This window comes from Neopsephotus bourkii, unplaced genomic scaffold (genome assembly GCF_033783945.1).
Source record: "Neopsephotus bourkii isolate Nb327-2 ecotype Australia unplaced genomic scaffold, CSIRO-AGI_Nbou_v1 NB_1663, whole genome shotgun sequence".
Lineage (NCBI taxonomy): Eukaryota > Metazoa > Chordata > Aves > Psittaciformes > Psittacidae > Neopsephotus > Neopsephotus bourkii.
In genome coordinates, this window is record NW_026902137.1 from 3,584,870 (window position 1) to 3,729,048 (window position 144,179).

At 42.2% G+C, this 144,179-nt stretch overlaps 2 long non-coding RNA genes across 2 annotated transcripts; both read left to right on the plus strand.

Annotated features, from left to right (window-relative positions):
• Positions 1 to 732: 732 nt before the first annotated feature.
• Positions 733 to 106,406, plus strand: LOC133224235 (uncharacterized). The gene is made up of 4 exons (XR_009728798.1): positions 733 to 827; positions 9,369 to 9,581; positions 87,374 to 87,459; positions 106,175 to 106,406. It is a non-coding gene; the product is annotated as an uncharacterized LOC133224235 (long non-coding RNA).
• A 45-nt stretch (positions 106,407 to 106,451) lies between these two features.
• On the plus strand, positions 106,452 to 109,020 carry LOC133224096 (uncharacterized). The gene is made up of 3 exons (XR_009728765.1): positions 106,452 to 107,589; positions 108,093 to 108,275; positions 108,437 to 109,020. It is a non-coding gene; the product is annotated as an uncharacterized LOC133224096 (long non-coding RNA).
• The last annotated feature ends 35,159 nt before the right edge of the window (positions 109,021 to 144,179 follow it).

A 144,179-nucleotide genomic window follows, 5' to 3' on the forward strand; every position in this document is an offset into this window, starting at 1 on the left:
TGAAGTTGCAATCTGTCTTTGGAGGTCTCCTTAGGTGACTCCCACTTAGGCTGACAGGGGTCCTCTTTGATTCTGAAGGAAATACGTACAGGTTTTCCTAATTTTCACCCCCTCCCCATCCCATTATTTTTTGCAGAAACCATTCTCTTTTACCTTTTGCTAGCAAAAACCAAAGCTTTTGAACAATGCAGGGCTGCTAGTAGCTTGTCTCTATTTCTTTTCCTCTGCTAACTATTCTTTTAACTTGCTCCAGCCTTGGTTTGTTTTTTGTTGGATTTTTTTTTTAGATCTGCTCTCCGCTGTCTGCCTCCCTCCCAGAGTGTTTCTGTTTGAAAGACTTCTCCATTTTGCTGGTGCTAATCTTCACATCCTCACTTATTCCCATTGGCCTCTGTTGCCCTTTTGCCTGTTGGGATGAATTTCAGTTATATCCTCTCCAATTGTTCTTTAACTTTTCCAGCTCTTTGCAGTCAGCTTTCTGGTGCACCATAGGACTCCAGACTGAAATTCCTCTGGGCAGTTCACATTTCCTTAAATCTCCATAAGGTGAAAAGCATTTGGGATTCTAGCACTGAGGAGTATTTCAAATGTAACGATAACCCTGTCCCAGATGTGCAGAGGTCTGTAAGAGGGGAGATGCAGCACAGACATGCTTCCTTGGTTATTCATGTGTGTATCTGCTTGACCTGTGACAAATGAGTCCTTGTGCAAATGGAGGTATTTCCCTGCCTAGCAGGGATGCCTGAGAACTACTGACCAAGCTGCTGTAGGATTCGGTGATGGCCAGGACTTACCACAGCAGAAAGCCTTGACTACCGAGTGAAGGGGTAAGACCTTTAGCTGCTGGGAAAGATGTTAGCCAGTATACTCCACTCATGTTTTACTCAGTTCACCTGCTCCAGGAGGTAATAGGGATCATTTTTATCAATCCTTAATTGTTAAGACTAAACCAATGCAGGTTTTGATGCATGATGATACTTCCAAGGAAGTCAGTCGCAAAACTCCAGCTGAAGGCAGTGGGTGCAGGAAGAGCATCAGATACAAGCCAAGGTATTCACAGTCAGAACTAGAGCTCTGGCCTTCTAGATCTTGAATTTTGGAAGGAGACAACAGTCACAATGTGAGCAGATGCTCTGTCCTTCTCAGCCTCCCATTTCCTCCCTTTTGTTCATACTTGACAGAGATTCACAGAGATTTCTTTCAAAGGCAGGACTTTTTTTCCTTCATCCATTTTCTGATGCTGTGCTTTGCTTGTCTCTTTCACATTGTCTTAAAAAAAGAGAAAAGGAAAACTAGTTCTGTGAGACTACAGGGAGGAAAAAAATGTCTCTGGAGTCTCTTTAGGATCTTGGCTTGAAGCACAGCAAACACCGCCATTATGGTTAGCAACAAAGGACACAGCATCGCTTCCAGCAAAATCACCACTTACTTTAGCGTGAGTAGGATTAGGCCAGGAAAAAAACCACAACTGTATTTAATAGAGGAGAAACTGACTTTGGCTAAAACAATAAGCCACACTCCAGACCTGCAATGACAACTGTTTAGATCCAAGACTCAAGGAGGTACTGCCTTGCCCTGATAGATTCTGCTTATGACTCCAGCAAGTCTAACAATCACTCTCACTAGCAAGATCTTTTGTGCATCCTAATTCAGCCTGCAGCCCTTAGCTGCAGCAGTGGAGTGCAGGTCCTTCAGATAACCACAAACTGTAATTAGGTCGTATTCTGAGTAAATAATATGTGGGTGGGAAAAGGAAGAAAGGGGAGGGAGAGAGCAAATGAAAGAAAGGCAGAGTTTTGGCAGGATTACAGAACTGCAGAAAGCTTCTTGTAAGTCTCAAGCTAAAAATGGGAGAGGTTTGCATTAAAACAGAGCTTTAATAGGCTCTGTAAATTGGCATTTTTGGTGATTAGGTAGACAGGCTTTTTTCATTTTTAATGACTCTTAATGCTGAAACACTGTTGTAACTCTTCTGTTACAAGCCTCACTTTCAAAGGGCAGCATGGGAGGAGATCCCCTGGAGCTGCAGGCCTGGGTGCTCTGGGGAGTGTTAATGCAAGTGTTAGCATCTGTTTGCCTTTGTAGCTCTGTGCTTAGTCCACCCCAAACTGTATTTGCACACTACTGTACAGTTCTCTTCTTGTGGCCTGGCCTCAGAGTTTGGTCCAGAGAGAATGAATGTTGTGGGCTGTTAGGCAGGTCCTTGACCCTGGGGCATCCTGGGGAGTTTTGTACCGTGGTGGTCCATGAAGTGGCAGCCAGGAATGCGGCTGTGCTGCCAAGGTGCAGAGAGTTCTGCTCTCACTCTTTTCTCAAAAATCACTAGATACCAATGGGAAGAATGATTCCCTTCATCTGAATACAAGGCAGCAACATATTATGCATGATGCCTTCAGCAGCTGCAGCCCAAACAAGAATTACATTCTCTTCACAGCGCCCAGGCAGGGTGATCCCAGGATTTGAAAGACAATGTAATGTCTTTTTGAGGGGCTATGCCCTATCTTCTTATGGAGCTAATGCTGTCAGTATTAATTCCTGGCAAGATCTTGGGACTTCTTATTCCAGGATTCAGGTCCACTCAGTCCTGAACCATTTGTTATTTTCAACCTGCTGCTCCTCCACTTGGGTAAATAGACATCAGCCTCTTTTGAAGTCATTTTCACCCTCATGCATCTTCCTCTTCCCTGTGCTATCTAGATTAGAAAGCCTTTTACTATTTGGAGGCAGAGAGGCAAGACAGAATAATGCACTTGCAGGCTAACATCAGTCTGGAGAAGCAGCATGTGCCTTTGTCATCTGAAATGCTGGATCTGTTACGTGACCATCCATGCTGCCATGTTACATACCCTGCCTAATCCTCTTCCTTTTATTATGATGGTAACAATGATGAAGGAAACAGTAACAAGTGGTAATTTTGGTTCAGCCACGTCAACATTTTACTTGCCCCATGCAAGTGTTTTACAAGATTTTCATATCCTCTTCGAGCCATTAAAAAAGGCGTGGGACTAGTATTGCCAAACAGCATGAGTCCTTTCTCTTCATGACCTTCTCATCTCTCTCTCCTGTATGTGTGTGCATATATATCTATTATCTACAGATCTATATATATCTCCTGTATTTCATCAGTTTCCCCATGAGGATGTTATTGGAGACATCAGTGAAAGCCTTAATACAGTTGAGATAAACAACATCCACTGCTCTCCCCTCATTTACCAAGCCCATCACCTCATCACAGAAGGTTATTAGGTTTGTCAGGCATGACTGCCACTTCATAAATCTATGCTGGCTATCCCTAATCACCTGCTTGTCCTTCATCTGCTTGGAAACAGTTTCCAGGACTATTTGCCCCATCATTTTTCAGGGATCAAGATGAGGCCTGTAGTTCCCAGGATCTCTTGGACAGAGATTTTGATTTCTCCCAGTTCTGAATAATCTCTCAAATTGCCATCACCTTTCAAACATAATTGCAAGTGGCCTTGCAAGGACATCAGTCAGCTCCCTCACCTTTCATGGGTGCATGTTATTAGGTTCCCTGTTTGTTCAAATGTTCCCTAACCTAATCCTCCTCCACCCAGGATAAGTCTTCCTTGCTTGGGATTTTCCCCTTAGCCTGGGATTCCTCAAGACAAATCTTACCACTGAAGACAGAGGCACAGAAGGTCCCCTGCCCCAGCCAGCAGAAGGCTCAGATTTTCCCTAGTTGCCCTTTTGCAGCTGAAGTTATTTGCTGCTTAACTGTTGAATTTAACAACACCTGGGAAACGTTTCCTTTACATGGAAAACCAAGACTTTTCTTGCAAGATCAAAACCTGCCAAACTTTATTTTTGGCTGGAAAATTGACAATGCAAAATAAGTCTTTTTTTTTTTGGACCTTGATTCTTTTGTGATGAAGTAACAACAGTGTTTAAGGAAAACAGATGCTTTCCTGGAAAATCAATATTGTTCTACTTTTACAAAGGGTTAAAAAGCAGTTTGCACTGGGGATTTTTCTGTAGGCCTGTCTGGAACAGAACTGTTTCAGATCAGCGCTTGGTTAGAGAGAAAGTGGGCCACCTTCCTCTGCAGTGATCACTCTGAGCAGGCTGAGCCTGTCTGGAGGCCTGCTGCTGATGGCAAGTGCTCAAAGGACATTCTGATTTGTCTGAGGGCCTCAGATGAGATTGTGGAACAGATACACCCCCCCAAAAAAGTTACCTTAGGAGACTGATGCTGGTTATGGTCAACATGGGTATGTTTCTTGTCAGTAAAATGGCTTATGTTCTGCTTAAATTCCATATATGAGATTCTGGCTTCCACTGGAAATTTGCAGGTTACCAAAAGTATCGAATTCTACATTATCAGCTGCGGGCCCCAGATTCCAGTCTTAAAATATTAATGTCTAGTTTCCGCAAGCTGAATTTGCTGCACATGTCAGCTTCCTGTGCTCTGCTTTTCAAGTTCACTGCTTCCCTAAACTCTACTTCTCTTGAGACGTTTTCATTGGTGTAATGAATGGAAAAAGTTTACCAGCGTGCTCAGTCTGTAAATCCACACTACTCTCTCTGAAGGGATAGACAGCTTTCTTTACAGGAGACATTTATTTTCAGTGTGAATCTGGTCCAAGAGCATTACATAACACTGCAGACTGTAAAAGAGAACAATCCCAGAAAAGATGTTGCAAATATACATATATATACACATATACATGTTCAACATGTATATATCTGTATCTGTATATACAAAATGATGGGGAGGCATGCAAACCCAAGGGAGATCCAGAATCTTCACATCCAGCCCGTGGCTGGTTGACCTCTGCATTTGCCCTATTCCCGAAACCTTTTCCAAGAGTCAGAGGCAAATCACAAAGAAGGTAGCTTGATGCTGACATCTTGTGTACTGTTGACCTGTTTGATTTCAGTGGTACGTCTTTACACAGCAATATGTTAGCCACTAGCAGCCATCGGGTCATTATCATGTTATAGATAATACTTCTCCAAAACAGAACTGATGCCTGCAAGAGGCCACGTTGGCTAATTCGTGTGGCCTGGTATAATCATGTCATTTTGACATTAGGTCCTACCAGGAATAGCCTTAAGCAGCAGAAGCTGTGAGTCTGGAGACTCGGGTTTCCTGTTCCAGCCATGTACACAAGTGTTTAGTGGTTGCAATTGGCAAATATATCTTGGAAAAGTTTTTTAATAGACCAGTGATTTTCTTATATTTAAAGCATGTTTTGAGTTATGGTCTAATCAAAACATTTGAGAGGGTATAAGTTTACTTCTTTACTTTAGTCTACCATTGGAAGACCTACAGGGCTAACTGGCTTTCATGTAAGATGTGTCAATATTGGAAATTTTTATGTGACTTCTATGGATTTTTATGGAGACTGATGTCGCTGAGCATGCATGAGCCATGGAAGGGTTAACAGAACCAAAGCCTTTTTGCTGCTGCAGAATCTAGTGTGCTCTTTTGAGAGGGGGAGGGAACCAAGAATTAAATCTGATTTATTTTGCACAGGCAAACTCAGTACAATAGAATTTCCTTTGTTTTCATCTGTAAAACCAATAGACCAAAAAGGAATAGAGGTGAAGGGTTATGGGACTTGTATTTTTCTACCCTCTGTGACTGTCTTCAGTATTTCTTGTTATCTGCAGATATTGCTTTCAGCACAGTGACCTTTGAATAAACAGGATTGCGGTGCCCTGAAAGATGCAAAATAAAAAGCACAGACAAATTTGAAAAACCATTAGGTCTGTGACTTCTTTTCAGCTAAACTGGATACTCAGAGTAGACTTCAAATGCTAAAGTAATAAAACGTAAAGATCTAGAGAAGACCCCCACGAGAATCTCTATTTTAACTACTGATCTGCTTCTGCTTAATTCCATATGGGGCGGGTAGTTTAATTGGTGACCTTTTTGTGTGATTTTAAGAGTAAAAAATAAACCCACTGCATACTTGGCAAATATTATTGCCACACCAGAACAGGGGGGAAAAAACCTGAAAATCTTTTCAGAGTCTGTATAGTTGTTAGAAAGTTTATACCCAACTTTTTCTTCTGTAAACATAAATATAGCCAACATTTTACTGCTGAAACTAATAATTTAAAGAACTTCTCATGAAAGCTTGAAGAATTGCCTTTCCCATTTGTGGCACAGAGCCTGTAGTTCCTATTCAAATCAGTCAGTCAAAAGAAGGGAAAATATCTATGCATCTGCACATCCCATTATACCCTAACCTCTGAATGCAGAAATGGTATCTGAGTAGTGACAAACTGTAAAAGTCATCGAAGGAAGCCTGCTATGGCTTGTTATGAACTCTACCTGCCTACCTGCTGCAGTGATTCATTTGTTCCACATGAACAGATTTCGGAAGGACCACTTAGTACATGTCCGTACTACAGTAAACTGCATTATTCCCTGTTCCAAGTACTTTCACATGACTCACAAGCTTTCCAATTGCCAGACAAACTTCGTTATAGTCCATCTACTTCCCTTGGAATATGGCATTTGAGGCCGTTTTCAGGGTTGCTTTACATAATATGATATGCTGTGACTAGGTACAAAGCTATTTACTTATAACATGGACTAAGCAAACACAAATTTAAGGCAAGTTTTCCTGAACCCTGGGCCTCAAGCCAGTCTTTTTGTATTGTCTGCAAGTAAGGATGGCAATAGGGAGAACTTCTTCTGGGATGGTCATTTGCAATCTATCTGGTCACAGTGGTATCAAACCCACCTGGCAAACATGCAGCCAGCATCTACTTTGGAACTCAGCCTGCCAGCACAGCCCATGAGCTCAGCATGGATTGTGAGCAGGAAGGCTATGCAGTATGCAGAGAGGCTTGGGAGGGAGGGCAAACATTTTTCACTTCATATATCATTGCTCACAGCTCACTGCTGGGATTCCACCAAGTCAGCCAGTGCTAAAATGTTGTGGAAAATGAAATTTCCTGGGTTATTGTTTTTGGCAGTTCTAATCACACTGGACAGTTGGGCACTGGAACACAAAACCTCCTCACTTTAATAGGAAAAAGACGTATGCTTAGTAACCTGCTCTGGTAACTAAGAGAAAAAGAAAAAAACCCTCTGTCCTTCCAGAACTGAAGCAGATGCTGAGTATTTCCGACATCCAGAGCAGTCTTTGCATCTGTCTGTAAAGGAACATCAGCCTATGCAGTACTGCAGCAATAATCAGAAAATGCATTACCTGCAGATGTCAAAGCAAGATCCCTCATGTGCGTTTCTTTGCTGTAGCTACTCTTTCCCACAGCCTAATCCATTTGAGTCTAACAGCAGCCAAGGCAGAGAAATTATTAGGAGGCTGGGAAGGGAAAGAGAATCTGCCAGGAAAAAATATTTACTCTCTCCCCTTGAGTCTTCAGGAACTGCAGGCCTCTGTGTTTCAATAATCAGCCTTAAGCCAGGCAAATGCATGCTGCTCCCTTCTCCTCCCCACAGCAGTGTTCAGATGGAGGGTTTGGACAGTATGCTTCAGAGTCACAGCGCCAAGAAACGCAGCGCAGGATGCTGAAACACAGAGAAGGCAAAGCTGAGTTCAAATATGATGTAAAATAGTTTTAAGCCACCTCTGTTTCCCTGGTTGGTGGCTGTAGATCAGTTCAGGACCATTATCTGTGTGACTGATGGGTTACTTAGTCTGTAAAATGTTGTACTGCCCTGTTCAGCTTGGTGTCCCAACCCCTGTCAGCACATAGCCGCCACCAGCTTGCTCTGCAGTGTTGGTTCCAAAAGCAGAGGATGCTTCTGGTCCTCAGGCAGGGGTGTAGAAGGGGGGATGTGTGTGACCAGTGGCTGAGCGCTTTCCTTGATACAAAGGCAGGCGGTGAACAAAAAACTCACTCATCTTAAGTGATTACCTCTTATTACCACTCTTCAGTTACCGCTGTGGACTAAGGCTGACCTTGCACCAGACCTCTGCGGCAGCCCCGCAGCTCCGCGCCGCCAGCCCCTGCGGTGATGCCGGCTCGCTGCGGAGGGCCGCGCTGTCAGGAGGCGGCAGCGCTCCCCTGCCCGCCGCCCGCGGCCCGGCTGTGCTCCCGCTGCTGAGGCAGGGGGCGGGTGCCCTCAGCATCTGTACAAACCCCAAGTGGTTCCTCGTCAGAACGGAGCGCACTGAGCGTGCTCCAGTTCTATTTGCAACACTCGAGGGCCCTCAGCACTTTGCAAGATTGCAAATAAGAATCTCCATGTAACACTTCTGCAGGATGACTCATATTTGGACTCGTTTCAAATCAGTAATTCCTCTATAGACTAAACCACCCAACTCAAGCCAACACGCATTCACCCTATTACTCATTCTCTTTCTGGAGCACCCATGAGCAATACAGGCCTTGCAACAGAATTAAAACCCCCCAAGCTCTGATGGATCAAAGTGGTGAATGCAATGGTAGCAGTTGCTTCATGACAGACTGCTGTGATGCTACCCATGTACAGAGAAAGGGTCACTCAGAGGAAGTGCTGGGGTCATCTGGATCTGAGCTAAGACGAGCAGTGTCCTTTCAGGTCTCCTAGTGAAAAGAAATTAAAAAACCAATAAATAATAAGAAAAAAGCAAATCTAAATCCTTCTGTTGAAACTACTGATGTGGAGACTCCCTTTTGCTTTAAAACTCCAGCTCTGAGAGGGATTAGCAGGTTATTTAATATTTTTATTGCCTTCCCATCTCATCGCATAATACTGTCTCAAGGAACATCACACTTCGCGCCAGGAGCACTTAGGAGACACCATCTTGGGTAGCCTGCGCAAACAATCTGTATTATTTTCAAGGTTCAGTGCTGATTTCTTTGCACTCTTCCAGTCTCCTAATACAGAGCTTTGATGGGTTGGTCTCTGCTTCCACTAGTTTAATGCTTCTAAACATGAGCTAAAAATATAAGTGACCAGAAAGGGAAGTGACTTTCCCAGAGCAGTAGCCAGTACTCAGAGCTCAGTGTGCTAATAAACCCTAAAGGTCATAACCACTAAAACCAGCACTGGGGTCTATAAATTCTGTCATGCACATATGGCATTTCTTCACTTGTAGTGGTACATTGATATCCTAAAGAAGATCAGGGCACTCTGTGCTGCACACTTACGTGAGACAATCCCTGCCAAAGGGCACTCAGAGTCTAAAGAGGTAATTTCAGTTTTACTCGGAGAGAAGGGCAGCCCAGAGGGACCGCTTGCTTTCACAAGCTTTGATGGAAGTGTATTTAGGCAAAGCATGGCGAGCTGCCCCTCCCCAGCTGCCCTGGGATAACGTGGCAATCTGATGGCTGGAGTGGTGCAGGGCTGTGCCACTTGGACCCTGGCAGCCTGTGAGGCAGTGGGGGATGAAGGAGAGCATCACTTGAACACCTTGTTGCCAAGTGCTCTGTTTTCTTTCCAGTCTTCATTCCCATGAACCTCCCACAGTGGACTAGTGGAAAGGTCCTGCCTCACCCCAAGAGAGGTTGAGGGATTTTCCGAGTTATTTCGCTGTCTGGTCTTGATAGAAGGATGACAAACCAATGCTACTCAGTGTGGGGCAACTAAGCATCTCAGTGTCTCCCCCTGGGCCTACCATTTATGTATGGCTGTGTCCTTTCCTTTTGAGCTCAGGGTAAGTTTCTTCCATGCCTGGTACAGTGCTGGGGTCATCAGATACTGTTTTGTTGAGAAATGGAAAATGCCACTGTTGACTGTGCAATAAATGATGACAGGAGCTGGTAGTAGATGGCCAGGAGATTTGAGAAAAGTTCTACATTAAAAGCATCAGGCTTTATAAACTGTCAGTGAATGAGAGCACAGGAGCACTGCCTGTACACAATGCTGCCGAGATTAATATTCCAGAATTGTTTTCTAAACCTTTTCCTTTCTTTTTTTCTCTTTTCCAAATAATTGCAACAATAATGCTAAAGAAAACCTCTTCCACACAGACCATTTCTGTTGTTGTAGGAGTTTTTGAATGCCAAATACCTGCTGAGTTGATCTTTGGAAGAACAAGAAAAGTTTGTTCTTGTATATGTAGATTGTTTCAGGGTATTGTTTGATTCTGCTTTTGATAGGGGTCATGTTTCTGGGCTTAGCTGGATAGTTTGTTTGTTCCTATTCATTAAAAGGGACCCTGCAGCTATTTGGGGAGGGAGAGTGGTATTACATTATTATTGCTCCAAAAAGTATGGACAAAAATGTATTGTAAAAATTCCAGGGTTTCTGGTAGGAGTTCTCTCACTAATAAATACTCTCAGTCTGCTGAAGTGTAGTTAATGTGCTAGCATTGTGTTGGGCTAATTAGATAGCTCCTTAAGGTACACAGTTAAAATATACAGATAATTCTACTTCTAACCTTTTGGTACAACAGTCAGTACAATACTTACTCACACAATGGATAAGGAGAACAATAACTTCCAGAGTCAGACGTTACTTTGGTCACCTTGTTTCATAGCCCTTGCAATTCCATTGCAAATAACAGTGAAGGGTCCTGTCTCCCTGCTCCAAGATTAAAGTACATCGATGCTGATAAAAATTACTCATACCTTGGGGAAGCAGACAAAGGCCCTTGGGTGAGATCAGCTATGCAGTCTGCCTACAGAGGGACATGAACTGAACTAACTCTGCTTGCTCAGGAACAGCACTGGGCAGTCTCTTCCAGAATAAAGTGCCTGTGGAAGAAACAGGCATCTTGGTTGAATTATGCCAAGAGAGCCAGTGTATGCTGGAGTTGCTGATCTGTAGCAGATTCTTCTCACCCACCATGCTGTCAAAGCCACACCTACTGCACCGAGGCAAATATTTTACTTCCTCTGAGAAGTTCCATCTAGCCCATGGTTGCCCTTGCAGGAGTCCTGGAGCGTTGCCGTTATTGTCACTGCGCGCAACGCTTTTCTAGTGGCCAGCTTTAATACTCAAGTCCATAACTCAGAGGAGAGTTTGCAAGCTGTCTTTATTTGGCCTTGTCTTTCTTCACTCTGTGTAGCTCTTTAGTCATTCATGGCATTATCCTACACTGCCAAAGATGTTTCTCCTGCCACAGACTAACTTTTCCATGAAGAAACTCACAAGAGATTTCAGCTTTGCTGTAATGCAGAGTAATGACAGCCTAATAGTATCTAACCTCCTACAAAGTGCTCAGAAACAGGGAGGGTGGCTGAGATTATTCAGTACTGTGAACTGCATTCCGCTAAGCAGATAAAAACAACTGCCTAACAGCTCTGAACTGATCGGAATATTCATGCCTCTAATTAGAGAAATCTTTATAACCCACTCTTTTTACTCTGTTCCAGAGTTACTGTAAAGACAGTAATAAAGAGACCACAGAATCTGTTCTTTTTAGGTACCTATATTATTATTTTTGCAGCCCAAGATGGTTGGTGGTACCAAATGTACATACAGCAGATATAACGGAGTGTTTCATCACTGCACTCATCATGTGTAACTTGATGGGAATAACAATATCTTGCTAGCACAACACCAGAGAGAAGTGAATGAAGCAAACTCAGTATAACTGGGTCAAACAAATCCTTGCTACAGAGTAGTATTGTCTGTGTTTCAGGTAGATAAATCTTGGCTTTAATGTAATTTGGAATTTTTAATTAAAACCTTGTGCCTTCCAAAGATTCAGTAATTTGTTCCTTTCATAGTTGTGACCCACATGACTGATTCTCCCCTCTTCTGCGCCCTGTAACTGGAGGAGAGTGTGAATTCCTGCCTCCTGGTGTTGCGTCCTCCTGAACCAAAGATGGAATAGTACTTGTGGCAGCTTTTCAAATGAAACTGGAAAAAGGGCCTTGTCTTCAAAACTGTGAAGTCTCCTCTTTAATTCTTTAATTTTTAAGGTTTTCTTCAAATTCTGTAATCTCAAGGTTTTGATATTTTTTCTGATTCGAGTTTTACTTCTGTCTTCTCACTGGTTTTTGTCCCTAAACATAAAGGAAGAGTGAGTGTGGGGTATTTTGTTATTCCTTTCTCTTTTCTATACCACCCTGTACATTTCAAAACAGATCCAATATTTTTCTGATGGCAAAAGACCAAAGAAACCTCTGTCACTTCATAAACTCTGAAGTTAAACAGCAAAAAAGAGAAAAGTGAGAGTGAGAGAATTTAAAGCAGACCCAAAACTGTTCAAAAGGGAAAGCAAAAACATTTCTCTATTTTTACTGTTTATTGTCAGCAGAATCCTGTCTATCCTGTCTTCTCTTTCTTTTCCTCTTGCATCTACAGTAAAACCAGACTTCAACACAGATTAAAACCTTGACCCCTAGAAGTCTGACGCCTTTTAGTGCCTTCCAGTGCTTAGATAAGATTTTAATACTGGATGTACAGTTAGCATAATAAGAATTATCATTACCAACCATTATCATAACTCATGTTTCATTAGTGACCAGTGCTCAACATTCCTTTGGAATGTCATTGACAGCTCCACATTTGTAACTTCAAAGGACCATACTTGTAATCCCAAGGATCATATTTCCCTTTGACAGTGTACAAGCAAATTGCACCAAAGCCATCAGTCTGACCAGCGGTAAAAGCCACTCAGTTTTGCACTGAGTCTGGGTATTTTGACAAATATCTTCCACTTACACTATTGAAAAAACAGCTCTTCACTGTTCATGCACAGCTGCGAAAATCAGCGTCTACACATATACAATGAAGGCAATTGCCCACTGACATAACCTCTCTCTGGAAGTTACTGCAAGACCAGAAGCTCTACTGAAAGCACAGCTGAAGCTGCCCGTGCTGCAGAAAGCACTTGGTGAAATGCTATGGCTTGTGCAATGCAGTCAGACTCACTGTGTCCCTTCTGGCTTTAAATCCCAATGGGAGGAGGCAGCAGCAGCCTTCTGAGCAACCTTCGGGAGCTGGGCAGGATCTGAGCAGCTGGTTTATGTTCTCTGCCCAAACAGCATGCTGCCTCTTTAAGAATGAAGACTGTAAGAGTGTTATGTTCTATGCAGATGTGAAGAATAACAAACTAGCAGAAGACAGAAATAAATCAAATTCTGGTAGCAGAACAGACTTTAAACCATCAGGCTAGTTACAAACAAGCGAATTTATAGATCTATTTATATGTATTAAAAAATGTGAAAAACGCACCTGTCCTTGGCATAGTCCATTCCAGTTCAACGTGTATCTAAAATTATGTCTGCTCTCGAGAGGATTTCCTGCCCATTGCAGAACTGAAACCCTCCTTGCTATTCTGAGTGTCTGTTGAAAGGAATCACAGCTTCAGTAGATAGATATTTCAAAGGCGAGAAGAAAAGACAGATCATTCCTCAGATCAATCTGACCTTGCAACCCACATGTTCTTTCAAGTTCTTACTTTCCTGATTGCATCTTTTGTTACTGCTATATTTCTGTTCAGAGAGGGACAGACAGACTAGTCAGTAATACATAGAGCGCTGCAGTAGCAAGACTGTACCCATGAAGGGCAGGTGATTTTCTCTAGATTTTCTTTCCTGTCTATATTTTTACAAATGCCAGGGTTAAGAGTGAATAACACAGGGAATGCCTGGACAAATGCAAATCAACAGCTTTGCCATCTACAACCCACTGCTGCTTGTGCAGTTGGTAGGTGTGGGCTGCAAAAATCAATGTGCTGAAAATGAGCACAAAGGTTTGCATCAGGAAATGGAGAACTATTTCTCTGTTCTTTGTACATTCTTTGGTCCTCTCCTAGCTTTTTCTTAGGCATGGCTCTCCATGGCTTGGCTCTAGGTCTCTATAATTTTCTGTCTTTTTTGGGTTTGTTGTTTTGTTTGGGTTTTTTTCCTTCTGCCTTTGAATCTCACTCATATGAGTTCTCTTCTGGCCCTTCATGCTTCAGCATCATCTCTGACTCTTGTCAGACACAGCTCCATCGCAGTGAGAAACACCATGCTTCTAGTCCTGTGGAAATATCCCAGTATGACATGATGAAGGACCAGAAGTGTCCCCTATTGCACACTCTGTAAAGAAGACACATCTCTCCTTGTCATTTGCTGGTGACTAACACTACTGCCAAATGAGCTCCCTTCTTGGTAATTCTGGACCTTAGCTGAGACATTTAGCTCCCCCTGTGTTCTGCAGGCAAGATCCATGTTCTGGAAAATTCTGGAGTTCTTGTGGGGGCCAGGCAGCTAAAGTGAGACTTTGTGATACCTGTTGTGGCATCCAAATCTCTTGTTTTTATCTAGCCCTAGATGTCAATGGGACCGGGCTGTGCAGAGCAGCTGTGGGCTCACAAAGCACAACTGCAGAGTAGTTCTGAATATGTCACATGCTCTAATACTAAATTTTGGATTAATTTGCCTTACTGCTGGCAAAAGCCCCTTCATTTTGCCTGTAGCTAAAACATGTGAATCAGTACCTTTTGTCAATTCACAGACTTCCAAGATACCCAGATTCTCCCATTTACCTTGCTCTGCAATTCACATCACGCTGTTCTCTGCATGGGATGCAAAGATTTTGATCCATGCCACATGCTGCACATCTTCCCAATGAAGAAAAAACCCTCCCTTGCTGGCTGGTACCCTGCTGACTTCCCATTTCTGCTAATTAGGACCCTGAGTAGTTAGTACAAAATATAAATGTGGCAGGATTCCAAGCTGCAAAAAGAAGGGAAAGTAGGGGAAAAAAGGGTTGGACAGCTAAGGGAATATGGAAATGTATTTAAAATAGATGATTCTAACTGCAGTGAACAGATGATTATTTTTTTTATTTATTCCAACTGGATGGCTTTAATCAAAAATGATAGCTCATACATCTGCTCTTTGAAGATAAGCCTGCAGTTACACAAAACACTTAAAGGAAGAAGCTGTGGTGTGCTGATGAGACCTCAAAAATCCTAACCCATGACTAGGAAGATTATAGTCTGGTTACTTCAGCAAGTTGCTAATTCTGAAATATTAGACTGAGTTATTTGTCCTGTGTGAGGGATGAAAGGGATGCTGGAGATTGTGCTGAAGCAATTAAGACATTTTAGAAATCATTAGTGTACTTTTTTGGTCGAACAGGCATTTCCCCTCCAGCCTCTCCCTGACTTCTCTACAATTGTTTGACCTAGAAAGGCAGCTCTCCATCATCCTGCCATTTATTTTAGAATGCAAGGTAAAGATGGTAAGACAAAGCAAGCCTGCTTCTGGGAATGTGGGGCCCCCCTGGAAAAACAAGCTCAAACTTAACTTGGAATCAGGGCCTCCTCCACCTTCATAAATGTCATAAAGTGGAATGGATAACGGTCTGATACAACCTATGAAAAAAGGTTTCAGAGCAGAAAGGGGAAGACTGTTAAGTCAAAGAGAAAGTACATTCATGTTCCTTATGCTGCCTATGAGTAAGCGTAATACCTACTTACAATAGGCAGTAGTACTTGTAATTACAGTATTAATAATTGTATGCATTGTGTTGTCTCATCAAGGCAAAGCAACTTAAAACTCTTCAATATTGAGAAGCTTTTAGGAGTCTGTAGAAGTGTCATGGCCTACAGAACCTTACCTTTCTTTTGTCCAGGGCACACAGGGTACTGAATTGTTATGGGGGAGGTCAAGGCCAAGTTTTCTGTGGCTCATTTGTATCACCCAGTAATACAAATGTGCCGAGACTGTTTGCAGTTGAGGATCTTTGAAATCCAGCCCTTCTTTACTTAGTCCATTTCTGGATGCTCTCATGAGAACAGTCTTTCCTACAGGGAAGTTTAACTGAGAAGAATATGAGGGTTGGATCTGTTGGTAAAATCTTTCCAAGCTCTCTCCTAAACTTGCCAGGGGGATACCTATTTAGGCTTCAGGGACACCCAGCATAAACTGTCTTTCCATTTGCTGTTATTGTTTTCTCCATGCCCAGATGCTCTTACATTCTCCCAGCTTTTGGCTTTTGTGTTGGTGGCTGTTTCTATTTAATTCTTCTTGGTCGTGTACATCTCAAACCTCTTTAAAGACATTGACATGCTGTACTTAGAGAAGATGACCTTTCATAAACAGCAATCTGCTTTAAAGTTGAGGTAATTACTCAAGTCCAAATGAAAGAAAACACAGCAGCATTAGAAAGTTGCTGCATATCCAGCTCAACCATGAACTGGTTGCAGTAACAGCAAGCAATATGAGGTGAGCCCACACAGCACCTCAGAGAATGGTCTGCCTTCATGCAGTGTAGCCTTCTGCTACTCCACATGTTTTCCTGCAGTGATAAACCAGACATTTCACCCCATTGAGTTACAGAACACTATTAGAAGCTGCTCCTCTGTTGAACAGTAACATTGCAGTTGCTGCAGTTCAAATTGTTGCATTATTATTCTGAGCCCAAGCACACAGTTTGATTTAAGACTGGAGCAGTCGCTAGAGGGTGGCCGACCTGAAAGTCTGTGTAAGTGCTCGGTGTTGCTGGATCTTGGTGACCCTTTGTTCATTGTCTTCAGCAGAGAAGGCTGTTCGTGTCTGCAAAGCCATACCACTACTTCCATGAAAGAAAATGTCTGTTTGCCACACGATTTCTTCCAGCTATTTAGTAGCTTTCATTCTCTAGATTTGGACATTTGCTTTTCTCTTTTTTAACAGCTTTTTTAAAAGCTTTTTTAAGAACTGGATCCAATTCAATCACGTAGGAACTTGCCTGAACTTTTGCCCAAATACTGTTCTGTCTGCCAGAGAGCAGATGCTGAGTAAATTCACAGCCCAAAGCCCTGCAACATCAGTGGGAAAAGCTCCCCTGAGCCCACTGTGTCTGGAGAAAGCTCTGGCGGAGAAGATATAAACATACTAATGGCTCAATCTCAGGGCCACCCGCTCCAGAGAAAGGTCTCTCTTCCTCCCAGACTCCAACAGCCCTAATTGATCAAATGCCAAAAGACAGAACATTCGTGATACTGTCTTGAGATCAGACACCTCAGGTTTCAGGGACTGATACTTTTTGAGGTTTCCTTTGGAGCTATTTCAGTCCCACTGTCCTGAGCAGTGAAATAGCGGGTATTAGTTGTCCTGGATGTTGTCTGTAAAGCTAAGATTCTGAAATTCCCCTTTATTTTGGAAACTTAATTGTTTATTGCTCAAATTATTTCTCTTACATTCTGGTTCTAGAAAGAATTAATTAGGGACCCACCAGGAAATATTACAAATAAAGGATTCACATGAAAATTTTACATCATCCAGACTCTATTGACCCATGAAAGTATTTCCTCATTTGATTGTGGTTGTATTACCAGCTCTTGTAAGTAATTCTTAGGACAAAATGGAATTTTGCATATCTACATCATTCTGCTGAAAATGTCGGGATCTTTTACTACCATTTATGAAAATCTTCCTTCTTATTAATAAAATTAGAGGGGATTTTCTCCTCATTGTGGTTAGGCCTATTGCTGCTCTTCCTGCAAACAGCCGTTGGGGTTGTGGGATTATATAAAGCAATTCAGTAAGTTATATAACGTTTTCTTTCACTTATCAGTCATAAAGCTACTAATTAGTCGTGTGACTCGACTCTTCCAATTCCTAATAGTATCATCACTACACATGTACTGAAATACGTGTTGCAGCTGAAAGGGAGCAACCAGCATGGTGTTTGTTTAATTCAGCCTACCTGTCCTCTGTTGGGTATTGAAGCACATTGTAATTTGGGTGCTAGTATTTGACCGTATGAGAACAACTAATAAATATGCAGATGTTGGGGCTACAGCAGTCTTTTTGCTGCTATAAATGATCGTTGAGCTCCTTGCTTTCCTGTTTATTTCTATATATTGCCCTGCACCATTACAAAGGGAGCTACTAATTTCATTCATTTCTGCAGGACAGTATTGCTGCTGTTTTAATACCCACTGGCAGTGAAACCTCCTCATAAGTGATATTCATTCCCCCTGACAAGCTCATTTCAAGTCTTCGGGAATACTGTGTCAATTGTAGACTGAAAAGAAAAAACAGAAATAAAAAATCTGCTGTCATGGGCTTCCAAGGGGCTGAACAGGGATGTGGGTCTCCTACAGGTAACATTCATCATTATAGTTCTGCTGCTAACTTGTTTTTCTATTTGTGTCACACAGGGATTCTTAAATGACCTAATATTGAATCTGGTGAATTACAGGCTGGAAGACCACAGTGTTTATTATGCACTGACAGAGGATGGAATGATCTAGTGCTTGTGGGGCTTTTTTCCTCCTCTGCTTTGGAGTCTGCTTGCCTCTGGTACCACCTCATTAATCATTCCTGGAATTTACCTTTCCATAAATACTTAGAAAGAATTTTAAAGTATTTTTTTTCTTTACCAACTGTATTTTTACGGTGTGATAAGGGCAGAACCAAACCATAGCAATGCAGGCACTCATTTGTTCAGATGAAGTGGAATGCTGGGTCCAAGATTAATCTCAAATTCAGTGTTGCACCTCTATTAAAACCATGCAGTTATGTATATCCCAAATTTTGCATATGCTTACATGCTTTTGGCTGCAGTAGGCCTGCAGGGAAAGCATTTGCTAAACAGCTTAACTCAACAGAAATGTACTTAAGCATGAGCTTAATTCATCTGCTTAAATGGAGCCATGGTGCTTGAAGCTAATAGAAGTGATTTTAATAATTTAAACTCCACTTTTAGGTTTACCACTTTTATGTTTAATACATCACACTCACATTTAAAATTTATCTACTCAGAAGTAACAGCATTTGAGTGTAAAAATGAAAGACTAGGAAATTGGAGCAGGCTGCCCAGGGAAGCAGTGCAGTCCCCATCCCTGGAGGTATTTAAAAGACATGTAGATGTGGTGCCTGGGGGCATGGTTTTGTGATGGATTTGGCAGTGCTGGGTTAACGGATGGGCTCAATGATCTTAAAGGTCTTTTCCAACCTAAATGATTCTATGATTCTATGACTCTATATTAGTGTTGACAGAGAACTCTGGTCTTTTCAGACTCACTTTTCTGTGAAGAGTTTGATCAGCCTTAACTCATTATTGTTTTTAGCTGCTTTGAAGATATTTCTTATGCTGTTACTAATGCAGTTATACTTAGTGTAGTAATAAAATATTTCCTGCTACAGACATACTGCTAACAAAGATGTTTATATCGTCCTTTTTATTTAAACATTCACTCTTAGATTTCATTTTAAAGTACATGGATTTCTTTAGCTTGGATGCCACATAAAGACACTGTGCTGGTAGTGATTTTCCAGTTGCTTAGTCTCATTTAGTTGTATGGAGTTTTACCAGCTGGTGTTTCCTGAATCCTGCATTGTCAGGTCACTAGTTCAGTAATTAAAATTGCACATGTAGCCATTTGTAATTTTGTGCTAGATACTCCTGGCCTTGCTCATGCTCAGGGCCTTCTGTGTGCCACAGAGTGGGAAGAAGGCTATCAGGATACGACTCTGGCTCCATGGATTTCAGAGCATCTCACAAACACGTGAATTAGTTATGCTTTTTTTTTTCTGTGCAGATTTCAAGACGACATTCCTTCAGTGAAGCTATAACACATATTTATTTATTAACTATTAAAATACAGGTTTCCTTTCTTTTTGTTTGGTTGGGTGTTTTAGTTATCTTTTTTCCAATTACATTCTCTATTGTGGAAAATAGAAACATTTGCCACTTTCATTTCCCTATTTGTTTTTAAATGGAAATCCAATTGACAGGTTTTTCCCAAAAAAACAGTGTGGAAAAGCAATTTTTCATCCAAAGATACTCTGGATGCAAAAAGATTGACCAGTTCTTACTGCTGCACGGTGATGTTTTGTGGTGGGTGATAGTATCCAATTTACAAGTGACAGAGCCAAGTAGAATTTACTGCTTTAAAATATGGATGTCAGAAGTCTGGAAAGTAGACTGAGCAGAGCAGGTGCCCCACTTTGGACTTCTACCTACAGAGGTTCACCTGGATATTACAGAAGTCACTTTCATGCTTTCCAGACTTTCATCCAACACAAATCTTACTGTAGCCAGATTTTGTCAAGCTTTTCATCAGCAATTTCAAGGCAGTTGCTCAGATTCCTATTCAGAGTTAATTAGAATGTCAAATATGAGGTTTGTGGTTACTGCAAGTACCTGTACATTTACTAGTATTTGAAGCATTTTACTTTGCAAATCTTGCTCTTTGTATTCTGGTTTGGCCATGCCAGTGTGTCCTGAGGATACCAGTTTCTGCATTTGGAGCTATTCTTTTGGAGGTTTGATTCTCCCTCATGAGATGGTCTCTGCTCCAGACTGCAACAGTCAATTAATTTTGGTTTGCTTAAATTAGATGCTCTATTCTAGTGAGATTCAAGGTAAAAACCTTGCAAGATGCTGAGCACCCTGAACATCTGGCAAAAGTAGTAGAACTTGGAGTTGATTTGTGAGTCCCAGAAGGTTTTAGCAACTTTCAGGCTGTAGAAAAGAATTTCTGTAGAAGAGAAATTTCTGCAGAAAGGATCTGTTTCACGAAGAGCAGTTCTGTTCTTTAGGAACAGACAGTTCGTTCTCATTTTTGCCCTCCAATGGAAGATGCACAGAGCTGCTAAAATCAAAGCTGCTGTCCAAGGGGATTTAACATTCATACAACTTAGTACATACTATTTTCACCTCCGTGTTTGAAACTGGTATGAATCTAAAGAGCAGGTAGGAAAATATACTGGTGTAGTGTAGGAATGGCAGAACAATTCCTTCCTGAGCTTTCTGATGGCATCTCTCTAATTCTGCTATTGCAGCAATACAATTTATAAATATTTCCCAGTAGCAGAGGAGATGGGCAGGTTCAGAAACTGGGAACAAACCAGGGACTCTCTGATAAGATGTAGCCCAGAGCTGTAATGTCGGAAAGCTATTTTAACATACAGCGCACTGAATTCCTTTCTTCTAAGTTCGGTAGATATTAATTCCTCTTGAGTCAAATAGAACTGTCACAGTTTTAATCTTTCTGGACATTCCTCGAGCAGATTTTGTATGATATGTATCTAACCCCCTACAAAGTTTTGCAGAACTTTCGTCTGAATAAAAAAGCAGTATTTACATGTTATAGAGAGCAACCAAACTACACTGGCTTGCTCTGCTACCAGTTATTCTACACCATTGCCCTCTGTAGCAGAGATCTTTATTCTCCATGGTTATCTATTCTCTTATGCTCATTATAAAGAACTATTCCAGAGACTGCTATTAAGCTATGTGCATAGTTCAAAATTCATTGCAATGGATTTCTAATTACATTAGTCTGAGCTCTGGCAGATATGTCCATATAATAATCAATAACTGTCTTTGCCACCCACCTACCACATGCATGTACACTTAATATTAGAATCACCCACGGAATTAATGACTCTCTCTGAGGCAGAAAAGAAAAAAGGAAGAGTAACTCTCTACTGTAAAATTCTTTCTTGGCATAAGCTGATATTGATTCACCCCAAGAGATTCACCCCACGAGGAACATTCCTGCTGCACCCTCTATAAAACACTGAAATTATTCAGAAATTACTAGGGCTGAAAATCAACATCAAGTGGCTATAATTTAAAACAGAATGCTGTGAAAGAGGGGTGGACATTATGGTGCCAGTGTTAACCACCACTATGTAAAGGAAATGTGTAAGGATTACTGTAACGCAGTCCTATTTTTAAGAGTTAGTATAGTAGGTGGCATGGAAGCAACAACTCCAAGCAGCCCACAGTATCTTTCTTTCATGCACTTCTTTCCTGCAGTGAGTATTTGTGTTTGCAGAGTCCAAAGAGCTGGCAACAGTGAGAAACCAGATTTTCTGTTGACTTGTGGGCTTTCCTTTTCGGTGCTGACAGTACCTTTCTCAGATACAAAACCCCAGAGTACACTCATCTGCTGTGTCCTGTCGGTGACTTTGAGAGGCCATCTGCTAGAGGGTGTCTCGTTGGCAAACAGTCTCCATCAGTATTCTGTAAAAAGAATTGCCATTTTAATGGCAGGATTATTAAAAATGAAATGTGGTGTGGTCTTCTGCCCCATAGGTAGAAACCACATAATATATTTAACTGTCTGGTGAACTTCCCAAGAGGTAGTTACTGACTCTTTTGTAAGCATTTGGTACACTGAAGGAAAATAATCTAAACCTGGATGAAACTATTTCTCCTGCTTCAGAAAACTATAAGATTGAGGGGTGGGAGGATGACACACAACACAACTGCAGTTTCTCTCTTACTTGCACAAGGCTTTGGAGCATTTAGATTGCTCTGTACACTGTCCTGCAGGTATCCACACTAGTTCTGAATATCTCTCACTACAGATTTGCAGGGATCTCTAGGTTCAAGAAAGAACAAGATAGCACCATCTTGGATAAAAACTTACCATTGCAATTACAGTTTCTCACTTTTTCTGGACCAGCAGAACACAACAAAGCGTTTCTGTCTTGTGTATATCTCCTCTCTGTTCCACAGGAATGTTTGAGGTCCTGGAGCAAATATTTGTTGCATGGGACATCACTTGAGACACTGCATAGCGGATCTGTAGGGGGCGTGTTCTTCCATTGTCACCCTTGGCCAATGTGGTCTCGATACCTGGGAATGGGAGAAAGAGAAGCAGGGTGATGGTGTAGGAAGAAGCCTGGAGAAGAGAAGGCTGCATGGAGACCTCATAGGAGCCTTCCAGTATCTGAAGGGAGCCTATAAGGATTCTGGGGAGGGACTCTTCATTAGGGACTGTAGTGATAGGACAAGGAGTAACGGGTTAAAACTTAAACTGGGGAAGTTTAGATTGGATATAAGGAAGAAGTTCTTTCCTGTTAGGGTGGTGAGGCACTGGAATGGGTTGCCCAGGGAAGTTGTGAATGCTCCATTCCTGATGGTGTTCAAGGCCAGGTTGGACGAGGCCTTGGGTAATATGGTTTAGAGCGAGGTGTCCCTGCCCATGGCAGGGGGGTTGGAACTTGATGATCTTAAGGTCCTTTCCAACCCTAACTGTTCTATGATTCTATGATTCTATGAATAGATGATGGAACTAGATGATCTCATGGTCCTTTCCAACCCTATCTATTCTATGATTCTATTCAGTAGACAGTGATGAAACTGCGAACCCTCCAAATACCATGCCTAGGACCTAATTCTCATGCTTCCAAATCCACGGTTGCTGTTGAAACAATTCATTTTACACAGACGTGGCCTTTGTGTGTGTGGGTGGGAAACTCTGAGATCTTTTAAACTACAATCTTTATTCAGGAAAATTTACAAAAATGGATAGGGCACCAGTTATCTTTTTATAAAGCAGCAATAAACGCTTGTTTCTCCTGCAACTTATGAACAACATTTTGCCATGCTTCAGGAGACTCTTGAAATACTCCACATCTGTCACCAGAGTCTGCAAATTTTGCACCTGAAGCACTAGTGTTCTGTGTCTACTGCAAGCAATTAAACCATTTCTGATTCCTTTCTACATTGGTATCTGTGCTCTGGGCATTCATGTTCTGGGTTAGCAATTTCAGCCATCAGTTTTCAGTGTCTAGTTCGAACTAAAATCTGATGAAACTTTCCCTTCAAATCTGTCATTTTGAACCTACTCATAGAAATGAAATCAGGAATTGTCTTAATACAGTTTTATAAACCAAGGACTATTTTGCTGGGCTTAATTCAGGCATCAAACAGAAACTAAAATGCAGAGTTCTGTTTTAGCATGCTAGAAACATTGAAGTGTGTTTATATCTTGCACGAAGCATTGGCATTAATGTTCAATTTTGTGCTGTTTCTTGTTCTCTAGAAAGTTTAAAGTATCCAAGCAGATTAAACTGAAATAGGAGCCGATGAGAAAGTGCTGATTGTCCTGTGTTTCTCAGGAACCATTGCCTTTTTTGTACAATTAGAAGGAAAATGTCATCAGGATTTTCCACTGAGGGGTGCACAGCACATTTAAGGATGCTTCATAGGAATTATGCAGGTTTCCAAAACCAGTTGGCTGAAGAACAGCTGAACCTAGCATCTATACCTGTCCTATGATCTAAGTAAAGGTATCTTGTTATCACCCTGTTAGCAGGGTTGGGAGAGTCCTGCAACTGGGATGTTCTGGTTGTTTCTTAGACCCAGACCGAGGAGTTTCTCTCTTACGGGGAGTTGTTGCTGACCTAAGCCTAGAGTTTGCATTCAGATTGGAGCTTTTCCCCCATGGTACACTTACTGCATCAGAGCTAGATCAGCATTTGGTTTTGTTTTTTGTTAAGTGGGCAGAGCATACTATATGTATTTGTGAATTATGAGGCCATTGGCAGTTGTAATTCTGATCTGCTGAGTGCCACATGCCCTCAGTCTCATTGAATCTCGGAAGCAAGCTGCATGTCTTGCCCAAGGTCACACAGAAAGCATGCGGCAAAGTCAAGAATCAAACCAGCCTGACATGTACTTTTAAGAGCTTTCCTCCAATGCAGCAAAGAACAGCATTCATCTTTAACAGCAAACCAGTGTGTGGCAGTTTGTTGTCCTCTGAATCATCACTCCTGCTGAACGCCTCCCTTGGGAAGGTTGTTAAACTTCTACAACATTCACAAAATCTTAATGGTTTTGCCAAATGAATTAAGAGCCCTTACAGCTTTCATGCTGTGTAGCGTGGATTTTGAACACTTATGCCAGTAAAGCAGTGAATCTCTCACAAGCAATAGGAGGCAGTGAGGATAATAGCACAAAAGGTGAAGAGTGCTGTCACATTTACCCAAATGAAAAGTATAAGAAACCATTTTGGTGGGGAATTGTATAAATCAGTGATAAACAACTGAATGAAAATGAACAATTTGGGAATCTTTTCAAACTGCTAAAGCCCCAAAGCAAGTCAAAGACAGTTTTTATCTTGTGCTTCTGAAGCCTTGTTACTCTAATGGTTGTTAGAAGTTATATGCTTATCTTAAGACCAAGGGAAATGTTGCTGCTTTAGTTTCCCATTTGGTTAAAAAGAGACTGGACCTATTACATTACTGAGTATTCCCTTTGGGAGATATTAACGTTGCTCTGTATTTTTTCCTTCATTCTCTTTCTTAAACAAGCAGGCTGAATGATGGCACCTCTTACATTTTGTAGTGTGAGGAAAGATGCATTTCTGCTGAAATATGCAACTCTGAACTTTTTCCAGAGGCTGCTCAAAGGTGTCTCTGTACAAGCCTTTTCATTAAAACCTTATTTTCCAAGGCTCTGTAATCTTACTCATAAAAGCTGGATCAAGACTGGAGCTGAGCATCTGGAAGGTTAGTTTAGCGGAAGAGATCTTTTTTCCTTTTCTTCTTTTTTGTTTCTATAAATTAGAAGGAGCTAAAAAAGGTGAAAGTGTCTTTTTTGAAGGCTTTTAGTAAATAATACCCCTTGTTTCTTCTGCTGTAGGAACCTGTCAATAGGATTCAGTCAATAGGGTGAGGAAGGAAAGGCCTGCACTTTCTGAGGGGAAGGGAAATAGTGATTTCTGCTGGAGTTCCTCCAGCTGGTGCTTTCTATCTCAGTACATTACAGTTTTATAGTTCTTGCAACTTTTCCCTTGAACAGAAAATTCTAAATCTTAGTTAAAGTTGAAGTTAAATGGTTGCTAAGTCTAATGCAGATTATTAGTATCATACTGTGCTATTGATTGTAACACAGGCTTGCCTGGGACTGGAGCAATCTCTGTTAACTGAAGTCTCAGCAAGTTCTATTTACCTGACTAGTGTTTGGTCAATAAACCAGCCTCTTGTCAAAATGTGTATCCTGTCAAGGTCCTGCTCAATGCACCTCCAGTCCAGGAGTCTGAAATGTTACCCCAGTCCAGTTAAGGGGTTGTTTTATCTGCCCCCAGTGAAGAATTGCCATTCTGTTCTTATCCTCAGATGTTAAAATCGAAAACCTTATCTACTTCTAGTAGGCCTGTAATGAACCTTTTGTAGCAGGGATTAATCTTGAATACTGTCCAGTACCTTTAGTGAATTCTGAACTACAGCAAAGGTGTCCACTTTTCAAGTGGCAAAGAACTTCATTATGCTGGTGTTATATGCCTCATACTGCCTTGGTCCCATGTCAAATCTGAAGTGTTGGCCTATCCACACAGTGCTGCTAGACTAAGCTAAATGACCTAATTTATCACTTCTCTCTCTCTCTGACTTGTTACAAACACCTACATTCATCAGGAAACTTCAGCTAATCATCCCCATCAGGATGGGAGTGGGAGTTGGACATGGGAATTCTGACTCAGAGTTACATTCCTCTGGAACTCGCTTCTCCTGGAACTCTACCTGACCTTTAGCTCCAAAAATGTTTCAGGATAAGTTATTGCCCTAGTCCCACTCCCCGCTCTGCCTCCCCTCCTCCCTCCCTTCCTGCATAGTAGAAGATGAAATAAACAGTTAGAGGAAACATGGATTCATTTGGCTTCACATGCATTGCAGCGAAACAAGTTATGAGACTTCTGTTCTGCATTCTAGTGTGATTAAGCTGAATACAATTTTAGTTTGCATTTTGCACTCTCTTGAGATCTTTGGGTCTGCAATTTATATTAATCCAGACCTGCCTGCCTGCCCCTCTGCTTGCTGAATATCTACTTCTTCTGCCATTTCTTCCTACTTAGCAGGCTGAATGAGAAGTACTAATTAGACTCTGGTGCCAATTTACTGATGCACCATCTTCTGCTCACCCCTTGAGAGAGGGATTAGCTAAACGCAACAGCTCTCTTTGTCTGAGTTACTGGCATGATATTTGTTGTTATTCTGTCATGAATGATATCTGCATAACATGCAGTTATAGCCCTCTTTCCATATTGAAATCTGTATGGTATCCTTTCATTTCTCTTGAAGGACAGTCATACCCTGTGCACCTATCTTCATAGCTTTATGGCTACAAGAAGTTTCTAGGCATTTTTTTATGGTGAGTGGGAGAGAAACATTGACTTTTAAAGCCCCATACAGGTTTGTTTTTTTTCCTCTACAGAAACACATTGTCATTCCAGCTATGGCTATAGAGAAATTTGTTATGGTAGGATAAGCTGCACATGCAGTTCATTCTAACAGAATTTAAAGTAATGAGGTAAGGGAGTATGTTTACAGTTTTAACAGGGGCCCACCACAGAATACAGAGTAACATGGGAACCTGAATTGATTGTGAATAACCTATTTTATCTTTCTGCATAATATTTATCAGCAGCACATACAGCATTAATTTTGAAGGTGTGGAAGCTGTTCTGATATAAAACAAGGTAAAAGCAAAACCTAATTTTAAATACTGTGAAACTCTGTGCATGATACGATAGAGACAAGATCAGAAGGCTGCAAAATATGGTGCACAATCAGTTCTTGTACTGCAATAGCCCTAAAGACCCCAGCCAAAGCCATGGATGTTGTAACACTGACAGTACTGGCAAACACCAAAAAGAGCATCTCGGGCTCAGCAGTATCTGCTACAAGACACGGCAGTGATAAAAGAGATGTGATCAGACTGGCTATCGCAGAGGTCTTGGCAATGACAAGTGATTCTCAAGGCCAACTGCAGTTCACTGATTTCCATTAGGAGCAGCTCATTACATGCTAAATTGGCCAGTGGGTATTTTATTCTCGGTTTATATTTGGCTCTGTATAGCCCAGACCAAGGCAGATGAATCTGCCTTGTTTGTCATTATAGAGCTCCAGTGGATGGGTTTTTAAAAACTCTTTGCTGCCTTCTGAAGTTCACTCATATAACACAAGTCCTCTGATCTTAGTGACTTCACGTTCATGTAATGTGAGCCCTGACAGAAGTGAAGTTCACTCGGTGGTTTGCAGAAAGGCACCAAAGCAAATCCATCTTCCTGTTTAAGGGATATTATTGTGAAGCTGCTTTTTGATATTCACCAACTCTCATGCAAGCATGTAGTAAAGTGCCTGGTGTATCTGTAGTGAGCATAGAGGTTATGGCGCAAGTGAAGAGAAAAATTAAGAACTGGGAAGTGCAGCCAATAGCTGGAGTTTTGCTCTAACATGGGTTGGTTTGATTTAACCCTGAGCAAAGTCAATTAATCAAAACACACACAAAAAATAAGAATCCAAGGGCACGAACAGCAGGGATTAATACATTCTCCTAGCAGTTGAAGAGAATCATAATAGAACCAGAGGTTTCTAGGATCTTGCTGTGGAATTTTTTGTCTTTGAATTTGCAGCACTGGAAGGTTTGTGTTCCCCACACAGTGATAAATTCTCTTTTTACAAACTGGTCTGAGAAGGAGGAGGGAGGGCACTGGGTGGAATCAATTACAAACCATATCAGACATTTAAGTTTAAACACAAGACCTTGCAAAGGCTTGCATGAAATCTTACGAGCAATATAAACAGGACTGGTGCCAAACTAAGCACCAGAAGTATTCAATAATAAAACACAGCTGTCTCCATTGGCACCTACCCATGAAAGTTTGTCATTTTTACTGTTGGAAATGCTGACAAAGAGAAATCTAAAAAATGAAAACATTTTTTTTCAAAAGAGGGAGGTTTTCGTGAACTGCAGCCTAAATATTCATTTAACATTGGAACATTCCATTAAAATAATTTATAACATAATTTCTTTTTAGAAACGCATTTTGACAGAGTTCTTTTCAAAGGCTTTGGTTGAGCTTGGCAATGCTAGCAGCTTTGCTTTCAAATCCATAATTCTTAATTATTAAAATACTCTCTATACACTTTTCTTGGATTCCAGTGAGGGACATCAAAGCAGGGGGCCCTCTTTGCTTTGGCTTCTTGCACACCATGTCAGCTGAGGAGGAAGCAAGCATAATACAGCTCTGTAGACAGCCCAAGCTTGAGGTATGTAAACCTTATCCACAAAAGCCATCCCAGGAAACTTGCAGAGTTAAGAATTACTTCTGGGAGGAAGTGGAGGAAGGCTTTGCAGAACTGGACCCTGCACAGAGGCTGCTACAATACCTCTGGCTCATTCCATGAGCTCTGAGCCTTTTCAAATAGAAGTGGACCAAACCTGTTATCACTTGTATCTTACTTTACAGCTGTGGGGGCTTTCTTAGGAAAATTAAGTAGGCTTAAGTCCTTAGAAGTGGAAGGCATATGTGCATTAACACGTGTTCATACACAGATAAACGTGTGTTTGTGTCTGCTCTGTAATACTCATCTGTTGTGTGATCTGCTTTGGCAGGGAAGTTCTCTTACTCTCTTATTTTGCTTCTCACTTCTGAACTGCTTTCTAAACATCTGGGCTATGAACACCAGTCCATCTGAGATATAACACTATATGACCATGTTTTAGCACCTTTCAAGACACCTTGGGAGATTTCTTACTTTGACTTTAATCAAGCAAAATAAGGACATTATTTACTAGTTAAAGAAAGATGTATTTATACACCTTTATTTAGAAGGACCCTATGATATGGGTGGGCAAAGTCACTCCTTCCCTGCATCACTCCATGGGCTTCTGGTCCTTATGAATTCCAGTTTCTTTCCACTAATGAAACTGCATTTTCTCCTCTCCCAAATGTGTCTCCTAGCTTTGCCCAGATCCTGTCTTTGATTCCTGCCACCACTGATCATGGTTAGCTGAAGAATGACCAGGTAGTAACTGCATTACTAAAGATAATTCTCAAAAACCATAATAATTTTACTTACATTTTCTTCTCCCCTGTTACCCCTTTCTGCTCCTGCTACATCCTTTGTCACTGGAAGTTGCTTTTCCTACAGATAGAGCTGATAAAAACCCAGCTCTTCTGGTGGCCTCATGCTAGCTGAAGGGCTGGGAACTATTCTTCTTCAGGTAGACCACTGTGTACTTGCAAGACAAAATTAACTGAGTGTGTTCATAAACAGCTTTCCTTCTTCCAATGGAATGTCTTCCATTTAACATCTGAGGTCTTTCACAAGCCTTCATCCCCTACATGTGCTCTAAGGGATCAGAAGGGGATGTAATGGTCCCACTTCAGAATTCTTTAGACTTCCCTCTGACTATAATACTGCATTTTTAAGGCACAACACTAATACATAATTGGTTTTCTGAACTTACAGTGTCAATAAGGTGATGTATATGCTTGGTCTTCAGATGACCTGCTCTGAATTGTAGTGTATATTAGTTTTCTTTGTACCAAGACTGAAGCCGTTAAACTAAGAGACTATTAAGTATGTAGAATTCCAGACTAGTGCATAGGAAATTAACATGTAAAATGCTCCTCCTGTTAAAATTACAGTGACTGTGCTGTGCTGCTTAAAATACTGCAGTCACAAAATTCAGCTTGGAATTCATATGATCAGTCTCAAAGCAACTGCCATCAACAGTTCTCCTGGTCAGTCCTGTACAGTTTAAGTACTGATTAAATTTTACAAAGATGGTCAAAAATGACATGTCAGCATTGTAGAGCTGGGCTCTGGGATTGCTTTGAGCTTGCAGGTAATACATAGGCCAGCAATTATTAACATTTAACTGAATCACATTGCAAGTGCTGAGAAGACACTGTAACTTTAAGGGGGTAATTTCTTTAAGGCTAAGAGTGACTGCTATCATTTTTTAAGATTCTATATTTATTCCTTCTTAGTGCTTAACTGTGAGCTATGCTACTGCTCAGACAGCAATTTACCAGTGTGCTTGAGGCCCTGTCAAACCATGTGGAGTGATGCCATAATCAAATTCATAATGTCCTATCTTTTTCAGATAAAATAATCATCAAAGGAGTGCTGGCATGAACAGAGAAAAAATTCTAGGCTCAGACATGCTCCAGTCTAGTGAGCTGTGACACAAATTGGGCTGTCCCTGGTTTGTCTTTCTTCTGTCTCTGCTTCCAATTGGTCTGCCAAAGAAGTGCTTTTGGCTTTGTTTCGTGCCATCTTCTGAGACAAAGGAGCTTTGTAGAGGAAAAAAACTTGAAAGGGTTAAAATTTCAGAGTGAAGTGTTTGTGTGTCTGTGTGTGTGTCCCCTTCTTTTTCCTTTGACACAGTTATTGGCTGGCATTATAGAGAGCAAGCCCACAGACTTGAGATTTTCAGTTCAATCAATGAAATATTGTTTAGAAAAAAAATGGAGTTAAGTGCATTATCTGCCCATTACTCCATTATGGTTTGCCCTCAACCATGGAAGTGAGACAAAGGTTCCCACAAGGCAAATCACATTTGTAGTTAACCTAAACCAGCTTTCTCATATTGGGGAACTGTTTAAAGTCTCTTTTCTGTTTGGTAATGAAGCACATGCCTATCACTAAACATATTAATAATGCTGCTGAAGTCAATGGAATGATACTATTGTTAAAGGCAGTTGCTCCATGAAGAAAACAAGAAAGGAAATCATTGTTCAAAGGCAACAAGAATTAAAAGATAAACTTTTTCCATCATGCGATACAATACACAGAAATGATAGAGAAAAAGATCTGATTTTTTTGTTTTAGCAGGGTCCAGTTCAACAGCTCATGAAGTCATTACAGTGGGTTTGGGTTTGTGGGGGGGGTTCTCTTCAAATTTATTTCCCTGACATTTGGCCCAGACCAACTCGAACATCCCATTGCTCTGCTTGTGTGCTTGCTTGGAGTTGTTTCTGGTTTAAATACTTGCTCAGGTCTTGATGCCATATCTCACTTGAATGTTCCAGTGCTGTATATGAGGCCCAGGGTTTATAACAGGCTTTATATATTTGTGGGGTTTTGTGAACTGCAAGGCAGTTGGAGCCCATCTCTCCAGTGTGCTGAGCACCCTCAGCTCCTGCAGGGAGAACTGCAGTAGGTGCTCAATGATCCCCAGGGGATCGGAATCCAACTGCAAGGCTGTGTCCTTGTCTCTGTGTTAAATGTATAGAAATAGGAAATACCTGTTTTCCACAAATGTATTACAGAAATAATGAGACCTCACAATGTTTCCCAAGGACTTCTGCACCTGTAACAAGGAAAGGGCATATGAGCCAAATGTTTTCAACCTTCCTTCCAAACACCGTTGTATTTGATTTTGGCCCCAGAAGTGAAGTCTCTTGATTTTTTATTTCCTCAAATGAATAATCCTCCTACAAAAGTTAACGAAAAAGTTGGATAATTAAGGGGCCCAAACGTAGATTTTTGAAAATGTTATCTTCAATCTATTTTAAGATATGTAGAGCTCACAAGTGTACTATTCTGATGGGGGAAAACCACACAAAACATCAGTATGAAAATGTACTGTGACACTACAGAATACTAATCACTCCTACGCAGAGAGAGCCTTCATTTTATCTGCCTTTGCAGAAGGTTTTTATAAAGTCAGATTTTGGAATAACTAAAACCCAGTACAACTGAAGGAGACAGAGCTTTGCACTTGAACAAAGGGATGTTTTCTGAAAAAATAACAACGACGATCTGGTTTGTGCCTTTATAGCTGTGCATATTCTAGATGATGGATAGATGGTTACACAAGGAGAATATCTAGTGAGCTGATTATGCTCCCCATTAAAAATATCCCAGGAAACTAAGCTTCAATGCAAATTCATGTGATGTGACTGCTGGCAGATTTGGCTGAAGGATTTTAAGTATTGGGCCTGCTCCTGCTCTAAATGGTGGCCAAACATCATTTATAATTCACCAAAGAGAGAACGATCCCTCCTGGCTGTATAAGCTCAGGAGGCAGCTTTTCCCTTTCTTTTAACCTTGGACATACCACAGCTTAGAGATCTGGTTCACATCACCACAACTGAACTGGTTTACCACACACTTTCCCCATCCTTGTACAAGGATTTCCACCCCTTTCCTTCCATGCCATGTCTTCCTGGATGTCTTCATTGAGTAAGCTCCTGGCCTGATCCGTGAACTGAATAGCCAGGCAGAGTAGCCAGGAAGCAGAAAGGGCTCCCATTTTCCTGGGAGGTGGGTTCTTTACCAGCTGTAATATCCTACAGGAAGGGGCACAACTGGAGGCAAGCCAGGACAGGGGAATCTAAACCCTGTTCTTGTGCTACAGGGACAGTGCAGGTATTCTGTGCCACAAAGAGTCACAGAGGTACACTCACTGCCTTCCTCAGGACTAGGAAGGAGTGTCCCATAATTGCTCTGTGGGTAGGAGTTTATTTTCTCTATGCACTGACAGCTCCCCCGGTAAATCAGAAACAGACTAACGTATCCCTGAGAAACAGTCTGAAACCTGGGTAATCTGTTTGACCTGAACTGAAGATTAGTACTTCAGCAGAGGGTCCTTCCAGAACTGAGGGGTTTGGAACACTTTTGTTATTTTGATCTATGACTTTATAGGACACACGTTCTGAGCCACCCCTCAGATTCCTTGGCACTACCGAGTGCCAGAGTTATTTGAGTATTAGTCCTTAGAGAACGTGCTCTGGTTTCCTGCAGAGGACAACTGTCATTTGCCACTGACTGGAGTTTATTTCAGAAGAGTACAATGATAGGAAGAATGAGGGGTTTAAAAACATTTTAATTCATAAACTTGAAAAAAAATAAGGAAAGAAAGAAAAGAAATCCTGTTTTGAGTTATTGTGGTGAAGTTTTAATCATTTGCTTCTCTGTCACCCCAGTACTTTAACAGTGGGTTTTTCTGTCAATGGCTCCTCTGGTATCGCGGACAGTAAAACCATCAGAAAGATTTAGAGAGATTTTTTTTTAACTTCTTGTTCTGTTGTTCCTGTTGATGATAGAGTTTGGTCATCAGATAAATGGAAGGACAAGCTGTGACCAACCTGGTTCCATCTGCACTAGCTCATGCCTGCAGCAGGTTAACCACACTTGTGCTGTGTTGTGCTGTGTAGAACCACTGGTGGCTTTCACCGCTCCATCACTCACAGTGTTCTTTTCTTCATTACACCCTTATGGTATATTTTTGTAGCACAGTTCACTAGGGCTTTTCCTTCCTTTTGTTTATCCAGAACTATCCATCAGTTGAAAGTAAAGAACTTCATTTAATTCTGAAATGTTTTGATCATACATCCGAAGTACCAGCTTTGCATATTCCGTGGTTAAATTCATAGAGTCCTTAGTTGCCTAGAAGGTCGTAACACACTGTCAAGTAAATGAGATTGAGGTGGAAGAGTGGAAGCAATGCCATGTTACTACTTTTCATCTATCAAGTGGAGATACTACTTCATATGCACTAGCTGATTTCTTCCAACTGTGATATTTAAGGAGCTCAAACAGTTACAAGAGAACTGTGTTGGAACAATAAGTGACTTACACATATTTGTCTGAGTAGTAAGGGTTATTTTCATTGCTGAAAACGTCGTGAACAGATCACTGAGAGAAAGAGATTCATGCTTGGCTTTGGAAAATTCTGTCTCTGCACAATGAGAGCATAGCTGACCTTAGTGCATCATGTTTACCAGCAGAATTTAAACAACCAGGATAAATCACTGTCAGTGATAGCAACAGGAAGTTAATCCAACAACCTTGAGAACATCATTACAATTTTTCACACATTTTCTATCTTTTCAATGTCTAAGTGAAATCTTATTTCTGTGCTGAAGTCCTTGGAGCTATAGAAAGCAAAACTATCAAAGACACCTACATATCTCTGCCTTATCAACAAATAAAAAGCAGACACAACAGAAGAGAAAGCAGATGGCCTTGCAAGTGCCCTGAAGAAGATTCTCCAGGTCACATTTGGTAGGTGGTGAAAAGAATCTATTCTACAATGAATTACACCTCTTACAGCCATTGTCTTCCCTGTACTTGCGTTAACAGATGCTGTGTGAGACCTTCTGAGTCTGAGTCCTAATCTTAAAACTGCTTCATTTATTTAGAAACATGAATTCTTAGCATAAGACATTATAGGGCAGAAGTTCTCCAGCTGATCTAGATTCCCTTTATTCTCAATGGAGAGAAATAGGATGCATCTGACCTATTTTAGATGCCTACCATAAAATAAATGTTGCAACACACAAGCTTCTTAGCACTGACATTAAAGGAAGTTGTGATGATTAGCTCAGACAGGGATTTCAACACCGTAGATGTCTCAGACTAGGTGAGACAAGTCCTGCCCACAGCTATGTGGGTATTGCCTTAATGAATCACAACCACGGAGATTTCTCCAATATTTTGAGAGATGGTAGAAATCTGATGGTTTTGGTTTCCTGGCAATATGTGACTGGGAAATGAATGACATCAAATTCTGTGGTAATTTGAAAACGTTTTGGTTTATTTCAAATTTACCCTGACATGAAATTTTTTAAGCTTTCAGTTCTTTAGAGAGTGTCATTTCGATGTTCTACTTTGAGCTTTGTAAAAAGTGCATTTTAAACCAAAATTTCTGAAACTCAGAAACAAAAACTGACCTCAGACAGAAAAGGGGACTGTCTCATGTAGAAATTTGTAGTGATCCTTTCTGAATTCTTAAGTTTTATTTAAAATGAAACAGTCATTTAAAATGAATGCATCATTCCTGCTGGATTCTTCCTTTACACAGGAAGAAGACTGCACATGAAAAAATTTCCTTTTCTAAATATCTTAATTCTGGATAGGGTGGTGCTTGGGATAAAGGTGCAAGTAATTGGTGTCAGAAATAGCTGTTCCTTACAGGTGTTGATCCTGACTAATGTCTGTGTTATCCGTAGAACTCGCTCACTGTCCCACTGCAGAGGCTCTTAGCCCCTTGACTTCTTAAGTCAGAGTATGCCACTAGTTAATCATGTAATATGTTGAAGTGTTAATACAACTCCTGGATTTTGATTTATGTTTTTTCATTTCCCAAAGGTTCAGAACTACTAATGAAATTAGACTGAAACTGAAGTAGAATTCTGACATGCTGTGTCCCCAAACTCCATTTCTGATCAGGCCCAAAGATTTGTTACTTCTTTCACTGCATCAAACATCTTCTAGAGGTGGCACTGAGCCAATTGTTTATAACCAGTTTTTATTTAACTAGCATTCTTTGGTAAAATAAAATGTAACTCTATTGAGATTCCCCATTAATTATAATTAATATCTGTTAGCCATAATCAATCAAACTGCAGTATGAAAGCGCTCCCACTGCTCTCCTGCTGCACCAGAGCCCAAGTTGCACTGCTGCTCTTGGCCAAGATGTGCCCAAACAATTTAATCAGGTACTGAGGAATTTTACAGCTGTCATGTCCCTTCTTCTCCTTCAGTACATAAACAGCCAAAGGGACATAAAACTACTAGTCCAACATTAAACATGTAGAATGTCTTCCTCCATAGGTCTGAGCATGTGGGGCGACTTTTAAATTAAACTGAAACGACACCAGCTGGCTGATGTCCAGAACTGGTGTCTGGAGAGAACTTTATGAGTGGTAACTAACCATAAGTGCCCACAGCCTGGCAATGTTTAGTAGAATGTTGGCAGACACACTGTACAGTACTAATAAATTAGTAATGATAGTTAATTAATAATAGTTTGCATTCATGTGACACACTCTTTGCCGCAATTTGCTTCTTGTCCTGCTAAACACGGACATCAAGAACAGTTTATCTTCTGGTGATCTACCTTTGCGTAGAAAGCTTTTGCATCTTCCTCCTATCACTTCCTCTCTACCCTAAGCAAGCTACACTGCATCAAGATTTCCTCATGCACCTGAATTTATGGTCCTCTCATGGCACTCATCTGGTTTCTCTCCCAGGGTCCACAGCCTTCTGGAGGTTCTGTGCTGAATGCAAGGCTCAAGGTGAGGCCTCTCCAATGATCAGCAGGCCAGAAGGATTGGTTCCCACATGCTAGAAGTGATGCCACTTTTCGAGAATTCACATGATGTTACAGAGTCTTGCTCAGCTTGTGATCTATGCAAATACCTAGGTACTTGTTTGGTCCCCACTTCAATCTTGTATCTGTGTAACTAGCTATTCTGGCCTACCTGTAGAATCCTGCACCTCTCCTTATTGAATTAGTCTGTTCATTCCATTTCACCAGTTTGTCAAAACCCTCTTACATTTTCATGTCTTTGTCTGTTGTCCTTGGAGTTTTTCTGGTGTATTCTCATCACCAAAATCAATGGTAAAAATATTGACTCATACCAGATGAATGATTGCACCCCACTTATTGTATCAGCCCAGTGAGACATTACTACCTACAGAAGATTTTTATGACCAGTTTTTAATTAATTTTGTAGATCTAAACTGTGTTTTCCCCATTTACTTTTGAGATACCCTATGAAGCAGTGAAGTTATTAATGTCAATAGATAGGGCATCTACACCTTTTTTCCTTACTTGGAGCAGAGCTGGTGCATCAGTAGGAGATGGCCCAGGTGCAAAGTAAGCAGTCAGAATGCAGATGAGGGAGAAAAAGGTAGGACCTCCTCCTTTGATGCTGACAAATCCCTGAATCAGATCAAATTTCACCTTCTTCTTTTTCCACTTAGATCCTTATAAAAATATATTTGGTAGTTTATTGTAATATTTGTCTGGCAATTCAAGATGACTGACATTTTATTTCCTGGTTCCCCTTGCCTTCCTGCATTTAACAATTAGGTGTTAGGATTGACCTTTCCCAAACATCTGCAACTTGATCTACTCTCCATAGAGGGCAATATCTCCATGATACCTACTAACAGCTCTCAGATTGCTTTAGCCAGCTCATAACACACCCTGGTATAAAATAAATCAGACACAACGCATATGAAACATTTAACAGGTCTCTAACTTGCTGTAGCTGCAGGATCTCAATGTTCAAGGATGAAACAGTGCCTTGTCCCAGCTCATCTGCTAATTGATCTGATCCATCTCCACATCTCTAGCTTGTCATTTTCTTTGGCTGATGTTATTTCACGAAAAATATTTAGGCTCCTTTCCTACCTTTTAATATAGCTTCATAAATAAAGTTATGGCTATTCCCCAGCCAAGATCAAGTCACAGATACATGTGTGAATTGACCCCTCTGGTGGTGAACGATCTTTAACAAACCTTTTAACACATAGTAAATACAAAATAAACCCCATTAGCCTAAACATGACCTAAAGAAGCTGAAGTTGCATGTTTTATCTCATGCTTGTGATGGACTAAAAGGTGAACCTGATTATCTAATGCCAGATTCACAATGATTTAATAAGATGCAGGAACCCATTTGTGAAGCTCACCATAAGATTTATGAAAACCAAAAGAAAGCTGCTGAACATCAATGTGATGTTTACAGATTTAGGCAAAACTTCTCTTTTGTTTTATGAATAAAATCTAGGGAAAAACCATGTGAGTTCAAACAGAAGTGATCTTTCCAGGGAAACACTAAAGTTGTATTTGTTCAATGGGTAATATTTCATTTGACCTGAACTGAAATATTTCACTTCATTTTTGAGCTATTTGGCTTGTCTGAAGGAAGGTTCATTTTTTAAATATTACCTGAACTTTTTACATGAAAAATACCAATTTGAAAAAACCATTCCATTGGGAAATTGTCAAAATGAAACTTTTTGGCATTTCTGAAACAAACAATTTTAGATTAAAAAATGTCAACATGGAATGTTTTGACATTTTGAAAAATGTCTCCCTTTTTTGAATCTGAAACTTTACCAAATTTAAATTGAATTTACTTTTGTCTAGAAAATCAGAATTGCTTGCATTGGTAGTTTTCCCTGGGTAAGCAGCTAATCTTACTGCCAGGTTAGCAGTAAAACACCAGCCAAGGAACTGTACAAACGTGTTATAAAGCAGTTCTTGCTTTTACTGCAGCTCAGATTCAGACTTTTCAGTGGTTATCTATCTTCACTCCTGCACTGCACAGTGTCCAGCTTCCCACCTTGCAAGCAGTTCTATGGCTCACAAGGGAAGTAAGAGTGAGAGAAACGGTTACTGTTTAACAAGGGAGCAATTTCCCCTTACATTAAAATTATATTTTTATTTAAAAACCTGGCTAGTGGCAGATTTATGAAAGTTCATTCCAGAAAAAAATGGTTTCTCCATTAAACAGGAGCAAGTCTATAATTCTGAAAGAGCTTTAGAGATTGTTACAGTTAAATGCTTAAATTAAAACAACCCCTTCTAGACCAAACTCTCAGCATTCCAAAATAAGACAGCAAGCTGCAGTGAAGTAGCGTCACTGAGTAGTTGGTGCTTGCATGGCATTTTTGGGAGGTTATAGATGCTATATGCTAACCACATTAATTACACATAATTATACAAAAATTAAATCTTATGCTTTACTGAAAAATAATGTTTTACTGTAGCTGAGAAGCTTCAGCTGTGAAGCAGTTACAGTTCAGATGCAAAAGCTACTTTGTGCGACAGAAGAAATTTCACATTCACTTGATTTCACAATTTCTTCAGCTGAAGCCTAAGATGATGCTATTCTAACAGCAGCATGGCGTGAAAGGAAACTTTGCCAGGGAATGCTAAGCCCACCTCAGACCAGGAGCCAAAGTATTATGTTGATGCCAAAATGCTGAGCAATAGATGCCTTCCCCCTTAGTGGGATCCACAGCCATGAACAAGGAGCCTCAAAATGGCAGCCAGAAAAGGCAACATACTGGGAGGAAGTTGCTTAAAGCAGCCACTAAGAAGGGTTTGTGCCACCAGTCATACCCCTTCAGGCTCCTTGCACAGTGCTAGTGGCTCGTTTCTTTCCACATAGGACTAGCTGTCTGGAGCACTCTTTAAAGTGAGTATTCTAGCCCCCTTCTTTCCTCCTTACAATAAAGAAGGACTTGTCCTATCCTTTTCACTGTGAGGGGGATCAGGAGATGGTTCCTTTTCTGCAGCAACCCAGTGGTGAGGATCCTCACCTCAGAGTGGGGGAGATGTCCAGGGAAGTGGGTTTGAATCCCTCAAAGCAAAGGAAACTGGATCCACATCCTGGCCAAGCTAACTACTAAATGCTTGGAGAAAGGGGACTCCTCTGCCCTTTCTTTTAACAGAAAGCATTGGTTGCCACTGCAATATGGCAGGCACCCTCTGAGAAAAACCAACTGGATCTTAGTGGAAGCGAGTAAAGGAATGGCTGAGTTCAGAATCCCAGAGTAGCTTGGACATGTGATAGGTGCCACTTTCTCAGCCTCGCCAAGACTGATGCACACATTCAACAGGAAAACTGTAGACACTTGGGAAGTTCTTGTCTTTTTGATCTGAAGTTCCTTAGCTGGATGGCAGTTGATGAGGGGTTTTGCTGAGCAAAGTCTAGATGATGGGTTCTATGTACTCTGATGCCTCTCTTGTATTTGGGATGAAAACACTGGAACAAAGTGGGGGGATATGTAGAAGTACATGTTTGATTTGGCTAAGGAGCTGTTGGGAAAGTGTTAATTCACCCTTGGAGGTGCAGGGTGAGATGCAGTAATGCTGCTGCCTGTCCTGCGTGCAGAGACCCACCAGCTGTAAGGAATTACTGACTTCCCACAGGAACACTGCAAGGGTTTGAGGTGGGGGAAAAGTAGTGGGTTTCTGCTGGTGCTGATGCCTGCGTGAAAGACTCTCTGGAGAGGCACTGAGGTAAGTGAAGTGGGCTGCCAGCTTCCCTTTCAACTTTATCCTATGTGCTTTAGTTTAGAGAAGTCTTTCAATGTTTGGAAGGAGACAGAGTATGCTTAATATTGACATTCCTGTTTCACAGTGGAGTATAGATGAAGATGATTTTACATCTCTTAACTCTGACTTCTTGCCCTCTTCTAAGTTGTCTGCGGGCTCCTTCTTTGACTACTAGGAGATTTCTTAACCTTGATGGTTCTGGTTTAAGTAGTGCTGGGTCTTCATGTTTCTTATTAGCCAACTTGAGGAAATTGGATAATGTCAGGTTATTAAAGGTTAACCAGCCTTTAGATGAATGGCAAAAAGTGTCCACTGCAATAACTATCCCTCAACTGGGCTGTGCTGATCCCTGCTAGCCAGGGTTCAGCCCACAATGTTGCTATGTGTAAATTACCTACCTAAATGCAGCAAGCTAGCACAGCCACTTCATGGTGAGTTCTAAATTGACACCAAAAAGGAAACTTCAATCCAGACTAGAAATATAAGGAAATGGAGCAGACTAACCAGTAGTGCAAAAAGTTCTGAAACCACAACAGCTATTGAATAAAGCCAATTTTTCTGCAGACACTAAGTCAGTGTTTAAAAATACAAACATCTAGATAATTAGAGGAACTTCAAATCTGTCTTCATAGTGTTTTGGGCAGGATGACATTGTCAGCTATTCTATTTTGTATTGATTCCCACAAAGCTCAGTTATTCCCAGCCTTCTATTTCAAATGCAGCACCTTGTTTTCCTGTATCTTGAAGCAAAGAAATTAGATAAAAACTATTGATTAGCAAGGCACAGAGGGGAGTGATGTCTGTAACCTTCCTTTGTCTTGCAGCTCTGCAGCTGAGGCAGCAGTAATAGGATTCTGTGTGAGTGCGACTGTGATGAGGTCACACTGCTGAGAAGGGAATGAAAACACTGCAGTCAGCTAGATCGCTTGCTTCTCTGATAGTTTCTGATATTGTTTGTCAAATTGTGATTTGAAGGTTATTTCTCTGGAGGCTAAAGTTGCCTTGCTTCTCTTCTGCACTTGGCCGGGCTTTTGAAAACCATGCCTTCATATAAAAAACCCCCTTCTCTCTCAAAGTTTCTGGCTTTCACTGGGAGCCAAAAAGGCTCACAATAAGGAGCTAGAAAACAAGTCTCTCCAGAAATTTTCCATCATTATGAGATTAGAGCAGTGATTTGTTAGAGTAAGTTGGGATTTGTTTGGTCTCTCTGCCTCTTCTTCCCTCCTTTTTTGCTAAGGTGCTGCAGTCCAGTTCAAAACAAGTTCAATAAACACTTTCAAGACATATGAGCCGTGAAGGGTTATGCTGATTTAGTACATAGTGGTGTAGCATTTATTGGTGTCATTACTCAAGGAAGAAATGAGGAATCTCCTCATTTCAAGTGCTTTGAGAAACAGGCATTTTGTGACCTATCTAAGGCAACTGCAAAACTGCTGTACAGAAAGTTCAGAAAGTGAATAATGCTTTTCCATTCTGTGTGAGCTCTATCGTTCCCATTCGTACATCGCTTCACAACAGTGAAGCAGTTCACTGAGAAGGAAACTGAGGCACGGAAGGTCAGTGATCTCTCTACTGGAAGAGGGTGTCAGGTAGTGCCTATCAGATAAACACTCAAGATTACCTGGCCCTCAGGACTCTAATTTTGGTGCGCAAGGCAGGCTGCATTCCACTCTTCCCACAGAGGAAGAAACCCCATGGGGTGTACAATGCCTTCCATTAATCAGGCCTTAGGGGTTTCTTTCTCCCTTTGGAAAGCTCCCTTGCCCTAGTTCTCCTCCCATAACAAGACACTGGAAGATTGGTATGGAGATAGCTGGCAGAGAAAACCCTTCAAATAAACTTCTGGAACTGCATGGCAGTAATAGGATGCCTTTAGCAGGCAGCTGCCTTGTCTGTCTGAGACTTACTGTGTAAAAACAAGTATGTCAGGTTAAGCTGCATATTTTGAGGTTTGATGTCCCACCCTCTCAAATAAGTGATGTGGGAAGAAGTCTTCTGGGAAAACTCCTTCCCCAGGCTTATTACTGTGGGGTTTTCTGTGGGAAGCAGTGAGACTTTCCCATCCCCTCCTTTACCCCATGTGATGCCCTGTGATCATAATATGTGGAACTATCTCATGCTTCCAAGAACTACTCCAGTGCTGAACAAGCATACTCTGGGTGTTTTTCTTTAGTCTTTGTTCTATTCTGTACAATCCTGAGGACATGATTCTTTGCCCCTTATTTTCTTCATCCATGTGAAGAAGGTGATATTTCCTTTTTTGAAGGCTGTTGTGAGAACTTTAGGGGGTTTAAGTCCCCTGCCAGAAGGAGAATGCTATGGGAGAGCAAAGCATCTTGCTGCAGTTGATTTGTTTAGAAGGGAAAGCTGATGCTACTTTAGAGATCTTTCCCCCTACCCCTTTCTGGGTAATGTGCTGGAAAGACTGTTCTCTTATTTGCTGTTGCTATTCTACTATTCTATTACTCTGTAGCTTCCTCATTACATACATGGTTATGTTTAAGGTACTTATAAAGAAGCCCTACAGTTTAAAATAAGAGCTGTGAGTATTCTGCCTCTAGGCTGCCCACTGAAAGAGTCACCAGTGGCTGGAAACGAGTATCATACGGTGCCTGTCAGCTGGCTGCTTCTTAAGGGCAGAAATCGGGTCCAGGTGGTCCAGGGCTGCAGTAGGTATCTTATTAGCATTCAGCATCACCTATATGCTCCCAGAGAGGCATTAGGAATGGAAGCTCAGAAAAAGAGATTAGAGAAAAGGCTTGAAATCCCATTATTTTTTAGAAAATGGGCAATTGAAAAGTACTAAATAACACAAACAGCACATTCTTTTAATCTCTAGAGGGGTAAAGCTTGGTAGAAAGATTTTTTTTGCCCTAGTTTGTGTCAATGGATAAGTATTTTCTTCTAGTTCCCACTTATCTTTCCATTCAACAGGGCATGTTTTTTTTCACCCACACCTAAAATACATCCCTAAGTGTGGCTTTCTCACAAGGGCCTGTGACTGCACTCAGAGCAGCAATCTGGTGCTATAAAGAAATAAAGCCTCAGTTCAGAGTAAGCAGTAAGGTTACAATGGCACATGAAGAGGCACCCTTAGAATATCCAGAGAGAATCTGGCAAAAAAAAAAAAAAAAAATCACCTTTTTCCGTAAGACTTTGGCAAATTTTATATTTAATCTCTTAAATACTCTTGGCCACTGTTGCACATATCTCCATGGTTGGTCGTCTGTCTCTTAGTGAGATCTAAAGGACTCAGCCAGGTACAAAGAGAATTGTTTCCCTGTTTCAGCCAGCCAGGGAGCTCATCGGTAAAAGGAGACCGGCTCAGGTAGCAGCTGCAGATCCTACCTGTGGTGTTCTCGAGGCGTGCAGCCCTGCTGAAATCTGTAACCTTGCACTGGAGAGCACCCTGCAAGCGCCCTGGAGTGCAGTTCTGCTGAGGGGAAATTCAAAGGGGGAGCCGGGTACTTAAGGAAGTAAACAGAGAGCAAGAGAAGTTTGGTTATCACAGAGAAAAAGGCTGCAGTCTCACCAGGGTTTGCTCTGACCCCAACTTACCCTTCCTTCCTATTAAATGCTTGTGTTTTCCCCATATATTATGTTAATCTTTTTTATTTTACAAGGCTGTTTATCAACAGCCCGTGTACGTCTTGGCTGTCGATTCTCTACATCTACCATTAATGAAGAACCATGTCTACCATTATTTTAATGGCTTCTGTGATCTGTAACTCCACACATCTGGTGTTGGTGCCAGTTAATCTTCTATCCTGACATTCTGTTCTTTTAGCAGATGGTTTGTAGGAAACCATTTTCTGAAAGTCAAGGAGTGGCAAGAATATCTAGCATTGTACAGCATCCTCTGGTGCATAGCCCTCCTGCACTCACACTCTGTGCAATAGTCAACATTGTAAATAAAGAGAAATAATGTGCTTCTGTCTGAAGCGAATGAGAGGTTTGTGTACAGTGTAGCCAGAGCTTCAGGTCATACCTTGTTAGGTTCTGTTACAGATTTGGAAATGTGCTACTTTTTCTTTATAGCTCTGCTCCTAAACAGACATTTTCATTTCTAAGTGTGTTCTTTTTCACCTGCATTACCCCTAACTGCCAAAATTAGAGGCGTCTGATTTAGGAAAGGAAGTCAGTTTTGTTTAATTTCTCTCAGATTTATTTTGTGACATTTCCTCGATACAGTTACCCATCGCGTTATTAAACAAGAGTTTATTTTCTGCAGGCTAGAGCTTCAGCTTTGGCTATATTTCAGTAAGACAGGAATTTAGATAATGTCAACATGCTGAGAAATTAGAAAGTCTTTCAGGTGTGTTTTGCAGGAGAAAGTTCAGAGCTCGCCTATCTCTCCTAATAGTTGGCCTGGGGCTTTTTCAGAAGTATAATCTCATTTTTCCACTCATTTGAAATGTAAACAGAGAATTTTCACAGAAGACAGAGGAATCCATCTGCAAATAATATTTGCTTTTTGGCAATTTGTTTCTTTAATTATGATGATAAATTTCCACTATTTGGAAGCAGCACAAAGAAATACACTGTTGTGTGTCTTTATTCCTTCAGGAGGAATGGAGAAAGTGGGTCATCTTCAGAGGAAATTCCCCCATCTAGTCACATAGTTCTCGTAATTCACCCCAGCAAGTGATGAGAACCCTCTTTTTTACCTCTCCCATGGGAAGGATATTTGGCTATGATCCAGAAAACATCTTTTGTGCTTTTGGACGAACCTTGACTGACTCAGGACAAAGCCCAGGTCATCGGTTTGTACAAAATTCTAAGAGGAAATCTGCCCTTATCTTTCTAAAAATGCTTGGTTATAACGAGGAGGATCCCTCTCAACACGTTACTTGCCAGAATACAGGTACATAGTTCAGAGGAACTGATATGCCGGTGGAGGAGCTGACTTAAATTTGGCAGGGTTCACAACTGGGACACCCTAAAGCAGGCTCAAAGCTCTGCATGTCTCAGATATGCGTTTTAGAAATGACAACTCTAATACAGGCTTTGCACCTTGAATCCATCTTTTGAATGAACCAAAAGTTGTTGCTGGGCTATTTAGACATATTCTTGCGGGTTGTATTCAGAAAATTAATGAATTAATCTTTAAAGTCTCTCAGGTTTGTAGCAGCACACAGACTTGTTATTTCTCCTTCCTAGGCAAAAAATAGCCTATGGGAGAATGTAAGGGATGAATCTGAATCCTTTTAAGCTTCACATGCATTGCTTTGCTTCCAGACTATGAACCAGAAGATCTCCTCTATAGACTTAAAATGACCTACCCTTGTTACAGTTGTCTCCTGTTAAATTCCACAGTACATGTGCTAATGCTAAGCAGGTCAATTATCTGTTTCTCAGTGTAAATATAAAGTTTGCATTTAGTACTGTCTTGGTGGCAGTTTTTAGGATAATTCTTAAAGAAACAGTCTTTTTGATCCTTTTGTTTTCCTTCTGTTCCATCACAAAAAAATATGTACTTCTATTTATAAATCCATCTATTTAAACTGCATATGCTGCATTATGTTTTGGAGTGGGTATTTTATGCTTTGGAGAGAGGAAAAATTGTTTGCAGGACACAGCTTGATGTACAGATGTCCTCTATAGATTCTACACACTGCACATTTGTACTCATGGGACCACTGATCTGATAGGAGAGACGTATGGAGGTTTCTGCCTTTGACTTACCTTCTGCATGCCAACTGCGTACATGCCCACGTGCCACCATTGGAATGGTTTTTGATAATGATTTTAGCAGGCAAAGGAGAAACCTTGAAAAAAGCAGATGTACTATTTAAAATGATTTATACTCCTTAGACTTCTGCAGACTAGCTCCAAATAACTGTAAAGGATGTTTCATACTCAGAATATCTGAATGGGCCTTGGTTCTGGGTTGGGAAGAGGGAGTAGAACTGGATAACTGGATAGATTAAACACTTTACTGAAAAGCTTTGATCCTTTCTGCTTTTGGATTTCCCACGGCTGAATTTTCTTAGTTTTTCCTCTGCTGTATTTTTTGGCAAATGCTTTATGCAAATATGCTTAAATCACTGGGTTGGTCAGAAGTCCTTCGCATTTACCTCTTTTTTGGTGCTTAGTTAGCTAGCTTAGCCATATGGGGGTTTGGGTTTGGTTTTTTGCTTTTTTATTATTCTGTGCCTGCTTAATTGTAGCTTTTATGAAGAAATGGAGACAGAGTCATAAAGACAATAAGGCAAATCATTCCCAAAGCAAATATAATGAGGAGAAGAGTTGGAGAAATATTTACATGATTTGAATTTTCTGTCAATGTTCCTAAAAATAGAACAAAAATTTAAATAAAATGAAGTACTCAGATGATTTGTTAGTGAAAGGAATAAAAAGAGCTGCAAACATGAGAACAAATGTTCATTTTTATTCCAAGAAGTAGTTCTTGGCAGTGTTCAGGAAGCTCTAATAGAGAAGACAAAATGTAGATTTTTATCCCACTTGAGCATAAATCAGTGTACCAGACTAAACAATATCTATTGTACAGTGCACTCAATTCTTCTCTCCTGTACAAATGTTCATATAAGTCTGTAAACTTGACAAAGCTATAGAAAAATACATTTAAATGACTCAGCAGGTGCCTTTTGTACAATGTGGACAGGGTGTTCCTTCTGGGATGTAACACACATGGTTTTCGTCAGATGGCAACAATATAAATAGTGTGGTCAGTGATTCGGTGAGAATGTGTTCATGTGCACATCATTGCATCACAGTGCTAATAACTTGGATAAAATTCTGGGTATGTTTCCTGCAGAGTCCTTCCTGGAACTTGAAACCATGAGAGAAGAAGCCTCTAATTTAACCAGGACACCAGAGGAGTGTTTTAGTCACCTTTCGATCAGGCAGTCATTCTGCAGGTTACTGCCATCTTCCTGCAGCAAGTGCTATATGGGGAACCCTGCAGTAGCATTCAAGAATAAGAGCAATTAAACTGGTGTGATCATAGTAAAGATTACATTAATTGCCACCAGTGATGATTGAATGTGAAGGCAATGGTGTGAATGAAGTTACAATTAGTGTGGCATGAGGTAGGTGTTGTATTAAACATCCAATGAAAAAAAAAATAATTGTTTCACAGGTGGGCTAAAATGGTAGATGTGTGACCTAATATGCAATAACACAACTTTCAGAAAACAGGAATAAGCCTTAAGTTGCCCCTTTGAAGAAGTTAATCTAGTTGTGAGTTATATCCACCATCTAAGAAAGCACATGCTGTGTGCGAAATGATGAAGATCTCCACTCCACTCTCTTTGAGGTGGCTTTACTTGAGCTTATTGAGGAGAAAGAAAAGAACTGGAGTGACCCATTTGATTTGTAAATCCACTTGTCCACCCTAGTTTTCTTCTGTCCCTTGATCTTTTTCACTCCAGTCAGTTAAAGATGGAAGGTTGCATCCTTCCAGGCTGTTGTTGTAAAAGATGAAGTGAAAGGAAATCACAGGATAAAAATACCAATTTGCAATGAAATCAGTCCCTGGCGGTGTTCAAGGACAGGTTGAACCAGGCCTTGAGTAACCTGGTCTAGTAGAAGGTGTACCCTCCATGGCATGGAGTTGGGACTAGATGATTTTAAGGTCCTTTCCAACCCAAACCATTCTATGAATCTAGAGTTTGATTGTTAGGTACTGGAGCATGAGAACTTTGTTGTCCTTATGTAAGGCAGTAGAGAGGTATATGCATTGCTTAGCATGCACAGTGAGAGAGTTCTGGAAAATATGCCCTTTGGTACATCTCTGCCTTTAGAGACAAAAGCAAACAAAATCTGAATTGTTCCAGATAGGAAAGAAAATTCCCCTGCTTGCCCTACATATGGCATTAAAAGTGGGTGAGCTGATGGCTGTTAAGTCCTGGTGTCTGTAGGGTGTGGGTGAGCAGGAAACAGCACACAAGGGAAACAGCCACAGGAGCTGAGACACAACCCTCAGCAGTGAGCAGCCCTCAGAGGCAAGAGTTCTGCCTGTCAGCTCCTGTCTGTCAAGGCATGACTGCGGGTGTTTTTCAGATACTTTAGTGTGAATTTCTCAAGCTGCTTATTTTAGGGGACTTTGAGTCTCAATGTGGGATTTGAACAGAGATGAGCTGTTCATTGCTGCTAAATAACCAACATAAAATTCATTTATTGTAGCACACATGCACATACTGACACAATCTTATCAGACAGGGTGAGAAATGCTCCTGTCCAGGATACTCAGTTATGCCCCTTGGCTATTCTCATACAAAAATCTTTTGGAATGAGGCAATGAAAGTTTGGATCTCCCTGCCCAAACTGATGTCTCCAGCAGACAGAGCTTGCACCTGATTGCCTTAGTTGGTGGCAGTTCTGTTGTTTCCCTGGTTGTCGATGCTCCCACCTGATTGCCTTAGTTGGTGGCAGTTCTGTTGTTTCCCTGGTTGTCTGCGTGTGGATAACTTCTATTTAGCTCTTCCTTCACAAAGCTCTCATTTCTGGGGATATGAGTAGAACTGTCATTTTGCTGTTTTTACTAGAGCAGGCCAGAATCTTGTATCTCTCAGGCATGTGCCTTTCTTCTGTATTTGTGCACTTGTGTCACTGAAAGACAGTAGGTAATGGAAATTCATGTTTGAATTCCAGTTCATATATCTGCTACTTTAGAAACATAAAGGGCGTTTTTAAGGATCACTCTCTTGGAAGACTGGATCACCAGAAGCAGATTTCCCAGGTCAGAGGAGGGGAGGCAGAAGCATCAATGAATGCTGCTTTGACTTTCACTGTTCCTGGTGGCAACTTGTGTAAATGAGTGTGTTCAGCCTTGTTAGCAGTCATGCATCCTAGAACTGATAAAGGTGACTTGTGATAGATGCCTGCCTTCTCTTATCTCAAATGTCTCTTTGAAAAGCTCCTTTGGCAAGAAGCCCAAGTGCAAAGGAACAAATCTTAGACCAAACTTCTAAAGAATCTGAAAAGTTAACAGGCTCTGTTATTTCTATTCCTTCCTCTGCTGTCTGCTTTCTAGATTATTTTTGTAATCCAAATGTCTGACTGCTGCTCATTTTGCTGATGCAAAACCTCTCAATATCAGCAAGAGAACGGTTCCCATTGCTGTCAGTAGTCTTTGGATCATGCCATCGCCTTCACTTAAGTTTTGGGTCTGGCTCTGCACAGCTGAAAGGATTTGTGTCCTTATGCAGTTTTTCTGAGCTCCCTTAACTCTGGATAAGGAAGGTCTCAGCTCTTCTATCAGTTGATACCTCTAACTGTCAACTGTATCTGCTACTAACAAATAACACAGACTAATGTAGGAAGGAAGGAAAACTGGACGTTGTATCGTAATGTTTAACTTGTAAAACAAGAGGAAATGTCTTCAACCTGTAATCCATTTGGGCTGCGCAAGCTGTGAATGAGGCATTGTTAGGTGAATATTAAATATACATGTATATATTAAATATTTAACTTGATCTTTGTTCAGTTTTCCTTTCTTGTAATTCCTTTTCAGTGTTCATAGAAAACAAACCTGATTTTTATACTGCTTGCCAGTAGTGAACTCAAATTTTCTGTTTGAGTTAATAACATCAATTACCTGCACACGTGAGTCACGTTGAACTTTGTCACTACATTGGAGGAATACTTCTTGGAATATCTCAACAACAGTTTTTGACATGAAAACACTTTCTATTGCTTGAAATAATCTGGGAGTGGATTTACTGTTTCATGCATATGTGACTCTGGAAGTTCTTAATTCTTAATTTTTTCCTGTATAATGCTTAAACATGCAACTGTTCCAGTAACTTGAGCAGAGATGATAAAAGAACTCTAGAGAAATACTGCTGTCAAGCACAAGGGATTATTGCAACCTAAAATGTCTTTTCCCAACAACCACTGGAATCCCCAAGTTTGCTGCAGACCACAAGTATATTTTAAACCTCAGCTTAGCGTATACCCACAGTATGTCCCCTACAGCTGTGAACTGCTACTCTTTGTTTGGGACTGGGCAAACCTCCAGTGGCTATGTTCTTACAAGGAATGCATTTTCCAGTGTTTTGATTTAATGACTATTATTCAAGTTGAAGTCAGTTCCTTTCTCACACTATTTTAGGCTGTGCGTGGTAAACCTTTGTGCCACTGTTCTCCTTCAAAAATTTTGGTATTTTCTTTCTGTGCTAAAACCACTGCAAATTATACCAAGCTCTGTGTCTTATGAAATAAATGGTATCTTTATAATGAATAAATCCTGAATTTAAATGAAGCTTGCAATTTAGCATTTCTGCTGGCCTACTCCGTCCTTTTTGTTGTTGCTGTTCAACGCAATAGTGTCAGGAAGTTCCTGTTATGTGTTTGGTGATGTACAAATAGAGAACAAAAGGTCTTTGCCCCGAAGGCTAAAAGTTTGGATATTTCTACTGATTGAATAAATATTGGACATTTGTCTTTTCCTGACAGAAAGTAATGAATCAAGACAACTGTTACCTGGACAGATAAACAGTGCAGACTGAGGATAGAAAGGAGTTAGCATGGAGAGAAACTTGCTGTAACAGAGGTGTAATGGAGGGAGGCAGGCATGTGACAGTGGAATGTTCACCCTCTCCTTCTCCCTTTGTTTCTATTTCAACAGACTTTGTACAGAGCTACGGTGTGTGTTTTCCAGCATTTACTCCGTCTTTGTGTGCCTCAGATAGTTTCACATCCTTGTTCTCAGGGTGAGGAGTGGATATGGGGTGGCAGCAGCCTTTATTCTACAGGACTCTGACTGTCCTGTCTTTGTCACTTGCATTCAGGACGTTATCCAAAGTCTATCTCACGTAGTGAGAAGCCTTCAAGAAAGTGTTTGCCTTAGATAATGGACCAGATCTTCCACTGCACTACTCAATAACTACATGCTAATCTTTCAGTCCTTATTTATCATTTAGAGTGGGTTGAAATTTCCATTTAATTTAAAATTAATAAAATGGGACACTATTTTTTGAAACTGTATTAGGGAAAAGTTTATTTTTTAATTTCCATTTAAAAGCTAAAATATCTTTCACCATTTTTATTTTTAGATCTTTCTTTCCACATGCTTTTCTTTGGTAGGTTTAGTTACACAGTGGGGTAATGAGGAAAAAGATGTTAGACTCATCTGAAGGAAGAAAAAACTAGTTATGAAATCATTACAATTAAAAAATATCTTTGACCAGTTTTACTCCCCATTCAGTGACAGCAGCTCTGATAAAATGTATCTAATTAACACCCAGCAGATAACAATTATCTTGTATAATTATGATGAGCTTGTTTGTTCGTTAATTGACAGCTTAAGCAATGTTTTATGATGTTTATTTGACCTTGAAGCTAATCTGCACCCTGCTACTGTGAGCTGCCAAACGCATGGCTGTTTGGATTTCCATCCTCACCACTCACACTCACCACTTGTTATCATCATTGTCATTCTGTGGGGTGATGTGTCCTGCACCATCACTCTGGTCTCTCCCAGTTGCTGTGAGGTTGCACCCAGTTGTTGCCCCTCTGCTCCCTGTCCATCTATGACTGTGTGTAAGCAGTGCTAAATAGCTGAGTCTGTTGGGTCCACAAACCAAAATACACCATAGTACTCAGAACCACATAAGATGTTCACTGTTAGAAACTAAATCACTGAATGTTTCTGTCAGTCTTACATGTACTTAATACAGATTTTGTAATAGACCAGCAATCTGCTTTCTATTAAAAGGTACCCGATAGCTCAGTAACCAAATGTCTGTGCTGATGGAACAGATGCATTTGGCTTTGATGTATCTTGAATACTTTGAGAGGATTTTAATTCTCCCACAAAGGCAAAATAAAATTTCTTTGCTGTCCTATAAATAATGAAGTCTTGTGTGTTGGTACCTTCTAACAGTTTTACAGTATACTGAATGATGCTCTACCTGCAGCCTGTCCTTTTTATTAAGGGATGTCTAGATGAAAATTCAAATTAATTTTCAAGATAGATTTTTCCCTTTACTAGAAAGAGGCAGACGCAATGGCATGGGCATTGTGGGGATAAAGTTACAGCACAAAGACCATCACCTGCCTCAGGTATTCAGGGATGAGGGGGTCATTGGTTTCAAGATGACTCTGAGCAGTTCCCTTAATCTGTAGCATGATTTCTTTTTTTTTTGTTTTCCACTGACAAACTGGGGTTAAATGTGACTATTTCCTACCCCCTTTCTGTGTGCTTTATTAGGGGTAAAACACCGCCTTCTTGCTGTGTATGTTTTACTACATTCAATGCATCTTTAATCTTTAGGATGTTAGTGCCTTCTAATTAAAGGACACTTGTGCAATTCTGTTTCTACTACAAATGAGGCAGGGAGAAGACCTTCTAAAGACTGAATTTGTGCTGATATTCCAACTGGATTTACAGTGGTGGTGTATTTTCTAATGTTTGCAAACAGGGAATCTTTAGACAGCTGACTAGCAGATCATTCTTCCTGGCACAGTGGCTCTTAATGAAAATCTTTGTCCTAATTCCTTCATTTGAAATGTAGCTGTGGTACTTAGAGCAGGGTTTTTTTCCATCTGGAAAGGAGGAAGGAGCCACTTCTTCCTGAATTCTTTTAAGTTTTCATCCAGAAGGCTCTGGTTTTCCTTCTCCTCCCCATCCTGTTGAGGAATCAGCCATTTCCAGCATCCACCAGCTTGGAAAGCAAGCTGAGCCTACAAATTCTGAATTCTAACTTTTCATCCCCATCTTTCATCATGAGTGTTCTGACTGTTCACAAGCTCATGTAATGTTGGTTATACTGTAACATACAATAATTAGATACCTTCTTAGCAAGATCAACTCATGTTTGCACAAATAATGTGAGGGTTATAATGTAATCAGGGACTAGCTAATGAACAAAGCTGCAGTATCTCCCATGTTGTCTCACTATTCTTGTCCTTGAAGATTTGGGGCATCCAAAAGGTGAAAACGGATGCAGTCCTACTTTGCACATGGTCTAATGTTTGAACCAGATTTACGTCAGGGGTTACTAAACTGAAACCAATTTTAAATTAATTTAGTGAGGAAGAAATAGGAGATGCCCCACAACAAGGTTGGGTCTGATATTCCTGGAATTTGGGGATTCCATTAGAGCCGGCAATAGCCTGGAAGAATCTTTTCTTATCACATCATCTTGTCCTTTTCACTTTAAGGCAGTATTAGAATGTGCAGTGGTGCATAAGACTTAGTAATAACTATTATTATTTGTTAAGCATTGTCTTATACAGCACTCAGAACATTGGGTTTTTGTCCTACATGGATCATTAATTTGGGTATGCAGGATTTTTCAAACAGTGAGTGTCCTTGATGATTAGAGAGATTATCACAAGTGCTGCCTTTTCATTTGCTATTTCATTCTAAATTAAGGAGCTGAGCTTCAAATTGAATCTAGTTAACTGTAGTAGACTTCTGGATGAGATAAAGTATGTCAAACCACTTAGCTAGGAACTCTCTCCTCAAGCTGATAGTTTGGAAGGAGATGCAGAAAAGTCTTCTTCATGGATTATCATGATTTTATGTCTATAAGGACGGTATACAACCTTCCCGCTTAAGATAACAGCATTACTAAATCAAATTCAGGTGCTTGGCTTCTCAGATGACGTGATAGATCCCCTTCCTTTAGGATGATTCCTACCTGCATTTGAAAGCCAAGGTAATCGACAAGTAGACTCTCAGCTTCATTAATTGAGATATTCCACTAAAACCAAGTGATAAGGTTTTGGATTGGCAGGAGATAAGGGTCTTGTGGATTATTGTTTCTTTGTGAGCAGGATTCTGTAGGAGCAACTCTCCATTCAAGTGAAATCAAGGCAGATTTGTGTATCAATTACTGGTGCATAAAATAATAAAGGGAATAAAGTGTGGACATGAATCCAATAGATTCATAGTAAGAAATATCCTGAAGAGAGCTTATAGTATTACCTGACCTTTAAAGAAGAATTTACTCAAATGCCATAGGAACAGATTATATGCTTTTTGCCTTAGAATTCAGAGGGTAACTATTGCTAGAATTAATAAAGAATAATTTTTCAGAAAAAGTGAACATATGGCTTGTTATCACTGACTTCAAGCCACAATCAGAACATTATCTAACTCCAGAATACCAGCAGTATGTTCTCAAGCATCTAGTACATTAGAGCATGACTCCTCAAATACTTTGAGACTCTGTATGTTCCATTGAACCCTAAACCGTGTTGTCTATGGTCTTACTTCTAACACCATTCAAATACTTTATATTAAGGATTTTTAGAAAGGTGCTGTAAAAATTGTAAGTGGACTTGAGATGATGTTACAAATTTTTAGCTTGGGAACATTTTTCAGATATTCAGATATATTTGTAATACATTTCGTTTCTTGTGGTGGTGGCTCTTCAGTCACTTAATCGCTCTGATTTTTTTCAGTCTAATTTTCCAGTCCTTTACTCTGGTTCCTTCAGCTCTTCCTAAGCTGAGTAAATAGATGCAGTGGGATGAGCTGAGAAAACATAAGACTTGCAAAATGTTTTGCCAGTCACAGGGACAAATATGCAGCTTTTCTCCCCAAGTTCTCTGCTGATTCCAGTGACCAGACAACTCTCAGCTCGGCTAGAACATTTTAAAGTGTTTTCAGAGACAAGCAGAATAGTGTATATTGGGCTGCTCCTCCCACCAGGTTGCTGTGTCAGTCTGCAGAAGGAGAGGAGCTGGAACCAAGTGCACTGGGCAGGACACTTGGAGCACCGCGAATTTAAATGTCTTGCTCATCTAATTTGGCTTTCAGCCACTTTACTCCTCTCTCTGATTGATGTATCTATTTAAATGCTGTAAGAACTGGGACTCATTCTCAGCAGGGGCTTGTACAGTACATTCCATAAGGAATCCTGACCTTGCTTGGGGTCTTCTGTGCTTCTGAGAATGAAGTAATAATGTAATACTCATATGCTGAAGCAACATTTTTTAAAGCCTCTATTCTAATGAATGCAGTGATTATGAAGAGTGGCTACTGCTCCAAGTCAGCATGCACAAAAGGGGGGCTAACTTCAGGTCCCCTTTCTCAGCCTCTGTGCTCAGATGAAAGAGAAACTGGTGATTTGGGAGCAACAAAGAGACGACCTTTACTAAAACAGAGGCTCCCCCCCCCCCCCAAAAAAAAAAGCCAGAAAACTGAAAACCAAACCAAAGCCCCCTTAGGCTCCACACTGAGGATCATAGATGGCTCTTTGCTGAACCCCGCTCTGCAGAGATTTCTGGCTCCTTGCTCCCTTTTGAAGCTCTCTTGCTGTCTTGCTATTAAAATTCTCCTTAGGAGACAGCCTGGTGCCTTTACTTGGCTGCCTTTGCTATTTTTCCTATTTCTTTTTTTTTTCTTGATGAGTCATTCTACCAGCTTGTACCCTATCATCAGATAGACCAGACAATGAAGTCACTGGGGTTGCCTGAGAGCAAAATTGGCCCCATTATCCACAACCACTGTGTCTGCCTCGTCACTGATAATACACAACTCGAGGGCTGGCCTTCTAAGTACGATGGAAAATAACCAGGGACAAGAAAGCTCCCACCCAAACAAAAGGGTTTGTTGAAGTTTTTTGGTGTGTGTTTTATAATTGGTGAACTGCCTCCAGCTGAAAACAGGAAATCACACACAAATAAAACTGGTGCTATATTTTGTAGGAGAGTAAATTATCAGATAGTATCCCCTCACTTGTGTGCACCAGCGTCAGCCTTCTGAAATTAGCAATGGCAGGAAACTTTTATTAGTCTTTTAGCATAAATTAGAAGATTTTATACCTGATACCAGAACATATGAGAGAGAAGAATGATGCTTGACAAAAATCACTGTTCATTAACTCAGTACATAAGCAAAGTTGAAGCTATCATTTCTAGAGGAACATGGGTGGAGAAATACCTGCCCCAGGGGGCTTTATTCTAGAAACAAGACACACCAGATATGAGAAGGAAAACAAAGCAAGGATGAGTAGTATAAAAAGCCTGGTACTGTAACTTTGTGTTCTCCAACACTGGACACTTAAGATTAGGCTGGACAGGGTGCTGGGACATCTAGTCTAGGTTGTGCTTTGCCAGGAAAGGTTGGACCAGATGATCCTTGAGGTCCTTTCCAACCTGGGATTCTGTGACTCCATGAGGGAAGTTGACCTTTTCAAAACTGTATGGCAGGGCAATAGCTGCCTAGGAATAGTCGTAGGGTTTTCTGATTCCCAGCGAAATGTTCTTTCTGCTGAACCACAGTTTGCTTCAATGGCTCTGATAGTGCTGATGGCTTGTGGTCTACTCAGTTGAAAATACAAATTGAAATAACAAAGTGCAGCAGGTCTCTGGGGATCTGATAAATCTGATGAGGAATTCCATAATAACTGCTAATATTAAACCTTTTACAAGTCTAACTACTCACATCACTAAAGGACAGAAAAGCAGAGCAGGAAAGAAACTAAGTCTTGCAAAACAATAGCCTCTATAGAGACCTTTCTTCCTCCCTTTCAGTATTTTTAACAAGAGGGAAACCTCTTTGCTGCTCAGCTAGCCCATTCCAAGAGATGTGTCTATCAGTGCTTTGGGGAGACTGAAGCGGCTGAGTTTCATCATCTGTCAAGACCCATAATTCTTTTGATTCAAAACTGGTGCCCTGTCATTAATTACTTTTTTTGTACCAACCCAGTGTACCAAATACAGCTGAGCCCCATGCTCCTGTGCACTGTGTGAACTCAGTATAAAAGGATGCTTTCTGTTCCTGCTGTCTTAGTGCAGCTCTAAAGGTAACTAAAATATGCCAGGAGAAAGGAGAATCAGAGCTCCAGCGTGCTGCTTGTTTAGGCTGCTTTTGACATCATGTCTGCAGAGACCACAGAGACAGTCTCACTGGTGCTGAGCCTGTGTCAGTTCAATCCCCCCCAGAAGGGAGAACCTTATGTTTGCAAACTCGCCCCAGGATTACAGCCCAGAAGGTGACTAGTTTCAGCTGTATGTTAAAATCGTCTTGCACCATTTTTCTAGCCTGATTCTATCTTGCCAACTGTCTGGCTGTGCTCTCCTTGCCTTGCCTATTTTGCCACGATTTTTGCTTGCACTCTTTGTCACACTGATGGCAAATTAGCTCTCTGTGTGTGGTTTTTCCTTTTTTCTTTTTCTCCCTTTCCTTTTTTTTCCTCCTCTCATTTTCCCAGTGTGGCATTTAGGATGGAGGCTGAAAATATTGAACAAACTGCTGATGTCCCCAAGATTCAAATGTGTGAAAAAGACTCGTAAATGAGTCTAGCACACTCGGAAACATTCTTAACATCTGTTCAAGCAGGAGTACCAACTCCCTTTCTCACAAAGCACAATTTGTCCTCTCTGTTATTTAAAACTTCAGATATCTTTGGATTTGAATAATATCAAAGTGGAGCTAAGGAAAATAAACTCTGATTATGGATACAGCATTTATAATGAGAGGTGTGGTGTGGATAATGCAGAATTACAGAGTTGTAACTGCCTAGCATCCTCAGCTTCTCCTATACTGAAAGCTTTCTCTTTATTTAGCAGTATGGAAAGGGCCATGTAGGTGGCACCCACAGTTGCAAACCCTGTGGATTATGTCTCCTGGCCTGCTAGACATGGGGTTAGTGACTGTTCTGACAAAGCATGAAAACAGCAAGTGTTTTCCTCTGAGAATTTACTGCTTAATAGAATGATGCAAAAGGTGCCTTAGAACTTGATAAAAATCATTTTAGACCTTGTTTACTTTCATATATACTCCTGAAGAGGCAAAAATCTCTCTGACTTTAGTTGTGTCTGCCAGTAAACACTGCAGGATTCTGTCCCCAAAATGTAGTTGCAAAACTCTCAACACTTCTGCAATTTAGTGAGAGAAAGACTATAAATAGCCAGCCAGCCAGACATAGGCACAGCAGGGAGAGCCCAGGGATCTGAGCTTCCAGTCTCTTTAACCACAGTAAAGAATTACAGACATAAAAATGACAACTGAAAAGGAAAAAACCCCATAACTGGCAACTCTGAAAATGAGGGAAAAAAATAAGTAAAATAAACACTGCATTTAATAAAAGTGCTGAATCGCCTCAGCAGTTTAATGGGCTTTAAAGACTGCTGCAGTCACCTTCACTCGCTGGGGATGAAGTCATTGCTCAGGGCAGCCGCACTGAGCCCGCACAGGCTCTGCACTGTGAGAGGGGCTCCCTGCACGCAGCCCATGGGGAGGGAGGGTTTTGCTCTAGGATCATGGAGTGTCTCAGAGAACAGCTCAGAGCAGCTATCCCCATGTCTGTGGCTAAATCCCACTGTTGGTCGGGACTGCAGCATGCTGTGAGCTGTGAATAGGTTTTTGAGGACAGTTTTAATGCAGGTGAATGAGAAATCTGTGCAGTAGCGTGGGCATTGCAGGCACTGGAACAACTTCATTTAATCATAATTAATCAATTAGCACTCCCCATTCAAGTGACGTTTATTGCCACAAATGTCCTGTGATGGTAACAATAGTGACTCTATTGCAGTTATTCCACCTTTTAAAATCCATACCACTGCTTTTAGTTCTTTTTGATAGAGATATTATGTGAGCCACAAGTCTTATTGCTGATGCAGTACTGAAAGATTAAATACTTTTCCCCTGGAAGGTTAATGTGCTGCAAGTCTCCCCATGATTAGGAACAAAAATATGCCAGCAGGTGGGATACAACCAGAACAGAGCAAGTTCTGTGAAATTCAAGCTTAAAACAGGCAATTAAACTAGCAATGGCATTTCAGCTTAGAGGCCTCCTGCAGGAGTCATCTATATTACCAAGAAAAAGTCCCCTGGAATATGCCTGTTGTTTCAAGAACTATGAGATTCTGCAACTTCAATAGCAGGTTTTCAATTGCACATTAGTCCTAAAAGCCAGACAAGTGTTCTTTCCTGAAAAAAAGAGGGATTTTGAAAGTAACCTCTAACACTAGCCCAAGGACAGCAGTTAAATCTGATTATATTTGATAGTGTTTAACTCTTCAGGGAAGCTTGGCATTTAATGGATTGCAGGTAGAAGCCCAGAAAGTTTTGGTTTGGGTATGGTGAACTGGACCTTCATGGCTTTATCTTCTGTATTTGTTTCGGACAGACTAGGATTTAATTCTATTTAGAAACTGTTTTGCTGTTGGCCAAGGTTACCATGAGCTTAACCTTCAGGTGCCAGTATCTGGTGCCTGTTATTGTTCTTGTGATTTGCCTGTCATCCCTTTTTCTTTTGCCCCTCTCATCTCATCTTTCCAGCAGCAGACTACTACCTCTTTCTCCACCAAGCTATTCTGGTTGTGGACGTAGCTTGTGACAAACGGAACATTAGACTACCTAAAACTGGCTGAATTGTGGACATTTGGCACCCTGATTTCTACATTTCCCTACTATGGTTTTCCATTTAAAGTATCCAGTGTTTCCTGCCCTGCATGTATGACCATTCAGCAGCCAGCTCACTAGCCGTCTGCAGTGGATCTGTCTTCTCACTCACAGTCAAGTACGTGGCTATATGCGTTTAACTAAGTATGTAGGAAACCCTCAGCATGGTCCCAGGTCAGGATCCAGGCAAGTGCTTAGACACTTGTATAAATGTTGATGTGTGAGCAATCTCCCTTGACATCAGCAGCATTTTTGCACTTTTGCAGTTGATGTTCCTGTTGGACAAGGTCCTGTGAGGTAGCCTCTTGCTGTTCCAAACCGATGAGTGTTAACAAACTGTTGCCACGTCCACTTGCCATTGAGGTCATGCTTGTGCTCCAGCCACTAGCTGGTTCCCTGCTGCTAACAGCCCCCAGCCTGCTGCTGGCACCCTTCCATCAAGAGATGTGTGCTGTTCACATTCTGCCTTCTCGTTGCCCTGCCTTTCTCCCTGGGACTCCACATGGTTTACTGCTGCCACAGTAAAACAAAAGGTTCTGGAAATAAACGCATCTTCTAGAGACCTCTTACAGAACAACTTCTCCTGTGATCTGAAAAAGGAAGGCCTGTAGGAAAAACATTGGAAAAGTAGTAACATCTGCTCACCTTCCAGTCCAAGCCTTCATAAATCCTGTGAGTTCTTATGTAAGGGAGGGAGGAGAACAAGAATGAGTTACAAGTGATAAATTATGACCAACCAAATCCATTTGAACAAATTCCTGCTGAAAAAGGTCAGAGTGTGAGCTGGGCCTGCAGGAATTCTGTATGTGCTAATCTTTTTTGCAGAAGCTTTAGCCCAGTAAATAATGTTTTTATCCACTTTGGATGGCAAAGCCCATTCCATGTATCTTGTTGCCCACTCTGTCCCATGCGGTGGCAAGCACATGATATCAGTCACCATTTTAAAAAAGGCTCATTTAATGGAGAACTGATTGCAGTGATGCTAAATTCCCTTCCTAGAGCAATATCCAATGCAACTGGGAGGAAGTGCTAGAAAATAAACTTAGCATGTGTCCTATTCTAATACTTTTCTTTAGAAAAAAAACCCATGTTGTATAGTGAGAGCTTTGCTTCCCTATTTGTTTAGTCCAGTGCATCTCTTAGGTTTGTTTTTCAATTAATATTTCATACTTGCAAGTCTGTTGTGGCAAGGTGCAAATAGGAAAAGTCAAGCTTTTTGGTGCAAGACAGGTTTGAAAATAACCTCAGTATTTCACAGTAAAGGCAAATCAATAAGACCAGTGGGAATGAGAAGGATAGGTGTGTTAATACACTGAGTAGAGTGTGGTCATGAGCTAAATGTAGCTGAACCTGCAGCCTGAAAGATCATTCCAGGCACCAGAGCTGGGTGGGAAGCTGAGACGGATGCTCCACTTGTAGCTAGACACAGAACCAGTGGGTTGCTGGGTTCTTTTTGGGGCTGGAAAGAGGTATTTCCCCATTAGAATACAAAAATAACAACTCCAGAAAACAAATGTAACTTGCAGACCAACTTCCACCTCAGACTACTAAATTACATTTTACTAGGTAACTAGATGCTCTGAAAGCAGCAAAATGCATTTAAACTGGCCAGAGTATCTCTAATATTAAATATGCCTTGATCTGTGAGGATAAATAACCTTCAGAGCTTGTTTTTCAATATCGGAAATGATTGTGGATGTTATCTTGGGGGGTCCATAAATAGTTGTGAGAGGAAATGTCAGTTGTCTGTGCATGAAAGCTATCAGAAGTTCCCCAGGATGCTCAGATTTAATTATACCCTGCTTTTTCTTTTTCTTTTCCTGTATGGATATCCAAATTCTGTTTTCTGCTGTGCTCACTGCCAAAGTGTCTAAGACTAAGAATAAAATATATTATAAATCCACAGAAACGAGGTGGGAAACGTCAATATAAATATCAGCAAAATTAGTGCACTTAAAAGGTGTAAGCTTTTTAAAGGAGGTAGCTGGGTGGGTGTTTTCCCTTCATACAAATGGCTCTATCACCATTTGATCTATGTCAGAAAGGGAACTAAATTTATACTAGATGCCTAAGTGAGTTATTGAAAAATATTGGAGTGGGTATTAAATAAACTCGGCTTGATGACACATATATAAAACAGCAGATCAGGACAGTAGCAAGTTGAGTTCTTTCATCTCTAATTCCTCATTGGGCTGTGCCTCCTTCAAATGTCTTAATCTGGCTGGAAAAGAATGTTCCTCGTTTGTTTATACTGCCTTTCATATTAAAGCTGCCTTCTGCACTGCAGAGCTTGGACCGCTGTAAGGAAACAGCCTAAGGGAAGCTCACCCATTGTGCTGAAATCATGGGGGGAGGAAAAGGAATAATCGGAATTGCATAAAAGAGGGACTGTTAAGAATGGGGTTTCTGTGTGGATTGGAAGGGATATTAAAAATTTTTTATAGGGGAAATACAAGCACAAAGAAAATTATCAGAGAGAGATGAATCCTCATCACCTTTTACCTTGCCAAGTTTTTGTATCAATGACAAGTAGGGGCTAAAAAAAGGTACATGGAAGAAAAAGGAACAGCTGGTTTTATACAAAATCAGTGCTAGTCTCAACTTGAGATCACTTGCCCCTGAGGTAACTTCACATTTGCAGCTAGTCTACTTAGACTAGTCTAGAAAGACTCTGTATAATCTTATAATTTGGGACTAAACTGAATTTGATGAGATGATTCTACATGTAAGAACGCACTTTCAGGATTAGCGCCCACATGCTTTGATCAGTAATATTTTGCCATAAAACTCTTTTCCAGAAATTCCCTTAGCTACTGCCTAATCCTCTAGCCTTATTATAGCTCCTATTAGTTACTATTGCTTACCGTATTTCTTTGACATATTTCTGCCTCTTTTTGGTTGCTGTTCTTGTACTGTCTTGTTACAACAGGTGATGGTGTATTATCATACCAAATAAATGTACTTTCCGGAATGCAATTAAGCTGCAGAGAAACTAGGAGGTAATTCTTGCCCATGACCTGAATTTCATTCCTTGCAGCGCCATTGACTTACCATGTGACCTTGGATGAATTTCCTCATTAGGAAAATGGGGCTGATTATTTACCCCCAGGGCATAATACTACAGTGTTACAAATGACAGAAGCCAGGGAAGTACAAATTCCTTTGGAACTCTCCCAAAATCTGTCCATTGACCATATGCTGAAAGACATCATGGCAGTGTCTTACCTATGTGCTCCACGGGGACAGGAGTGTTTCATGTGCTAGTAGAAGAATGCTTAATGGGCCAGATCTGTTACTTGATGGTGGTGTGATATATTAGAGGAAATCTGCAGCAGAATAGGTTTGTTATACAATCATATCAATGCGGTTCATGCAGCAAGGTAAAGTACAGTGCTTAAACTATAAATACAGACTCTGCTCTGTGCATTACTTTAGCTAGTTCTTCATTTAAACCCAGCCTGATAATGAAACAGGAGAAAATACATTAGTAGATTTGCTGTTGCTGTAAATATGGGTAAGACTGAGCTTTTGCAGTCAGCAAAGATCAGCAATCATCTGCTGCCTCTTTCAGACTAGGCAATGGAGGATTTGTGTCACTTTGACTTGCATCTCCTTATTTTTGTATTGTAAGAGCTTGTGCACATCAGATCTCATCTGGCTTTGTTTGCTCGGGTTTTAATTACATTAGCTGCTTGAGAGACTGTGTCTTCTCACAGACCTTACCTTTTCTCTTTGTCATCTCTAGTGCTGAATTAAGAAGTAGATGCAAAGGGGCAATGTGTTGGAAGTATTTCACCACAGGATTAATTTATCTGAGAAAAGGAAAAATTTGGTGCTTACAGTATCTTTCTTGTGCACTTGTGTATGTTTAAATATGGACATCACGTCAATACCAACCTAGGTCCTCTGCTTTGGGAATGTCAACAGAGGGGTGAAAAACTAATGTGGACATAGTCCAGAATAGTAAAACCAATTCCATCTCAGACAGTTTTTGCAAGAAGTCTGTTATTTGATAAAGTGTGATGGAGTTAATGGAGTACAGAAGCTGATCAAATTAAAGGAGTTATTCTCTCTAAAAAAAATGAAGTATTTAAATCCAGGAGTGCCTGCAGTGCCTGATGGGGAATTGTAAGCTCTTGATTTAGGTTTCTAGAATCCTCTAATGGGCCCAGTTCTCTGGCTGGATTGCCACATGCCTGGAAAGGCACACACCACCACAGGCTACCCTCTGTTTTAATGCAAAGAAGGCCTGAGAGTTACAACACAGACAGGGAGCTCAGCCTGAAGAGGATAAAATTATGAAACCTTCAAACACTGGCCTTTCAGGATCCAAATATTTCTTCCTCCTTTCCTCCCACTCCTAAACATGAATATACTACTGAAAACTGTAACTCTTTTGTATTCTCTTGGCTTCTGACTAGGTGAAGCGCAAAGTAGTTTTTAGAGGGGTAAGAAAGTGTTAATAAAAATAAGAGAAAAAGAGAATGAAGAAAATAATGGAATCTGTACTTTTTGGAAGCTGTTTTTTTACTGTGTCCAAAACAGGCGGTTTTGGCATTTTGAATTTCACTTTCTGCAAGGTTCATGCTAGAAAGAATGTGCTTCAGCAAATACTCCTTAGTAACTTGTTCACCACCTTGTTTCCATTGTCTAATGCTGGTTCCATTCCAGCACTGGTATTCTCTTGGCTGTTATTTGGTCCAAGTTTTACTCAAATTAAATACAAATTCCTTTTAGCTAAGCTATCAGAGCACTTTCCTGAGCAAACACAATCCAAATAGCGCATCTGAACTAAGTCTGTGTTCCTGACTTCCATACAAACCTGAGCTGTAAGAGGATATTTGTTGTTATTGTAGGCTCCTGACAACCCCTATTACTGTCACCTAATGAAATGTGTTTGTGGTGCATGTCATGGTTCTTCTGTTTTGGAAGGAATAAAAGCAACTCCACCTCTCCTATCCTTTTCTGCTGAGCCATCAGAGTGCCTTTTTAAAACAAAAGCTCATCTGCCTTTATGGTTTTGATTTGCAAGATGCTTATAAAACTTGAAACAAGTATTTGCTCTGCATTACACAAAATAGGAATTTAATTACTTGGTTTATATCTTCTTGATATCTTTCTTTAACATCTCCAAAAATAAAATATGATGGCAGCAGTGAAACATACCTTCCCAAATGTCTGCATTCATTGCTGGTGCTGATTATCGAAAACCCTGATTCAGCAAAGTTCTTGAGTGTCTGCCCTAATTTTAAGCACAAATAGTCATAGAAAGTCAATTCATCATTTTTCACATCTACATTTTACAGCCTCTTATTATTAGCACCGGTGCTGATCCAGCCAGGCTGTCCCTAATTACAAACAGCATGGCTTTCTTGGTGAGCATGTCTCTGAGTTTTGTTCAAGTCAGGAGTTACTGAATTATGCAATGTTTAACCATTATCTATCTACCTCATGTTCTTCATGAGGCAAACGCTGCTCCCATGGAAGTCTGCAGCAACATCTCCTGCCTTCAGTTATAATAGAAAGAGGCTCCAGTGGAACAGATTATGTGAATTTTATTCATTTGAATGGGGATATTGACTAGTTAGACACACAAGAGGGTAAAATACTTTTTCTGTTATCAATAAGCTAAGCGCTTCTCTGGAAAAATGTGCAGTTATGCTCTAAACGTTACCACTATGCATCATGTCCCACTGGTGTAAATCCATAACCCCCTTAAATCAGCTTGAAAATACAGACTGTTGAACCAGAAGAGATACTGAATGGCAGCAGGGGTGGGGAAAGACAGGGAAGGATGTCTCTGCTTCAGCCACTTTTAGAATGCAATGAAGCGATAATGTCAGAACAAGATGTACTTTTTAGGAGCAATCATTCATTCACTACTGTCAAGATTGCTATAACCTATAGCAAATGCATCTATCCAGTGTTCTTGTATGACCCTAGTGTGGAGAAGGGAACTTCAAACCAAACTGTCAGGTTTGTGCTTTGCGAGTTCGACAGCAAACCCACTCACCAAGTTTGATGTGAGTGTAAATATATACTGGGAAATAGAGCCATCACTGACAGACTCACCAAACCCAGACTCTCATTTTGGAGCAGACCTTCTCCAAGATAAATGGTGTGTGATCCAGCCAACTGAATTAATTCGCACCATGATCATTTTAAAATTCAAGGTTTAACTGTCAGCAAGCCCATGTGTCTGGATTGTTTGATTGCTGCATTTGTTTTACGTGGTATGATGAAGAAATGACCCAGATGTAGGTGATTTTTTCAATATATGCACATCCTTTCCCTCTAAGTTTCAAGAAGGCTTTTATTGTAGATAGTTCCAACACATGGCATTTTGCTCTGAATAGCAGTGTGACAACAGAACCTCTCTGTCACTGCTCAGCCAGCCGCAGAAGCAAAGGTAGGCCTGCAGGTACTGGCTGCTTCAGCAGCTTTGGATGCAGGCAGGGTGGGCTGGTGGACACTCTCCCTCACACGTATGATTTCAGAAACAGTGCCAGGAAGCCCCTGGAGAAATCTCTGCACACCCCAGGAACTTTTTGCTGCCTCAGGAACTGTCTCAGCAAGGGAGAAGGAGGAGGGTCACCAAGCGAGTCCATTGATCCTGTCCTCACTGAACTGGCAGGATCAAAGTAGATTGCTAACCATTTAATGTCTTTAATTAAACACATTTCTGGCAGAGCACATACAAGACTGTTTCTCTGTGAGGCGATACCTTCGGAAGAGGAAATGGTATCACTGAAATGTACCAGGTTTTTGTTCCCAGCTACACGTTAAGGCAAACAGCTCCCAACATCCTGTGTTAACGTGCAAGGGAATGAGAGTAAATATTTGTGTATAACAGTTCAGTGGCTGAATTTAAAAAAAAAAAAGTGAAAAGCAAACGGAAGCTATCGGGTTGAATGAAACAGAGAAGGAGCAGTGTTCTTTCAGGAAAACAAACCTGAAGCATTCTCTCAAAGGTACCATGAAACGGCTGATTCAGGCCAGGCTATGGTAGGCACAGGCTGAAGGTGACCATTACAGGAGCTGCAGGTGTAGGTGCAGTGGTGTCCAATGCGTTCCCTGTTTGCAGTGGTTTCCAAAAAGCTGTTGAGTGGCAGAGTACAGCTAGGCCTTCCACTGGTGTGTGCTACCTTCTTTAGGCATATTCAACAAAACGCTGGGCTGAGATGCAATCTGCTGCTGGGATCTGGGATGGGCACGAGTGACTCAAATTTCATTTCTTTGTTATAATAAGAACAAATGTTATACCTGTAGTTCCTGGAGCTGTGATACACGGTGTAAGGGAAGCTTGAACTAACCCTGCCAAACAGGCTTGTGTGTCCCATCAGGATATAACTGTAGCTCGGCTGATAGACAAGCTAGGATAGAGACTGCGGAGGCTCTCTTTGGAGATCTCCAGCTGTGGGATGTGCTGGGCACTAAGTGTGGTTTGCTGTGTTTCTCTAACCACTGCCTTGCTGATAGCTCAGCACAATATCTGTGTGATGTGAGGAATGGTGCTGAATGACTTAAATTGCTGGAAGAGCAGCGGCTCCTGCCTGACATTCCTCCATTCATCTTAAGAGCCAGTGCAGTGGAGGAAGCACTTGTACATCCTTACAGTATTCTGTACTTGGACATCATTGCCTTCTAGATTTAATTTTCAATGATAAAATACAATTTGTATAATGTGTGGAGAGGTCTGATACACTACTGTGCTGGAAGGATGCTACAGCTACAGAAGCATGATCATGTTCCATTTCAGGCTAATTGAGTAAGAAAAATACAAGAAGATAAAAAGAGGGGAGGGAGAAATGTTCTCTGATTCACACCAGGAACCTAATCCAAGGGAAAGGACGGTGTTCACTGTGATAACCTGCACAGTGTCTCTTTAGACAAACTCATGTTTGTGTGGATGCAGCTAAGCCCAGCTTTTCCAACAACAGAGCCTCTCCTGTTCCCTCTTTTCTCCCTGCTCCTGAGGGGTGCTGTCTAAGACAAAAGAGCAAATGCCATTGTCTAGAGCAATCCCCGATTTACTTCCAAGTCAGGCTTGGAGCATGTGGAACTTTTATGAGCTCTGTGGCCCTGGCCTGCTGCTGACCTAACCCTGCCCGGCACAGGTCACCGCCATTCAGCACAGAACAATGCCCCTGACATGCCAGCCTGGTCAGAGGCCGCTCCAGCGCCCGGAACGCCAGTCACACCCGATTCTGCTGAATAATGCTGGACAGCTTTGTGAAACGTGCCTGTGTTTCGCTATGCCATGCGCTGAGCAGCCACGAGCTCAGTTTGCATAGCAACTGTGAGAACAGGGAGGCCGAAATCTCCATCCTTTGGGGCACCCAGCCCCATCCCTACCAGGGTTCAATAATCCATGACTGAAAGAGAGCTGAAGGGCTGATAAATATGCAAATGGTGGCTCCTAAACGCCTCTTGGGCTGCAGTGAGAGAGGTGGGTGTGCAGCAAATGCAGGCCTGAGCTCCTAAGTGAAGAAATAAAGTGTGACTGATACCATTTTAAATCCAGGGGCTAAAATAGCCGGCTTGAAAATGTCAATACCTCTTTAAATGTGGGTGGTATGTAAATTGCAACCACATATGCAAAAAGCAACAAAGATTTAAAGAGTGCTGGGGCGAAATGAGTTTAGAGGCTTGCGTAAGGGACTGAGCAACACCGAGGAAGGAATTATTTTAACCAACAGGCTGGTAACAGTCCTTAGATCCTGACTCCAGGGTGCAAGGTTTTGTGGTTGTTGTTTGGTTGGGGTTTTTTTTTTCCTAAGCCCATCTATTTTTAAAAAAGTAATTTTAAACTAAGTTTGACATTTTGTGTGAGGAGCTGCTGAGAAATCCCTTATATAACATTAGCTCAGGGAAATATTAAAAGCTTAGCTGGTCTGAATTGAGTGCCGCTGTTTGTTCCATTTACTGGAGTCCCTCCTCTGCCGCCTCCCCCTGCTCCTTTTTCCATATTGAAAAATAAATTGTAGACATAGCAAACTGTTACAAATCTACATTGTGCAGCCATAAATACTGTAGCAAATAATCTTTTACACCCTCTCTTCCCTTCCTCCTCTCTAAAATGTATTTGAAACACAATTACTGTGTTTAATGATTCAATTTGTGAAGACTTTGTCACTAGGACAATGAAAGTGGCTCAAGCAAAGATACCAATAAACCTTGTTTTTATTGATTTGTAGGAAGCTCAATTGTCTGAGAGAAACAGAGAGAGCTGACATCACCCTCTGGTCCCACTGGAATGCAGTGATAAGTGTCAGCCTATTTTTCTTACAGGCAATTTCTCTGGCTATGTGCTGTCTGGCTGCAAATTTAAAGTAAATGACATTCCACAATCTGGTAGGGATGGGAGGTGAAGTCTGCATTATTTGTTTTAGCATTTAAAATAATTTTGTGTCTGAAAACCTCTCCGGTGTCTAGACAAGATGTATTACTTGCCTGCTGAAAATATTAAAATGCTGTACTGTACAGTCAACACAGCTCCTTTCATAGTAAACATACAGATTCAATTGAAGATTTCTAGACTCATTTTACAGCATATTATATTATTATTAGTGCTGGGGGAGCTAGATTAAATCTAATTCAGGTAGTCAAACACAGTGCCGCTCTGTGCAGGCCAAGTTGTCACAGCATTTTCTTTCAAGGCCTCTGAAGCACATTCATTTAAATCTGTTGAGTTTTGTTGTCTTTCAGCACAAATGCAGCAGCACATCTGATGGGGAAACTGCTGGGGCAGCTGTGCATGCAAAACACAGCATGATCACAAGAGCAGTATGAGCAGTGTCTTCTATTCCCAGCTGCTTTATTCTACATGTTCCATAAGTTTTCATAGTCTATTTGAAAATGCACAGCAGGCAGTTTTAGGCATACAAATACCTGCCACTGCATAGACAGATCTCGGGTAGAGGAATCTTGGGTTCAGTCTTTTGATTTTTCAGGTAGCTGTGTTTTCTGGCCCAAGCAGTTGCCTCAGTAGTAGCTTGTGTTGCATTTTTTGTTCTTGGGTTTGAATGTGAAGGATTTTTGTCTGGGCCTTAGTCTGACATAGGCAAGCAAACCACATCTTCTCTGTTCCTGGCTGAAAGTCAAGGCCTGCATCACCTCATTTCTTAGGCTGTTTCTGTGACTGCATGTGGAAATCCTACGGAGGTTGGGTGCTTCATTTGAGAACATCTGCAATGAGGTGCTTTTTGATTTCTGGTTTTGCCAAGATGGTCTGTAAAAGAGCTAAGACTAAAAATTAGCAGGACCCCACACTGCTCCCACTGAATCTGGGGAAAAAAGCATTCTGGGACCTGATGAGACTGGGACCTGGCCACAGGTCTTCTAACTTCTGTCTGGAATGCCTCTGGAATCACCAGATTGCAAATGCTGCTTGCATTTGGAGTTCTCCATCAGCTGCTCTAAGCAGAACTGAACCTAGAGGAACTATTAATAAACTAGATGGTAGTTTGAACATAAGTAATCTCTTGCCCATATACTAGCTACATGTCTGTGAGCAAAGCTCACTCTTATAAAGTATTGTTTAAATCTTTGACCCAATGAGGACCAATGGGTAAGGCAATCATTAGAAATATTCTTGGTTTCCTATATGAGACATATCGAGAAGGTTCTGTTCTAGTCCCTCTTGCAACAATTGTAATATTATTTTTTTCAAGATCTTGATCAATGATCTCTGTATTATCACTAATAAGGAGCCTCTGCACTTTTAGGAAAGCTGAATTTTGTACCTACAGTACTATCAAAATTGATCACCAAGTAATACAATTTTTTCATGAAAATTAATAAATATCTATGCTGCACTTACTCAAGTGCAAGATTCTCTTAAGTTAAAAATTGTCTGGTATCCTTTAAGGAAAAGTATTTGTATGTACTTGCTTTCTCATTTAACTATTCAGCATACGCTACCTAAAGTGTGCAGTTTGCACTGAGATAAGGGCATGCATGTGAAGTTAGTTCACTTCAGCTGACGTATGCAAAAGACAAGAAAGAAATAGTTTTGTCCTACTGGAAGAATCTAAGATGCTTTGTGGATTTTCAGATTCTAAAGAATGCAAAACATGTCTTACTGAATTTCAGTAAATGTAGTCATTCTGTTATATATGTAGCATTTTGTCTCGCAATCTCAAGGCATATATATGTTATAGTACATCCATCAACATGGATAGGCAATGTTATTCTTTTTCTTAGATTTTAAATATGATACAGATTTGGTATGTGAGTATTTACCCAATTTGAAAATAATAAATATGAGTATTTACCCAATAAGTAAGAGTATTTACCCAGTTTGAAATTTGGACATCTTATAGTACATCAACAGAAGGTGGATGATGTGTTTTTGCTATTCAAGCCCATTAAAAAAGAAAAACTATAAGAAAAGCTTATCTTTAGGGTTAGTTCTAAAAACAAATTAATATCATAATTTTTTCTTTATCATTAAAATATACCCTTCCTAAAGTCGGGAAAAAAAGCTTGCTGATAGCAACGTATGATATAAGGATGCTGGATAGCAGCAAAGTAAACCAGGCATGAACACTGAATACAAAATCCGTATTTGTCCTCCATCTTTATTTATTTGACCTGCTTGATGTTGTTAACAGGTATCAAGCGCTCTCTAGAGCCCCAAAAGGCCCTTCACTTTCTCCAGTAAACAAAATGACTTTGTCATGTTCAAACCATCAAGCTGATAGTGCAATTAAAGGTAATATACTGTAACAAAAAGATGCACATTTCAGTCACCAGGGACAGTATAGCTGACTTGTTGAGTGAGAAAGCAATAGGATTTTGCTAGCCTTTAACAAGTCTCCCTCTTCAATTCTTCAATGTTTTTACTGTAGTGAACAAATCTTGTCTTTCTTCATTGCTTCTTTGTAGCTCCCCCTGTTCCTTAGTAAGAGTTTATGTTTCCAACATTTCCAAATGCCACTTCTCAAAAATCATGAGCCAGGCCTTGGGGAAAAAGAAATCATGCGATTGGCTTAAACCAACATACTTTGAATGCCTTTTATTTGCCTTCTCTCTTTGGAGCTGTATGGGTACTGGCACTTCATCTTTACAGGCTTCTTTCCACAACTATGAGAATGAGAAATATAATTTTAAAAATGAAAGATGAGATTGCTTTGCAATGCATGAATCTAGCAGCTGGGGTTTGCTTTTTTTAAAGCAAACCCAGGAAAAAAGCAAACCCAGGAAATACCATGAGACTTGCAACTGAATGGGGAGTGCTGTTAAGCTGGAGAGTGCTTGAAGGCTGAAGAATAAGTAAGTTGCATTGACTTAAAAGAGCTAAGAATCGAGCAACAGCGCTAGGAAAATGTCTTTTTGTCTGTGTCCAAGTTTCAAGCTTTCTTAAAGTGCATCTTGATGGATGTGGCAGCAGCCCAGCACACGTGAACACAGGCAGGCAAAAATTACTGGACTCCCTTGTCTTGCCTGTTGCAATTCACGTGCGGTCGGGTGCCCTCAGTCAGCCTGTATGGTCAACCTGCTGCAGGAAGCAGAGCCCAGGCAGCAGAACAACCTCACTAGACTGGCACATCTGTGATCCCAGGGGCAGGTTACAAATTGCTTTAGATATTAATGCCGTTTCCACATTCTGAATATGTCAAACTCTGGCTTTCTGGTGAGATGGCAATTAGCAAATACTTTGTACAATGGGATATCCTCTTTTCTATGGGCTGTCCACGCTATGCCAACAGTGTCTGTGTGACCCATTCCCAGGACTTACATGCTACAACCTCCTCATCTTAAGGGCAGAAAGTTTTCCTTCATACCTAACATGTTAAAGTAATAGCCCAGTCTTTCCTGTCCTTCCCATCAAAGAATTGATTACTACTTTTCCCTTTGCAGCAGCCATTTACATATTTGGAGGAATATCATGTCCTCCTTCAGTCTCTCACTCTTTGAAGTAGGCACTCAGATCAAAGGTATTGCATTATCCTGAAGTTTAAAACCAGCTTACACAGAGGCCTGTATTTCCTATTGCAGTTTTTTTACTTTTGCTGCTTGCAGGTCATGTCCACTGCCTTTGTTAGAATTAAGCCCCTGCTAACTTGGATCTCTCAAAGAACAACCAGAGAAGATGCCCTGGCATCTTCTGGCAATGCTGCTCCTGCCTTATTGCTTTCTGCATTCTTATTTCAAACTGCATACAGATTTTGGTTTTCCTTTTACATTTAGTGTATCTGAACAGACAAAATACCTTTGAAAAGTAATGCTGACAAAATTATAGGAGCTCACATAAGCTGGGTAAACACCAGAAGAAATACTTCTATCAGCAAATAATAGAAGGTAAGTTTTGCACCTAGGAGTTTTCCATGTTGAAATACATTAATGAGTAAGGAAGAGGGTGATACTTTAAAGGAAGGAGAAGACAATTGGGAGTGTATGTGAAAACAGTCTTGAATTCAGGAACATTTTCTACAAAGGTGAGCATCTTTACCAAAGGTGTGCAGAAAGGTTGGTAGCATGTGCTTTCTAGAAAGGTGCTTCTTCATACTACTAGAAGGAGGGACTCCTCTGGGTGAGAAGCTTGTGTCACTACAGAAAAGGAAGAGCAGAATCCATGTTAACCATTCCTTTTCTGGGAAATTAGAAGCTAATCCTCATTTCTTCGCACAGCTGTGGGAACAAAACACCTGACAGTGTAAGCAGTGACTAATTAGAAGTCATGACCATCATGGCACTTAAGCCATTTGAAATGTGACAGGCAGGAAATGCCATGGCAATATTCACACAGCTTTTTTGCGCTGAGTACCGTAGACAGCCCTGGGATGGACTGAGGTTAATGAGGTGGCTGTTCTTGATGGCTGTCATTTCAGTGAAAGTCCTGTTGATATCACCTGTGGAAAGATGCTCAAGCTACCCTTCGGCATATAGCAAGGCCTTCAGTTACAGCGTGCGCATCCACCCTTTGCAGCTTGTGTCCTCTCTAAATTACTTCTGATTGTAAACTCAGAATCAACATTTAATGAGGGAATTAATTACCAAAGAGATGTTAGAGAACTCCACTCAGCGAGTCATTTCTTAAATTTTTTGCTGCAAACTAACATATGACTCATCCAGAGAATAAGAATTATGGGTTTGCAATTCCTCTACCAGAGTGCTGAACACAAAGGGAGAAAATTCACATCATTTAAAAATCAGAGCTCGCTGCAGGATGCTTGAGGACTTTGTGCAAAACTAGAAGAATAAATTCATAGGATACTGCTAAATGCTTTGCAGCAGTTTTTCAGCTTTACACTTTTCCCCTTGCTCTTACATGGTCTGGCCGGGATTCATCTCACCTCCTCGGCGATGACCACAATGTAGGCATCCCTGTGTGAAACGGTCTTTTCAAGTGCTTTTGTACTCAGTGAAGAGAAATAGACACTTCAAAAGTGATATTCACCTCGACTTGCAGCCGGTTACTAAAAGAGGTTGGATGAATCACACTCTGCAAGTGTGATTGTCTGTTGACTATAAAGAAAGTCCAGCCAACAAGTTCCAATGGAGATATCTGAAATTAGGTACTATTTAACCCTCCTTAGGTGCCTAAGCATGCAAGACCTTTCTCTTTCAGCGTTCATTATTCAAGTGGCTGATACATATAGGTGCAATGGCCCAGATCGTATATTGTGGCAGTCTTGAATGTGATACCTTCAATACAGCGTGGTGTGAAAGTCCAGATTCTATGCCCTTTTAGGATTTCTGAGTGTTAAGAGCAGAGGGAAGAATAGCAGGATTATCCTGGAAGAGCCTGGCAGGCCATGCTGCCCTAGCTGACCCCCATGTTATGTGCTGAAGCTGCAAATATGTTATGTCCAAACCTCCTCCTGGCTCCTACAGCTTTGGTGTGCTGAAGGAACAAGAACATTGTCCCCACCACCATCTCTGTGCTTCTCTGAAGAACCAAAGTCTGTAGCTTATAGTAATACTTTCAAAACTGATGCCCAGTTACAATCTGCAATCAGCCTCTCTATGCTTGGTATTAAGAGGACTACTTTTGTAATATAATCAGAATATTTTAAAATTATCTTCTTTATATTTACTGTTGATCTTAAAACTGGTAATCATTCTTTTTTTTTTTTTTTTTCCTAATGTAACTGCATATTTAACCTATAGAGGCTCTCATTTATGGCAATGTGTATGTTAGGAAGCACCTAGAATCTCCCTCCCATTTGCTGGCTGCAGGGCAGATTGACAAAGGCAGCTTTCTTGCCTAAGTTCTGCTATGAATCTGCACCTCCCTTTCCCAGTAGACCTGGAGTAGCCTTTTGCTTCCATGCTAGAACACACCCTATGAGTCAAGTCAGTGACTGGAAAAAAGCTCTCAGGTTCCTTCTTTCCCAGTGTGTAGGTCTTATATCAGGTCATAAAAAGGATGGGAAGGTGAAAGGGAAAGGTCAACAGACCTAAGACTGCTAGAGGGGGCCATCAGTGGGAGTCCCTTGCAGCATGGTGGCACTGGCAGGGGCACTCAGGAGGCAGTAGCATGTGGGGAGCTGTCAGGTCAGCTGGTTGAATCTGCACCATGCAGGGGCTTTGCACGGGGCTGTGAATGAGGGAAGGGTATTTGTAACTACCAGCTGTGTAACTACCAGCTGTGTGACTGTACCTCTCCACTGTGCTGGACTGAATGTGTCCAGGGTCATGACTTTGGGGCTGTGATCTCTATGTGAGGTAGCTGCAGGGACAGCATGAGAGGTGAGAGTAGATTGTGAGGCAAGAGCAGGGGTGGCCATGGCCCATGAAGGGTGGTCATGAGGGGAGATGTTGAGGGGAGAAGAGGGTTGGCCATGGGGGTTAGGGGCAGCAGCTGTATAGTGTGGGACACTATGAAGGGGCAGATGAGGGGTGGCTGTAACTGGAGATCGTGGGGGGCAGCCCTGAGGGGAGATCTGTTTGCCCTTAGTTTGACAGTCCTGGGGTGATAGTTAGGCTCTATGAGCTTAAAGGTCTTTTCCAACCTGGTTGATTCTATGATTCTGTTACTTTGGCCACTGTATATTTTTGCTCTCATTTCTAAGCAAATGCAGGTTCCTGATAGGCTGCTTTTCTTTCTGGGTAGATTTTCTGAGGAGGACCTTATAGGATGCTTACAAACTGCAACTGTTTTGCTTCTAGCTCCTTAAATCTATGGCAGATTATCAGGCGAAGGCCAAACTGAATAATTTTAGCTCTTACTTGTCCCTCAGTGAATGCCTTAGTTACTGGGTACATGAAAGCCAGACTCTGAACTTCACTAACATGCTTTTGGGGTTCCCAGATCATCTCCCCTCAAAAGAACTCAGAGATGCCCCTTGACCTGTCTAGAAAATCAGAAATAGAAATGCTCATGCAGTCCACACCTATAAAACAGAGTGTTTGTAAAGCTGCCTGGTAGATGGATGTGTCTAGTTAAAACATCAGTCTTCCTATAGGACTAATTGGCTGGATGCCAGCTCTTGAAGAATGAAGCTGTTCCAACATGTAATCAAGTAACTCCTGAGGGCCCCCAACTGCTGCCTTAATATAGCCATACCTGCCACAGCGACGAGATGGCTTTCATTCTCAGCCAAGCAGAACAATCTCCCTTTGGAGAACAGCAGCTTTGGAGTATAAATGTATTTGGAGCTTTCTCCAGCCTTGGGGGAAGGGAATCCTCACACTATAAACAAACGGAGATTCCTATATCAATTGTTTGTGCCTTAATTATTGCAAAGAATAATTAACTAATCCCACAGGGACTTGGAATGGGTTGTAAAGCGTTGCAAGGCATCGTCTTTCACTCTGTGCTAGCAAGCTCAAGATTTGTGATGAAGAGAAAAGGCTGATCTGTTAGGGGATTTAACCTAGATCTTATTAAGCCCATGATAACTGGGTGACACAGAGTGTGCCAACTACTTCTGGAGCCTGTGCATGTCTATATTTCATTGCAGATGTCTGTTGCATGCCTAGCTCAAAATTAAAAGACAGTGGTGCATAATCAAGGTTAGTTGACCCCAACCTCTACTACAGTGCCATGCAAGAAGTGCACAGAGATCATCAGCTGCCCCTTGATCCTTGGGCTTAGCTGCAACCTTCCATTATTATTAATTATTACTATTATCTCCTAAGGTTACAAAGAATATGGGAGGGTTTAGCTGGCAATGTTTTTCAGAGTTTCTGTGGCTGCCCCATTAAAAAAGCAATCCCCTAACTTCTAGCTCCTGCATTTTGCTATTAGGGCCAAAGATTTTTACCGATGTACAAAATCAGCAGAAGAACAGGGTCTCAAGGAGCTACCCATCCAACCCTCTGCCCTCTGGCTAAATCAGCTGTACTTACATAGTACCCATAGTGTGATGGATCTTTATCCAACCTTTCTTAAGTGTTTCCAAAACAAAAAACTCAACCACCACTCCAGATAACTTACCCAATATTTCCCTGCTCATACATTTAGAATGTGTCTCCTTTATGCCCAGGATTTCTTGTCCTCTTGACAGTGTATTTTTTCCCTGTGTTTTCCACAGCCTTTTGTAAATTTTAATTCTTGTCTCTCTCCTAAATGGAATTCCTCCAGTTCTGTCAAGTTTCTATTTAAGACCTAGGGACCCTGACCCCAAAGATACTAGTTGTGATTGCTTTCTTCTGTCATCTCCCTGACTGCTCTGAGTTTTAAGTTCTCCTAAAGCATGGAAAGAGTACTTCAGTGGAAGCCTTCCTTGCTTCCTTTGTATTCCATGGTGGCTTCACTGCTTCACATCTGTCCACTCTGACAGTAGCTGGCTTTTCTGCCACCCCCGATTATTGTTGTCGGAATCACTGCAGCTATATCCTGCTATTTCTGATTCTGGTTATTGCTATTGAAGTTGAATCATCAAAACCTTGCACTGCACTGAAAAGCATTCTGGTTTTCTAATTTGTCATGTGCAAGTCACCACTGTTTGTGTCTTCTGCAATTTTCCCTATTTCACAGTCCAGTACTGAATGCAGCTGGACCTAGATCAAGCCTTCAGGTTACCCATTCAATATATTCTTCCAATTTGACAATGATTTCTTATTAAATACTCTGTTGCAGCTTCTTGCATCCACTCCTGAGTTGCTTCAAGACCAAATTTCTTAGCTTGCCTGTAAGAATGTCTTGTGAGTCAGAGTCAAAAGACTTGCTTAAAACAAGCCATGACAACTGTTGTTTCTCCTCCATCCCTGATCCTGTTACGCAGTCATGGAAAGAATTGAGCTTGCTTTGACATCATCTGTTCCAAATAACTGCATGTTTGTGCTTACTGATTTTCTTGTTATCTTCTGTGGGTTCACAAATGCTTTCATTCTTTTGTTTCAGTATCCTTCCAGAAGCTGAAATTTATTTGTCAGTAATTTCCCAGTTCCTCAGCTCCTGCCTTCCAGTGGGTGCTGTGCTGGTCTTCTGCCAGAACCCTGGCCCTTCAGAGTCCCATAAGATTCTTAAAACCAACTGCTAACAACTCTGAGATTGCTCCAGCTTGTTTCCAAAGTACCCAAGGGTAAATGGTATCAAAGCCAGCTGAGCGGAAAAGCCTGTTTAAGAAAAAAAGAAGACACTTCCTAGCCAAAACATGTCCTCTGTTGTCACTTGTGAGAGCTGCGTTGGCTTCTGGGCTAGCTGCCTAACTGCAGTGAGCAAAGCAGGCTGAGGTGGGGATCACTGTCCTGGCTGTTTGCCTGTGTGTGCCTGCAGCAGAGTTTTATTATTATTTCCCTGAAGATTGCACCTACAAACACCAGCATGCCCTTATTTTAGAGATTATAAATACATAAAGAGACAATACCTGATCTAAGGAGTGTATGTCTATAAAAAGAAGAGGAAAACCAATAGAGCCTTCATGCAGGAGTGGGAACATGCATGGACTGATAGAAATGGGCAAGCTAGATACAGTCCTTGTTTTATCTGACTTTATTTTTATTAAAGGGGAATTCTTACTACATTTAGTTGCTCACATGAGTTGAATTCCTGACTGTTACTTTTGACAGAAAGAAATAAGTATAATATGTCAGCTCCAACATATAAATCTGTGACAAAGATGCCCAATGTGTTTCTTAAGATGTATTCAAAGTCACACGTGGGTATCACCCATGAAGCCATCCAGCATGCCTTTGCATAAGTTTGTGACTTCACTGATAGACACAAAATCTGATCAGAATGACACAGTTTGTGCAGAAAGTTTTTCTACCTATTATGGGGGTTGGGGTGTAACTACAAGCCCGTTCTAGCTTGGAAATAACTTCTTTTATCAAAATAGCTGCTCATAAGAGCAAATTTATAGCACCGTTCATCCACGTCTCCCTAAATCCAATGGTTAGTCTCTCATTAACTCCTCCTGGGTGCTGGGATAATTCAAACCGCAATCTAAATTGAGGTAAAAGCTCCTGGTCTATGAGCTTGTTCATTCCTCTGACGGCAGAGGAATGTATTTAATGCTGCGTGTCTACACAGCACAATGTACTTCCAAACTACCTTGAAGTTCAGTAAAACTCCATTAAGCACGAAGTTTCCTCCTTTCTTAAAAGCAAAATCAGTTTAGCCTAGATACATACTGAAAAGTGAATGAGCTCTTAATGTGCTCGTGGGCACCCATACACAATGTATGAGAAGTAGCTTGATCTTTCTATTGCTCTGGCTTGTAAAGCTATGTAGAATTGTAAGGAAAAATATGTGCTCTGAACCTGGGCCAAAGCTGACTGAAGAACTTTAAAACTGTTGCTCTGAAGTAAGACAGTAGACCATTAGGACATTGGACATAAGTCGAAGGGACTGCTCATTTCAGTGTATCCCAAGATTGACAGAGCCAAACTATGCACATGACACAAACATCTCCACAGTTTCTGTATCTGGATTTTAGAGGATATGGGCATTTGAAAAATAAAATATGGCAAACAGGGCTGAGATTTGGGGAAAAAAAGAAAAAAACATATTTTCAGTGTAGGAGACAGCAAGATGCCCATCTGGCTCAGCAAGCCATCCCCTTGTTCTCAGCACTTGGGTTTCCCACAGAAGCACCATCCTCTAGAGCTTTCCTCGGGCAGCTGGGTTCATGAAAGAAAGAGTATGGCCAGAAAAATCCTCATGGTGGGGCTGTTCAGTGGATTTGCAGGGCTGGGTAGGCAAAACCTCACCCAGGTTTCTGAGATGCAAAGGAAAGCCAGAGTACAAAAACACTGAAAAAGCTGCAGACCGGAGATTTTGGACATCTGTCCACCTTCCGTCTGAGTTCCCTATGCAACCATGTGTTTCAGATGCCCATGGGTCAGAATGACTCTTGAGATTCCAGCTTGTCTCTGAGTTGTTAAGACCTTTTGGGGTTGTGAGCCTCCAGATAGCTCTGCAAAGCCCTGAGTACCATAAGCCCATTGCTGAAGGCACCAAGTGGCCAGCGATCTTTGCTGTTATGGCTGTTTGAGTGTGGCACAAATGTGGAATCGCACATATAAAGGGGAGAATCAAGATGTAATCAATATTTTTATTCTGTTCTCCAACTTGTGCTCATTGTTTTGTATCTGTGAGCATGCTGAAGCCTGGAGTGATTGAGGGGGCTTGCTGTCATCGCAACTCAGTCTGCTCTTCATGCTGAGCACTTCATGTTTCTCTGCCTGGAAAATTTCAAATAAAATGTCAGTCTGAGCATCTCATTAATCTGCTAACAACTAAGTTAAAGGTCTAAATGCTTTAAAACTCTAACATAGATTTTCAGTTCACAGATACAGTTGAGGTTAGAATCCTTTCCATCCATCCATCCATCCATCCATCCAGGGTGCCAGCCATTTTGCTATAGTGCAGTTTGAATGTAAATAAACCTAATGGAGAAAGGCACTGAGGTTACATTGGTTAGCTCCAAAGCAGAAAGGAAGCTAGTTGAAGCAAAGTCAATAATTTTGATAGACAAAAGAGTTATAAAGTCCTTTTCCTTGAAGACATCTGTCCATGTGTCAAAAGAAACCACCACCTTTGATGTTCGTTTGGCAGCATTGCTGACAGTTGTGGCTGAGTCTTCAGCCTGTGTAAGCTGAAGAGACTGAACTCTATCTTCTCCTCGAGGACAGGGTCATTGGGTCAAATGAGGGAGAAGTTGGAGTGGCTTTGAAAAGCAATACTCAGCCTGTGCGATGAATGGGCACTTGGTCTCTTGGGAACCTGTATCAGCCTGGACAGATGCCACTCCACATACTGTCTGTGACTTCAGTTCCTTAAGCACTCTAAAGACTGATCTATTTTCTTTTTTATAATCCCTTGTTTATTGATTCATGTGTGTGTGTTTGTGTACAATCCATATTATTATTTACAGCTAACTCTGTATCCCTTGCTATTTCTTTCTCCCTCTTTTGTTTCATTATATGCCATATTTTCATGCCATATGCCTCTTAAGCTGCACCTTTATGTGTACAAAATGTGTACCTAATTTGCATGCACAGTTACTACCATTGTAGACACAGGCACAGAGTGAGTAGGCATATTTGCATGCAATTATCTGATTTGCTTGCCCAATTGTGGTGATTTGCATATGCAGATTGTGTGCACAGTTGTACATTTACATTTTTTAAAAACTGGCCTCAATTGTTTATTAAAATAGCTTTAAGATTCCTCTTATAAAATATTGAAGATCCTGGAACCCCTCTGGCTCTCCAGGATTATATCCCCTCAGTAAATGATCTCTACATTCTTATATTCTCCCTCTCTTGTCCAGTACTCAAGAGAGATTTAGTCTGCAGATTTATATATCCATTATTTCAAGGTATATTTGATCTTCTCCATATGCCTCTGTTAATCCACCTTAGCTGTAAGCAGAGAAAAAGAAATACTCTTGCTTAACTTTGAGAGGATATTCCACCTATCTGAGCCTTAAACTCTGATCTTTTTTCAATGAATTAATTCTGATGGAACTGAAAAGATTCTTTTCCTAATAGAGAATTCTTCAGTTGCTATGGGTAAATCCAAGACTCTAATGTGTGCTCTGGCACTACTTTAGCACGAAGGGACCAAATGTGTCTTTGAAAGCATCTAGAAGTTTTTCCGAGAGCAGACCGACTAAGAGGAAAGTTGCCAATTTGGTTTCTGTGCCTTGAGTTCTTTCAGACATGAAATTTGCTTTACCATAATCATACTTCCAACACCCTGGGACTTAACTTCTCCCACTGCTATGACTAGTAAAATTCTTGATAACTTCACTAACTGGATCATACCTCTAGCTTGGAATAAATGGTCCCTTAGTGCTTGGTGATGCACATACCTCTATTATCTGTGAACCACGCACTGATAAAGAATTCAGTTGAGCAATCTGCAGTTTTATCAGGTCCCGTTGAAACCTCAGATATCGCTCATGCTCTAGATAATTCTTCTATAATAAACAGGAGAGAAGGCAAGAAAAAGTTGCTGTCTCAAAATATACCAAGAAAGCAGGACAGTATTTTTCAATAACATTTAGAGGGGAAGGGAATGGAATAAAAGTTCAACTGCAGCAGATGTACTTTATAGCTGATTGTAATAATTCTACCTAAACTCTAGCCAACAAAAGCCTGTGATCTTACAATTATGATTCAATCTGAAGTTTCCAGAAACAAGCTTTTATTTTTCTCACAATGGCAGAGCTGGTCTCTGCTTCCTAAAGTCATCTTAGAAAAACTTCTCCCATGTATGGCCACAGTGAAAGGGGCAAGAAATATTCATACCCTCTCTAAATATTCCACAGCTCTGCTGAGGTCCAATTATGCCTTCTGGAAAAGGGTTTTCTGCAAAGGTTACCCAGCAGGGAAGGGAGCAGAAAACACAGCATAGTGACTGGCTGAAGGGGAACAAGGAAGGTCTTTGAGGTTACATATCCCACAGCAGCAACGGAAATTCACATTAAACTACGGTTCTTTCTCTGTTCCCCTTCCCTTCTCTGTCACATCCGTCCGGAAGCTTCAGATGCTTTGGCAGATCTATGAGCCCATAGCGGCCACCTGATCTTATCCCTGTTCAGGCACTCTGGCATCCTTTCTTCTGGTTGCCATTGACCCCCTATTTCAGGTTATAGACTGTGAACTTAAATGCAGTACTGCAAAAAGTGTTTTACCAATTCCAAATTAAATTAAACTTGCAAAGAATCTATGGGAATGAAACCAGAAAATCAAAGGCAAAGCAGTATTTAGTATTTTATTCCTACCAGAACTAGCTGTCCCCTTTCTTTTTCTTTTCTCAAGGTGTCTCACACTGATAAATTGCAGGTATCAGTGTTAGTATCTCTCTCTGCATAGAAGAAAGAGAAGGAAAAGCTTGGAAATCACAACAATCTCACTGCAACTGGGCTGAGGCATTTGCAGCAGGCTCCACAGAGAGCATAGTCTGGAGAGTGTAACCTCACCTGCCCATGCTGAGCTGGGTGAGATGCTCTAGGTTCTAATTCAGATTGTCCAGCCTTGTGCATTTAGTCCCATTCTGCTCCGTTTCAGGCCACGTGAAATCCCTCCTCAGGCACAGTTCTGACTCTTGTACAGTTCACAAAACACTGTCCAGAAATTCAGAAATGCATCAATGCATTCATCTAAAATTCTCTCAGGATTTAGAAAATGCACCTACAGAGTTTTACATCTCTATACTTACATGCTAACAAGTCTAGGGTGGTATTAAAGCCTTGTACAGAAATGTAAATCCTGCTTACAGGGGACTAAAATAGCCTTGAAGTAAGAGGATGAGCCATCTCTAATTTTGTGCACTCAGGTCACTCTGCAAATGTTCAGGAAATGGTTGAACAATGTTATTTCCTTGCTCAAGCATCTAGTAAAAGGTTTCTTTGACAACTGGATCTTCCAGAATATCTTGTAGGGAGAACTCTAATGCTAGTAATTTTAACACTGTGAAAGCCAGTAAAGTTTCACTGTGGAAACCTGTCCACTGTTTCATTGAGGGATGAGAAGCTTCCACTCAACAGTTAAAGATGATTGAGCTTGTCTTGAGGAAAGAATCAGACCTCCTGACACTGCAGAGACATTAACTTTTCTTTTAACAATCTCTCTAGCTGTGTGACAATGCGAGGGGGTTGCATTCAGGAACCCAACTCCTACCAGGAGCTCCAAACATGGAAACTCACACAACTTCCAGTGCATTGCACTGCCTTGGGAGCAACTTTCAACCAAGGCCATGCTGGTTAGATACTAAGTAGAAGCAGTCTAGTGTGATTTACCTGATGTTGGTATGTGCCTTTCTCTACATAGGGGAGCTCACAAAAAGCTTGATGGGCCTTTGAGATGAGGTTTCACATTAGAAAAGCGCCTTTCTTTGGAAGATGTTGCAGATCTGCCTTATCTCAGTATGCAGGAGCAGCCTCTCAGGCCCCACTATACCCATCTATTCCAGCGGAGGTTGGGAAAAATTCTCTTGGCTTCAGTTCCTTCCTACTTTTGGATTTGCTTCGAAAGCACATTCCTGTCCCAACCTAAAACGCTAACATAGACACAGCCAGCGTGACTCCTTGCTATTGTTTCCCCTCTGCAGGCTTTTAACAGGTTTTTCCTTAGCAGGGAATTCGCCGTCTGCTGCGCAGACAGCTGTTCAGTCGAAGAACAGAGAACAGCAGCTGGATCTGCCTAAGTAGCACTTTTGTTCCTGTGGAGTATCATGACACTTATTCTCTGTATGTGCTGCTTATCAGAGGGTTCCTTGCAGACCACAGGAGCAGGAGGAGATACATTTTTCCTCCCAAAGTGACAAACTCACTTTCCCTGCTTCAGGTTCAGCTTGGAAGGAGTAACATTGCCCTGCAGCCAGGTGTTCTCCTCTGCCCCTCACAGACTGCACTGCCTGTGACTTACTTTGCCTTTGTGGTGTCACATAAAGGTCATTAAAATCAAACTTGAGTTTGGTGGGTTTTTTCCTTTTTTTTAATGCCCAAAATACAGTTGTTAAAGGCCTGTCAGAAATTACCTGGAAATATCCCTCTTTGTGCAGGAAATTGTATATAATTATAGCATATTACTGCCAGTCCATGCCTGCCACTGTGTGTTACTCAGCCCCAGTTTATTTTTGGGTTAGAAGACAGGGGGTTTTTATTGAAACTTTGATTCTGAAACATCCACGATCCCTAAATCTCTGCAGGCTACAAGTACAGCAGAATTTTGATCATATTTTACTTTTAGGCCTCTTTCCCAGTGCTCTGCACTTTGAACAATCATCTTTAAGCAAGTGTCTGCAATTCCCATGGATTTATCCTTAGGAAATGTACCAAGAATCCCCTGGCATCAGAATTAATCACAGTGAATAAAGAAAAATACATTTAAATCCGCTCCAGCAGGGAACCTACTTTGGGATAAACTACGAATTTTAGTTTACCCAGCATCCTGCCTCGCAATCCCTGCTCCGTCCCTAAAAATGAAACAGGCTATAAACCCACAAGGATTGTTATTGTGCAAAACAAAACCCTACATGGAAAGCTTCAATGACAAAAACATTTTATAATCATCAAAGGAGGTTTTAAGACAGTGTCATATGTAAAGAAATGTGCAAGTTTAGAGCAGTGTGCGTAAACATAAGATTGAACACTTCCAACTGCAGTGGGATTACACTTGTGATCCAAGCAGGGTCTGCTAATGGAATAATAATGCATACAAGCAGAAAGCAGTTTTGCAGTTTCAGAAACTAATGAGCACAAGATTTTAAATGTGGTGTTTATTACCCTGAAATCCTGTTTAAAGGTTGAAAGTGATTCTTTGCTCAGTATAGCAACAGCAAAAGTATCTCAGGTCTGAGATGTTAAAAAAACTATATTTAAATAAATATTGAGCAAATTGATCTTTTATCTAAGTGAAAGGAGAGAGTGAAGGTATACTAAAAGGGAAGGCTTTGGAACCATTGGGGAATGGATAAAAACTGATTCAGGTAAACTCACATGTTCAAAGACAAAGAGTGCAATCACTATAATTGGAAGAACGTATTTTAAAGGCCTGGAATGAGTGATTAAGAGGGCTATCTGCATTCTGAAAGTGCCCCCTCCTACAGCAGGAGTTCTTAAACGAATATTACTCAAGGAAAACAAGAATTATCATAGGACAAAGGCATAAACTGGCATGAACAGGTCTATGTTTGTCATGAATACTTAAAGGCTTGAGAATGAAGTGACAAAGTGAAAATCGCAAAATCATAAGAAGTGCTTTTCAGTAGGAACAGTGAAGGTTAAAACTAACTCAGTGATCTGGCAAAAGGGATTTTCTGGTATAGCTGCCTACTGTGGGCCTGTGCTGTGTAATATCTTCATCATCACCAACCTGGACAATGGGCATGGCACCATCTTCCTTGGAAGAAAAGACTGACCCCACCTCACTACAAACTCCTTCCAGGGAGTCGTGGAGAGCAAGTTGTAGAGAGCATCTTTATCTATGCTATTGCATTATTTTGTGCTTTTCCAAATGAGTTTTCATTTCCATGGCCAGATACATTGGAGTGAGCTAGACTGCCATTTGAAATGCAACAGAGGTTGACACACAACAGATGTGTGTGTGCATGTGCACACACATGCACTTGGTGACCATGATTTGCATACAAACAGTATCATTATCGAGTTGATAGTTGACTGTTTGACCACATGCAGATATTATTCACGTAATGGCATCTCTAAACTGTCTTAAAATCTGGCCTCAGAATCTCTTTTAAGATTACAAGTTAGGTGAGTGGTGAGGTTAGAACACATGTATGTAAATTCTGAGGGCAAAGCTACATTAGAAATTCAACAAGCCACTATCGACTAAGTAAGAAAGAAAAAAAAAACTAAAAAGGAAAAAAAAAAGGCAAGATCTTGTGGTTCTGCCTTTGGCTGGATGTGCTGTTTGTCTGAGTCTTCATCCACATGTCCACATCCTGCTTATGTCGCCTTCTAGAAGAAGGTGACTCAGTGCCTTCTGGCTATTGTAGGTAATCATTGCTGGGGAAGATGTGCTAAATCAGAAGCCCACTACATCACTGTCTCTTTGAAACAGAGACTTCCTATTCCAGACCAACATTTAAAAAAACTTTTCCCTTTCCTTTCGAAAACTCTCTCCCTCTCTTCCACAGCTTGAGGGTCAAATCTGTCCTTCCTGTAACTCCACCAAGGCTAATTTGGCCTGTGTTTTTCCCTATCTCTCAGCCAAAGACCCAATTAAAGGAGATCTTGACAAATCACAGAGCAAAGGGAGTTATTTCCTCACTAAATGCTCTCCCTGGGCTAAATCCTTTATGTGAACTGCAGTCTTCTGCCAGCGCATGAGAAGCTGGTGGCAAACACATCTGATGTGTCTGCTCCATCAGGAGACCTTCTTATTTCAGCAGGAAATATCTGGACCTGATTCTTGCTACTGCTCCTGAATATCCCCTTGTGGGTACCTCTGCAGCCATTACGTGGAGCCAGTCCTGAAAGCAGACATTTTTCCCTTTTTTATAATGAGAGAGTTCATTTATGCTGAGAATACAGTTTTTACCAGACTGCCTGCAGGACAATACAATAAAAGATTTATCCTTAATAGCATTTCACTGAAGTTTCACCACAGGAGGCAGGGGTTTTTGTTGTACTTTATGGTTTTTTATTTTCCCCTTCAGTTGCTATGAAAGTCTCTGCTTTTAGGGTTGTTATTTTTTTGCAGAGCATAATCCCTAGATGTCCTCTGCCACCTTCTCTCAACTGAATTTTCATCTTTTCTTCAATTTTTTCTCATCTCTGACACATTTTTTGTTTTGCTTTTCTTTTCCTATTATGCTTCAAAGGAAATTAGTAAAGTAACTGCTTATGAGCATAGTAACTCTTAAATTGGACAAGGAGTCTGTAGCAAAATTAGCATGAAATAGGAACTAGCCTTTGCTCACCTGCAACTTCGTGTTTGCTCTTCTCTCTGTTTAACAGTCTGATGGTTTAAAGGCTGTAACTTACATCTCCACAACTGTTCTTTGTTCTTCCTTCCAGGTTGCTGCTGAGCCCAAAGTGCACACTCATCTTCCTGCCTTTTGGAAGGTCTTCCTGCTCCAGGATATACCTCATCTTCTGTCCAGGTGAGGTGCACTTAGCTGAACTTCCAGAGCTTGTCCCAAGAGAGACAGCACCCTGCAGAGGACACATAAATGCCTCTGAGTGGAATGAGATTCTCTTGCAAAGTGCCTGTCTCTTCCCATTAAGTTCAGCAAGATTGAATGAAGCACTAAGTGCCAGGTGGCTAAATAAAAGAGCACCACAATCCCGTATGACTGGTATCACTGACAAATTGCCTGAATAAGGGCCTACTAGCAGACTCCAATTCTGCATAGTCCTTCCTGAGTCCTCTGGAGTACAGTGATGTCTAATGAGTGCCTACTGGGTTGGCTGGAGGGACACTTGAGATAACATCCTATTTTGCACCAGTCTTCCCTTGTCTTCCTCTTGTTTCTCTGCCACTAAACAAGCAGAATGGTACCTATCCTAAATTGCTGCAGAACTCAGGGTTGCAAAGAGATGCTTGAGCAGCAGGTCTCATAATTAATTGTTATCCTAAGCTTCCTCAGGTGTCTGACTGCTTGAATATCTAAAAATTTACAGGCATTTGCTAATGTCTGAAAATGAAAAGTCTCTTTAATATGCTTATGATAAGTATTTGCACTATTTTAGAAAGCTATTTTCATTCCACTCAGACACTTGTTAAATAACTTTTTAGAACTTGAACATTTACTACTTGTTTTAAATGTGATATAAATCAATCAGATTTCACAAAGGAAAGAACCTGATTTGCCCACAGCCCTGTCTGAGCACAGAGCTGCCATTTTGCAATCTAATGAACCTTTCAGCTAAAGAAATGAAAGGGGGTGGGGGAAGAGACTTCGATGTCTAATAAAAATGATTCAGCATCCTCATAACTTTGACAAGTAGCATGACTTATAAACCTTCCAGTGGAGCAGTATAACAGTAGAGTAAGAACTTACAAGTCTTGACTACAGAAGATACCTAACAACAATGATGCATCCTCCCCAAATCCGAAAGAGTCTGGGGAAAGGAAAGGGTCCCAACAAAGCAATAAATGTAAACAGAATATAGTGCCATGAAGAAAACCCATGCCATGGGTTTGGAGTCATGACAGGAAAGGATATCTGCATGCACTCAGCATTCAGTAATCATGCTTGTCCAAGTTATTAAGATAACTAAAGGGACTACATTTCTGTGTTTGTATGCATCTTGCACAAAAGTGGGATACTACACAATGAAATGGGTCTTTTTTTTTTCCTGTTAAAACCACATTCTGTATGTGAATACCACATTTTGAAAGTGATGCTCTTGCTTCAGACTCTGCCTGGCTCACGGGGCACGAGTGAATACAACCCTGACCTCCTTTGGTGTCAAACAGAGCCCCAGTTGAGTAATGAATAGCAACTCTTCATCAAATCAAAGCAGAAGGTCTGCAGAGGTGGACTGTACCCCAGGAATAGGGTATCTAGACTTGCTAGTGTAGCCTGTCACTGTCTGTCTTGGCACTTGTGATGACTGCTGCATTTAAATTCAAGAGGGTGGCTGACAGTTAGTTGCCATTTGGGACTGCTATGCTTTGGTCTTGCATATGCTTATTGGACAGCAGAGCTTCAGGGCTACCCAGCACTACATGTGGCTCTAATATAGCTACAACCTCTCCTCTTGTGCATCACTCAATTCTCTACTGCTTCTAAAACAATGCATTTTTTTCCCTTTTTTTTTTTTTCCTCGTTCTTCATAGCTAATCAGTACAGAGTTTAAGCAGGGATTTTTATATATACACAAAGGAGAGTTCCTTAACACCTTTATAAATCATCCATACTTCACAGTCTGAGGTTATTACCAGATGGGTATCTGTCGAGGCCTGTCTTCAGAGACTATCTGTGACTTTGATGTATTCTTTCTATGCTGCTAACAAATGGGTCACAGCCCAGTTATGTGATTATACAACATGTTTACAACTTCTGCCATACTGAAGATGCACAGAATATTGCTTGGCAGGAGCCAAGACATGCATCTTGCATGATATAAGAAGTTCTGCCTCTCTCACTTCCATCCCTCTACATACACAGGGAATCTCACACAGACAAAACTTCCTTGCTGTCATATTTGAGAACGGTGGGGCTGAGTCTCACAGACAGAAAGTCTCACAATCTTTAATATGCTTTCAAGCTCAGCAACAAAAACGGATTAAAATTGTACTGTGTGAAGACTTCTGTGTTATGAAGTATCATAATTCAAACACTTTAAGTAGTATTCTATAACATAGTCTACCATAAGTTCAATCTTTACTCAATCACTTGAAATGTACTTAGGAAAATTGCTCTTTTGCTGTTTTCACAACAGCTCTGGAAGTCAGGCTCTGGTTTAATGAGAGCTGCTTTAATCACAGTTTGGCTTGCTTCATTTTGACAGCATTGATGTAACAAATTATTTATTTTCTGTATGTTAAATGTACCTTCATTGCTGCTACCAGAATTTTGTTCCTGGTGCACTAAACGCAAACGACAAGGTTTGCATCTCATTAAGGTAATTTGTGTGCGCATAATTTTCAGTAAACACAGTGACTGAAATCACATATCTTCTCTACCCAAAGTGTCATCTGAAACTATTTGTGCTTGGTTTAGGAACGGAAGTTATTTTTCAAGCCCTACTATATATAGCAAAACATGTGTTTTCTCAAACAGGAGAGCCAGGCTGTAAAGCAAACACATCCTCGAGCAGGAATCGCATTGAAAAATATTGTTACACCATTAGACTGAACAACCCCCCTCTCATTTGCCATGAATCACAGCATTCTGCTCTGAGTTCAGATTCTGCAGGGTATGCAAGGAGGAAAGGATGTTTGTTCCTACACTGGGAGCAAGGGGATGGGGGAATTCTGTCACTAATTTGTTCTGAGCTTGCTGCCTCATTAGGGCAGTCTGTAAAAGATGGGAAACGTGTACTATGTCGGTGAATGTGAACTTTCTGCATGGAGCTGTTAACACAGTAAATAGCTCAGGAGGAGGGAGAGAGACAGCTGGAGTACATTGTGTTTCATAAAGACTATACTGGGCCTTGAATCTTCATTTAACCCATCACTGAGGTGACAAATATCCACTGCTTTGCTGCTGTGTGATGCCTCTGCTGCTTGCCTGTTAATTTATCTGTTTTCAGGCTGTCTAGACATTGTTTGGGTCAAAAAGTGCTGTCTCTCCCCTGCCGTGGGATTTGCCTGCTCAGCTCTTGCTGCAGACTTCTGTGCCAAACGGGCTTTACAGAAGAATGCTCCCTCTGTCTGGATGGCTTATTAAACAGGACTCCAAATATATGGCGAGGTTTCCAATCAGGCTAAGGCTTCCAACTGATAAAGTTTATTTTAACCTCCTCTCTCTAAAAATACACTGTTGAGGATAAATAATTCAAATACTTTGGGTTCTTTTTCCCTGTTGTGATTAAAAATCTGCCTAAAAGTGTCCTTGAAATGTTGTCTTACGAGGTTCAAACATGTTTTGGATGGTCCAACCGCAGACTACACTGAATGCCAGTCTGGGGCCTGTGCTGTGCCTTCACTGGGACAGGACTGTGCTTAGCACAGTGGAGACACTGGTGCATATCAGAGCTCCTTGCTGCAGCTGCTGCCAGATAAATGTTAGGAAATACTTTAAAAATGGTGCTTCAAGTTAAGTAAAACTACTAATGAATACCTTGGCCATATATTTCTTGGGAACACTTGTAAAGATGTTGCCCTTTGGGGCACTTAACTGCAGGGATGTTTTTTATGTGAAAATATCATCCATTTGCCTTACCTGAATTGTTGCCATGAGATTCTTGGTTTGATTTAGTAGGAGACAACCACAAGTTCCATAAAAGCAAAATTCCTGTTCACTGTAAAACAATGTTGTACTGCATTGTATCTTCAATAGCAGCATTGATTTCCTAATGGACCTGCTTGTGATTTCGGACTGTAAGAATAATGTCCAATCTGGGATTTAATAATAAAAAAATCTCCTTGTTTCCTTTTTTCTTTTCTTTTTGAAAGAAAAATGGTATTTGGATTAACTGAAATATTTTGCAAGGACTGCAAGGACTATAGAAAACATTTGTCTCCCAAACCGAAGCATGCTACGTGCACTACATGGTGGGAGCTGTAGTTTCATGTTCCCATTTCATTGCATCAATCAGCCTGACTATCTTCCAAGATTTATAGCTTCCTCATGTCATATGCACCTCACCACTTCTTACTACTGCTCCAACAGAGAGCAACAGGAAAGGTAGCCCAGCTAAGGAAGCTATAGTGAAAAGTGGCATAATATCCATATTAGGGCCCACAGCATGAGTCTTATGTGCACGTGTTGCTGTGTGCTCAGCAGAATTACTTAGAATTTTTCTTTTTCTACCATAGAGTCACATTTATGCATTTTTACCAACATTCTGTCACAGGTCCCACAATGGGAAAGGGCTGTTGCTGCTTAAGATGAACTTCTTGGGGTTTTGAGCTGATTTTTTGGAGGACAGTTTTCTCCCATCTGTTAACTATACCCAGTTATTTGCTGAGTAGCACTTCCATTCCCTTCCTAGAAAAGAGCTGGTGACCCTCAAATAGGCACCCAGACAAGGTGGAACTCATACAGACTTCGGCAAGGGTCTGCTTGAACCCTGGCTCTTGGCCACCTGGAGCGCACCCAAGAACCAGGCCCTCAGATGACCAGAGTTCAGGCAAGTGTGCCCAGACTACAGCAATTAACTCTCTGAACCCACCTCTGAGGAATCTTTGCTCTAGGCTTTTGTGCTCTACTGGGTCAGCAGTGATTAGTGCCTTTTAAGCCGTTTGCTAGCAAGGCAATGAAGAGAGCATGGTAGCAGCATGTGCTGAGATGACCAGAAATTCCTGACAGTGTTCACTCAGGCTGGCTTTAAATCACTCTCACTGCAAGATTCTCAGGCTTCATGTCTTTTCTCACAAAGCAAAGACTACAGAGAATATTTGTTCAAATTTTTCTCTCTCCTCCCCATTGGAATTTACAACAAAATGTCACAGAAATAAAAGTTTTGTTGAACGTTACTATTACAAAGGCTAAATTTTAGGCCAAGTCAGACCTGAAAGAGTTCCTTTATTTTTTATTTTTATTTTTTTCCATTACTAATTCTATATTTCTTCATAGAATTTACACAGGTTTTCTCAAATAGCTACAATTAACGTAGTAATTCTACTGAGAGCACTTTCCAAAATACAAACTGGAGAGAGAGATCCCTTCTCTGACTTGTTTGTAGATTTACAGCCACAAGGTTTTTCCACTATCCTTTTTATTCTGAATATAAAACAAAGAAAACTACCCGCAAGATGATGGTGTAAGGCTGTTATTCATGGGACTTAACAGCTTCTTGTGCAACTCCTGAGTCCTGGACACAGCTGAGTGGTATCTCCCACTGAGCAGGGAATGAAATGATGTTTAAGGAGAGGAAACAGTGGAACATGGGAGGAATGCTCAGAAAATGTAAGGGTCCCAGTGTATTTTCAACCCACCTAAATTGCTAACTTTCTGCTCTATCACTTACAAGCCTTCTGCTAGAGGCACATCCCCAGAATCCAAATCCTAACGGTATTACAGATCTCATCCTTCTCTTCTCCTTTGCTATCCAGACCAAAATTTGCCTCTGGCATTGTCTGAAGCTGCAGAGGACTCCACAGCCCATCATTATCATGGGAGCCACCTGGGTAGACCACTGTTGACTTGCTTTCATGTCCAATATCTCTTGCTGTGCTCACGGCTGATCTACTGCAGTCATGATTTTAATGACCCTCTTCTTCTCTAAATCAGATGCTACAGGCAAAGATGTATATTTCACTTCTCCAAGTTGTAATAGCAAGCAGCAGACCTAAGTCAGGCTGTGTGGTCCTGTTGCCTTAGCAGAGATTGGGGGGTTTAGCCCTATTCACTTATAGGGGCAGCCAACCAAACACTGGCTCCCTGAGCTCACTCTCTGTCAGGAATTTGCAGGGGGGTTTTGGCACCATTTCCCTCTGCATGAGGAAGCAGGGCAGAAGTCAGACAGCAGAGGAGGAGCTGGGAGAAGGGAATTCAGTTCTTCAGTCTGCCAGGGACTTCCCACATGGCTCTCAGCAGGTGCTTTATCCTCTTGCCTTTCAGTTCTGTTTCTCTGAACCAGGGCAAACAATGCTTTCATACTTCACTCTGGTGCCATGAGGGCATATTAGGAATTGTAACATCCCCTAAATTCTGTGGGAGAGATGAATGAATTGGTTTATACACAGACCTAAGAGCTACAAGAGCAGGTACTCCTTTTTGTGCATGCCTACACTGGAGATTTGAGACAGGCACATTGTAGTAACACCAGTAGTCTCTAGAGATGGGACATATTTGGAGCCTCTAGCCATTACTGGGTTACATGCAATAAAGCATAAGGTTGTGCTTATAAAGCATAAGAGCAAGTGCCTCTCATTGCTGTGATGCTTTGGGCAATTCAGGAGTGTGGGCAGGCAACATTTCCTAATTCAGTCAGCCCCACAAGGCAGTTATCACTTGGATGCCAGTGTCAAAATTGGACATAATTAGGTGTGGACTTGTCACTCCTCGCTTTAGGTGCATTTAAACATATATAGGATATTTCCAGCAGGTCTGTGGGGCAGTTTTCAGCTTGATAGCCACGCTACATTGCTTCTTAAAAAAATAAGATACCTATTGATGGCAACCAAGAAGTTATTCTTTCCTTAACACTCAGAGGCCATAGGTTTTAGAGCTGTAGAGGCTGCTGGTTCCAACTCAGCAGGTGATTTTGTTTGATTCATCTTGTGGTTTTTCTGTCTGCTCAGACTCCCTATAGCTTGCTGTCTAGCAAGTGCCTTGCTTACTGCATTTGGGGTAGGTAGACTTGATGCCAAAGAGCCATTACGCAGAAGGCAGCTTTCATCTCCATTGGGCTTATTTAGAATTGGTAACCCTCATGTGAAGAAAGCTGGCCTTCCAGCTTTCTTGTTCCTCGGCACCTCAATACAGTAACAGTGCCGTGGTAGCCTTTACACCTGAGCAGACATTGTTAACAATTCTGTCAGAAGTTGGTGAAAGTTTGCAAAAGTGGAAATACCCAGTAAGAAATGTTTGATTCTTTATTCACCGTTTGATGCCTGTAGAACAAAACCAGCCTGTGCAGAGACATGCAAATATTTCAGGGCACTGGTGAAAGCCCCATACCCGTTCAAAGTTTGCCATATTCCCTTTTGGCATTCTACTGGTTTTTCATAGATGTCAATGTACCTCCCTTTTGTAAGTTTAGTTCCTTTTTCACTTTTTCAGATGAGGTTTCTTCCTTATGGCCACACACAAACTGAAATGTAATTTTTACCATAGGGGTATTTTCCTAGATGTGCTGTTATTGCAGTCCATCTCCTTGGTCTCAAACACTTCTTTGGCTTGTAACCCTACAATGGCCAAACAATGAGCTGGATCTCAAAGTTGCTCTTAGCTGCTGATAATTTTGTTCCTTTGTTTATTCCATCTGGTCGGTTTATAGTTCAGCCCGCTTCTGTTCCTGTTGGAGGCTTTGCTTCATAAACTGTATGTCTCCCTGGCTGAAAAGTCAACAGTTATTGCACTTTCATTTCCTCCTGTGAGGGTGAATCATAACCAAGCAAGGGCTGTAAGACCAAAAACAAAAGGAGAGAGAAGTAATGCACTGGATCAGCTTCTCCAGGCTATGTGAGCTCCACAGGGTGCCCTTTACAAATGCAGTCCATGAACTGAACCTGAAAGAGTTTCCTTTGCAAAGACTGAGGTAAACTGACCCCTGAAGGTTTGCTTGGTGATTCCAGCCAGATGAACTGGAGCTTTCTGAGGAGAACAGCCTCACGGCACTGCCCTCCCTGCTTCTTGAATGTACCTTTTTGTACTCACAGCAGCAGATGGCCTTGATGACTTAGGAGCCTACCCCTGCAGCCTCTGAACATTCAGTGAGATGTTCAAACATGCAGCAAAACATGAGCCCAAGGCTGGGAACTGTGAATGCTTGCGTGCAGTGTGGGTTTTTGAACGTCTCCGTTCTACATTAGCTCCTACACTTGAATGAATGTACATGGCCTTATCAGTGGCTTTCCTAAAAAGTATCTTTGGAGAGCAGAACTGCCAAAGCAGTGGCATTTGTGTGACTTCATCATTTCCTTTTACCATAATTTGTAGCTGTTTATTGCTTATTTTGATAAACTACTTCCCCATGCCAGCACGGTAGGGCTGTTGCAGAATATCATGCCAAGTTTGGCTTATAGAGAAGAGGGGAAGACACAATACATGTTCAAATTAACAAACACATATATGTGTGCATGCGTTTGAAGTCTAATATTTGAATGAAAAACATGGCTATAAGAAAAAATATTTCCATTTTCTTGAGCAAAAGGAGTGTTTTCTGATTAGCTTCAGAATTAGAAATAACCTGAAATTTACTTCACTGAGAAATTTGCTTTGCTTTCTTTTTCCCAGTGCAATTAAAAAATTAGAGATCTGTCATGGTTTTCAAAACAAAGGGGTGTTCATCCAGGACTACACCACCTCAAACAAAGGTAGCACATGAAATATTAAATCATCACATTGCATGGTGGTGTGGGGGATTGCTCAACTGGACACACTGATGAAAATACCAGACAAAATGCTCTGTCCAGGGACCATAGGCATCACTGGGGTTTTCACTTCAGTGAAAATAGGCAGCAGTGTAACTGTAGTGCAAGTCAGTTTGAGGTGTCAGTTCAGAAATAGTTTATATTGAGGGACTTTCGGTCTCACATTTTGTGTCTTCAGAAGATGCCACCTTAGTTGAACTTGCAGTTTCTCTGTGTTTTCTACTGTAAGCGAGTCAGAGCACACGTAATCACTAAATGGAGGTATCCGAAATTTGGCAGATGTCTGGGAAAAGATGTTCTGCAGTTTGTTGAGTTTTGCTCATGTTTGAACCCTTTTTTGTCCTCTGTGGCTTGGTCCAATGCCCATCAGTGTTCATGGAAAACTCCAGTTGAATGGGATGAGTTTTGAGATCCGGTTCTGTAATGACAAGTTTCTTCCTTTCATGCTAGAAAGAACAGAAAGTGCTAAACAAACTGCAGGAGGTGGTGACCCTTGTCTCTGCCAGGTCCCCAGGTTCTGCCTTTGTGTACTGAAAGACAGGATAGAGGAGAAAAGCCATTTTCCCTGCAATGGCTGAATTCTGACCTGAACCAGCTCTTAGACTTATGGAGGCTTTTCAAAAACTGACATTTTACTCTATGAATCACACATGGAATTTGCATCTTATGTCACACACACACTGAATAGTGGAAAGAATATGACTCAGTTATATTCTTTTTATGAATTGAACTCTAAGGCAGGATGTTCGGCATTGTTTTGTATAGAAGCCTCTGTTCTCCTCCCTTGTATCACCTCCAACATGCACCGACTCCAAGGGACACCCACTTACCACCCCTTACAGTACCACTTGCTCCCACCACTCCTTTGCTTTCAGCCTTCTACTGAAGTTGTTTACTGTTACCTGTTCCCTTCAGTGACAAGTCACTGCTGTTATTACTGTATAGTTATTATTATTTTTGTGCCAGCCACTCATGTGGACAGGAAAGCTTTAAGAACCTTAATTACTCTGTGGCCAGACATGGAGCTGTATTTCTAAAAGTAGCTTTTCTTTCTTGGATCAAGTTCATTTCCTACCGTGTCTGGTTTTACAAGTTTGCTAAAAGCTTTCAGGTTCTCAGGAACCCCCGTCCTTTCTTCTCAAACACACACAAATAAATAGATAGAAAGAGCTGAAAATCTGGAACAATTAAAATGCTTTCACCTCCTGTCAGTCACCTACATGGAGTCATTTGCAGTTTCACATACATACTCTGCTTTCACTTCTGGGCTAAATACCTCTCTGAAATGATGTTTGTGGTTATCGTATGCTAGAGTTCTTGACCCTTCCAGCTGAAATGCTCTGTAGAAAATATCACTGTTATTCTTGAAATGTAATTTCTGGCACTCACCACCAACTATGTTAATTTTTATATTTTCTAAGACAAGTGTAGCAGAACTGGCAGAGAGATAGTGAGTAATTCCCTTGAAGCTATGTCCCCACTGATTTGATTTTTCCTTGACAGCTTATCCATCATGCTATATGCTTATTTAGACAAATAAATAAGAGGGCTGTTATCTGCCAGCCTGGCCTGAGGGCTTTTAGCAACACCAGAAAGTCTGCCGGCTTTCCTTTCAACATTCAACAAGATGATTAGGGAATCACATTATGGTAAACGTGGATACTACATGCTTCAGTGGGAAAAAAAGAGCTGGTCTGAAACTTGTGAATCCATGAGAGGCTCGGTGTTGATTGTGCAGTAACATCCCTCTGACCTGCAATTAAAAGAAGGATGCTCTGAGCAGGGATGGGAGAGGTGGCTTAATTAAAACTTGGGCTGAATTCTGTGTGGTGATAAGAACAGTTCTGGGATTTATTCCTAGCACTGGGAAATATGTTTTGATAAAACATCATGCTCTGAAGAAAACAGATTTGGGTCAACGGAAACATTTTGTGAATTCATGTTTGACTTAACAAGTTGTTTCATTCTTAAAATTTAAGCAAGTCAAAATGTTCCCTTTCAACATTTTTACATGAAACAGTGCACCTTTCAGAGATGTACCTGGGTTCAGTTTGTAAATGCTTGTAAGTGAAATGATACCTTCGACTTCAAACTAAGTGACATATTTTAATCATCCTAAATGATCCGTTCAGTTTGGTTTAAGCTGGGGTGTGTGTGTTTGTGTAATTTCCCTTTGACTCTACCCTAAATTGTGTTTTTCCACAATTTTCCAATACATTTTTCAATACAGTTTTGCAAATAACTCCTTCCCTTTCATGAGAAACCCTTGAGTGCATCCACAGAAACAGCCACCCTGTCTCCACCTGCTCTCCAAGGGAAATGTTCCCTCTTTCAGTGAGAATAAACCAGACCAGGTTTTTCCCACTTGTAGCTGCTGGTAACTTGAGGGCAGACTGAGGGCTGAAATGAACCCGCTCGGCCTTTGTGCTGTTCACTTCCCTGACTCGCCGTCTGAACAGAGCCAGGCTTCCAGCTTCTCACAGTCAGATATGCTGGGGGTGAAATTACGAGCAGCAATTTGCTCTCTCCTAAACTTGTGGGCTGGGTTTTTAGAAGTCAGGCAAATAAATTCAAGCAGCACTGGATGTCTGTTTGCAAAGGAAGACTCCAGAGAAGTTGACATGAAATTATAATTAATAATATCAAAGTCTCCTCAGTGTTTTGAGCCTAGCTCTTTTGGTCCATATTGTGTGCAAGCAACTCTCTTGCACATGCAAAGAAGGCCTACATATAATGTTCCAGTTTTCTGCCAAATCTAGATTTTACTGCACAATCTAGCCTGGAGGTCTTCACAGTGTGGGATAACAGGGTAACTGTGAATTAGGCAGAAAATCAGCTCTGAGGCACAACCTAATATCTGTATGAAACTGCATCTTCACCCAGGCAACCATAACAAATTCCAAGTTGAAATGAAGCATGGAACGGTGTCTATGTTCATATGGGTGTCTGGAGCTGACCTGATCTCATCTGACCTGATGAAACATTGCCACCAACTTCATAAGGCTCTGATAAATAGTGACTTTCCAAGGATGATTTTATTCTCCTCTACACTTGGATGGAAAGCTGAAAAAACTTGCCTTATAAAAGAGAATGGTCTCATCAAAATCAGGATCTCCCCAAGTTCAGTCCTGAAGGAGTAACAAATTATATCTTCCCCTAGCTTTCTTAATAAATTCATTTCATTAGGGAAAATTTAAAGTGACAGCTTTTAAAAATCGCTTCTCATTCTTTGCCTGTTCTCTCTTTCAACAACACAATCACACCCCAATTAACCAACGGTACTGCTTACAATAAAGACTAATGATCCTCCACTGGCCCCCACCTCCATTAGCAGCTTCAGAATCCCACCAGAGTCCCAATTAACACATTGATTTGCTTAAAAGGAAAATAGTGATCTTTGCCTGTCCATTCCACCAGCTGTGTGTTCCATCACCCAGTCTCCAGCAAGTCCATTGATTTCCTTAAAATAAAACCAGCAAATGTCCATTAATTCCCCTCCCCTAACTGCAGGGTCTCACTCCAATTCTTCTTGTCATCCCAGTTCACTGGGACATTTTATCTAAGAAGCTTACACACTAGTATGCTGTGTTTCTCTCCTGCTGACCCCCTGGCTCATCAAACTGATTTCAACTGACTGCTAGTGTGGGACTGAAGGAAAGTGCTCAGTGCGGATGTTAGCTGCATGCTGCCAATTCCAACTTGGTGAAGCATCCAGATAAACTGGGTAAAAAAAAGGGTCATGAAAGCCTGTATGTTAAGGTTGTGTCCTTTACAATCACACTCTGATGATTAGACTTGGTAATGAGGGAGCCCTCATTACCAGAAGCTACACAAGGAGTCCACGAATGTTATTCTTGAGGCTGGCTGGAGTTCAGGAAGGGAGCACATACACAATGCTGACTTGCCCTGAGGCCCAGCAGAAGAGCAGCAGTTCTTATATGCCCAAGGGGGATGCTGCTTAGGGATTCCTTGTGAGAGAAAACAGCAGAAGTTTGATGTCCAGGAACTTTCCCATTTGAGAGTATTCATCATGCTGTGGAATACGCTGCAGATAGAGGTTATGAATAATTAGGAATGAGTGACCCAGTTTGGATAATAAAACCAACCTGCCTGTAAGCTCTTTCAAGCACTTGCCTTCTGCCTGGGCTGCACAGTCTTAGAAACCTCTTCAGGATGTGCATGAAACAATACTGCAGATGGCTGGCTTTTGAGTAAATGACACCAGGCATCTTCTGAGGTTTCATCACAATATACAGACTTCACAGATGGAGAATGGCAGCTTCCTCTGGCCACCTCAGTACTTGGTTTTCACAGTGACAGAAGCTTGCTCACCAATTGCTAACGCCAATACCCACAAGACTCCTGTAGTAAAAAGTGCAATAAAAACCACTGTGAAATAATAACTAAGTGATAAAATTACAAGTAGGAACACATAAAAAAAAAACCCCATGAGCGCTGCAGGAGCAATGATAAAAGCCTGCCTCTCAACCTGTCTAATCTCACACGCAAACCACACCCCTGGGTATTGCCAGCCCTCTGAAAGCAAGAGCAGGAGCAGAGTAAGCAGAACCACATGAATGTGTGATGTGTAGCAACCATTCTGAATCCATGTTACAGCATTTTTCTTTTACTGCTTATATAAGATTCCTTGGGAAGGTTTCCTCCCTGGCTGGATTTGAGAATCAGAAGTCAGTGCGACAGATAAAAACATCTCAGGGTATGCCACAAAATAGGATTCACATACTATGGAGTTATTACTGAGAGCTGCATTGTGCCAGATTACTTGTGCAAGAGACTGTGACACTTCTCTTAGGAAGGGTTAGACTATACTTTTTTGCATATCCTTCAGGAGACAGCTTCTGAGAATGGGAGAGAACAGAAATCATAGGAAGGGCCTATTGAACAGGTACAAGGAGTAATAATATAGTGATAGACACAAAGTACATCCTTTGGATTTTACTGTAAAACACATTTCCTCTTGCTTTTCTTGCTGACTGCCCAGCCAGAAATTAAGATCTGTGTCAATTTTCAATTAGAGTTGAGTTAGTCTTAGCATCTTGCTTTGCATCTCCTGTGTCAGTATAACAGGCTATATCCAGCAGTGATATGTTTTTCTTAATGAAGCTAATGAAAGGTTTGCTAATATCTTAGACAAAGTCAGGATTTCACTAGCCTTATACTCCAGTCTTCCTGAAAGCAGATTTCTTTCCCTACAAGGTGATGCGAATAATGTTCACCTTCAGTTTTTATGGAAAGAGCACACTGGGGCGGGCCAAACTGTACCTGGTTACTGAATTCAAAGTAAATACTTGCATCAATTTTATTCTGGTTTTGTGGTGGTTTTTTTTTTTTTTTTTGCTTTCCATTTACTGGACTTCAAATGCAATCATAGAAATAGTACATATAAAACCTGGTGCATTCGTCTTTTCACTTAGAGAGATAGTTATACATACTGAATGAGATTAACATGCTACAACTTGAAAATCTGTGCAGCTTTTAGGTTCACTACTGGATGCCAGCATACTACTAGAGATTTGGAGATAGCAGCAGGGCATTAGGCAGTCCCTAACTCACAGCAATTATTTTCGATGAAAATAAAATGTAGATAAAGCTCAAAATAGTGTTACACTTTCAAAACAGTGACTACAGGGCCTAAAACCTGGGCAGCAAGGTGTATGCATTTTAGCAATACGCAGACTGAATGCTAAGCAAAGCCTTGCATCTGTCATCATTGCAGCCAAGCCCAAACCCAAGCACCCATAGCATGCACATTTTGAAACTCACCATTTTAAGGGATTAGTGGGAGGGGTACGATCCCAACCACACCAAACCAAATGCAGCGTTTTCTTGCTTGGTGAATGAAAGCACAGCTTCTGCTTTCTGCATTCTTCCTCATCTAAAGCCTACTTATTCACCAAAGTTTCAACTCCAATTACGAAGGCCCAGCCTACCTCAGAGTTTGCCAGCATACCTGGATCTGAGTCTGTTTCCTTCTCATTCTTTTCCTTCCCTCTTTAACACTAGAAAATTATTGCCAGATGATTAGCATTTGCAATAAGAAAATGGTTGGGTTAAACAATTCAAGTTTAAACCCTCTTCCAAAACATGTGATCATCTGCAGAGCTTAGAGAGAATTATAAGCACTGAGTCTGTGCACATGTGATGGCCGATAAGGAGTATTAAAGCCATTTCACTGATAGGTAAACAAAAGTAGGTAAAAGTAATGTAATTTCCCTGAGCTCACACAGAAAATCTGTTACAAGGGTCAGATGAAATCTCAATATTTCAGACTGTCTTGTATCATGTCCTATGTAAGAGAGAAGCTCTCCATGAAATTACAATCTCTAGTTATTAATTTCTGTACTGTGAGGACTTGGGATCTTGTTTCCAAAATAACATCTGCTAAAATAGACAGGCTAATAGATACATCTGCATTCACAAGGAATAATGTAGCTCCACATTCGGATTTCCACATGCAAATCTTGAATTAGTCTTCTAACAAGTTCATTATGTGAATGATGTCTAATTTGCACATGCTGTTTTGGCAACTGTCTGTGCAATTTTCAACACGCAGAACTGCATGCCTGCCCTTTGGAAACTGAAGCTCTTTAGCAGCTCCTCATGTAAAATTCCCTATTTTTCTTTCATTGAATTAAGCTGATCTGAGAACTGTGAGGTCTTTCTTTTTTTTTCTTTTTTTTTTTTTTTTTTTACTGTTTAAAGAAAGCCAATAGAGAATATTACAAACGACATCCTTAAAAATGAGTTAGGAGTCTGACTGACTTTGAAATCACTTCGCTCTTTTCGGTTTTAAAGAGGTTTATTCCAATTAACTGACCTGAATGTTAACAGAACTGGGATTTTAATTTGTATGCAGACTGTAAGGATATCATCCACTCAGATGAGACAGTGTTGTTTAATTAGGTCTAGTAGTTAACTCAGAAGAAAGTAAATGTACTGCTAGAGGTTTGGAAGACTGCTCCAGGCTCCTGGGATTTGCAGGAGTTTGGAGCAGCTTAAAAACAAGAAGTCAGTAGCTTTAGGAATTAGAAATGAGTGCTTAAAAGGTATCAGAAAGGTTCTGCATAGTCTGTAGTCAGCATCTTTTAACCTTGTGCTTCCCATTAGCGTAATGACCTTGGGAAGATTTAAAATTTTGCAATCCAATAAATGAAGTAAATCATGTGTATATATGTAAGGTCCAATTTCTGTGATCCCAAAGAAAGCCCTCAGATATTATGATAAATGTGGTACCTACAGTATCTTCCACAGGATTCTTCGTGTTCATTTATGATGCGAATGAGCTGTGAAAATTAGAAGTAATGTAATGTATACGCCACAGACAGCAGCCATTAATAGCAACAGAAGGATACCATCTTCACAATTATAGTTTGAAACTTTGCTGTTTTCTCTATTGGTGATAAAATAAGTTATACGTATTCTTTCAAATTACCATGCCCACAGAGCTTAATGCATTGTTGAGACTTTGCTTGTGTTGTCGTTGTTGTCATTATTTTGGGGCATTTTGGTTTTAATTGAAAGAAACACTGCAAATTACAGACTGACATATTGTTGATGAAATGACAAGGCAAGCACAAAGCCCTATAAAGCTGAAAAAATGAGATAGAAAAAGGGAACTATTCTTTAAAGTTGTAAGTGTGAAAATTAATTCAAGAACACTAGCTGTTTTCAATTCTTTATTACGACGTATTTTAAGGACACCCATGTTCTTACAAACTGGAGTTTATGTTCTGATATGAAAATATAATTAACACTTAAACTGACACTCTATGTCCTGTGGAGTGGAATTTTTCTCCTCTCAATTTGTAAAGAAGCATGGTGGCAGTAAAACATCTCAGCATCTCCAGTTGGGTGTCCTCCCACAGGAGTGCCTGCCATGGGTGACTGATGGGACCTGCCTGAGCAGGCTGACATTCCTGCATGGTTACTTTGCGTGGCTTTACAAATACACTGCAGAAGAACAAGCACTTGACAGTGCATTTTGCATTGTCCACTGGACTTCCCTTGTCACATCAGAAGGGTATTTGGAGATAGTCATATTTTCAAATTGACCAGTTCACCTTTATCTCCTATATTCATGTATATTCCCATGGTTTGTTGCCTGGCTTATATGAAATCCTGTGCTGCAGAAGGTACTTGCTAGACCAAAGGCTCTTTCTCAAACTGCCTGAAGGAGGGGGAAGACCCTCAGCAGCAAAGCAGCAGAATCCCCCCTAAACACTGCTGTCACTGTTATGCAGCAGTGCTGAAAAGCTGGAGTCACGACTGAGATGCATTTCTATGCACCACACAGTGAACACCCTGCACAGCCACTCCTGAACTTGCCATGTAAAGTGTGTGCAGGGCGGGCAGGGGCTTCAGCACAGCCCCCGATTTGTTGAAACAGTAGTTTTCCAAGGCCGATACAAAATGTCTCTTTACGAGCCAGAAATGTCTGGAAGAGAAAAGGTGTTCTTGCTGGTGCTTGGGAAAATAACTACAGAATCACAGAATATGGATTTCATTGTCATTATATTCTAACGTGACAAGCTTCATTGTCAAAGCCCATAAACACAGTGTTAAAGCAAATTACACAGTGGGGCTTTTGGGGGGCTTTTTAGACTCAGTCTTGTATGATCATACAGTAGCTTCATCTTAATACTTCTGCTTAGGTAGTAGTGAAATGTTGCACTGTTTCCATCAAGGTAGCAAACAAAACCTCATTTTGCTCAATTGAGCAAAGAAAGAAATTGGCAGTCACTGTTCTCTGGTGGCAACAAATTCCTACCAGCTCGATACAATACACATGATAAACATGTTTCAACTGAGCAGGATGACCAGGAGGACAGGGGCTGGGCTGCATCCCATGCATTCAAGAGAATGAAACTGGTAGCGCTCCATACCAACACAGCGTGCACTGCACTGGCATGGTGTTCAGCTGTGGTCTTCACTTCCCATATGTTTAATCTCATCCTCCCTTCTTTAGCATATAATAACAACAACCTGATCAACTTTAAGAGGTATTCTGCCTTCACCATACTGGAAAATCAGTAAAAATGAATAGCTGGTTGGTAGCAGACGGAACGTGCAGCTAAGCGCTGAGCTCTGGAAACACTGGGTACAGTTAACAGAAATCCTTCTTTCAGGGTACACTGTGCATCGTTCCTCCTCTGGAAAGCTGAGGAGTTACAGCCTGTGACTGGTTTTAGTTTGTGTGGTGTCTCAAACACGGACACTGCTTCAACAAAATGTCACAAAGCAGGAGACCTGCCTAGGTGACAACCCCCTCCCCAGCTTTCATCCCATGTTCAGTGAACAAACCAATGCTCTCCTTGCCTATGTTGATGAGCAGCATGAAGGGATGCAGCAGTACATCAGTCAGGAGCACAACATACTAGGTCCAGTTCTGGAAACTTTAAAAATGAGTCAAAATCCCATGGAAGGAACAACAGGAACTATCTGAAATTCAGATACTGTGAGTGAGAAGATTGAAATAACTGGATTGGTTTCATCTGGGGAAAAAAAGATTAAGAAAGGGCATGATAATAGCCAAGTACTATGAGGTTGATTTAAAGGTGGTGGTTAGTTATTTCCTTTCTCCACTGGAGGTAGGACATCAGCTTAAGAAGAAATCAGCTTAATTTGCAGCAAAAAAAGAGATTTAGATTGGATATTAGGAAAAGCTTTCTGCTTATTAGGAGGGTTAGGTAGTGGAACAGACACCCTAGGTTAGCTTTAGATCTCATTCTCTGAAAGGTTTTTAAGACTGTGTTACACAGACAAAGAAGACAGTAGTGTGCCAGGGATAATCCAGTTGTAGAAGTAACTTAGGCTGCACAGCACAAGGAGAGGACCTTGCAAAGTTTGTTCAGCCTCTCTGTTTCAACAGGAATGGAGGTTGTTTGGCCTCAGAAGGTGTTTATCACTGTTCAAACATGCCACTAACCTGACCCAGTTTCACTGAAAGTTTGATTTTATTTCAGACAAAAATAGAAGGTGATAGGAAAAGTTCCATTTCTGAAATGAATTCTTTCACTTTTCACTTTCTTTATATAATTAATAAGTTTTTTAAAAAGTTTGTATCCAAACATACATTTTGGTTTTCTTGAAATAAAAAGCTGAACAAAAAATTATATTTACCCATAGTTTTCCAGGAATTTTAGGATTTCATGTGCTTGTTCTTCTTTGGGAAAGAAGCAAACCTCAGGAGCGCAAACTCGTTTGTACCTTGGAACAGCTCTACTCTCCACAGCACTTTTGTGATATTTGGCCTCTGGCAACTGGCAGAGCTCTTCAGGGTGCCCAGGGGAAGTACAGGAAACTGCACTGCTCAGAGCCTCCAGAGATCTGTGGGCTGGATTGGGCTTCCCGTGATGCTGCCTTGACCTCATGGCCAATGCCATGAGGGGAGCTGTAGAAGACAGTCTGTAAACATCTGCAATTCCTGGTTCCTCTTCCCTGGTTTCACAAAGACTTTAATCATCCCTGTAGTTTTTCTGAGACTCTTTATTTTACTTGGGTGATGAGAGAAGGGGATGAGAATCTCATAGGGTTCGGTGACTGAATCCCGGCTAAACTTCAAACAAACTACTTAGTGCACTGGAGTGGCCAGGGACTGCAGCTTCATTCCTGCAAGTCCTGCAGCATGAGACCTTGGCAGGCAAAAGGTGCCGTGTTCCTGAGCTGAATGATGTTAGGGTGGTTTAAGCAGATTCCTCCAGAGCAAGCCCGGACTGGAGAGGTTCATTTAAGACATCATCAGCCATCTCCTTGTGAAGTAATCAGCTACAGAAATAAGACTGGGCAGATGAAAACCTGGGAAGGTAATAGAAGCTGGGGGATTGGAAGTCGGTGCCTGAAACAATTAAGAGTTCAGAGGTGAGTCAGAGAAAAAAACAACTGCTTTTTATTAAAAATTCATTTCAGTTTCATGGCCAGGCTGGAGAAGTAATTCCAGCACAGTCTGACTTCAGAGGAATAAATGCCTCCTAGATAGCAGGATACAGAATAGCTGAACCAAGATGCAAGATAGAAGCATTATCATTAGAGCAAACTTCTACCAGCTAGACATGCCCTGGCTGAAGAACATGAGAGAACTGAAGTGCAGTGTCCTTGGTGCAGGGAAATTTACAGGCTCTTCTGCAAAAACTCCTCTCACCAAACTCTCCAAAATCATATCAAGTCTAATATCTGTGGGACCAATGATGCGCCAGGTCTGGAGCATTACATCACCGGCTCCCGGCTCCATTGGCTGGTCCTACCCTGAGGACAAGACATTCCTTCTTGCACCTTTTCAAAGCTGCTGCTTCTCAGGAATTAACTCTTTGAAGGGTATCACCTAGGATCAAGTCTACATTTTTGACTGATACATATATACAAGTACTTAATACAAGAGGGTTTGTTAGCCACAGCTTGAAACTCCAAAGGAACAGCCATGTCTCCTCAGTTCAGTTTATTTCTCAACCGTCACTGCAGCAAAAATGAACTGTGCATTTTCTGTCCTTCAGGGGAAAAAAAACCAAGTTGTCAGTGATGTAAAAAGCAGAATATGCTGAATCAAGAATACCATCCAGCCTCGGTAAATAAGGAATGTGTAAGGGAAAGAGAAGGGCTGCTGCTGCAGTGGAACACAGAATTCCTCTGACTGGTTAATTAGATTAATTGGTGGCGCTGCAAAAAAGCTGCTGCAGATGCAGGTTAGCTCTGCCTTGCTTGAACGCATAGTGCTCTATTTCAGCTTGCATCCAAAAATAGCTGACAGATCTAGACAGCGTTGCAGGGAAAAGAGCGGGGTACGTCTGTGAGTGTAATTATCGTGTGTGTGTGTGTTCTTGCCCCTTCCCAAATTCCCAGCTCACCTTGTAAGAGTGAGAAATGCATTTCATAAGAGTATTGCCCTGAATCAGCTGATGAAGCCCATTGCATTCTAAGTAATTGGTTATATAACTTAAAAACCCCGGAGGGGGGGGACACCACCAGCCCCCCAACCCCCCGAAAGATGCAGGGAAGTTTCTGGAAGATCATTTCTTGCCTAACTTTTTTTTTCTTTTTTTCTTTTTTCTTTTTTTTTTTTTCCTGAAGAAATGTTGTTCCAGGGAGTGTCTGACTCGTTCTGCAGCTTGGCAAAAAAGCCAGACGTTACCTCATAGCTGCGGCCAGACAGCCCATTTCTATGCCAGGCAACCACTGCAGAAGCACACAGCACAGGGCCCTGCTTGATTAGCACTTCTGCTGGTTCAAGAGTCCTGGAGTGTTTTGTTCAAGGTGGGCTGCTGAGTGGGGACTCGGTGTGCTTTTGTGCAAATGAGCTTGCAGGCGGGGGGGGGGCATGTGGCGCGGGGGGAAATGGGGGGAAGGGAGGCAAAGGGACACAATAGGCAAAGTCTGCATTAATATTCCGCATTCATGTTATCTTTGGGAAACAGGATCCGTTTGAGCTGACCTGGCCAAAAATAAAAGAAAATGAAAATAAAACCAACCCACCAAGTACCACATCCTAAAGGTCAGAGTAAAAGAAAGGGATGGGGAAAACAAAGAGCTGTAATGACAGAGCTGGTCAAAGTAAATGAAATGTTTAATTGTCTCCCTTGTGCCTCATCAAATAGCTGTCTTTAAAGCAAGAGGGATCTTTTATTCCTGTAGAAAAATTACCAATTCATCAGTGAGTTGGAAGGTGATGAGTGTTTGTAAACATTACAGTCAATATCATTCTCTCATCCTCTCCCTCACTGTTGATTTAGCCTGTTTTACTGTGTCATTTACCTAGTCAAGCTGTGTCTGTACACTGTATACCACAAATGCTGGGGTCCCTGCACCAAATTACAGCCACCCAGCATTACTCTGATGTGCTTTTTAGCAAACTGTACTATTCGCACAAGAGAAGGGCAAATAGGGCATAGAGTGGGCAGAGATGCTCAGCCCTGCACTACCGCACCTCCTCCTGGCAGTGTCCTAAGGAGACTTATTCCAGGGGCTGAGATGTGGCTCAGTGTTCTGGAATGGAGACAGTCCGTGCTGGGGAGTAGAAGGTGTGTCCATGTGATAGCCCAAGTCCACAGAGTCCTGTTGCCAGTAGCTGTGGGGATGCCGTGGGGATGCCATGGGGCACTGGAGCGTCACGACCTGTCCTGGTGCATTGCCTCTGTTCTTGTAAATGATGGTAAAAACTTCTGTGTCAAAGAAAAAAGCACCACATTTTAACAATTTTATTGTGTGACAAGATAACCACTAACAAACTCACCCTTCTACCTGAGAGTACTGCACAATCGTCAGCAAATTTGACATCAGAAAATGTATGCGTTTGGATTATCCTTAGTAGCCCATTTTTCAGATAAGAAAAGTTATAGATAAAGAGGTAAAATTAATTGGATTTAAAATCAGTGGCAGGATCAAACCCTTCACAGCTCTTGACTTTGAGTCTTATATTTGATCCCTAATGCAATGTGTGTGCCTAGGGTCCTTATTCATCACTTCCCCTGAAACTTCTTCCAAGCCTTTCTTTACTTTTTGAGGCTTACTGAGAAAAGCAGATTCCCATATTTTTAGGAATGTCAGCTAGAGACTGGAAGAGGATTGAGAGGGGCTATTAGGTAAAAGTGAGATCCATCTGACCTGGTTAAGACCAAGACCAACTGCTGTATGATAAGGCCCAACAACATGTGTCGGCACCAGGGATGGGGAACCACAATGGGAGCTTTTTCAAGATTTGTAGGAAGAGGCGTGCTCTGGATCTTCCCAGCTTCACACAAGTAGGCTAAAAGGCTGGAAATTCCAGCCCTCTCTTCAGTTACAGCACAGCTGTACAGTTGCTCCAGCCAAGATGTCACAGATCTCCTGGAGGGCTGTGCTTTAAAGGTACCACATAGGCTGTGTGCTTGCTGGAAACACCGCAAGCCCATTGGGCCCAGATGGAGATTCCACTGCTACCAGTAGCTGTGTCATCGCACAGCCCCTTGAGCAGCTACTGGGCTCTGGGTCTGTGGTGCATTCGTAGGCAGCCTGACAGGTTCAGGTGTGGCCCAGTTTGCAAAACCAGCACCGATTACAACTGGGAAACTGGAAGAGCCCATGAGGCAGAGGAGAATGATGGGATGGTGGGCACTCGCTGCGTTTGGCCTTCTCAAGGATTTCCCAGGGCTTATGTTAAAGGCTCAGACCACAGCCTGGCTCAGAACCACTTGGCTGCTTGGCAGGGTGTGTGTAGCCTGGTAGTGGTGTCTGTGGGTGTCTGTATCAGTAGTAACAATAGAGCTTTCCTGTGGTGCAAATACAGGTGATTCCCTGGATTCCAGGGAACCCCATGGGGCTCTGTGAAGACTTCAGTCAAAGGGCTGCAAAAGAGAAAAAGAAGGAAATTGCTTTTCTCTTCCTTTTTGGCAAATCAGAAGTTGGAGCAGTGAGCAGGGTAGATTGCTGGGTGCTGTGAACTGTGTTGGCTGTATCTCTCTGCACCCCTCCCAAGCTCTTCTCCAGATCAGTAATGCAAATACATATAAATCCCATTTTACAGTCACCATAGGACTAAACTAATTTAGGGCCAAATTTTCTTTTCAGCATACTTAAATATAGTGTAGAGTATATTTCCTCAAACTTTGGCCTGATGTTTAAACCACATGAGTAACCCTTGGCACATGAAGCCCATCCTAAGCCACTCCTATCTCCTCTGTCTTCTTCCCCAGTGTGAGGGGATTTGCTGGTCCTTACAGTTTCTCATCTCAACGATGACAAAAGGAACATGGACATCCCAGCTTCCAGCTTTCTGGGAAGCTCTGGACTTGAGTTGTTTGTGAACAACTTGTTCATTTGGCTACTTTAGGAAATCTTGCTGGGACACCTGGTATGGGGTTCCCAGCGGGCTAAACACCGAGGGTATTTCACAGCTCATGCTGAGTCTGTGCTGCAGCATTCTTGCACAGGTTTAGTATAGGAAATGGAAGGGCATTTCATCGCACCTCTCCATGGGACACGCGCAAGTGACCTGCAGGGTGGTTGGGCTAAGGCAGGGGAGAGCCCATGGCTTTGCTCAAAGCTGTGTCTGCCCCCATAGGACTACACATACGTGATAGAGATGCAGAGACCTGGCTGGGCAGAAGAGCCTCTTGAGCACCCAGTCACTGTCCCATTGCCCCATTGCAGCAGAAACATGTGCTAAGAAAATGCAGTTGGAGGAATTTAAGGCATTGGAAGTCAAGGTATGGAATGAAAACCTCAGGGACGGTTTCAACCCCAAGCACTAGGTTCATCTTACCAGTCTACACCACAACACAGGTGGAAGGATGATTCATACAGTGGGAGTGGGGGAAACTAGTTAAATATACTTATGGGATAAACTAAAATACAAGAAGTTTCACCTCAACATGAGGAAGAACTTCTTTATGTTAAGGGTGGCAGGGCCCAGAACAGGCTGCCCAGGATTCTCTTTCTCTGGAGACATTCAAAACCTGCCTGGATGCGTTCCTATGTCACCTGCTCTAGATGGCCCTGCCTTGGCAGGGGGTTGGACCCAATGATCTCCAGAGGTCCCTTCCAACCCAAACAATTCTGTGATTTCTGTGATATAGTGGAAGAAATGCATTAAAAAGTTGAAATCCTTGGCTCTAACTAGACCCTTCCATCCAGACAAATTGGAAGCAGTTGGTGACGTGGAGACTTGCAGGGTGATGGACAGAAATTAGAACCAGCCCTGATTGGGAACAGCAAAGCCATCAGTCACAGATGCGGTCAGGAAGAGGTTATATTTGTACAGGGAATGGGAGAAGCATGCTCATTGTTGTGTCTTGGTGTGGATGCAGGAGTAGGCATTGCCCATTGGGAAATAGGTGTGGATGGAGCTACAGTTTCCTTAGAAGATAACAGGGGTATTAACATTAAAGAGGAGAGATCGTTTAGATTGTTTGGGGAGGAAGAGAAAGGAATGAGAGAAGAGAGAGCTATTTGAAAAGGAAAAGGATTTATTAGCCTTTGAAAGCAGGGATCTGAGGGAGGCTGGAATGGGGCTGCTATGTTATTATGGGCTGCAGTTGGAGATGTTTCAGAAAGTAAACTAGTAATATTTTATAGGCCACCTGACCAGAAAGAACAACTGGACTGTGAAATGACTGTGCAAATAAAACAGGCATGTAGAAAGGAGAGTGGTAGGAATTGAAGATTTAAACTACACAAGCATAGACTGGAATACATTAAGGGAAGGAAAATAGGGCTGGAGGTATGTTTGCAGATCAGACAGAGGCCTGCTTTCTAATTCAGTCTGAGCATCAACTGCACAGCTTTGGTATTACAAAGGGATGCATGAGGACACAGACAATAGGGGAGAGCCCTGGGGAGGCAGCTTTGACGGGCTCCAAGGAAAAAAAGATTTTAAAGGTGGATAGTGAAGCAAAGGATAAAGAAAAAAAAGAAAAGAAAAAAAAGGTGGGTTAGGCCTTAGAGCATGAATTTCAAATATTTGGGTGTCGTTGGGCCCACAGTTCCACAGAAGCAAGCAGTGGTGGGTCTGCAAGTGTCAAATCATGATGAGTTAAAACCTGCAGTAACCCAGCTTTACCCCGGGTGAAGCTCTGTCTGCCATTAGTTAGGCCCACGGAAATAGGGCCTATAATGAAATTCTGGCCCCTGACACCAGTGGTAAAAGTCACACTTGATTTAAAGAGGCCAAGACTTCATGCCTGATCTCATCATCTCGTTGGGAAGTGAGAGTACAAAGCTGGTTTGAGGAGCCAGGGAGACTTCCCAGTGGGAAGAAGGCCCATTGTTTCATTGCCTGCTATATGTACTTCTTAAAGAGTCATCAGGGAGTGAGAGACCCACTATCAAAGGTAATGGTTTCAGACCACTATCAGCAAAGCTTGAGACCTTTGGTGTCTGCATCTCTGCAAGCACAACCGCAGGATCTGGCAAAGATTCATTCGCCAAAGATGGTTTGGGTGGCCCTGTTTGAGGTCCTGGGCCATCTCTGTCCTGAAATGAGTCTGGAGTCAGCTGGTGCCTGGGGCTGGTGCCTACAGACTGCACTGCTGAAGGGCTTTGCTAGGAACCTTGGGGGTGCCTCCAAAGCTGCAGTGCTGCACCCCATGCGACCTGCTTAACTGAGAAGTATTGAACTGCTCTGCAAGTATATGGGGCTTTGGTGTTTTGTTATGGGGGGTTTCATAACTGTGGAGACTTCTACCTTGTTAATCCTTCTCTCTGGCTGGTTCAAAGGTGCTGCTACCAGCTATGTATGAACATGATAGAGTTTTATTACTTATTTTTAAACTGGAGGAAAATGGCTCCCTTCTAGACAGGGTACATGTGTATGGACACGTATAAAATGGACAAGGAATAGCTAATTTCTGAGCATTGTAGCTGTCACGCACTATACACTGTTTTCCTGTATCTCTTATGCTTGATTTCACCTCGTATTTAAAAAATAAGGATAGGTAGCATGGAGGGAAATTTGAGAGGCTTTAGAAAGTTGTAGCTGGGTCTGCAGTAGCTGCAGGTATGACATGTAGTAAGATGTGAATTTTATTGCAGTTGTAGAGCTACTGCCAAAAAACGGCCTTCTTGGTTTATTCCTTTTTACTTAAAGAAAGTGTGTGTTTAGGGGAAGCAGAAGGAAGAGGTTGTAAAGAGTGAAATCAAACCCTGGATACCAGCAGGTGCCAATGAATCAATCCCAGCTCTCAGTCACCATTACTGCCTGCATGAATCGATAGAAGTCTCCTGACTGTTAAATAAAGGTTCAGCCTCTGTATAAAATATTACCCAATAACCAGCCAGTCTATATTCAGTGAATGCCTCATGAAAGACCCCGACAGACACCTCTAAAGGGAGGCAGCTCTGTGCACAATCATTTAGCAGGAGAAGCAGAAGCTGAATTTTAAGTCTTTATAACACACCCCCCACCCCCCCAACCACCTTGCTATTATTATAAACATTATTTAAGTTTGTAATTGGATGAAAATGAGCACTCCAGTACAATGATTTTGTGTGTAAAGGCTACCATAGAGGAAAACAACTGTTATTTGTGTTGCCAGTGTTTGCTTAGGAAGATGAGGTGTGCTGTGACAGGGGCTCAGACACCCAGGGAAGCTGCGGTTCATGATTGATCCAGTTGGAACAGAGGGTGTAAGCGGGCCCAGTGCTTGAAGCTTGGGGTGCAAGCGGACCCCCCCTGTGCGGGCAGGCACCGCCTGAGCCCCCTGGCTTCAGTGCAGTTCTGACAGCAGCACTCTGCAGTTGAAGAGCAGCAGTTCGCAAACTGTGTGGGGTCATCCTTGTGCACAGCAACAGATGCTCCTGATGGCCACAGCCAAGGACCCATCCTGCTGGCAAAAATGTTGAATCAAGTATGAATGCCCCTTCCTTCCTTTCCTGTTTCTCCCAAAATTTTGAGTTTGGCAAGCAAAAGTTCTCCACAAATAGCAGTGGAAGTAGTGGCTGTTCAAGCAGGTTTTCTTTCAGTTGGTAATGTTTTCTGGAGTACGGAAATGTGCATTTGTTTTTTAAAACTGAGATATCCTCCCCCCCAAGACAAGCACTATCTGTGACAGTTGTCTCAGTTGCTAATCCATTTTTCCACTCCTTCTTTAACATCTGGTGAAGAGGTTTCATCTATTCTCACTACTCATTAAACAGATCTTCTCGTAGAAGTAGCAGGCTGTAATAAAGAGATTTTTAATCCCTTTTCACTGCAAACAACATAGGCGCAACACATACTTTCCTTTTGGCTCACCTGGAGTTGTTGTGGGGACTCTTAAGGGTCTGGTTGCATTTCTCAGATTGACTTGGAGGGTTGTAAGCAGTGGCTGACCTCCCAGTAGCTGAAGTGTACTTTGTGACAATGCTTTTGAGATGCTTAACTTTCTAAAAGGCTCCTGATTGTCAGCTCTAGGCAGAGAAAGACTGCCCTGCTCTGGCTGGCAGGGGGGAACAGTGCCGCTGTGTATGGTGTGATGCAGGGGTGAGTGCTGCACTGGCTCGTGCTCACCAAGACCTCAGTCTTCAGCCTCTGCTGTCTGCAAAGCTCCTGCTTCTCCTGCAGCAGCAGCTGCCAGGATGCTGCAGTTTGTGAGAGGGCTGGGATCTGTTTTGTGAGAGCCAAGTGTTGACCTGCACTGCTGATGCTCAGGATAATTAAACAATAGAAGCAAAATGATTAATAAGGTTCTTTCCTAAGGCGTGGAGAAGGCTGAAGGCCTGGAGAGGAGCCACTGAATTTGACTAAATAAGCTTAGCAGAATAGGAAGATTTTCAGCAATTATTGGCTCATTTTTTCCTCAGGCTTTCTAACCCACTGCTCTAACTTACTGGCTTAAGACACTCCTTACACCCACATCACATTTTGCCTTGGGCTATTCTGGTGCTCTTGACAGCTGTCTAGGGCAAAAGGAAATCACCCGACCACAAATGTTTTCTCGTAACTTCTTAACAAGGGGATCTGAAGAAGTCACAACCTTGGAGGTTCAGACCCTGCTTTAAAAACGAGGTAAAATTAGGACCTGAAAACCCTCTGTGAGTCCAGCTGGGCTGCTGGGTACACAAATTAACAGCAATTAGCAGCAGTTTGAAAGCGGTTACCTGAAGTGCTGAAGTCATGGTCAGCGTTAGAAGCCAAATCACAGCTGCTCGGTGCTACTGTTTTATACCTGGCTGGCAATGCAGGTCAGTGGGGAAGCACTGGGATGTGGTGGAACCTCTGCAGGAGCCGAGTCCCATGTGCTGCTGGGTGGCAGGGCATGAGGGCAGAGCAGTTTGCCCTCTGGCAGTGCTAGGTGGGCAGCACAGTCTTGACATGATGGTTAGTGTTCAAGCTAAAGCTAACTCATGCTCAGCACTGACCTGGCTGCTGAACATCCCAGGGTGGGGAAAAGGGAAAGATGCCTTTGAGGCCACCCCGCCTTTGCAGACTATGCCAGAAGATGCAGAGCCATGGTGTCACACTCACCATGGAAGCAGGTCTTGCTTGTGCAAGCTGCTTGGTTGTCTCCATTGTGCATGTGAGTTGGCTTCACTGATGGCTGTGAATGTGCCTCCTGCACCTTGAAGTGAGTTTGTGTTAACCCTGCTGGATGCAACTGTTCACGCCAGTGACAGCTACTGTCATGGCACGTTTTTGATACCTAGAGGAGATTTAAGTTGCTGAGGGTTTCACCTATATACTGCTGATGGTCAGAGTTTGCAATGCTGTGTGTCTGATCCACGCCAATTAAAGGGTGTCTGAAAGGGAGTGACATTACAGGGACTGGGAACAGACATATGTCCTGACACGGCGCTTATGAATGTTACAGTTCAATGTTGTTTGACCTGTGCACTGTTGTCTGCTGATGGTCCCTACAGCAGGTGGATCAAGCAATGACTAGAAAATAATAACAACCTGCTGTCTTCCCACACAGAGGAGCCAGCAGGCAAACTCTGGGAGAGGAAATGCAAACTGATGAGCAGTTGGTGTTCAGGGTCTTTGGTTTTCTCTGCAAATGGGTGCAAGGAGATCTTGGGACTACATTGGGCAGGTTAGGGTCCTTTAAATGCCAAAAGCTTGAGGGATCCATCTGGATCTCTTTTGGATGTCCCTGATGAAGACAAGGCAGACAATGAGCTGCCTTTTAACTTCCTCATGTTTTATTTAGGCCTCTTTTTCCTTTGCATTTGTTCAGAAAATGTACACTCATTCTCCACACCGCTGTCCCCTGCGCAGAGAGGAGCAATGGGGAGGTTATGGTTTCAGTGTGACTCTGCCTGTCTGAGCTACTAAGAGATGAAGCAACTGGCCCAAGGTCACAAATAATTCACTAAGCTTCCCTGATGATTTTCAATACAACGTGTGCTCCAGCACAAGTGCTCTTTGGGGAGTTCGTATTTCAGTTTTACTGTGGATACCTGTATATGATGACTTTCCTTTTTTTCTACAATTACCAGTGCTCAGCCTGAAAGCCCGGGTTGAAGGCTGACATAGTGTTCCTGGGAATAAATCTGTCTGCAGATTTGATAATGGCTGAGGATCTGGGCCTTTCCCTCTTCACTGTTCCTTCTCCTGGGTTGTGTTGGAAAACCTTGAAGGGATGTTCTTGTAGCTCTGAAAAGTACTGCCCTGTTCTGATTTCACCTGCAACTATGGTGTGTGGCTATAAGCTCAGCTGCACACATCCTGACCCCCTTGCTAGCTATGTGGTCAAACACTTGGGTCCTGTCTGAAGGACAGTTGGAGGTCCACGGTGCTGCTCCATGGTGCATCGGACAAAACTGCAAAGCAGTAGCTACTGGCTATTGAAAAGCACAACTAAAAGTTTAATTACTTCTGAAAATGGCCAGTGTCACTGGCTAAACATGCAAATCCCACTGCAAGCCAAGGAAAAAGTGCAGGTTTCCTGGAGGACCCTTGTTGGGTGCACTTACGAGAGTCAGAAGTGGAGGGAGAAGATGGGATCGAGGTAAGGCGGGCAAGGGGTGCCCTACCTCTCCCAGTTAGATCACCCTCCCCAGACTGCCTTCCTTCTCTAGCAGTCTGTCTGTCCGTCTCTCTGCCTCCCATTGCGGTACTTATCTGATGGTCGAAGTCACTTACTCTTATTTACATTGCCCACAGGGCATGTTGGATTGGAGCACATTTCCTCTCTTGTTACAGCTGATGAATGCAGCCCTATTAAAATATCATCTCATCCTCACACTAGATTGCAGTCAAAGATAATATGTGTTTTTTTTCTATATCATTTATACAAGAAAGATTATGTTAAATGCCAGACCCAGTAAATATTTCAAGATCCACTGCATTGCTGAGAACAGTTTCTCCCCGGGCATATGTTTCAGAGCCAAAGAAAACACTGTAAAAATTTCCTTCCTGATTAATTTTTTTTAAAGGGCATTTTCCCTATATCTCTTACTGAAGTGACAAGTTGTCGTGTTCCATGATCTTATTACAGTTGCAGACGTACCTCAGCAGGGAATCTGCCCCAAGTTTACATTTAAAATCACAAGACCCTGGTTCTGATCCTTCTTTTTTGTCAGTTTAGATCTTTCGATGGTGTAGGGCTTCCAGCTTTACCTCATTGTAATCAAGAGCAGAATTGCTCCTAATTATAACACTTAACTCCTGTGTACTTTACACTTTCCAGACTCTCTATACTCATCAATTAATTAATCCCCGCAGCACTATTACATTCCCACTGAGGAAAAAATGGGAAACCAAAGCATGAGGGTGAGAAGAACTTGCCAAAGGCAGAGGTGATGGAGCTGATGCCGATACCATCAGCACAGTCGCATGAGTCCTCTCCTGTCTCGCCCCAGCTGCCTTCTCCTGACTGTACTGTGATAACTCCAGACATCCCCAGGGGGATCCTGGAAAGATCCCACAGTGGGATCTGGATTCCTCTGGATTTTGGGGACTAGGTGGTTGTTTAGAAAAACCAAAAAGCGCTCACCAAGGCCTGCTAGTGAATGTGCATTGCTGGGCGCTTGTTGGGAGGGAGCCAGAGGGATGGCCAGGCACTGGAAATAAAACCTTGTACCCCTGAAACTTCCCCTTAGACATACATAATCTCAGGACAAGCACATGTAGCAGCCATATGTCTTACAGATCTTTGCACCTGATGCAAGCAAAGGTGATGGTCTTTAACCACAGGGTAACCAGGTTTGTTCTGTATTTCAAGCATTTGCTCCATGCTCCGAAGGTCTCACTGTCCCGGGCTGATGTTAAACAAGGTGAAGGACAGTGAGGAGCGAAACACCTTTTGCAGGAAGTGAACTGCCCCAGGTCTAATGCCAGTCTCTTTCTGCAAGTAATTCTCTCTCAAGCCCTTACTGGGCAGATTGTCCTTCCTGGTGTGCCTATGCATGTAGCTGTGTAATGGTAACTGCCCTGTGCAAGCTGCACCAGGATAAATCCCTGCAGAGCTTCTGGAATAAAAGCTAAGGCTGCACAGAGAAATGCTTCCAGAATAAGATAAATTTCATTCCAGAATAATATTCAGGCAGGGTATTTTATTGGTCTATCTGTAGTGGGTTAGTTATTCTGGTACAGCTGTTTTGGGACGGTCTTTCCCTGTAGACAAACCCATGAGGATAAAGAAGAAATGTGAGCTTCTGGAGCAATTAAGCAGAAGGGTGGGATGTTTAAAGGTTCAGCTGAGCTTCAAACAGATGAATTGAAACATCTGGAGGTTTCCCCATTGCTTCTCGTGGAGAGCAGGTCACTTTTATCAAAAGAAGAATAAAAAGGACTGAGTTGCAAATATTTTTCTTACAAAGTTGGTCAGTTGGAGAGCAAAAAAGAGAGGTGACATCGAGAGGAAAAGCAGGACTTTAGATTGTGTGATTTTGGAAGGTGTGAGTCATTAGGAAAGAAGGGGGGGAAATAATTCTCTCTGGTCGCTATGCAGTAATGCAGAGCAGTTGTTCCAGTGTTTATTTCTCTGTTTTCCAGCACAGAAATTGTTGGCATGCACCATTGTGAGATAGGGATTGTGCAAACTCAAATAGAAAAGCAAATACTCACCAATACAGTAGCAGCTGATGCCAACTTTTAACACCTGATGCAAGTATGTTAAACAGATCAGAGAAGGAGGGATCATTAAAGGAAACAAGTAGTATTTTGACTGTCATTTCCTGAAGGGGTTTGGATTTGTTTGGGGTTTTTAAGAATAACTGGAATGACTGCACTGGGCTGGAAGTGCACCCCAGGTCAGGGCAGAGAGAAGGCTTTGATTTCTGCTTTTGTATTAGAGTATGAAAACAGAGAAAAGGACTTCATTACAAATAGGAGCAGCAGGAGATGGAATTGTTTATTCTTCTTACAGTGTATTAATAGTTTGAATCAATATTTCATTAATATAATAAATTCTTATATGCTTTTTAACTTAAGAAAAATTGAAAATCAAATACAAGCCAAGCCAGCTGGTGTTTGTGTTCCTCCTGAAGGTCCTCTTTCCTGTGCGTGTGGGGGTGTTTGTCCCTTTCCCCCATTTTATTTTCTTTTTAAACCCCGAGATTGACAAAACTCAGATTATTATCAGCTTTTCATTGTTGCCTATGTTAGCATCAGCCCTTTTCAAGGAAATGAACTTAAAAAACAGCCAAGTCTGCTGACACAGTATCGTCTGCTGAAAATGCCTCTGGTCATGGCTGCTTCTCTCAGCTTGGTTACAGGTACGTGAATCATTGCAGCATTTTTCTCTTGCTTTCTTTGACCTTGCTGCTTTCTTTGTTTGTGTTTTGGGGTTTTTGAGCAGATTCATAGAGCAGAGTCACGCAGGGTTAGCGTTGCAGCAGTCACCTGGGCTGCCAAGTAGCTCTGTGTTGCACGCCTTGGACAAAGACCACGGCTGCTCCAGGCCCTGTTAAGAATTCCTGTTCTGTGGTTGCTGTTCCTGCTTGCTTGCAGGCTGTGGGAGGCTGAAAGCTCTCCCAGGGTGGAACAACCTCAACATGGGTCTCTACTATGTAGTTGCTAATGTTTGAGCATCCTGACCAACAGTGCCAGGACAAATCCCTGCTCAAGTTATTGTGTCATCTTCTGTTTATTTCTGTGTGTGAGGGCACTCTCTGCACAGAAGCAATCTAAGCTCACCAGGCTGAGGGATGGTTTGCTGAAGGACCTGGCTGCAGCAGTTCTCTTCCCACCTGAGCCACTGCTCCCTTGTGGCTTGTCTTCCCATGGTTCCCCCTGCTGTGCAGACTCAGGGCTTGTCCTGACCCTGGTTAAGGAGAGGGCTGAGGGCTCTCAGGTGCTTCTGGCTTCACCAGTGCAGACACAGGGTACACAGCAGGAGAACATCTGCCTACAGGGAGTACTGTGGACTGGTAATGCTTGAGTGATTTCTGCCTGCTCCTCTGGTGCAAAGTGGACAGATCCCAACCCAGCATATAGCAAAGGCAGATGCTGGATTCTCTTTTAGCAGAATAAGTCACCCTTGAATACAGCTCCTTCCCATCCTGGAGGAAGACTTTGCTCTGTGGAGGAAGGGCAGCAGCACAGTGCTCAGGCAAACTGTGCTATAGAGGATCTCTGTAGAGCCCCACGTTTGGAGGCTTTGGACCCAGTGCGATTGTCCCTAGGCGTAAGAGGCTGAGGAGGGGAGCTCACATCCAAATGCAGATGTTAATCCCCTGTATAAATAAAAAAATGGTATTTGGGGAAATTTCTCTTCTTGCATATCTAGTCCCAGCCTTGAACTGGCCTTCTCAATCCCACAGAGTTACCCTCTACCTGATTTCTTCTGTCCCAAAGTTTAACTCTTCTAGAACAGAGACTCAGATGTGTTTTCTGTTTGTTCACAGTTAGGCTAAGCAGAGCCATTCAGACAGGCTAAGAAAAGCCAGCCAAGCAGCACAGAGAAAAGAAAGCCCTCGTGTGCCTTGTGGATTGCTCTCATGGTTGGTGAAACTGGCAGGAGAGGAAAAAAAACCCTGTGCTTGTCTGTGTGTGTGTATGTGGAAATCTCTGCAGCCCCAGTCTAGACCTTCCCTGCTGTTCAGGGAATGAGGGAAACTGCAGCCGGAGCAGCGAGGCTGGGTGAAATCATAATAGACCCATTGACATCAGCCTGCTCCCGGCGGGTGTGCAGACCCAACACCCTGTCAGGGGAAATGTCTCGCACTCATGCTGACACTCTGCTGTGACTGCGGGACCCTGGCTAACACCAATTGCACTGCTTTCTCATGCAACAGCCCAAATACCAATTGAAACACTTCCTCTGAGCTTCAAGTAGATCCAAGAGAGCTGTAGATCAGATGTTGTGTAAGTAAACAGTACTTTAGTACCCCATTTATACAGAAACATGTATGAAGTATGGTGAGAGTAGCTTTTCCTTCCGTAGTGCCACCAATGCTCTCCACTTCTGATGTGAGAAAATCACATACGCTACCCTGGAGACTGAAACACGTTGAGCTTGGCCAAAGATGGTGTGTTGAGCCATATGTTGACCCAAATCATCAGGAGATTCTGTGGGTTTGGTGTCCCAGCTTTGTTGCATTCAGGCCCTCCCTTGTGTTTGTCAGGCTTCCAGGGACTGATGTCTGGCATTCCCACCCTGTCTGCCACCCAGTCCCAGTGAGCTTTTTGCTGGAACAGGAGCCTTTGATTTTTTCATTTTGAAATAACTTTGGGGGTTGAAATTTCTTTCCTGGGTATTTTTTTAAGGTTTCAGATGAAAAGAATAAAAAGGCTGCATCCAGAACAAGCCCTTTTGTGTTGGAGGCAAATGAAACGTTTCCCCTTTCCCCCTGCCCCCCTTTTCTGTAACTCGTAGTGGTTTAAAACGCAAACTGGAGTCAACCAGAAATGATGTTGGAGTGCTAATATCCTCTTTTCCTTCCTTTCGTTGGCACTGATGCAGTGCACTGCCTGCATCCTGACTTCCCCAGAAGACACTACCCGGGAACCTCTTGTTTCCCTTAGAAATCCAGCCCCGGCTCCCCAGGTTGTTCCTGTATGTACCAGATTAATGACATCAACTCCACCAGTCTGTAGTTGCGGCTGCAAAAATAGCAAGGTGGTGACTCAAAACGAAAAGTGCTTTCCAAGTGGTTATGTTGTATTTAGTGTATTAACCACCACCCCTCAGAGGAGGCAGATGCATGTGGAGGAGGAAGAGGTTGTTTTGGAGATTTTGTGCAAAACTTCTTTTGACTGACAGCATTCTGTGACAGTTGCAAAACCTCCCAAATTCACTTATCTTTTGGCAATTCTCCTCCTCAGCCTCCTGCCTCTCCTCCTCGGGATACTGAGACATTGTACAGAAACAATAAAAGCAGCACCTGTGTGTCACAGGGACATGGGATGAATGCAGCTCGAGACTTGGTTCTCAGCAGATGGACGTAGCACAGTGATGGCTCCAGCAGCCTTCAGAGTCATTTTGGCCCCGGTGACCAGGATTGGATCATGTGTCCCTGATTTTCTGATCTGGCTTTTAAGACCTGCTGCATGGCTAACTGATGGAAAATAGAACCTTTATAAGCGCTACCGGCAGCAAGGGTGGGTGAGGAGCTTATTATGAAAGCCATTCTGACCTATGCTACAGCTGCGTGTTTCAATTGTGCTCTGCAAACTTTGCCCCTGCAGACTGATGGAATATGGCTAGATGGAGCATGGATTCACTTTCTAAAGGAAATGTGGATATAAATTCATTTAAGAAATGACATGCCAATTTTTCTTGCTCCGTTTTCCTCTCATAATAAACGGCACAGCTGCCAGGAATTTTTGTGAAAATAACGCTTGCTTGTTTCTTCTTTTTTCTTTTCCTTTTTTTTAATCCTGCTCAAACACCGTAGAAGACCCAGAGCCAGATATATCATAGTTAAGGCCTCAGCAGAGGTAAACCTCACTGACCAAATGGAGAGCTGTCCCTGTCCCCACTGACTGCTGACAATGATAGCGACACAAGTTGCAACGTTACTTCCTCTAAAGTTGGAGAAAATATATAACCCATTTACTTAATGGACTGAGCTATAACGTCATCAGTTAAGTGAATCCTGTGAATAAAGAACAAGATGAAGTAATTGCTTCCAAAACATTTCTGAAATGAAGTAAAGCTTCACAGTGACTGGTCTCTTGGGGTCCCATTGATAACATCTTCTGAGCAAAGTTTGTTCTTCTGTGATACAGACATCCTTTCCCAGGTGTTCTTAAGGACTTAATTCACTAGCCAGGGTTAAAGGGGGCAGCTTGATCTAACCTCACTGTACCGGGGCTTGGGGATTTTCATCTTGGTTTGGTTTAAAACACAGCAGCTGGAATAAAGGCCCCCTCTAACCACACTGATTAAAATTGTTACAGAGGCTTAGTGCCAAGTGCCGTTAAGCTTGTAAGGGGGTATAATAAAGTCTTAATGCCTCCAGAATACGCTGGGCTAATGATGTGAGCACAACTCCAGAAGTCAGGCCACTTGACATGTGTCCCGTGAGCACTGTGCAGAGCTGGGAGGTAGTTACTAGTGTGTGTACCCCATGCTGGTTGGTGGTGCAGGCTGAGATGCATGTACCCTTATGAGGTTGGCACTTGTGGCAGTGTACATCAGCACTGGAAGAGCCAGGGACCACCTCCACGGAACAGTGGCTGTTACTGCCACTAGGATCCAAGCCTCATGCTCCTGCACACACACAGGATGCTGCTGCCTTCAGCCTGTGACCCGGAGCTATGCTGTGCACAATGTGCAGAGCTTTGAACACCAGTCCCATGCCTCCTGCTCTTCACTTTGCCTCCTTCCCCCTGTGTGACCAGATTCTGCAGGAAAACAATCTGACCTGTGCAAACCAGCAAGTGTATGGTGTGTTCTAGCTGTATTTCTGGATGTACTGAGCACCTGTAGGTCATATGCACAGTGGTTATAAACACAGCCAAGAAATGACACAGAAAGCTGGGGTGAGACAGTTTCAAAACAAATGAAGAAACTGTACTGGTCTGATGTTGCAATCATCACTCCTTGACTGCTGTGGGACACCAGCAGAAGCAAGGTCTGCAGCGCTTGCAGCTTCTCTTCACTTGGCTTTGGGTTGTTTTTTTCCTGAAGAGGCAAATACACTGGAGGGAAAAGGCTGGTATGCCAACCCCCAGCCAAGCAGAAAATGAAGGCTTACCTGTCACTGAGTAGCTTGATGATCCTTCTGTAGAGACCCTCTCTGTGCTCCAGGATTTCAGGGGTGTTGCGTCCCTGAGATCTAGGTCTAGGTCTTTTTCTGATCGTGAAAAGAAACAACTGTTAGAAGTGATGCTTTTGCAGTGCGCAGGGTAGAAATGCTTCCTTGAATCTTTGCAGCTTTTACTAGGTTGGAAGGGACATCTGGGGGTCATCTAGTCCAGGTCACATAAAATAATCAGTTTAGCCCTGTTTTTAGAGGTTCCTGCCTCTGTAGCCACACAAACAGCTAATCTGGCCTTTGGCACAACGAATTAGGCAGAAATTTCCAGCTCCAGAGCAAAAGCAAGACAGAGGCAAGAGGTAGGTCAGCCACGGGCAGGACAGCTCATTGCCTTGTGGCAGATCCATTTGGCAAGGTTCCCACCCCTGATTCCCATCTTCCCTCCTGTCCCCGCTGCCGAAGGTCGTGGGATCCTCGCGGTTGTACAGAGCGCGGAACCAAGTGTTTGTGTGGCTGTGCTCTGGGGGTCAGAATCCTTGGGGAGCAGGGGCAAGAATGGGAATGAGAATTGTTCACCAGCTGTGCTTACAGAGCAAAATCAGCAGCCCTCCCTTGTTCCTAACTCTCCTTCCTTATCCTTTGCACAATGCCCCTATCTGCCCTTCTCATGTGATCTCTGTATTTCCCTCAGCGATTTTATTTGCACAATGTTGGGGTTTTTTTCCCCACATGCTTATTTTTCTGGCTACTTCACGTTGGCTGAAATCTTTAGTTCTTTCCATCTGACTTAGAGGTTTCTGGTCTTGCAATTACTCTGGAAAAAATGTAAGTGCTTAATTACATGCAACAACTGGAAGGGAAGAGAAAAAGGAAATACACAATCACATTTCTTTTGTTTGACAGAAAGGAGAGCCCTGCGGTAGAAAACACACAACAACGGGTTTCATCAAGAGATCTGGATTCTCTTCCCATCCCAGTGCCTTGTGTGATTTCCAGACAGTGCTTCATGTCTCCAAGTCCCCTTGTCTACCTCCTGCTATTCTGTCTTGCTTCTTTCATATTTATTGTGGTAGTGAGCAGTGCAGGGCAGGCACCATCCAACCTACAAAGTGTCTGTGTCAGCTCACAAAGCACCTTCCCCCTGATCCCTTTGCACTCAGTGGAGAAGAGAAACACCTCAGAATGATTCAGATCTTAAGTGGGATAAATCACAGCTCTTAAAACCTCTTTTTCTCTCCATTAACTGCAGTGGGAACCTAAAACTACTATGTTGGTAACCTGGACAAAGAAAAGCTAGCGGGAGCCTACGCAGCCTGGAGCATATGCAGTGTTTATCACAAGCAGCTCAGCTGAAAACTTTAACACCTAACTATAGCAAATTATAATGCTAGGAAAAGCTACTTTTCCTGGGTTTCTTTCACACAAAGAATCTCATTGCTGAATATCACTATCAAAGCAGAGCAGAAATTACTTGAGCTCTTTTTTGTGTGTGTGTAATAGCAGTGAAGGACTATAGGCAAAATCAAGCACTTGTTCTGGGAATAAATAAAAGAGCAGAGGTCTTTGTTAGAGCAACCCATATGGAAACCCAGAGGAAAGTTAAAGCCTGATACTTGGTTTGCAAGGCGAAGAAGAATGAAGATGCAGTGGTTGTAGAGGGGAGTTTGCTCTGTCAGATCATTCTTTAGTGGGAGCAAATACTCTGTGGTGAGAATGCCTCATTGTAGCTGACCTAGGTGGAAGAATTACCTTGAAATGGAAAGGAACTGCATGGTGTTTGACTACCTGGCTTCTGAATGAAAAACCCCTGTGGGATTAAGATAGCAAAATGTTGAACACCAACAAAAATCTCCCTTAAATTAAAAACTGAAACGTCTCAGTAGGCCAAATGGTCTTTTGAAACATGTTTTATCTGAGAACTGCAATAATAATGGAGCATGGAAGTCAGTAAGAGGTTTCTGAAGGCTCTGAAGGCTCAGATGCAACTGCTGGGTGTGAGGATGGAGGTCTCTTTTAGCTAATCTGGTGAAGTCACTTCTCTTTGTCCACCCTCATCATTTTCCCTGTGTCACTGCTGCCCTCCTCCTTGTCCTATTCCCCTTCATCTTTGCTCGATTACATTTTTTTCCATTTGGGTTATTTTTGATAGCTACACTTTTACCTCAAAAAAAGCACATGTTAATGAAGATAATCTGTCATTTGCCACTAGGACTTTGTGTGTTTTGTTTCCCTTCCAACTGTGTGTTGGGATCAGCTTTAGCTTCAGCTCTGGAAGATGGAGGTTTTCCTTTTCCTGCTATCCTGTGCCTGTGCAGGGCCCAGCACCACAGAGCTCTATTCTGCTGCCATAAACTCTATGATGAACCACCATGTGCTGAGCTGTAGGACTCATCAGCCAGGAAGTGGGTGACAGGCCCTACAGTAGCTGTCACAGCCACTGGTTAGCTAAAATAGCAATAAGATGCTAATAATTAATTTGCTAAAGCCTTTTCTCCTGGGCAGATTTCCTGCTCAGGCACCACCATTTGCAGTGGCCCATTCTTCAAAGGCTGCATGTTTTTCACCCGACAGGCTATTGAATCCAGTCCCTAGGATGTGTTAGGTATTTGTACAAGCCCCGCGTCGAGGTGTTGTTGTTATGGTAACTCTTCTGTATTAGTCTTGATTCCGCATATAGTGCAATTATGAATGCTGGTGTTTTAAAATAATCCGAGCTGTCTGCAGCGCAGGGAGCCAGCATTGCTCAGTAAGTCCTGCACATCCACACTGAGGCAGAGCTGCTTTACCATATGTTGTTAAAATAAAAAGTTGATGAGGGAAAATAGCACATCAGAAATATTCCTGTGGAAAATCAATGGAGAAGTCCACATTTCCCTCGAACTTTTCTCCACAGCAAGGAGACACACTCATTTTTTCTTTCCTTTTAAATTAATTCAGCCTTGGTTCTCAGGTAATCACATGAGTCCAAATAAGCAAGACTGTGCTGTGCTAATTGAAGTGGTTACATAAGCTGTGATACTCACGCAGAGGTGCTTTAGAAAAGCCCACGTTCACCAGGTCTGTCAAGGTCCAGAAATTGCACATCCGTGGCAGACCTTCCTCAGTTCAGGATATCCCCAGAAAAGCCAGGGGAGGGAGCTGGGAAGTGGAGAGGCACATGCCAAGAGAGGGTTTCCCTCTGTGGTTACTCTCAGGGTCCTCAGGTAAAGAGGCCGACCCAGCCAGAGGCCCAGGACAGGGCAAACCCAGCTGACCCTGACCGCTATGCTTGAAGGGGACAGGGGATGTGCTGCTTGCCTCCTCTAGCAGTAACTGACTCTGCCTCGAGGCATGTGATGGGAAGCTCACCTCAGGAATAGCTCCCTCAAACCTGGCCAGGAAAGTGTTAACCTGTATCTCTGTAGTAAAGGTGGTCCAAGCCAGCCAGCATCCTGACCTGCAGAGCCCAGCCTGCTCAAGCAGCAAGCAGTTTCTTCAGATCAAAGTCTGAATTTCACAGCTCTGAACTTCCTCTTAGCTTGCAGCCTCTAGCCCAAAGCCTTTTTGTCCTGGCCAGTTGCTCCCTCTGCCACCTTGGCCATACACAGACCCTTCCTGCGAGGTTCCTGCTGATGCTGCTGCAGCGGCCCACAGTGCAAGGACCTCCTCTTGCCCCTTCCTTTTCTGGGTTTAATGTGCTTTTCCTTTTTCTGGATGTGAAACAGCTCAGATCTCAGCACAATATTAAGAACGCACAAAACCACTGAGGACTGTGGCTTCAGCATCCACAATTTGCCTCAAGGCTCCAAAACATTCCCTGGACTTTGCCCAGGGGACTATAAATCCACTTCTACCTCTCCAGACATCGAAGGACAGACATTTTCTCTTGAATAGACCTTCTCTGTTTTCATTCCCTTCTTTATCTGGGGCTGACACTTTAACACAGTAGAAGCAGCCAGGCACTAAAAACAAAGAGAAGCTCAAGTCCTTGACTTCTGAGACTTGCAGCCTGTGTTTAAGAGGGAAAAAACAATCTAACAAACAGAGAAAGTGCTTTTACAGATTTGTCTCTTTGGCTTTTCTAAAACATGAAATAGGCAGAGCACAGATTAGTGGTTTCTTCCATTTCATGAGATACTAAAAAAAGAGAGAAATATTCACAGAATAAGAAGGAAAGAAACAAAGAAACAAAAGATTCAGTGTGCAAGGTGTTCCTTCGGTTCCTTGGGAAAATGTGCAGGGAGGCTGGAGATTGTTTGTCTGCATTGCAAATCATCACATGGAGCTTTCCAAAAACGTTTCATTTAACCAGATACTTGACCCTCTGTGTGGATAATGTGTCTCCAAAACGAAGGGAGGAAAGGAGGAGGCAAGCAAGAAGAAAGGAACCGTCTTTGCTCCTATTATCTTCAAAGCCTGCCACATTTCTGCAGGGTTTCTAGATAAACTGTGAAGGAGAGCTCTCCCATCCTTCCCCCCGCTCCGTCTAGTGGAGGCTGATTTCACTTTCTAACCATTTGCTGCAGCGTGTTTATCAGGCCTCAGCTGCAAATAAACCAGATTACCCAGCTGGGCTGGCCTCAGCAGAGTATTACCACTTCCAAAGACTGAAATCAAGGCTTTTTGCTTCATGTTAAAGTACTGAATAAAGCAGAAACCAGTAAAAGAGGAGAGCAGTACGATGGCCAAGCATCCAAAGCGCTCTGAGCTGCATGGGATAAGTGGTATCTCTTGCCATGGGAATTTCCCCTTCTTGGGCAACTTTGGGTGGAAATGCCTTGTTTGATTTTGCTGCTAACAAAGCTCCATCCCTGGCAGTGTCCAAGGCCAGGTTGGACAGAGCCTTGGCTGACATGGTTTGGTGCGAGGTGTCCCTGCCCATGGCAGAGGGGTTGGAACTGGATGATCTTAAGGTCCTTTCCAACCCAAACTATTCTATGATTCTATGTGAGCATGAGCACTGCAAGTAGGAGGATGCAGAGAGCAATTGCGCTGATTTTGGGTTAGGCAGTGGGACCAGAAGTGAGGAAAGCGGTGCCCAGAGAGGGGCGAGCTGCAAGGACATAATTCAGCCCAAAAGCAGTTTGAAAAAGTCTGGAAAGCAGTTGGGTGTTGGTTTGGCAAAGGCTGCACTAGTCATCCTAGCAGGCCTTGCCATTCCCTTCCTATATCAGTGAGGGCTTTGCAGTCTCTGTAAGCCACAGCCATTTATTGAATCACTCAGATAAGGACCTGGAGGAGTTTATATTTCAGGCAGCCAGGTTTGAAGCTCTTGGCCCTGGCTTTGAAGAGGAAAATGAAGCTGGTCCTGAACACAGAGGGTGGTACTCACGTGGGTTTTTCTGTCGCCACCATGTGAGACTAGCGCACACATGCAACAGGCACTGAGCCACAGCCACCAAACACATCCAGACTGCCAGCTGGACTTCAACCAGACATCCAAAGGTGAAATCTTATCTCCATGCCTGAGAGAAAACAGGAGGAGATGCAGATGGTCCCAATAAACCATTGCGGGAAACAAAGTACACTTGATAAGGAGCAAGGGAAAAGGAGGACGAGAATTCCTAATGTCAGTGATTCTGTTAAAGACTTTGACCATGCCTTATGGGAAACTGCAAAGTTAAAATATAAATAAACTGACTTTAAAACCTCAATATTGCAACAGTAGCGGCTGAGTTGAATTTAAATTACCTTCTGTAATTCTTGGAATGTCTAATGCTCTAAGAAAGTGTGATGTTTTTCTTACCTCTTACATAACTTTTTTTTTGGTCAAATTTCTGAAGCAGTGTATTGATTTTGTTTTGTTAAGGAAGAGATTACCATGCCTGCTATCAGCTGCTTACAAATGAGATGCAAGGGCTGAGCAAGTTAGGGATCTAGCAATTCAAAGAGTAGGGGATTCTTCTCAATGTCATGTCCAAGAATCCCTTTTCTCAAAAGTCCCTGAGCACTGAAGAAAGATACAGATGGAAGCATCGTATTAGTGACTGTCATTTTATTTTCTTTATCTGCTGAGCACAGTGCAGAGAGAGAGAATAATTTCCCAGCTCTAAATTACTCTAGGTCTTGTCCACAAATAAGATGTAAGTGCTACAGACTACATGGTGCATTTGCTTTTTGTGTTCTGAAAGACCCATTGGCTTGAGAAAAAGGCACTTATGTATCTGCTCATAAACAGTAAAAACCAGACAGCCGCACACATCAGATCTAATCTGAAGGTGTAGTTTTGTCTTTGCCATCTGAATAGGAATGAGTATTACATCAGCAAGAGCACAGTCTAATCTCCTCAATGGCTTAGCATTCTGGGACAAGTCCTTACAGAGCTGCAATATTCTGTGTTATTGATTAGAATTAATTTAATATTGGTATGCCTCTACTGAGCACAAAACTATTCTATACCCTGGTGGGATATTTTCCCCCTTCTAAAGCGGTATATGAGACAAATAAATCTATGGACACTCTTAGACTGACTGCTGATTCATTTCTGATTCATAAAAATAAACAGATAGCAAGACATATGTCTAAGCCAAACAGCATTTACTCTGTGGGAACATGTGAATGTAATAACACTCTTTAACAGGGTTAAACAATATTAGCCCTCTGATTTGTCATTATTAGTGTCACTAATTCTAGTTTCATGAACATCACTGAAAATATATGGCACGCAAAAAACAACTACCATAATGTGAGCACATGCATCTGTCTTTCCAGAAGAAAAACAGGCTTGGCAGGGGCTGCAGTTCTGCAAGGATTTGAAACAACAACTTTTTATTCATTAAAATGTGGTTATGGTCTGAAAATGGACTTGGGGGAGAGGAGGAGGGAGGGAAAAAATGATCTTTTATTACAGACAGCACTTAGCTATTCCAGTTTGTCTTCGATTGGCAATCTGCACTGACAGATACAATGGCTTATTACTGCCCCTATTGAAGCCAATGGAAAAATTCCCTGTTGAATTCAGTGGGAGAAAGACCAGACCCCAAATCTGGACTGCTGTCAACAGTGGGGAGCCAATGTCAGTCTAAACAGAGCGAATTTGGTTTCTTTTCTGCCCTGTGTGTCTTCAGCAAATCACCAGCTAAGTGTTGGATCCAGGCTCTTTATAGCTCTTGAGGAGAGCAGCTGATCAGGCTTTGCCAAGCTTGTGGAGTTTGAGGCTTTGTGAACCTCGTGAAATATTTACTAGCTGTGCAGAACGTGATTGACTTTTACAAGCTAGTTCTTCTCTGACTGCAGACCGGGGCTCGCCTCTTGGCCAGGACACCGCGCTGTGTCTGGGTGTCCATGTGCCCATGAAGGCAGTGCTCAAAACGTGGCACCTGCACAGGGCTGCGCTTCCCTGAGGCCACAACCTGGAGTGAGTCTCTTCTCCAGCGTGGCCCTGCCTGGCTCTCCCTCCCCTCCTCGCCTGCTGTGCTGGTTGTTTGCGCTGTGCCCACGAGTCTCACTGTGCACAAAGGCTGGCACAGTGGGGCTTCCCTTCGAGCCACGAGGGGCTAATACCAATCAATAACAGTACCCCAAGCGGAAGAAAGGCCTCCGCTGCAAACGAAGGGCCAAGCTGTCATGAAGCACTGAGCTGGAAACACAGACTGAGCTGTCTTCTGCCCCTGCACGTGCCAAATAGGCCAGTGATAACTTCGTGGGAGCTTGGGGGTACGCGGGTACCTTCTGAGACCAGAGTTAGCTCCTAATGGTAACCATATCCCAGGGGTCAGTGTTTCTGAGCAGGGAGCTCCAGCTTTCACCCTAACCCTACCAGCAAGAGGACAGGGGCTGCTGAGGGGCAGTAGTGACAATGATGGACACACACACAACGGATGTAACCAGCAGCATCTGGCTGCAGGAGCTGAGCACAAAGCAATAGGAGACGGGGCCAGAAGAGGGTTTCAGAGGCGTGTGGCCTCTGTTCATTAACCTGTTCTGAAGGCCACCAGTGTAGAGAAGGCACTGCCTTAGTATGGTCCAGGATTTGCCTAGTTCTAGATGTAGTTGAAAAATGTTTTCCTAATGCCTAACCTCAGTCAGCTTTGCTGTAAGGTGATTTCTTAAGGGACAAGACCACTTGATCAACAAACTTCTGCATAGTGGAAAACTTTTATCATATCTTCCCTCATTCTTTTCTGGACAAAACAAACCCAATTCCTCCATCCTTTCCTTACAAGTCACGTTTTCCAAATCTCTTGCATTCCTGTTTGCTCTTCGCTGGCCTCTTGCTAACTGATCTATGTCTTTCTCAAATATGACTCCCAAAGCTGGATGTCCAGCTCATATTTTGCTACTTTGGCTATAGGAGGACAATGAATCAAACAGAATTAGCATGAGATGAGGAGCTGATTTTTAATCCCCTGAGCTGGATAGAACAGCTGCAGGGGCTTAGGAGAAAAAAGAGCTGAAGCGGGAGCTCACTGAAGCACTGAACATCAAATTGCATCAATTCCTAGTTATGACCAACTCTTAAATTATGCCAAGTCCTAATTAACCCTGAGGTTATTACTCTGCTCAGATGGATATTCACCTGTACATTCACCTCCAGTGGGGTTTCAGGGACAGCGTGGAAAGTTTGCTTTGCTTCAGCTCAACTCCTGCCTCTCCACAGCATTCCCGCAGTCCCGTTCTGAGTGGCTCATCAACAGATACTGCTGTGCTGACTGGGGGAACAGGGGGAGGACACTGTTGTCATGTCCATGTTCTATCTGTCATCTACTGGTAGCTATTTATGCTGCGCTGATCGCTGCAGTGGGGATGAGCATGGGGTAACGGTAACGCATTAGAGAGCCTTTGAAGCAGAGAGCTGAAAAAAGAAAGATACTGTTGGTTTTTTAATGTGCTAGACTGAGCCTGGGAGGGAATAGCTACCTGTCACAGCATGGGGACCGCTCCACAGGCACAGCATTCCTGCAGCCTTCCAGTGCCTCTCAGAAACCCTGGAAAATCACAGTCTGCATCAGAAATATGCAAATCCCTTCAGGACTGAGCTCCAGGGCTTTAAGAGCAGTGTGTTTTATTCAGCCTGTTTCTCCTGTGCTGTACGTTGTCCTTTACGTGTTTTGGGGATTTAAAGCCTGTTTTTCATAACAGTGTTTCTTCCGGCATTTCCATCCAAAATTTGTCTTTTTTCCATGCCTCTACATTCCAGAAAAGCTGTGGGTTTGTGCACTGTCCTCCTACGGTTGTGAAATCTCTGAGTGTCCATTAAGAGGAAAAGAGTGACGGACAATTAGTTTTATTGTCTGTGGTAACAGTGCTAGTGAAAGGGTGGGAGCTGTATCTGTTTGGGCTGTGTAGCACAGGTAGAGCCAGAGAGCAGGACGTGGCAGCACCTGATTATTGATTTTGATTTTCCCTTCATTTTGTTTTTCCCCTCAATTTATTTGTAAGGGAGCATCTTTGCCTTTTATTGTTATAAACTCAGCTGTGCAGGAGGTTCAGATGAAACCATTTAATTTTTCAATCCTCCACTTCCGTCATGAAAAAACCCTTCCCCAAACACACACTGCAGTACATGTTCAGTGCTACTGGTGATGGGAAATCAAGGGCCATTTTTAAACAGATTCATTTCTCCAGACAGCCCTGCCATTGGCAAATCCAGTTAATAACACTACACAATTTTAGAGAACATTGTAAAATGCTATATCTATTCATTCACCTCCAGAATAACTGAACACTGCATGTCAGCATTTTAAGTGGATTGTCTCTAATTAGGCTGCTATAAAACATAAATATAGTGGTCAAAGATAATAAAACCCAAGGAAGTGTCTTTGCAGTATGTGTGAGCACAGACAGTTATACATAACCATAATAGTCTTCACAGGAGACTCATACAGAAAAAGCATAACATGTATGTGGGTATATAAATGTATATACACACAAGCATACACACTCTAGAGAGTAGGTCTATCTGTTAGTTACATATCATCTCCAGGGAAAATGAAACTTGGGCTGGGGAAATTTAAAGGAATTATTTTTTAACTGAAGATGATTACATCTCCATCTGTGATCCCACAAGACACTGGGGTTTCTCTGTCTTCCTCTCTATTTTCCCTGGAGACTGTGTAGGAAAATGGACAAAACAGAAACACAGAGATCTGTGGCTGCTCTGGAGTTGTCCTGCCACAAGAACAGGGCTGCTTGGTCCCTTGGAAAGAGGGTATCAAGTGGTGGGGAGTCCCACATGACCAGGGTATCAGATATGGCCAACTGTACAGCCCCACCTGAGCACTCCAGTCTCTTTCCCTCTCCTTCACCATGCAGGGATGGAGATGGGGTGCTCTGGGGCTGCAGCAGCTGTACTGGGCTGTACTGGTTGCTCTGGTGTTGCATGGCATCGCCCAGTGCAGGGAGGCTCATAGCCATGCCCACTGGGCAAGTGCACCCAAAGTGCTTAACCTGGCTTCAGGTCTAGTTGCAGCTTATCTACAGTGTTAGAGGCTGTCAGCTGCATGTTTAATGGCACTGCTCTCTGGAAAGATGAAATATATGGTTGGGCAATAAAAGAAAAGCTGGAGAGAAAGATTTATAATTTTCCCCTTAAGCCTGTCATTCATGTCGTTAATATAGATGTGATTTAGGAGGGCAACAACTTTCTTCTTTTTTTCTCCTTTCTTTTTTTGCTAAAAGCTTTATGTATGTACCCACAGTCTGACAACCAAATGGGTCTGGCTTTCTTTTTTCCCCTCCAATATGTGGATTGCTTCTAATTCTGTCAGTCAAATGGAGCAGCAGTTTCGGGAGGGGAGTGATTAAGGCTCCCTCTGAATAAAGGACTGCACGCTGAGCCTCTGCTGTTCATCGGGCTGGAGAGGGAAGAGCAATTCCAGACTCCTGAACAATGGCATTTTTTCAACCATACAAAGCACACCTTGGAAATACTGTACAAACAAAGCTCAAGCTCTCCGAGGGCAGTGCTGCTTTTCTGTTTATTGCTTTATTTGCACGCTTCATCGTGTGCTGCAGGACCCCCCTCAGCCCAGGCACTTGCTCGGTGCTTGGCTGCAGACTCACTCAGCAAAGCACTTGGCAATGCCTTGATTTAACTCACTAAAATCAAATTGATTTAAGCTTGTACTTAAAGTAAAGCCTTTCATTATATAAGTTGTTAAAGGTCTCAATTAGAACTGAATGCATGGGTTTGGTCATTTGGGGGTGGGGGGCAAACAATGCAGAGTAGGTGATGCTGCAGTGTTTCCCCAGAGTAGGTGATACTGCAGTGTTTCCCAAAGCAATGTCCATTTACCAAAACATTTACATAAGGAAAAGAAAAATAGTTCAAGAATTGAAATGTTTTTGAAGGTGTTTCTAAGTAAAGCAGCCCCATTTTTTGCAAAATATCATTTTGCAGTTTGTTCCAGCATTATTTAGAGATGTTTAAATGCTTAAAAACCATTTACAATGTATTTATAGTCTAACACTATCTTTTACTTGACTTCAGATATTTTCTCTTTCCTTCTTGACTCCTCAGATATTTTTGACAAACATTCATTTTGAGTTCCTCTGAAACAGAAATACTGAGTTCTTTTAGACTAATATTTGTCAGCATTTTTTGTTATTGATGTTTATCCCTGACTACCAGACAAGACTGTTTCTTTAGTTAAGCTGTTCCCTTAAAAACCAGTGTAAAAGCACTGGTGGACATAGTGAAGCAGGATCAGTGTCTGTGCATCTCTCCCCTGGGGCTGGCCAGCCCAGATGTGCTTCTTCCCAACCACTGGCAACTGTTGGAGGAGCCTGCAGCAGGAGCTGGTGGTGTGCAGTGTGTGAACCCCGAACTGCATCTCGCCCCAAAGCCAGGGACATGCTTCAGTCTTCCTTTCAGGCTGGGAACCCTGCAGCTTCCCAGCTCCACCTCCAGCAAACCTACAGCATCTTCCAAAGAAAAAGGAGAAGAGCAGTGCTAGTTCTGGAAGACAGGAAAACAAACAAGAACTAGAGTTGTCTCCATACATTAGAATTAAAGTGGGAAGATGGACTGGTTTTTTTGTTTGCAATTGAGTTAGAAGATAAGCCCCATCTCCGTGTCATCAGAGACATTCAGGGAATCGGACTGGAAATGGGCTCAGGGCAGAGGAGCAGAGGTCCTGGTGGCTTGTTCTGCAAATGGGAAGCCAAATGTCTGTGACTTACCAGGGAAGTCCGGGAGTCTATTGCAGGGCTGGTAACGGATCCACAGTGCCCCAAATATCAATCCAGCACCACTATCATAATACTATCTTTTTCATGCAGATAAGATAAAAAATTTAGATGACTAGAAATTGTACTCGTACATACCAAGTGTATCAAATGGATTGTGGAGGTCCTCAGAGACCAAGCATTTGTTGAAACGCAAGATATAACTTCCCGATTCCCCACTATATTTTATGGTGTGGCAAATTTACTATGGAGATAATATTCAATGCCCACACTTAACTGAATTTAAATCCAGGAGAACGTATCCAGGTCAGGGTTTTTTCTCATCACTTTTAATGGCTGCAAACACTGCACATGTGACTGCAACAGCACATCCACAGTGTTTGCTAAGGTACAATGGAGTGAACGCTTCGGTACTACATGGTAAATGTTTCATGAAAAGAGTATTTAAAACACTCCGAGACAGTCTGCTCTGCACTCAAATGCAGGACATTATTTCATGATTCCCTGTGATCCCTTTGCCATTGTAATTCTAAACTGTGCAAAGAGAAGTGGATGAAGGCGGATTACAAATTCTAGTCCATAGAAAGAACCTGTAATTATTTGTTAAACTGTTGTGTTTAGTCTCCTGTTCTGCTCTTTCTAGACTGGGCTATGCAGTATTTTCCAGTTTGACTCCCTGACTGTAGGACTGGTTTAGAAGAACTGTGTGTGCCTCCTCCTATTTTCTCACAGGCCTGCAGATAAGATTTGTCCTTCAGATCCCAGGCAATAGCCTGAGCGTGTCTGCAGGCAGGGGAACTGCCTGTGGGATACAAGCTCCAGTCCCACGCTGTGCTGGTGGGACACTTTGTGACCTGACAGTAGACATCTCTCTAGGAGCATTTTACATGCCTCCAGACATCTGGTACCTTTTTCTTTTGCTCTTGTTTTACCTCAGACATGCTAAGATTTGTTTTGCCTCAAGATAGAATTTCACCTAAATTGCAAGAAAGTATCTGCTTCTTTCTCCATCCTTTCCTTCTCTGCTTCACCTGGAGTTGTCTGCATGCCTATACCTAGCTATATATCTGCATCTACCTCTATGTATATTCATTCTTTCTTACCCTCTTCCACTGTGATTTAAAATAGTAACCTTTTGCCAGTATCTCCATTCCCACCAGAGACAGGTAGGGTTATTTTGGAAGGTGTGAGGGTTGTTTGTTTTAATTTTTCTTGAAGTCACCAAAAATGGTGTTGAATGTAATTTTCATGAAATGCTCCAAACCCACTGCATTTGCCTGGGTGTATTGTTTTTCAGGCTCTCTCCCACCTCTAATCAGCTATGATTCGGCACAGTTGGCAGTCTCTGCTCAGTAAGCAGACTGTCTGAATCACAACTCAGCCCTAGAAAGGATGGTCTTTCTAGGTCAGGGCTAAATATACTGAGTATGGGGGTGAGGATGGAAAAGTTCCCATTCCAGCTGCTATCCTGCACTGAGTCTGCGGGGATAAAACTCCCCACCTTGCCAGCAAATTGGGAAGCTTCATTCACTGGGATCTGCAAGGGGAAGAGGGAAAGTCCTACAACATTCCTTCCCTGGCAGTGGAGAAGTCCCTTTGGGGACATGGAGTAAGAAATGGTTCAGGCAGCCTCACCGTGGCTATGAGCTGGATGAAGAAAAGGGGCATCAAAGTAGCCCCTGGTCAGCTCAACAGAAACCAAGCCCATGTCTAAACTTAACATGGCTCTTTCCTAGGACTCCTAACTGTGGTGGTAAGATCAAGAGGTCTGGGTTCGCCTCCTCTCTGTGCCTAGTGGGGAGGGTGCCCTGCAAATGCAGTGGTCTGACGGGATGCTGATTGTTCTCCAGTAGCTGTCTGAACTCAGGCAGTGAGGGATAGCTACCAGATCTCTTGATCTTAGGGATACATCCACGATGGATAGCTGGCAAGGAACACAAGCGCAGGCAACCTTGCTGAGATATGGCTGTGCTGGGCAGGATAGGGATGACATTCAGCTGTGTTTGGATCAGGATGTCCCAGATAGTTCATGAAGCACCAACGGTGGCAGTGCAGGGAGCGCCAGGTGCTTTCTTCAGGGCTGGCATTTGCATGATGCCTTTTGAAGCATGTCAGCTATGGAATAAGAGCACTCACCAGATCTCCCTCCAGCCTGGTCCAGCTATTCCTCCAGCCCATGGCTGAGACTTGGCAATCTGTCTGGAAAAATCAGAGCACAAATCCATGTGTTGTTTGAAGTCAGTAATGAAACAAGCTCCCTTTTTTAGGAGTGGGACTACATTTCCATCGGCCTCTTCCTATTAATTCTGTAATCCCATCTTTCATTTTTATATGTACACATGAGCCGCCTGAAAGAGTTTTCTTTCCTCTTAGAAGATGAAGCTTCAAGATTGTTACAGTTGCTAGAGGCAACTACTCTGCAAAATCTTTTTATAAAATGTATTTATCTGATTAAAAATATTTAACAGCACCATGCCTGTAGGATCAAGTGTCTCATTTATACTGCGCCCGGCTGGGGCAAGTGTTTGCTGCTGCCATAGAACCACAGATAAACACGGACTGGAGGGGCATGAAATGGATGCTTCAGCTCAGCTGATCCTAATGCACCTTTCCCAATAAAAAAGTGGGATCTAAGATCACTCTGGTTTATTATTGGAAGAAAAGTAATGGGGAGGGGGGAGGAGTAAGCTTATAATGGAGTCAATTCAATGTAGTTGGCAACAAGAGTAGAACAGCCTTACATCAGTGACATTTTCCAGTGAAACAAACCTGTTGTACAGAGAACAATTTTTAATTAACTCTGTATCTCATGTGTCGAGGAACGTGAGCAAACTTCTTTATGACTTTACTTTTGGCTGCAAAGTATATCCCAGTTTTTATTCTCCAAGAATAGATTCATGAGGTGAGTGGCAGGGAAGAGAGGGTTTCTAAATATGCATGTGAAAATTGGTACAAAGCAACTTTGCAAGCACTTTATTGATTTTTTTTTAATCTGCTTCTTTTACATGATGTAGCATGAGATATTAAACATTAAATGGTACTCAAAGAATCTTTAAGAAGGCAAGGCTTGGTTGAAGTTAGTATGGAGTTCGGAGAAGCCAAATATTTGATTCTCAGCCTTGCTGACAAAGAGCCCAGGCTTCTTGTGATGGTCACCTCTGTAGCCCCATCAGCGTGGCAGCACCACTGACCTGCCTCGGTGTCTCCTGTGGCTCTGGGGAGCAGCCCAGGGGCCGCTGGTGGCCCGGGGTGGACATCCTTATGCTCTCCTGTCCCTGCTGTGAGGGCAGGGCAGCAGGCAGCCTGCTGCAGAGCCCACTCCTAACTCCAACAGAACAAAGGGTGAAAAGCATTTTCTTTCTGGCAGCATTGTCCTGTCTTGTGTGCTTGGGTCTTCTCCACTGAGGCAAAAATGACACCTGGTAAAAGGTGGGGACAAGGCTCAGATGGAGGGCCAGAGGAGGTGCCTGTTTTCAGGTATTGGGTTCATATGAGCAACTTCTCAGGGGTAAAATGAGGAAGAAACTGGAAGTGTCTGTGCCACAGCAAGGTTTCTGCTGCGACGCAGGAGCCACAGTGAAGCACAGTGTAAAGTCTGGAGATACTTCTCCAGAAACTGAAGCTACCAAATCACAAAATGAAACGCTTTCTCTGTGCTGGCTTTTATTGTTTGTTCTGTTGTATCTGTTGCTAAGATAGGGTTTTTAACCTACCTTAGCAAAATAACTTCTGCTCCTAATTAACTTACCCAACCAACACCAGAACCCAGTCATTGCTACCTATTGGCTTGTCTCGTTTGGCTGCATTTCTCCATGCTGCTGAAGATGTGCACAGAGCTTTGCAAGCAAGAACAAGGCAGAAGCTTGTATTGGCTACAATCTGAACTAGCATGCAGACAAAAAAACACAATGTAGAGAATGAGTTTAAAAAAGCACATGAGCATCTCTTTGGCTTTGCACATCTTTTGACATTCCAGGAACATTGTTCAAAATGCAGATTGCACTTACGGCCGCAAAAGGAGGCTGATGATTTCCAGTCAAGCTGAGGAAATATGTATTTCATGGGGAGTTGAAAAGGAATTAAAAAGATCTATAAACCAATTGGTTTCACTTACAGTCCTGAGGCTCACCAGAGCTCAGGTATTTGTCTCAGTGGGGTTCCCTGCTTGGCCCCCCACTGCTACTCCCACTAATGTGTAGAAATGAGAGCCGTGTTGCAGACATAGTAATGGCATGTTGAACAGCATAGATCATAGGGGAGCTGAACTTGTATGCTTTAGCACAAATTAGATTGCATTTCAAAAATCGTAATAAGCATAAGGATGGATCCAGGGGGATTGTTACTAACCAAACCAGAATAATAAGCTCATCCAGAATTTGCCTAATGGACAAAAGAAGAGATGGTTCTCAAATAATGGGCACATCAAATGAACCAAAGAGCATCTTGGTAAGAAGAAATATGATGCTGTTCTGGGATGCTGGGGCCTGCACTGGGACATGGAGGAACTTTGCAAATTGGAGCTGCGCTGGAGAGAGATGCCGATGAGCGGGTAGCAGCCTCTCTCTTGAATACAAGAGCCAAGGAATTACTTTCTGTATGGATGAATAATTGCTTTTATGAGGCCAAGTCCTTCATTGAAGCTAATGGAAAATTTGTCATTTACTTCAATGGGATCGGCACTAGACCCGTAACAAGAAAATAATAATGGTCTTGTCTGTGATACAAAGCCAAAAAGAAAAAAGAAAGAGCCAGCATTCACAGCAGCCAAAAGCCTTCTGCATGGATCTAGGAACACTGTACTTGGTGAATCATTTCTCTGTTAGATGGAGCATTTGTTCAGTTCCTGATTTATCTCCAAGCAAATTTAGACTACTTAAAATCGATTTGCTCGTTATAATTTTTCAATGCCTATGGGCAAACTCTTGGCTTCTGCTGTTCCCTATTGTTATTCCTGCTGAGGGGTTGGTTGCCTGGCTCATGTGGGGCTGCTCTTCCTGCCTGCCTGCGTGTCACACCGTCATACATAGAGGGCTGGTAAGAATCACAGCTATCACAGTATTCATAGAGGTGGGCTGACGTGGCTCAAAAGTGCTCCGTTACACTGCCAGTTACATGGTTAGCTCCAAAACTCAGAGATTCTTTAGAGTCATTCCAAAGCGCCTGGGTGCACGTCAATAGGCGATAAAGAAAAGCAAAGCGCATAAGGCAGCAGCTAGGAAGACCTTAAATGGGTTTTCCTGAGAGAGCCATTGAATCAGGGACCTGCAAATCTCCATTAATGAAGATGATTTTGCTGAGACAGGTTTTTCACAACACTTTGATTGGCTTGGGTTGGTATTTAGGAGTAGGAGACCTAATGAATATTACTGGAATGATCCTGGAGAGCCTCCTGAGTCTTAATGCAATACTGGCCCAAGGTCAGTCTATTTTATGAGCTCTGCTATAGCTCCTCTAGCTGTTTTCTGGGTGATATCCAAGCAGTAGCCTGGAGGGGATTTTACAGGCGTCAGGGCTTTTCTGTCAAAGCTGCTGCTTACCCAGGACCCTGTCCACATTTTATCTGGATATTCCTATTTGGGCTCCCTGTTTACAATTTTAATTACATTTGGGTGTCCTGCATCCTGTCCAGCCCAGTTTCATGCTTCACTGCGTGCTCTTCAACTCTCAGAATTCATTATTTACATGGGCACTGAATGATCCTTTAGCCTGTGTCACCTTCAGTTCCTCTGAAATTCTGGGGCTTACAACCCTGCCTATCCCAGAACGCCTTTCACAGGAGATGTCCCATTGCAGGAGCAGATCCATTGTTATTAACCAGTGTAAGAAGCACTGTTCAGGTCTGCAGGAGGAGCCCAGGCTTAGCTTAGCTCTATCATGTACGAGTAAGATGCAGTTTCTAACTCACACAGGTAATGTACAGGTTTGTCTTACGTCAGACTAAGCAGCCCATCTGATGCTGGTTTAGCAGTGAGCCGTAGTGCCTTTATTGGGATCCTTTGTTCTTCAGTACCTTATACCAAAGACATTTTTGGAAATGCTAAGAATTTGCATGACATTAAAATGCATGTTCCATTGGGCTTTCCAGTTAATTCTTTCTTTCTTTTTTTTTTTTTTAACAAATAGGGATCAGTTTTACCATTGTTCCTTTTCCTTTTCTTTTTTTTCCTTTTTCTTTTATTTAAGCAAAATTTGCAGCCATTCAGGGCCTCTGTTGAGATTTTTTCTTTCATTACTTTATGGCAGATGAAAGTTAAGAGGTCCAATTACTAACATTTTTATGATAGCACAGAATATTATTAAAGCACTTAAGAGGTTATTAACACCTTTTATGTACCTCATTATTTAAAAGCCTGCCATATTTAATCATTTTAGCACCATTAAATTGGCATTAACAACAACCCTATGACTTACACTCAGAAATGTCACCATTTGACAACACTGATGCAATAAAACATCTCGCAGAAACCTGGAAGGTACCAGGTGAGCTGTGTGCTTCACAAAAATTGGGCTTTATTATGGCTTTTTGGGGCTTTTGTATTGCAGAGAGCTGCAAGGACTGCCATGAGGGTCCCCACCTCACCCTGCAGGCAGTGCCAGCTGCTGGAGAAGTGGGAAGGAGCTGGTGCAGTGCCCGTGGCAGGAGAGCTGGGTTAGGTATAGGACCATCTGCAGTGGGCAAGGAACACAAGGCATGGCCTGGGATCTCCGTGTGCATAGAAGCTAATTCAGTCCTCTCTGGTGTCCGAGCGCAGCTGAAGGTCAGGTCTTGCCTGTGCAGTGTGAGTCCTGGGAACCCTTTTGTCTCCCAATGGATGCTGTGGTATCTTTGCTGTCTCCCAGTGTTCATGCCAAATCATGAGTTCAGGCTTTGAAGGCCCTTAATTCAATGACTGTCACACTCCTACCTGTGCCTGGTAAGATAAGAAGCCCTTTATTTGCTGTCCTTCCAGGTCCCCTTGTTTATAGGAGCTGTGCTACTGCCTCTTGTAAAGCTGTAAAATTATTTCTCCCATGACCCTCCTTCTTGGGCCCTTTTCCTTTCTTTTCTCCTCACTCCCTTTGCTGCAGAGGGCTGAGGCTGACATACAATCTGGTGGTAACCAGTTCCACAGTCAGTATCAGCCTCTACCCATTGATTATCAAGGACAAAAACCCAACAGCAGAGTGGCTAAGTGGAACATCAGATTAATCAAGTCAGAAATATTATTCTTGCAGCCTTCTGATTATTTCTAACAACCTACTAAAAGCCAGTGGAACTGGGTGGGTCGGAAAAGCTCTAGCGACATTGGGAGAGTTCCAGCTCCTGCTTTTCAGCTTGCAAACTGAAACTCCAGGAGCAAAATGCAATTCATGTGGGACTTTTTCCCCAGAAAAGAATATGGAATTAATTGTGTTTTCTCTTTAAGGCTTACAAACAAATCCCTTTTCCATAATCATCATTGTCATAGATAAGTGTTACTGATATATTTCAGCATTTTAAATCACATCCTTTCATTTACTCTGGCAACT